The following is a 141,940-nucleotide window of genomic DNA, read 5'->3' as shown; positions in this document are numbered from 1 at the left end:
AATAAAATTAAAAAAAAATCCTTATCCATTTAATAGGCAAAAAAGAGGGTATCTCGTTTTTAGACTTGTATTTTGAGGTATGATAGTTGTATCTCGTATGTTATGATTCTAGAAACTCTTATCTTCTTCTACTTGATTTGTTTTAAATGAGACAGATGCTGTAGTGTTTGAAGTACAGTTAAAGTTGTGTATAGAACTTTGAATCTATGACTGAGTGAGCATCCAACTGTTGTAGTAAATACAAGTTGCTTCTTTAGTAATATAAAATAGGTCACTTTATCTAATACTGTTTCTTAACACAGATCTTAGAAATGTGCTGTATAATCAGATAAGCTCCATGGGAAATTATGCCGAGATTTACTGGGTTACCACTTGAGGAGATTATCTGTGAATTCAAGGACATTTTAAACTTGGCTAAATCCAGGTACCAGTGTTCAAAAGGAAAATAACACCCATCAGGAGCACATTTCTGTGTCCCTTCTTTCATCAGAAGCCTTTGGAACTTTACGTATGTGCGCAGGCTTTGTTAAAGTGAAACTGTGGTGTTTCTGGACAATATGTAAGCAGAGGAAGTTGGGGGTCAGCTCTTCATCTCCTACTGTTTCCACTAGGGCCTGAAGGGCAGGGAGATAAATCATTATCCAGTTTTGTCAAATAATGAAATCATGGAAAGGTAGCTAGAGAATGCAAACAGACTCTCTAAAACCCAGGGTACATATGCCCTTGTTTGAGTTCCAAGAGATCGAACTGCCCACCTCTGTTAGAAATCAAACAGATGGCTAGCGAATACGTGATCATTACAGTTGGGTAACAGGGGAGCAGTGCTTGTCCTTATCATAACATACCACCTCTGACTACTTTCCTTGACCAGCCCCTACTTCTCAGTCAAAAGCAGAGCTGGTCTCTTCTCTGTGCTCTCTCGTACACTGCTTTACTTTGGCACTGGCTACAAGGTACACTGTGGAATTCTATTTTCATCAGTCTGCCCCCAAACCATATATACATCTTACCCAGTTTTCTACCTTAAGCTCCTAGCACAGTAATTGGTGCATATAGGCACCAGTGTTTGCATGATCTTTCAGTGATAAGGTTGTCAGTCTTAAGCTCCTCTGCACATAGATCAGAAGGGCGGTGTAGAGCACCAAGGAGATGCAGGCTCTGCAAGGCCTGAGTAGCTCTGGGAATCTGCTGTATTTTACCTTAGACTCTGGCCCGGCATCATCCTCTGAGACTCTGATTTTTTTGCAGCCAATTTTCTCTGCTGCTATTGAAATCATAGAGGCTGTTGTCTTAAAACAAGCCTTACTGATACCTGTTTGATATTAACCATAGGAAAGGAGCAGATATTTTGAGGATTTCTTTAAATCTAGCATGACATGATGACTTTTAGGTTATCTGTAACTTCAAAGGATGGGGAAGGGACTATTGCAAGGAATTGTGAGCTTTTCTGTGATTCTTTCAAGGAGTCTGCTGTGTTCTAAATCAACTGTGGAAGCCGGGTGATCTAATCAGTGTGGTGTTCTCAGTTCCTGTAAGGAGTGCAAGATACCTTTTGTAAAGCTTAAATTTTTGACTTTAGCTTACCTGGGACATACCATTAATAGCTCACATCAGCTATAATAGCTCACATCAGTAGCAAAGGGATTAAAAAAAGCATGGATTTGTTATTTCAAAATATTCAGTTTTAGTTTAAAATAGTTTATTTGAACAATACTTTATTTGTTACAGTCTATGAAGGCTTTTAGATGCTGATTATTCTCTGCTGAAAATTTTCTATTGAAAATAAACAAAGATGACTATTCTTAATACATGCACACATAGAAGACATTCAGAAGATACATATATTGATTTCTAAGTCTCAAACCTACAGGTAAAGAAACATTAAAGTTTAATTTTGGTTAGAAAGACAGATAAAACAATAGGCTATTATTAGGCTTTGGCTTATTTCTGAGTATTGTATATGCAGATAAATATGATCCTCTTGAAAATTATATGCAAACATTTCCCTACTTTTGTAGAGAAATTTACTGTAGCCCAGTAGAAAAAAATGGAAGTTTAGGGATTTTTAAATAAGTTGATTGGAAGGAAAAAACCATGAGAAGTAGGCAAATTTTATCTCAGTGTCTATTTTTTATTTGAGCAGAATTCTTGCCTCACCTCAACTTACGTAGGCAAAAGTTCTATTTCTCTGAGAATAGCAATTGTTATTGTCCATGTGTGTTTCTTGTTTTGGATGAGAGATGATTACAGAAAAAACCCGAGTTCCTTTCCACTCTCGCATGTGCTTTGATTTTTGGCTCAAGTGTACACTATAGTTACTAAATTGTAACTGTGACTTGGCCTCTTATTAGAAGTCTGTCAACTTTATCCACATGAACAGCATCACTTTGAAGGAAGAAGTTTTGAACTTTTAGGATTTCTGTCCCATTTTCACAGTTGCAAACCCCTGTGATGGGAACTTTATATGCTCCTAGAGACTTTTTTGAACCAGGGATATAAAACAAAAGGAAAAGGAGAATGAGAACAGAGACAGCTGCTGAAAGAGACCAAAGAAGACTTAATTATTCAGCAGATCTTTGTCACTTTTAAGCCAGAGACATGTTTTTTTTTTTTTTTTTTAAGAAGAGAAGAATTCTGATTTAACTAATAGCACATAGAATCCATCCCAATGAGCTTCTGCTTGAGTTTTCTTTATCTTTCAGAATATCCTCGTTCTCTCTCCATCCCCGGATCTCTGGTCTCTCAGTTACAATATCATTTTTCAAAGGGAAAAATATTGAACAATCCTTTGTGTTTTATAAAGCATTATCTGTTACAGATTCAGGCTTTTTACAACGGCCTTTTGTATTTTTGTGAAGTTTTATAAGGCATTATCAGTTATGGATTCAGGATCTTTATAAACTCTAGGAAAAAATGAAAACAAAAAGGGGGAGTTCAATTCTGACTATGGGATTTAGTTCTACTCTATACCATGAAACTCAAACATTCAAAGTGTTATATAAATGGGGAAATAGCTAAATAAATTATGATGCATCTGTCTTATGGAATATAATGCAGACTTTTATTTTTTTTGATATTTAAAAAATTGAAGTATAGTTTTTGTAAGTTACAGGTGTATGACACAGTGATTCAGAGTTTTTAAAGGTAATATTCCATTTACGGTACTGTTCCAGTTACTGTAAAATACCGGATATAGTCTCTGTATTGTACAATACATCCTTGTATATAATGCAGCCTTTTGAAAGAGTAATATAGATATATCTAAGCAGGGGTAGCAAACTTGGAGATTTAAAGGGCCAGGCTGGACATGGAGTTGGGGTTGTAGGAAGGAGTTAGGGGTGTACTGTGAGTGTAGATCCCATCAGAGGGACTCCTGCTTCTGATCAGTTCCTGGTGAGAAATGGGCACAATGTTGCTGGATATTTTCATTAAAAGAAAAGAAAATACGGACTTTTTTAATGAAACAAATTAATTAAAAAAAAAAAAGATTTGTGAACTGTGGGCTCTAGATTGCAACTTCTAGTCTCTACATAATGACCTGGAATGATGTCTGAGACAAACTGTTAAAGGAAGAAAAATCACCCACAGAACAATACATATAGTATAATCCTATTTAAAAAACACTCTCCTCTATTACAGTTGTGTATGTGTATGTATGTTTGTAGATGCATAGATAAAAGTCTGTAAAATACTCTCCACATTTGCTAATTGCTGTTATCAGCGAGGAGGGAGGCATGGTGTGTATATTTGGGGAAGGGATTAGGATATTTGAGGGAAGCTTTTGTTATCATACTGTACACATGTTGTATTTGTTGGCATTTAAAAAACAAAATGTTTTTATGTATTGCTTTTGTAATTAAAAACTCATTAAAACTAGATCTTAATGTTCAATTACCAAAGTTTTCTACTTTTCCTGTAATGTCCTTTTTTTAGAATGGAGATGAAAAATAAGAATATTTTGGAAGGTATTTATCTCACATAGACAGGGCATAGTCTCATTCATGCTAATAGCACAACACTGACAGGCTGTTGAAAGTTGTTACAGAAATGAAAGTATTTTCATGTCTGCTGTAGCAGATTCAATTTTTTGACTCTGTTGTTGTTCAGTTGCTAAGTTGTGTCTGACTCTGCGGCCCCATGAACTGCAACATGCCAGGCTCTTCTGTCCTCCACTATCTCCTGGAGTTTGCTCAAATTCATGTCCATTGAATCAGTGATGCTGTCTGACCATTTCATGCTCTGCCACCCCTTTCTCCTCTTGTCCTCAATCTTTCCCAGCATCAGGGTCTTTTCCAATGAGCTGACTCTTCACATCAGGTGGCCAAAGTAGTGGAGCTTCAGCTTCACCACCAGTCTTTCCAATGAATATTCAGGATTGATTTCCTTTAGGATTGACTGGTTTGATTTCCTTGTAGTCCAAGGGACTCTCAAGAGTCTTCTCCGGCACCACAATTTAAAGTCAATTCTTTGGCACTCAAGTCATCTTTATAGTCCAACTCTCACATCCATAAATGACTACTGGAAAAACCATAGCTTTGACTCTATGGATCTTTGTTCACAAAGTGATGTCTCTGCCTTTTAAAATGCTCTCCAGGTTTGTCACAGCTTTCCTTCCAAAGAGCAAGCATCTTTTAATTTCATGGCTGCAGTCACTGGCTTTCTGCAGTGATTTTGGAGTCCAAAGAGATAAAATCTGTCACTTTTTCCACTTTTCCCCCTTCTATTTGCCATGAAGCGGTGGGACTGGATGCCATGATCTTAGTTTTCTGAATGTTGAGTTTCAAGCCAGCTTTTTCACTTCCTCTTTCACCCTCATTAAGAGGCTCTTTAGTTCCTCTTCACTTTCTGCCATTAAAGTGGTGTTATCTGCATAAGTGAGTTGGTTGATATATCTCCCAGCATGGAAGACTATAAAAAATATCAAAGCCCATTTTTGTTGTAAATGTATGTTGGTTTTATCTTTTCATTGAGAAATTGACAACTCCTGGGTCACTGAGTGTACGCAAGGTTGGCTACCTTAATTGGTGATATAGTGCCAATATGGTGATAAAGATACAAAAATCTTTATTTTTGTAATTTTGTCGATGGTTAGACACTTCCCTAAACTGCAACTCTCTTGGGAATGTGTTTTATTGATCAAGTATTATCTGGATGAACCATTGTCAATTCATCACTTTTACTGGAATGATGACAAAAAATCAATGACCTGCTAGTTGTTGATCACTCCATATGTGTACAAATAATACAAAGGTCTTTCGTACATTGAAAAATTACTTAGCTGAACAAGTTAATAACTTCTTACTTGAAACTGCCAAAAAAAGAAAAGGAGAAAAGGAAAATGAAAGAGCCCTTATCATTCAGACAAAAAACAGTTGGGAAAACAAAGCCATTTATTTCCAATATGAAGTGTATAAAATGGAAATACCAAATGTGTTTTCTTACCTCTGCATTTTGCAATTGTCCATATGCTGTAGAGCTTAAAATTGAATGATTCATAGACAACATGGTGAAATGCTATGTAAGTTCATGCTGTACGTGAACTCTTGTAAATTGCTGTGCTGACATGAACTCAAAACTTTCACCATTCCAATTCGTTGTTTGAAAACACATGTTTCAGAACCGGAGTGGCATAAGCTCCCTAGACAAGAGTTGCTGCTCTGTATCCTCACTACCACTGGTGATTTAAAAAAATCTGCCAACAATTAAATACTTAATGTTATGATCACTCCTCCTGTTTCTTATATCAAATTGTACCATGGAATTCCATTTAGATCTTTCCTCATTGAGAAGGAAAGAAAAGCAAATGAAAGTGTACCATTCAAAATATTAAAAATGATCTGAGAGAGAGATGGAAGGTTGTTTCATTACTGAGGGTTACTGAATAAGGGGGAATAAAAGAATGTTGGTGCAGTATTTTATTTTCCACTCCCCAGCCTAAAGCAGTTGTGGGACTCTTTGGTAAAACTGCCGCTTTATCTTAAATGAACTGCAGTATGTTGCAGGACTGAAGTGTTTCGGAGGAACAGTCACTCCATTCTTTTTGCAGAGATTACCTGCTTCAAGTGAAACCTATATGGAATCCTTTCTGACCTGTTTGGTATTGTGATATTGATAACCAGCCACACTTTCCAGCCCCTTATCTTGCCTTCTATGGGATAATCTTTTCTTCTGGATCTTAATTCTGCTAATAGCACCCTTGACTGGCTGCCAGACAACAAACACAGGCAGGTGAAAAATGAATGGCTCCAGCCTGACCGCTGATAACTTCCAAAGGCTTTTTATTTTCAGAATTCCCTCCAAAAAATACAAGATGACAGGATGCCTGTCAATCGCATTCCTCTTGCTCTGTTCTGCAGGCACCCACCCTCCCCCACCAGCCACTTCCCTTCTGATTTATTCTGGTAAGGAAATGGCTAATTGATCTCTGTTCTATTTGCATTTTTACTTTTCTTTTTTAGATTTAGAAAGTGACATATGTATGTTCAGAAAAGCTAGAAAACCATCAGTAGTTTATAGAAATGTTCTCTTCCTTTCTTATTCTGAACAGTTAGTCACTGAAAACAGTCTGATATAAATTCTTCCAGAGATCTTCTACAAACACATCAACATACTTGTTTCTTTATATTTTTTCTCATTAATGACAACAAAAAATGGTACCAAACTATTCGTGTTGTGTTGCTCCCAATACATCATGAAGATCATTCCTACATGCATACACATATCCTTTATCCTTATTTAACTGGCTGTAAGATATTCCATGCTATGTATATAACATAATTCATTTCATCAATCCCCTCTTTATAAGCATTTTTTTCTAATTTTTCTATATTTTATGTGTAATATATTTCTGATTTCTTTTTCTACTGTATCGAACACCCTTGTACTTTCAGTTATCCAAGAATCACTTCTACTTGAGTTTTTTAACCCCTATAATTTTTGTGTGTGTTGGTTTCTGTATTTTAAGAAAAAAAAGTCAGGAACACATGATACTACCAAATTAAAGGTGGGGGTTGTAGAAAGTAATTTCTCATGTAACTGGTTAATACATAGACTTACCGTCTGTGATTCTGAGCCTTGATGTAGTTTACAATGAACAAAACAAGTGTGCACCATAGGTATGCAAAATAATTTTAGAGAAAATACTTTCCTGATTTATTATCTGTGGAAATAAGTTATACAACTCTGAAAAAAAAAACCAGAAGCTTTTATTCTGTGGAATCAATATACTATATTGTATAGGACTTGAACTCTGAAAAGTGCTGAAAACAGCTTACTGCCTTCCCCTTGCATGGGGTTCTGGAAAGCCCATAGTACAGCCTGGGAGGAGGAACAATGGCTCCTTTGCTCCAGAGTAAAATTTTGTATTCCTAAAAGATTCTTGGTTGTTCTGTGGCTCTCAGACCTGGGGACCATATTTGCCAACGCAGTGAAATCAATCTCAGAATAAGACTCATTTGGTACCAAAGCAGTGATTTAGGTGGAACATTTGAACATATGATTATAAGGTAAGCCCTACTAAGGGGGCCTGGCATGATTAGCTTTGCTGGAATATATAAAAGTATCAACTGTTCCTTCAGGGAAATCATTTTAATAGATAACAGCATGTTGTACAATGTTTCATCAGTGATATTTAGATCTAAATTAAGAGCAGTTGTGAGATGGGTTGCCGATTTTTCTTGTGATAAAAGGGAAATAGTTCAAGAAATATAGACCAGATGTTATCTTAATCCAGACCTCATGTAAAAAAGCACACTATGGGACAGTAATAATAGTCCATTCTACCTGTTTTTAATTTTCCTGTTCTCAGACACCCCCTGTGAAAAATAGATTAAACCAACACATCATTTATGCATCAGCACTAGACTGGGGTTTGCTTTGTATGGAATGTACAGATTGAAGTTTGCAGCCATTGGTTTTGATAAATGCTTTAAAATGCTCGTTTGACAGCAGCATTTAAGAGGAAGAAATCCTTAGACAGTCAATGGCTTAGAAGGAAAGTTCACAGTTGGGGATAATCCAGACTTTAATAGAGATTCTTAAATTCATTGCTCCTTGACTCTGAGCTACAAAACCTGTAATATATTTACATAAAAGTCAATATCAGAAAAATGGGTAATAGGCAACTTCTTCTGATCCTGAAAAGTACCTCGAGTTCTTTTGTAAGCATCTACCTGTGGCCCTGTTTGTAACTGTTGAGTAAGAAGCACAGCTCAGTAGGTCTCTAGGGCGTGACATCCACTGTTCTCTCCCACAGGTGGGTAGGTAGAGGAGGGTGCCGAGGGCTCATTTTGCAGAAAGAGGGCTTCTTAGTCACATTTCTATCATGGATGCTGGCTCATGCGTCCTGTCCTGTCTCAGCTCCTCTGGGCCTGGGATAGACTGAGTTAATTGTGGTGTTATCAGTAAAAAATCCCATTCTAGGCAAATCTTGGAAAGTTGTATGTACATGTGAGAGTTATTCACAGAGCCCTTTAGAGCAGAAGGCTGCGGGGGCCTGGCAGGAAGCCTATGTGGGTGATGCGGAGTGGGCGGAAGACCAGAAGGAGAAGGTGGGCTGTGGCGATCTGACGGGCCCATTAAGAGTACAAGCTACTCAATTTTAATCTTAGGTATCATTCAGGTATGCTGGCTAATGTTAATCATTACTTAGATTTCTTTGTTTCTAGATAAATTGGAAATCTCTATTTTAATGTAAAAAGCTTGATTTTTATCATGGCAAAATATATATTACATAAAATTTATGATTTCAACTATTTTGAAGCATACAGTTCAGTGGCATTAGGTACATCCACATTGTTCTGAAACCATCTGCAGACCTTTCTTCATCTTCCCAAATTGAAACTCTGTACCTATTACACAGTAACTCCCATTGCACCCTCTCCCTAGTAGTCTTTGGTAATCTCCATTCTACTTTCTGCCTTTATGATTTTGAATACTCTAGGTACTTCATGTAAGAGGAACCACACAACATTGTTCTTTTGTGACTGGTTTATTTCCCTAATAATGTCTTCAAGGATCATCCATGTCATAGCATGTCAGATTGTCCTTTCTTTTTAAGGCTGAATAATATACCATTGTGTGTATACAATGGGGCTTTCCAGGCGGTGCTAGTGGTAAAGAACCCACCTGCCAATGCAGGAGACTTGAGACATGAATTTGATCCCTGGGTCTGGAGGATCCCCCGAAGAAGGAAATGGCAACCCACTCCAGTATTCTTGCCTGGGAGATCCCATGGACAGAGGAGCCTGGCGGGCTACAGTCCACAGGGTCGCAAAGAGTCGGACATGGCTTGGAGACTGAGCACACATGCAAAGAGGCCAAAAGAGTTCAAAAAAGGCTGGAATTCTCTTGCTGGGCATACTTTCCCAGAGACAGAGAACTCGGTTTATTATGATTACTGCTGCCTCCAGGCCTTGCCCTCTCCTCTCTTGTCTGGTGCCAATGGTAGTTTAGTTACTGTGCTAAACAGAACAATCAGGACATCCTGCGGGAAAGCAGTGTGTACCCTGTGGAGGACCCCTTCGACGGCTGGCAAAACTCTTCACTGTTTTTTTTTTTTTTTCCTCAGAGGATCCTTGCCCTTTTCAAAATGTGATATTTCCATTTTTTTTTTTTTTGTGACAGAAAAGCAAAGACTGTGTAATAAGAAAAATGAGCCTTTAGGGGCCGCCCACACAGCTCGACCTCTGCCGGGGGAGTTGTTCCAAACAGCTTCAGTAGGGGTTACAACTCAGGATTTACATTTTTAAATAATTAACCTTCTGATCACCGGTGACAGTCTAAGGCCATTTTAATGACCATTGTTGTTTTAATTGGAGTGACAGCAAAAGCTTTAGAAAATGACTTCTTCTTATCAGAATCTAGGCAAAAATGTGGTTTTTTGTCATTCTGAAGAAATTACTTCAAGTATTCCTAACTCTAAGTTACCTACATAGATATATCGTGCTCAGCACTGCATTGCCAGTGTGGAGCACAGAGCCATGCATACTGTGGGTACTCGATAAATATTTGTAAATACTGAACTTTTCGACAACTGTGTGCAATTAGTAGAGAACGCTATTAGAAGGATTTCAAGAATGATGAAAACCATAAAATGTGAGATGAAAAGTACATCTTAATTTACGTGTTTTGAGAATTCTTTCTGAAATCTAGATTTACTTTTAAAACAAAGACTTAACAGAAATGAGCTCTTAATGTAAAAAAGACCCCGTCAGAAGTTGCAGCAGGACATACAGGTTAATACTGAAAGCATGTTATTAGTAATGACCAAAGACCTTTAGCCTCCTGTCCAAAATTCTGTTTTACTGTATAGAATGAGAATGTAAACTCTATCATGTTGGGCTATTTAGTAACTTATTAGTGCATTCATCTTTTCATCATTTGACAGGTGGAAGTAGTAGTTCAGTTTTTAGTTTTAATTATAAGGGATTCCAGATGTAGAATGCTGCCCAAATTAAAACCAGAGCTGCTCATATGTCTTTTCAAAGCAGGCTGACTTCAAGGTATCTGCTTTTCATTTCAAAATGTTATTAAAGCTATTACTAAGAAATTCATAGTCTTAGCCTGTTCCAATAATTGACACCTTTAAAGTGACTAAACAGATTTAGAGTGTGCAGAAAAGTAAATTTGTCTTAGAGAATGACCCTAATCATCTATTTCCATATAATGGACAAATCAGTGCCCTTGGTATTAGCCTCGGAGTTGATGAAGTAAGCTGAAGGGATCCCCTGTTCCCTGACCCTTTCTCAGCTTTCCTTTTCCTAATTAAACTTTACTTAGAGAAATCTGCAATTTAGAAGTGAAGATTGAACCATTTTCCAGCTTACCTGAACTTGCGGTTCCTCAATTTTGTTTTGGCCCCTTGGAATAAGCAAAACCATCTTCATGGAAACAAAACAACTGAAACCAGAAACTTTCTGTTTTTCAGTTATTTTGATAAGCAGTCTTGGGGAAGTCCTGTCCACAAACATTTTCCAAAACTCATTTCCTAGCTGGCTGATCATTGTACACGTACAAAAGTGGCTTCAAAAAGAGCACACGTTTTCAGTAATTAGAAGGATAGCTGGCCAAGCTGATAAATTAGAGAAATAACTTGTTTGGTGTAAACCGAGCCTGTTTCTGAGGCAGAAATGTTAGGCTTTTATCCTCTGGAGTGTGATTGAAAGGGTGAGAAGTTAATTTGGCAGCCTCGCTTCTATGGTTTCATAATGTTTCTCCCCACCCCCTCCCTCCAGCCTCGCGAAGCCGGGGGATTGCAGCGCTTTGCGCCTGCCCCCATACAAGGCAGGACCGTGACCCGAAACGGAACCCCTCTCCCCAGGGCACTTTCTGAGCAGCAACAGCTTGGCTCAAGTGTTTCTTATGAACAGCCGTCTTGAGCACTTGATCTAAATCATGCCATTTCCTTCACAGCATGGCACAGTTAACAAGTCAGTGCACCAACACAATCTACAGATGGCAGTTCAAAAGGTGCGGGTCCCCCCAGCAAGATAAAGGGCAGACAGTTCCAGGGGGATATGCTCATTACCGCGATGCAGCCGTGGAGTTGGGGAGGGGTGTGAGCGCAGTGCTGGGCTGCGGGGAGGGGGACGGTTCGGGGAGGGGGCGCGTCAGCCCAACTCCGAAAATGCACTCGTGTCTTCGCAAATCAAGCCGGTGTTCGGAGAGATACGTGATTGAAGTAAAGTGCAAACAGCTTGCAGAGAAAGGCTGCATTCAGCCGGGGCTGCCTCCTTCCAGAGCCTGGAGGGGAGAGAGGGTGGTGACAGGGTACAGCACTTACCTTGCTCCATTTATCTGCAAACCCTGGCAAGTATAAGGCAATTTCCTGAGCAAAGCCCCCGACATCAAAAGCGGTGGGCGTGGGGTGGGCGGGCGCAAGGGTCCCCCTGGCACTGGGAAAGCGTCCTGATCGGCTGAGGCCGGGCCGCCTTCTCCGTCGCGGCCCGCGCTCCTCCGCAAATTACATTAGCGCTAATGTCCAGCGAAGAATCTACGAGACATATTGGGCCTTTCGACTTCAAAACAGGCCTAAATTGGAACCATATTGCGGGAATGCTTCTTAGCTAACATTTATATTACTTCAGTTACCAAATCCAGACTAAGTCCCCGGACTCGGCAGGGGAGGACATAATATATTAGGAAGTAAGAGGAGGGTGTTCTCTTCGGGCCTCCTTTTATAAAAATGTACAAAATCTTTCCTCTCACAAGCAAGGAAATGACTACAAGGCCCTAAAATGTGGATTTCCAGAGGCAGCTGGGGGGCCTCTCTCCGCCCAGGCCGGCCCCCCAGCTGTGTGTCTGCCGCGCCTCGGGGCGAGTTTGCGCGCTGGACTTGGGCGCATGGAGAAAGGCTCAGGTATCACGCAGGTAATTAGACGCGCGAGGTTCAGCAGGGTATCGGTGAATTGTCAGAGGATGAGATCTATCTCAGGAGACCCAATCAGCCTCCCCATACCGATCTTTGTAAGCGAATCTCTTTGGGAACGTGCGGGCGGGGCCTTTACCACGCATTTCAACGCTCAGGAGAAAGGAACTCTGCGGTGCAGTTGATTTCTGAGTTCCGTCAAAGCAGCCGGTGAAGATTTTTCCTTTCTGCACTTATTTTCATGTGAACATACTGAAATGGATAACATTCCTACAGGTCATAAATTTCACCAGCAGAGCTGCCTAAGAGGGGCTAGATGGGGCGAGAGATACTTCTTTTAAAGACTTATGTATAGGAAGAATGCAAATTTACAAAGAGGGACTTTGAGGTAATTCTCTTACCCAGATTGGCCTGAAGTTTACACCGGTGTTAATAATCTTACCCCATCGTGAGCTCCCCTCTCTCCCGTTCTTATCACCCCCCACCCGCTACTCCCAGCCTAAGGGTGAGAGGCAGAGAGGAAGAAAAAGGAAATAAAGCTGCAGGGCGATAAGCTGGCAGATGTGAAGTTCAGGCTGGGCAGGGAGGAGGTTAGGTCCAGCTGTGCCCCAGTTGGACTGAGATTTCACAATGGTCCATCCTATTAAGTCCCCAGCACCGTAATCCAGGGGCTGCCACTGTTGTCCTTATCAGGCTCCTGAACATCCTTTCACACAGTGAGAGCTTGAAAATCTCTCCCTGAATTTCAGAAGGGGAGTGGGTTTTCCGACTGGAAATCAATGGGTTGCAATGCACTGCTATGTACTTTAGGTATTCCCTCTCTAAAGTTTTTTCCTGTATGACATTTCCAAGACTTGAATATGACTTTGGAGAGAAAGACATAGTCATATAAGCTGTAATTGAGCAGTATTTTTGTCAGAGGCCCACACTGTATCATGTACCTTGGATCTGTTATCATTAGGGAAGGCTTCATATGCCATCTCTTATCTTAATTTTATTTGGAATTTCCACTGGAACATCCATGGAAATAATCAGTTTCTCTACTTATTTTTAAAGAGGCTATCAGCTTCAAGTACCAGGGTGGAGTTCTAGCATTTTCAAGCGTGTTTGTAGCAATGGTAGCATAATCAGTATAAATGCATAATTTCTTAAGGTGATACTTTAAAAAGTAAAATTTATTGGATGATTCGAGATCTAACTTTTGTTGTTATCTTGGATATCTAACATGCATATTTTTGAATATTGGTTAAAGATTAGAACTGACTTTGTAGCCCCAGAGAAACAAGCATAATGCAGCAATTATCGCAGGCTCTCAGAATCCTTGTTGGAAGTTCGAATAATACATGTTGGCCTGCTGTGGAAGACAGAAACAAACACTAAATATATTTACTGTAAAGCATCACTATGAAATACATGCAAGGAAGACTAGAAAAAGAGAATTTGTAAAAGACAAAATAAGATAACAACAAAAATCAAATCTTGAATTATCCAATGAGTTTTACTTTTTGAAGTATCACCTTAAGAGATTATGCATTTATATTGATGATGCTATCATTGCTGCAAACATTCTTGAAAATGTTCATTTGAAATTATCTTCAGAACCTGTATGCAAGCTATTAAAGAAATCTGTTAATTTCTTTATGCTGGTGCTTAGCTTTTCATTTCAGTTAAGTCGCTCATTCGTGTCTGTCTCTTTGCAACCCCATGGACTGCAGTACACCAGGCTTCCCTGTCCAGCACCAACTTCCAGAGCTTGCTCAAGCTTGTTTTTATCAAGGGTGTGATGCCATCCAACCATCTCATCCTGTGTCATCCCCTTTACCTCATGCCCTCAATCTTTGCCAGCATCTTTTCCAATGAGTCAGTTCTTTGCATCATGTGGACAAAGTATTGGAGCTTCAGCTTCAGCATCAGCCCTACCAATGATTATTCAGGGTTGATTTCCTTTAGGATTCACTGATTTGATCTCTTTGCAGTCCAAGGAACTGTCAAGAGTTTTCTCCACACCACAGTTCAAAAGCATCAGTTGTTCAGCACTCAACCTTCATTATGGTCCAACTCTCACATCCATACACGACTACTGGAAAAACTATAGTTTTGACTAGACGGACCTTTGTTGGCAAAGTAATGTCTCTGCTTTTTAACATGTTGTCTAGGTTGGTCATAGCTTTTCTTCCAAGGAGCGAGCATCTTTTAATTTCATGGCTGCAGTCACCATCTGCAGTGATTTTGGAGCCCCAAAAAATAAAGTCTGTCACTGTTTCCATTGTTTTCTTACTATTTGCCATGAAGTAATGGGACCAGATGCCATGATCTTAGTTTTTTGAATGTTGAGTTGTAAGCCAGCTTTTCCACTCTCCTCTTTCTCTTTCATCAAGAGGCTTTTTAGTTCCTCTTTGATTTTTGCCATAAGGGTGGTGTCATCTGCATATCTGAGGTTATTGATATTTCTCCCGGCAATCTTGATTCCATCTTGTGCTTCATCCAGCCCAGCATTTCTCACAGTGTACTCTGCATATAAGTTAAATAAACAAGGTGACAATATACAGCCTTGACATGCTCCTTTCCCAATTTGGAACCAGTCCGTTGTTCCATGTCCAGTTCTAACTGTTGCTTCTTGACTTGCATACAGGTTTCTCAGGGGGCAGGTTATGTGGTCTCTTTAAGAATTTTTAAGAATTTTCCACAGTTTATTATGATCCACACAGTCAAAGGCTTTAATGTAGTCAATGAGGCAGAAGTAGATGTTTTTGTGGAACTCTCTTGCTTTTTCTACGATCCAATGGATGTTGGCAATTTGATCTCTGGTTCCTCTGCATTTTCTAAATCCAGGTTGAACATCTGGAAGTGCTTGGTTCACGTACTGTTTCAGCCTAGCTTGGAGAATTTTGAGCATAGTGTGTGAATTTTGAATAGAGAACTTTGCTAGCGTGTGAGGTGAGTACAGTTGTGTGGTAGTTTGAGCGTTCTTTGGCACTGCCTTTCTTTGAAATTGGAATGAAAGCTGACCTTTTTCCAGTCCTGTGGCCACTGCTGAGTTTTCCAAATTTGCTGGCATAATGAGTACAGCACTTTAACAGCATCATCTTTTAGAATTTGAAATAGTTCAGCTGGAATTCCATCACCTCCACTAGCTTTGTATTTATGCTTCCTAAAGCCCACTTGACTTCTCATTCCAGGATATCTGGCTCTAGATGAGTGATTGCACCATCATGGTTATCTGGGTCATGAGGATCTTTTTTGTATAGTTCTTCTGTATATTCTTGCCACCTCTTCTTAATATCTTCTGCTTCTGTTAGGGCCATACTGTTTCTGTCCTTTATCGAGCCCATCTTTGCATGAAACATTCCCTTGGTATCTCTAATTTTCTTGAAGAGATCTCTAGTCTTTTCTATTCTATTGCTTTCCTCTATTTCTTTGCATCAATCACTTAGGAAGGCTTTCTTATCTCTCCTTGCTGTTCTTTGGAACTCTGCATTCAGATGGGTATGTCTTTCCTTTTCTCCTTTGCCTTTAGCTTCTCTTCTTTTCTCAGTCATTTGTAAGGGCTCCTTAGACAACCATTTTGCCCTTTTACATTTCTTTTTCTCGGGGATGGGTCTTGATCACCACCTCCTGTACAATGTCACAAACCTCCATCCATAGTTCTTCAGGCACTCTATCAGATCTAATCCCTTGAATCTATTTGTCACTTCCTCTATATAATTGTAAAGGATTTGACTTAGGTCATACCTGAATGGCCTAGTGATTTTCCCTACTTTCTTCAATTTAAGTCTGAATTTGGCAATAAGGAGTTCATGATCTGAGCCACAGTCAGCTTCTGGTCTTGTTTTTGCTGACTGTATAGAGCTTCTCCATTTTTGGCTGCAAAGAATATAATCAATCTGATTTTGGTATTGACCATCTGGTGATGTCCATGTGTAGAGTCGTTTCTTGTGTTGTTGGAAGAGGGTGTTTGCTATGACCAGTGTGTTCTCTTGGCAAGACTCTGTTAGCCTTTGACCTGCTTAATTTTGTACTCCAAGGCCAAACTTGCCTGTTACTCCAGGTGTTTCTTGACTTCCTACTTTTGCATTCCAGTCCCCTATGATGAAAAGGACATTTTTTTTTTGGTGTTATTCCTAGGTCTTATAGGTCATTATAGAACCATTCAACTTCAGCTTCTTTGGCATTGGTGGTTGGGTCATAGACTTGGATTACTGTGATATTGAATGGTTTGCCTTGGAAATGAACGGAGATCATTCTGTCATTTTTGAGATTGCACCCAAGTACTACATTTCAGAATCTTTTGTTGACTATGAGGGCTACTCCATTTCTTCTAAGGGATTCTTGCCCACAGTAGTAGATATATTGGTCATCTGAATTAAATTTGGGCATTCCAGTCCATTTTAGTTCACTGATTGCTAAAATGTTGATGTTCACTCTTGCTATCTCCTGTTTGATCACTTCCAATTTACCTTGATTCATGGCCCTCACATTTCAGGTTCCTATGCAATATTGTTCTTTACAGCATCAGACTTTACTTCCATTACCAGTCATATCTATAACTTGGTGTTGTTTTCGCTTTGGCTCCATCTCTTTATTCTTTCTGGAGTTATTTCTCCATTCTTCTTCAGTAGCATATTGGGCACCTACCAACCTGGGGAGTTCATCTTTCAGTGTCATATCTTTTTGCCTTTTCATACGGTTAATGGGGTTCTCAAGGCAAGAATACTAAGTGGTTTGCCATTTGTGATATATTGGATTATTGATTACCATGCTTCACTCCCTCCCTGTAATAGGGTTCTGCATTCCTCTTCGTGTCCTATGTAAATCACACAGTATACTGGCCTGATTCCTGACTTTCAGCTTGCCTGTGTGACATGCTCTGGCTAATGGAGATGAGTGTGTGTGGAGCTGAGCAGAGATCAGAAGATCTGGAGCCAATCTCATGAAATGTGAACAAAATAGGTAAATTCATTGTAAGCCATCAGGCATTGAGGTTGTTTGTTACAGTAGCAAAATATAGATATATTAGCTATAATATCATAATTTATCTATATAAAGCAGATAAAACTTAAGTTCATGAACTCATAAAGAAAATCCCCAAATATTGGTCATATAGGAAAAGAAATATCTAAGGACTCCAGAACAATAAAATGTTTAAAGAATTTTACAAGGATCCAGGTTTGTACATTGTGTTTTTTTGGGCAATATTGGCTGGTGGAGGGTGGTCAGGGCATTTCCAGTCATTAAAAGTGTACTACAAGCATCCAGATACTATAACGGATAACTGGATTTTTGCCATTTTAATGATATGTTGAATTGCAAACATTGTCAATAGTGTTTACAAGGCAGGTGAAAGTGAAAAGTAGTGAAAGGATCAGTTGCTCAGTTGTGTCCAACTCTGCAACCCCATAGACTATGGCCCACCAGGCTCCTCTGTCCATGGAATTCTGCAGGCAAGAATACTGACTGGAGTGGGTTGCCATTCCCTTCTTCAGGGGATCTTCCTGACCCAGTGATTGAACCCAGGTCTCCTGCCCTGCAGGCAGATTCTTTACCCTCTGAGCCACCAAGGAAGCCCTACAAAGCAGGTGGTGTGTACTTATTATAGAAGTATAAGTTACATAGTAATTTCTAATGCAGCTTTCCAGAGTGTAATTATCAAATCACCTATAGGAATAACATGTACACTTGAGCAAGCAAACATCAACCCATCTGATCTTGTGTTAAGAAGCAAACTTTTATTCCTTGGGTTCAGAAACTGAAATGATAACAAGAATTGCTGCATATTCCTTTGCTTCTCTCCAACCCCTGCCTATCTTTTCTGGTTCTAGTTAAGGAAAGAGGGTTACATGGGAAGTTATTGCTATTTTAACTGTGGATAATTTGTGGTTCCAAATATCCCCTTGGGCTGCTTCTTAAAGACAAGCTCAAACTTCATTGACCCGAACTCCTAGAATAGTGTACCAAGTTTTTTCAGTCATCCATGATGTTTTAGCCTTGGGGCATAGTGAAAATTGGGAGTTTGAAATGAAGCACAGCATTATCTCCGAGGTTTGGTATATGACAGAACTACATGGAAATTTCCAGGTCCTTCCTCTTTGTCCAACCCTTCCCTCTTATAGGTAAAAGACCTATTTTTTCTGTGGAATAAACTCTTTGACCTGAGTATTCAAGACTTTGGCACTGGTTACAAAAGGATTTTAGAAAAATATTTCTCAAAATTTGGCTATAGCAGGTCGAATTGAAGACATTTATACCCTATCAACTGGCATTTTAATCTCAAGATATAGAATAAGGTAGGCCATATAAGTTTGTCAACTCATAGGTCAAAATGGTTGAATATTGACAGTTTTATATGATTCAGTCTAAACATTTGAAGGGAAATTTTCACACTTTTAAAGGAGGCAAAAGTGTTTATTGGAGCATTTTTTGGATACTGAGAAACTGAAAACAATCTGTCCATCAGTAGGGGAATGAGTAAATTAGGATATGTTATAAAGCCAAAAAATTGAATGAAAATAGCTATATCTATCAGTCTATCATTAATTGCACAAGGATAATGATTAGTGCATGAAAGAAAACTTGAAGATTTCAGTTGAAATTGTACATGGTGTTATAATTTTTATGTTTAAAGGCACACAAAGTAATAACATATATTGGTGTGGGAACAGACAAACATGGTAATAGTATACAAACATTCAGGGGAATGATCCACTGACCAGAGCAGAGAGAAATGGGCTTGGAGGTATCAATTATGCTTTGTTAAAAAAGATCCAAAGCAAATGAGGGAAAAGGTTAAGACTTTTTAAATTTTGGATATAGATTAAAAAGGTGTTTATACCAGAATTGAAAGAGACACATATATCCCAATGTTCATCACAGCACTGTTTATAATAGCCAGGACATGGAAGCAACCTAGATGTCCATCAGCAGATGAATGGATAAGAAAGCTGCGGTACATACACACAATGGAACATTACTCAGCCATTAAAAAGAATACATCTGAATCAGTTCTAATGAGGTGGATGAAACTGGAGCTTATTATACAGAGTGAAGTAAGCCAGAAAGAAAAACACCAATACAGTATACTAATGCATATATATGGAATTTAGAAAGATGGTAACAATAACCCTGTATGCAAGACAGCAAAAGAGACACAGATGTATAGAACAGTCTTTTGGACTCTGTGGGAGAGGGCGAGGGCGAGATGGTTTGGGAGAATGCCATTGAAACATGTATATTATCATATGTGAAATGAATCGCCAGTCCAGGTTCAATGCATGATACAGGATGCTCGGGGCTGGCGCAGTGGGATGACCCAGAGGGATGGGATGGGGAGGGAGATGGCCCCGTGGTGGATTCATGTCAATGTATGGCAAAACCAATACAATATTGTAAAGTAATTAGCCTCCAATTAAAATTTTTTTAAAAAAGGTGTTTATAATGTCATTATCTTGTCAGTATGCTTAAATTATTTCACAATAAAACATTCATTAAACAAATCCCATGTTAATGAAACCTGACTTATGAATCCAGTGCTTTATTTTGTCCTATTCTGAAATTAACAGTTGAGGATTAGCTCTTTATTTCCCTTTATTTTCCTGCCAGAACAGTCCTATTTCACCACAAGAGCAGGGGGATGTTTTGGGTTTACTAAGGAGAAGTCAAATATATAGGAATACAAAATAAAATAAACACTTGGTATTTTTCAAAATATTATTCCAGTTACTCTTGTTACATTGTGCATGCACGCTAAGTGGCTTCAGTCATCTCTGACTCTTGGCGACCCCTATGGACTGTAGCTCGCCAGGCTCCTCTGCCAATGGGATTCTCCAGGCAAGAATACTGGTGTGGGTTGCCATGCCCTCCTCCAGGGGATCTTCCCAACCCAGGGATCAAACCTGCATCTCTTTCAACTCTTGCACTGGCCAGTGGTTCTTTATCTCTAACAACACTTAGGAAGTATAATAGGTGTTACACTATTACATCAGTTTTCTTTTAATGCAGGAGCCAGCTGCTCTCACTGATTCTGACTTCAAGTCTTTCTGCTGCCTTTTATACTTTTCTTGCTGTAAGCAAACATGTGAATGCAAACATCTTAAAAAGATAAACATTTCAGCTTGAAATTGATGGAGAGACTAAGTCGCCATTTCTGTGATAATAAGACTGCATTCTTTATTCTTTAAGTTTTAGCACAGTATTAGCAGGAGAGTAACTCTGATAAATTAAACCAAAATAAGTGCCCCTTGTAAATACAGTGTAACATTCTGCAACCAGTGGAACCTCTTCTGAATAAGCAGATCTTGAGTTTTTAAAAATTTTATATCATCTTTTTTATTTGCTCAGAAACTGTTGGGTTTTACATAAGGTCTTGGGTCTTACATAAGATAGGAGGCTGTGGCTCCAGTGTCTGAATTCTGGGTCAGCATCTTGAAGCCCCTGCAGCCTCGAAGCCAGTGTCTGTGTCATGGGATGGTGGTGGGGCATGGCAGACTAAGAGTGGCCATATATCTCTAGGGTTGCTTTTGCCCACAAGCACCAGAAAACCCTAAGTCAACTGGTTTAAATACTATGGAGATTTATTGCTTCACACTTTAAGAAGTCCAGAGATAGGGCTGTCTCTCGGATGTGTTGCTTCAGAGGCTCAGTGATATTGTCAATAACCCAGATTCTTTTTGTCTCCATCCTCAGTCAGCCCTGGTTTGACTGCATCTTCAGGCTCATAGTAGGATGACTGTGACGTGCCAGGAGTCACATCCATGTGGGTCGGTGTTTGTGGTAGAGGAGATTGTCTTACTTAGTAGTGAGGAAGTCATTGCCAGACTCATCTAGCAGACTTTTCCTCACCTCTAATTGATCAGACTTAGGTTGTATGCTTATTCCTAAAACATTCCTGAAAAGACCCTTGGGGTTATCTTAGGCCAGTTGGCTTTGGTCCTGGACTAAGTTCCCCTAAGGAGCATAGCTGTTTAGAGCATTAGTGGCTGACTGGTCAAAATCAGGGTTCTGTCTGGGAGGAAGAAAGGTGGAATAGTTGTTGGATAGACAAGAGCAGTGTTTACTACTGTGGCCTGGAGTGGTTATTAGTTTCATCATAATCTTCATTAGCTCCCTCTCCAAGTACTGCTGCCAATAACTGCATGTGTGTGTGTTCAGTCGCTCAGTTGTGTCCGACCTTTGAGACCCCATGGACTGTAGCCCACCAGACTCCTCTGTCCATGGATTTTCCCAGGCAAGAATACTGGAGTGGGTTCCCATTTCCTACTCCAGGGGATCTTCTTGATCCAGGGATCGAATCTATATCTTCTGCATTGGCAGGCAGATTCTTTACCACAGAGCCCCCGCCAATAATTGTAGTGTTTAAGTAAAATCCAGTAGGTGCTAGATTGTTGTCAAGTTCCCAGCATCCTCTTTATCCAGATAGTCTCCTATAAGCCCTTTCTATATAGAAATTCTGTGACCATCAGCACCACCTGCCTGGCAGAGGACTTCTTAAGCAGTAGCTCAAGTGTTAAAAAAAAAATGACATTAAAAAAAGGAAAAAAAGGTTCATTTATACAGATGCATCAGTAGATTCATTTCCATCGTTTTAACACTAAAAAGTTTACCTTATTTATATTTTGAGAAATTCCATGTTTTTCCTCAGGGTATATTTACTTGCCTGATTTGAGATTTTAGGAATATTTTCAAGAATTTTCCAGAAAGCATTTCCATTTTGGCAGTAGCCACCTTTACTTTTTTCTTTCTGTGAGTCAGAAGAGAGACTTGTCACATTCCAAATTACTCATTTGCTTTGTGAATCTGCTTGTTGTTGTGGTGACCAGAAAACATGTTGGCTGGGAGAAAAAAGTCTTATTTTGGGGTGAGAGGTGGGTAGAGGGAGGGGAAAGGAAACGGCCTTAAGAAAAGGAGTGGAAATCCATTGACTATTTTGAGTCTTCTACAAAAGGAATGGAGGAGATGAATGCTTTATTTTGGCTCCTGGAGAAAATTTCCCAGGATTTGTGCAATGAAAATAGGTTCACCAGTTGTGTCTCCTTTGTTGGTCATACACGCTTTTCCTGTTTCTTTCTGAAAACACATGTCCAAATGAAAATCCAAGATCTGTGATCTTTTTTTCACTGGATGTGGTGAGTCTCTCCTGCTGTAGGGAAGTCTTCTGTTCCAAGGCAGGGAGAGCCCAATGCGCTTGTTATTGGGTTTTTCTTTAACAGGAGAGGCTGCTGTAATAATAATTACATAAGCCATCTCCCCAAGTCAGGAATTAGGAGGGATATTTTAGGTACTTGTTTGAAGGAGAGTGGAGAAGCAAGATTTGTTTCCCTCTGGTTTCATCAGGGATTCTTGTAAAATGTAATTTAATTGAGAAAAAGAAAAAAACAACTTGGGTTCTTTCCCCTGAAGTGTCATTCCTCCCCCTTAACTGAATTAAGGCTAACAAAACAAAATTCTAGCTTTTGCAGTGTTACCCAGCCAAAGAACTCCAACACTCCCTCTCTGCTTTACTGGACCACTGCAGTGAGAAGTAAGTTAACAGATGAGGCCTGGGCTTCCTAGGTGGTGCTAACGGTAAAGAACCTGCCTTCCATTGCAGGATATGTAAGAGACCCAGGTTCAATCCTCTGGAGGAGGGCATGGCAACCCACTCCAATGTTCTTGCCTGGAAAATCCCATGGACAGAGGAGCCTAGCAGGCCACCGTCCATAAGCTCACGAAGAGCTGGGCACGACTGAAGTGACTTAGCATGCATGCATGAGTTCCTGTGGACCTCTTTAAATTCTGCCTTTGCCACTTTCTAGAAGTGTAAGTTCTCTGAAATTCAGGCTCCTAATTTGTAAAATGGAGGTAGTACTCATTCATTTCACGAGGTCCTTCTGAGATGCAAGCATATAATGTCTATGATATAAAACGTGTTCCACGGAAGTAAGATACCTCTATGCTCTAACTGTTGTTTGGATTTCATTGGGAGGGTTGCCACAAAACTGTATTTTGACACAGATTGGATGTCTCAAGGGAGTAGAACTTTAAATACAAAAGTTAGTTCAATTTCAGTTTCAAGAAATCATATTCAAGGTCTGCTCTCTAAAAGATGCGGAATCTCTACTTTCATTCAAATATTGTGAATGCTACACTTAGCTCAAGCCAGACCATTGAGGAGTAGGTAACCAAAGTTAGTTATGTACTATTTTATTTTTAATTGAAATATAATTCACTTAAAACATTGTATTAATTTTAGGTATACAGCATGGTAATTTGATATTTTTATAGATTATATTCCATACAAAATTATTGTAAAATATTGACTATATTCCTCATGGTGTACATTACACCCTTGTAACCTATTTATTTTATACCTAATCGTTTATACCTCTTCATCTTTTTCACCTATTTTATCTCTCTGGTAACCACTAGTTTGTTTTCTGTATCTGTGAGTCTATTTCTTTTTGTTACATTTGTTCATTTGTTTTATTCTGTAGATTACACATAAAAGTGAAAACATACAGTATATGTCTTTCTCTGTCTGACTTATTTCACTGTTTAGGGCCATCCAGTTGTCACAATTGGCAGCATTTCATTCTTTTTATGGCTGAATAATACTCCATTTGTGTATGTGTGTGTACATGTATGTATGTATGCGTGTGTTCTAAGTTGCTTCAGTTGTGTCTGACTCTTTGCGACCCTATAGACTGTAGCCTGTCAGACTCCTTTGTTTATGAGGTTCTCCAAGCAAGAATACTGGAGTGGGTTGCCGTGCCCTCCTCCAGGGGATCTTCCAACTCAGGGATCGAACCCACATCTCTTATGTTTCCTGCATTGGCAGGTGGGTTCTTTATCACTAGTGCCACCTGGGAAGCCCATATATATGTATATTACATTTTCTTTATTCGTTTGTCTGTTGATGGACACTTACGTTACTTCCATTTCTTGGCTATTATGAATAATGCTGATATGAACATTGAGGTATTAATAATTATATTCTATTTTGAGCAGATAGAAAAGAGAGTAGAAGGAGCTTTGTCTGAGGTAGGCAGGCAAAAGGTAAAGGAGTCTAGTGGAGAAATAAGGGAATTAATGATATTTCAATTTCTCAGTGTTTGAGCATCTGTTATAAGGAAGAGATATTTATCTGAGAGAGTCTGATACAGGAGTGACTGAGAGGTAAGAGGTAGAAGATAATAGAAAACAGACTTATAGGGGACAGTCACCTACTCCAAAAAGGAAGAAAGAGAGGGTATGAAAGAAACATTCACGGCATAATACTTTGAGCCAATTATTAAGTGGTGTTCATCCAGAACAAGAAGTAAACTGACAAAAAAATAATTTTACATCCTTACCATTTATCTCCAATGTTACCTGATACCTAGTATATACTCAATAATAACTTTCCACAAGTGGTTGTAAGACACAAGAATTCCTGTTATAGGATCACTAGCATTTAAATGTAGAGTTTTGAGAAGAGTGCTTCATGTCTTATCTTTGAGATTTGTTAATCTTGTCCCTTGATGTACTCCTTTTCCTATTTGGAACCAGTCTGTTGTTCCATGTCCAGTTCTAACTGTTGCTTCCTGACCTGCATATAGGTTTCTCAAGAGGCAGATCAGGTGGTCTGGTATTCCCATCTCTTTCAGAATTTTCCACAGTTTATTGTGATCCACACAGTCAAAGGCTTTGGCATAGTCAGCAAAGCAGAAATAGATGTTTTTCTGGAACTCCCTTGCTTTTTCGATGATCCAGCGGATGTTGGCAATTTGATCTCTGGTTCCTCTGCCTTTTCTAAAACCAGCTTGAACATCAGGAAGTTCATGGTTCACGTATTGTTGAAGCCTGGCTTGGAGAATTTTGAGCATTACTTTACTAGCGTGTGAGAAGAGTGCAATTGTGTGGTGGTTTGAGCATTCTTTGGCATTGCCTTTCTTTGGGATTGGAATGAAAACTGACCTTTTCCAGTCCTGTGGCCACTGCTCAGTTTTCCAAATTTGCTGGCATATTGAGTGCAGCACTTTCACAGCATCATCTTTTAGGACTTGAAATAGCTCAACTGGAATTTCATCACCTCCACTAGCTTTGTTCGTAGTGATGCTTTCTAAGGCCCACTTGACTTCACATTCCAGGATGTCTGGCTCTAGGTCAGTGATCACACTATTGTGATTATCTGGGTTGTGAAGATCTTTTTTGTACAGTTCTTCTGTGTATTCTTGCCACCTCTTCTTAATATCTTCTGCTTTTGTTAGGTCCATACCATTTCTGTCTTTTATTGAGCCCATCTTTGCATGAAGTGTTCCCTTGGTATCTCTAATTTTCTTGAAGAGATCCCTGGTCTTTCCCATTCTGTTGTTTTCCTCTATTTCTTTGCACTGATTGCTGAGGAAGGCTTTCTTATCTTTCCTTGCTATTCTTTGGAACTCTGCATTCAGATGCTTATATCTTTCCTTTTCTCCTTTGCTTTTCACTTCTCTTCTTTTCACAGCTATTTGTAAGGCCTCCTCAGACAGCCATTTTGCTTTTTTGCATTTCTTTTCCCTGGGGATGGTCTTGATCCCTGTCTCCTGTACAATGTCATGAACCTCTGTCCATAGTTCATCAGGCACTCTATCAGATCTAGTCCCTTAAATCTATTTCTCACTTCCACTGTATAATCATAAGGGATTTGATTTAGGTCAGACCTGAATGGTCTAGTGGTTTCCCCTACTTTCGTCAATTTAAGTCTGAATTTGGCAGTAAGGAGTACATCATGAGAAATGCTGGGCTGGAAGAAGCACAAGCTGGAATCAAGATTGCCAGGAGAAATCTCAATAACCTCAGATATGCAGATGACACCACCCTTATGGCAGAAAGTGAAGAGGAACTAAAAAGCCTCTTGATGAAAGTGAAAGAGGAGAGTGAAAAAGTTGGCTTAAAGCTCAACATTCAGAAAACTAAGATCTGGTCCCATCACTTCATGGGAAATAGATGGGGAAACAGTGGAAACAGTGTCAGAATTTATGTTTTTGGGCTCCAAAATCACTGCAGATGGTGATTGCAGCCATGAAATTAAAAGATGCTTACTCCTTGGAAGAAAGTTATGACCAACCTAGATAGCATATTAAAAAGCAGAGACATTACTTTGCTAACAAAGGTCCATCTAGTCAAGGCTATGGTTTTTCCTGTGGTCATGTATGGATGTGAGAGTTGGACTGTGAAGAAAGCTGAGCACCAAAGAATTGATGCTTTTGAACTGTGGTGTTGGAGAAGACCCTTGAGAATCCCTTGGACTGCAAGGAGATCCAACCAGTCCATCCTAAAGAAGATCAGTCCTGGGTATTCACTGGAAGGACTTATGCTGAAGCTGAAACTCCAATACTTTGTCCGCCTCATGCAAAGAGTTGACTCATTGGAAAAGATCCTGATGCTGGGAGGGATTAGGGGCAGGAGAAGGGGATGACAGAGGATGAGATGGTTGGATGGCATCACCGACTCGATGGACATGTTTGGGTAAACTCCAGGAGTTTGTGATGGACAGGGAGGCCTGGAGTGCTGCAATTCATGGGGTCGCAAAGAGTCGGACACGACTGAGCAACTGAACTGAACTGAACTGAATCTTGTCCCTAGTATTGAGTGGAGAACTTTCTACCATTTATAATAGGGGCCATTAGTATAATAATTTTGTCATTGCCGTGATAATGTTCTCAGCTATTTTAGATCACACTGGATCAAGAATTTAATGTTAAAAAAAAAAAAACAAAAAAAACCAAAGCAATTTCCTAAGGTGAAGCAGATCTACACTGGCAGCTGTAAAAACATCACTAGGTGGAACACTGGGTTTGGAAGAAAGAACTCAGCTGAATCTTAACTGAATGAATTCAAACTCATTAAAAATGTTTTAGGTTCTGCAAAGTCAAAATGTCTTTTGCTTCAAATGCTTTTCCCCTTGGCCTTTAAACTCTGGTGTAGTTTAGAAGAAATTTAATCTGTGTGTTTGTGATTCATTTACACTTAACTCATCCCTGTGTGGTTTCTTAAGAGCTAGTTGATGTTCAGTAATCTTTGGGGCCGATTCTTTTCCTTGGTATTTGGAAATGAATTTTGCCCAAACTAAATGAACTCAAACCCCAAAAGGTTCAAGATCGGCAAGCTCAGAATCTGTGAAGTTCATATTGGTTCCACACTTACCGAAAATGTGTCTTCCTCCTATTCCTGTGGGTTTCATACTCTTTGCTTTGGACTTTGTAGAAGTTCTCATGTACAAGTCCCTGGATTGATATTTGGCTATGCATTCTTGCATATTTCCCTTTCACAGCTACTCCACCCCCTCCAGAAACAGGAGATTCTTGCTCTCAAAAGGTTCTGACTCTACCATTATATTTTTAATTCACAATTAAAATTTTCCCTTTCCAGACTTCATCTGTCAAGAGCAGAAGTCCTTGATCCCAAACATGCTTTCCTTCTATTTGTAAATATGTTTAATTTCACTCTAAAATGAGGCCTAAATTCAACTCCCCACGCCACTTCTTCCAAACATGACCTTATACTTAGAAATTCTTATTTTCTTTCTCAGTATAGGAGATTTTTTCCCCAGTATGGTCTGCCTAAATTCTAAACAAGTAAGCTAAATTGTACAGGTAAATATGTATTGGATGTAATCTATTCCTCCAGGCGACAACAGATGCAAAGCCCGTTTTATGAGACATGTGACTGGAGATCAGTCACCATTGTTTCCTTTTCTTTGTGGGCAAAGCTTTGAATTTACGGGCCCACCTTTCTCTTATGTGACTTAAAAGTGAATCTTGATTGGTCTGAACCAATTATATTAATCCATCTTTGGTTTAGAAAGGGACTAGACTCCAAGGCTGGGGTTAAGTCTGGTGGAGGCGCTCTGGGAAGGACTTCCTCACTCTACAAAGAGGACCTGCTGGGCAAACGGCCTCTGTTTCTTCGGTTGCTTCCTATATTGTTGTGTTTAGATATTGCTGTATCTAGGTGTGATGTTTAGAACTGCATTAGCCATCCTGTGACTTGGGATATTGCAGTTCTGGGGACAAATCTGACACATGGAGGGATTCAGAGTAGAAAGAGGGTGAGAGTCCAGGACTTTGATGACATTGTTGGGCCACTGAATTAACCAGGCCACTCTTAGGACATCTTGTGATGAGAGATAGTAACATTTCCTTCTTATTCAAATAATCTGGGGTTGCGTTTTCTGTTCTTTGGTCCCAAAGGCTTTCCAACAATTCACTTACTTTCCCGAATGAAATCCCAGTCACCTTTGGCTGTGAAAGGATCCGTAGTTTCTCAGAATACCAGCTGCTTTCCTACCCTTACTTGCTCTTACCCCCAGACTTAGCCACTTCTTTCCACCCATGGTTTACCACAGCGGGGGTTGTTCTTTCACTTCTCCCAACCCATCTATCTGAAATTTCTTTTCTTCCCCTCGAGCCACTAAATCAGTTCCTCCCTTTAAATCTTATCCTGCAGCAGACCCTTTCTCCTCAGCGTTTGATTAGCTCCCTGTGATAGCTTGCATGAAGGATGCTCTATAAAAGTGAATTATGCTGTACTGTGTTATACTGCTCCGCCCTGGGGCCCAGTAGGAATCATGGGAAACAGATGAGCACAGAGGTCAGAGGCGCAGACTGCAGAGGAAGCCTGCAGAGGGACTGCAACACTGTGACCCTCTCAGGGACACATGTAAAAGCTCCAGTAGTCTCCAGACTCTCTAAGGTATAAGCTAGAAGTAAAACACTAGTTTATGTGACAGCCTGGGAGCCCCAGGGGTGAACTGAGGGGTTTCATCACTATAGATCATAGAATTTTGAATAAGTGTGATATTCCAGAAGCTGAAATATTCTTTGAAAACAAAACATGCTATAAAAGCCCAAGAATGAGGTCTCCCCTGGATGTTTGCCAGGTTGAGCCTTTGTTTCCAGTGACTCCAAGAGAGTCCCTGTGTACAATTTAGGGCAAGTTAAGGAGCCTTGATTCCTGTCCTGAAAATTAGGCATGAGCTTTAATTTGTCCTGCAATGATTTACTAGATGGGACTCTTTAGAGTGGCTGTAGAACACGCAGGTACCACAAGGATGACACGTGGATTTGTGGGGAAGCATTTTCAGGCTCTGATCATGACTTCTTACACTTCCTCTTTTTGTGTGGCTCTCTTTGTTGCTCCATCCGTTTCTGACTAACTCAGTCGTCTGCATTTTTCGGACAGTATCTGGATTTCCTATCTTTCTGCATTTGCTCACTTTGTTTCTTCTCCTAGAATGCTCACTTCAGGCAAATCCCTTTTAGCTTCTCTTAGCCATCTTGCAAGCTTCAGATGGCAGGCCATTTCCCTGACATGAACCTTCCCTGGTTCTCTCAAGAGAAATCTTTGGAGTCATATCTGGCCTTGCATCTGTCTCTCCTGGATTATCTGGGGATGAACCTCTTGAGTCTTTATTTCCTCATATAAATATTGGGACTAATAATATTTCAGGATTGTGGTGAGAAGCCATGCCTGGCACTTACCAGGTGCTCTAAAATAGTATATTTTCTTATTTTCTCTTCCTAACTGAAAAGTGATTTTTCTTCTTTGGAATATCCCTTGAAACTTATTTGAAACTGTTTGAAATTACATTTTTAAAGTTATTTGTGTGGAAAGAAGATGCCTGTCTACATTTGGCAATCATTTGCCCCCTGTATATTTTGTGGATGAGAAGTGAGATCAATATAGTTGAGATAGTTGAGGGTGGAGATAGAAAGAATAAAATTTTCCTGGCATGTTTTTCCCCTTGAGTTATTCTGTTTTACTCTTAGCTGTTCCTTTAAGCCACGGTGACCATTCCTGTTAGAACTATGCCAGACCCAATAGGAGAACGTTTTGGACACCTGATCTTGCATACAATAAATTTTCTGAACTCTACTCCCTTGAATCCTACCTTCTTCACTTTTCTTCCTTCATTCTTCTGGCTTCTTTTCCTGTTCCTGGCTTGAAGCCAGCCCCTTGATCTTATGTTGTACTCAGCTTTTCTGGTTTGATCTCCCTATGATTTCTTGAACATGATTTTGTGTTTTCACTTACTCTGCCTCCTACTCCCCTGGACTCTGATGTTCCTGCCTGATCCTAGTTAAGACTCTGGAACCTAACTGTGCTGTAAGCCTCACTCCCAAGGGAATCCCAGGGTCTAGAACATTCCTTTGGGGATAATTTTAGGTACTTAAGGGATTTCCCCCTTTAAAGTACCTACAATTGTTTAAAGCTAATTTTCAAATATCACAGAACCATGCTCTAGACCATGCCATAGTTAGTGCCTCCCTGCTCCATTTTTCAGAATGAACAGTTTCGAAATGCCAGTAGTAACCGTTCCCCATTTCCCTCAATCTTTCACTGGGTGTTGCTGAAATGTGATTTTATTTTATGTGAATTAGGAAAGTGAAAGATTAAGTTAGGGGGCTTTGCTAATTTTGTCACTGATTTTTTGTCATCTCGGAGTGTTTTGAAATTTCATCTTGGGGGCTTTATGTTGCTTCCTCCTTGCTCTACTCAGTGGATTCTTGATTGTTGGAAACAAGAATCCACTGAATTCCGTTCCAGGTTTAGGCAAATACGAGTTTTGACCTCCCAGATTTTCTTTGGTAAGGTCCATCAAGGCCAAGTAGGAGAGATGGTATGCTACTTCTCACAAACTTGGGTCTTTGACAACACCACATATACTCATATCCACCCACCCACACACCCACCCACACACCCCATGCACTGGGGTTAGAATCAACAATGAAAGCAGATATGGGAACACAACTACAGTTTCAGCACAGATTCTAAGTGAATATTGGGAGGGCTGATTCTTCTAGTTTTATAGTCACTGCTCAATTGTCCCAAAGTTCTACAGTTTAAAATCCTCTGTGATTGCATCTCAGTTCAGTTCAGTTCAGTTCAGTTGCTCAGTTGTGTCCAACTTTGCGACCCCATGGAGTGCAGCATGCCAGGCCTCCCTGTCCATGGCCAACTCCTGGAGTTTACTCAAACTCATGTCCATTGAGTCAGTGATGCCAAACCCTCTCATCCTCTGTCGTCCCCTTCCCCTCCCACCTTCAATCTTTCCCAGCATCAGGGTCTTTTCAAATGAGTCAGCTCTTCGCATCAGGTGGCCAAAATATTGGAGTTTCAGCTTCAACATCAGTCCTTCCAATGAACACCCAGGACTGATCTCCTTTAGGATGGACTGGTTGGATCTCCTTGCAGTCCAAGTGACTCTCAAGAATCTTGTCCAACACCACAGTTCAAAAGCATCAATCTTTCAGGGCTCAGCTTTCTTTATAGTCCAACTCTCACATCCCTACATGACCACTGGAAAAACCATAGCTTTGACTAGAGAGACCTTTGTTAGCAAAGTAATGTCTCTGCTTTTTAATATGCCATCTAGGTTGGTCATAACTTTTCTTCCAAGGAGTAAGCGTCTTTTAATTTCCTGGCTGCAGTCACCATCTGCAGTGATTTTGGAGCCCCCCTAAAAAAAGTCTGACACTGTTTCCATTGTTTCTCCATCTATTTGCCATGAAGTGATGGGACCAGATGCCATGATCTTCGTTTTCTGAATGTTGAGCTTTAAGCCAACTTTTTCACTCTCCTCTTTCACTTTCATCAAGAGGCTCTCTAGTTCTTCTTCGCTTTCTGCCATAAGGGTGGTATCATCTGCATATCTGAGGTTATTGATATTTCTCCTGGCAATCTTGACTCCAGCTTCTGCTTCATCCAGCCCAGCATTTCTCATGATGTACTCTGCATATAAGTTAAATAAGTAGGGTGACAATATACAGCCTTGATGTACTCCTTTGCCTATTTGGAACCAGTCTGTTGTTCCATGTCCAATTCTAACTGTTGCTTCCTGATCTGCATATAGATTTTGCAAGAGGCAGGTCAGGTGATCTGGTATTCCCATCTCTTTCAGAATTTTCCACAGTTTATTGTGATCCACACAGTCAAAGGCTTTGGCATAGTCAGCAAAGCAGAAATAGATGTTTTTCTGGAACTCCCTTGCTTTTTCTATGATCCAGTGGTTCATCCATTTGATCCCTGGTTCCTCTGCCTTTTCTAAAACCAGCTTGAATATCTGGAAGTTCACGGTTCATGTATTGTTGAAGCCTGGCTTGGAGAATTTTGAGCATTACTTTGCTAGCGTGTGAGAAGAGTGCAATTGTGCCGTAGTTTGAGCATTCTTTGGCATTGCCTTTCTTAGGGATTGGAATGAAAACTGACCTTTTCCAGTCCTGTGGCCACTGCTGAGGTTTCCAAATTTGCTGGCAGCACTTTCACAGTATCATCTTTCAGGATTTGAAATAGCTCAACTGGAATTCCATCACCTCCACTAGCTTTGTTCATAGTGATGCTTCCTAAGGCCCACTTGACTTCGCATTCCAGGATGTCTGGCTCTAGGTGAGTAATGCTTTCCTTTTAATTTTATCCGATTAAACATGTAAAAGTTTCAAGCAGTGATTCCTGTTACCAGAATTATCTGAAGGCTGATCTGGTTAGTGGACTCTTGTCTTCTCATTATGGGACCCACATTTCTCTCCTTGGTTATGATTTTGCTTGGATAGGTATAAAGAAAAATGACTCAATACAGTCAGTGCCATAATCTATTTAAACTTCTAATCTATTGCTTTGCTGGAAATTCCATCAAAATATTATGCTAGCTCCCTTCCTAATGGGGCACGAAGGCTTCCTTTTTTTCTCAGTTGCTTTCATCTTTTTAGCTACCTGTGGGTATGGATGAAGTGACAGGAACAGCAGTCATTCAGAGTTCTCCTACCTTTGCTCCCACGTGTTGGTACAGGGTCCTTCATTACCAGCTTCCAGCAATGTTCTCCTAAATATCTCTGGCCGTTTCCAGAGACAGTCTCACATGTGCTCACAACCAGTTCCCATCCATCTGGCCAGTGCTGGGAGCCACTGGGCTTCACAGTCTCCTGCCAGGTTCCAGTCTTGTGCTTAGGGACACCGCATCTGGCATGGGGTGGGGTGGGGGCCTTCTACCGCTTCCCCAGGCCCTGCAGGCTCCATGGACACCACTTTTTGTTCTGATTCCTGTTTCTGGTGGACATTTGCTGAGCACCTATTTCTCTCACTGCAGTGAGGAAGTGAAGCTTGAAAGCTTCCAAGCTGTAGGGGTTTTAGTTTGAAACGAGAGAAACATCTTCCTCTGGGCCCCAGGGTGGAGGGAGGATGCTGTGTATGGAATTTTAAAACAGAAATACTTCTTTCAATATTTACTCATGATCTCCAAATCTGGTGGGTGGCTGGGCCAAAAGACAAAGTCAAATGGCACACATTATATTGCATCCAGACATTGCATTGCTCCTTCCTTGACAAAGAATGCTTTCTTTCTTCTTATGTCTTTCCATGCCTGGCTTTTTGTTATCACACACTACTAAGCTTATTGTCTCATTCATCAGTTCCAGAGTGGGCCATGCCATTTTCAAGTATGTGGAAAGCCTGATTCAGAATGACTTAAACAACGAGGAAAACTTCTTACTTCCCTAAGAAGGAGCCCCGTAGTCAGGCATGTCCAGGGTTAGTAAAAAGAAGACCCAGGTTCTTTCCGTCTTCTTGCTCCACCACCATGAGTAGGTCAGATTCTGTTCTCAGAATCTCAGGATTCTCTTCATCACTGCAGGATCATGAAGATGCTTTTAGTTACCAAACCTAGAAGGAGAGGGAGCTGCTTCCTCCTAGGTGAGGTGCCTCTTTTCTTTTTTTAAAGCAAAGAAAACTTTCTCAGACTTCCCCACCAGCAGACATCTCTCATCTCATTAGCCAGAATTGCAACAAATGCTCACTGAAAAGATCAGTTTCTAGCAATGGGAATGAAAATAGCATGACTAGTTTTAATAAAGCACAAGTCTGTCTGTGTATATGTGTGTGCTCAGTCGCTCAGTCATGTCTAACTCTTTGCAGCCCCACAGATTGTAGCCTGCCAGGCTCCTTTGCCCATGGAGTTTTTCATGCAAGAATACTGGAATGGAGTGCCATTTACTACTCCTGTGGATCTTCCTGACCTAGGGATCAAAACCATGTCTCTTGTGTTTCCTGCATTGGCAGGCAGATTCTTTACCTCTAGCACCACTTGGGAAGCCTGTGTGTAGTATGTGGGCCCAAAGAAAATCTGACGTTAGGAATTCTAAGTAGCCAACAGTCTGCTAAACTTGGGTGTGAGCAGATGTGACTGAATACGATGCTTCAAACAAAAGCAAACAAAACAAAGAAGAAAGATACTCAGTCTTTCCCTCACTCATTGGTTGTTAGGTGCCTTATTTTAGAAGAAACAGATTTTCAGGGGCTTCAAAAGAAAGTGTCTCACCTTCTGTGAGTCCTGTAAGGGGCTTAGCTCCAAGACAGGAAGCAGGGAACTCTGGAAGATCTGGGGGTGGTGGATGGGGACCAGGAAGTGTGGGGAGGCCACCAAGCTCCCAAAGGCCTTGTAAACCCCTGCTGGGTGAGGGCTGGGATTCCTGGGGAGGGGACAGAAGCCAATATGCCAAGAGGAAAGAAAGTGCTAAGTGAACAGAGCAGGAATGGGCTCTGAAGCCTGAAGTGGTTATTATTTAATTTTCATTTATTTTCGGGAAGTTCAGGGAATTCTTGTACTTGAAAGCAGTATTTCTTGTATTGGAAAACAACTTTCTAGGAAGCACTAAATGTTTTTCAAGTTTTGACTCTCTTTTCGCTGTCTATGCATTCTACTCCAAGAAAATGACTACCTTCTCCCTACCCAAAACTCTCGCTTTCAATATTTGACTGGACTTGAGTTCTATTTTCTAGAAACTCACAGCAGAATTTTGAGATAGAGATGGTTTTTGAACACCAGGAATTTGCAATTTATCAAAAATAGGATGATAGCTCAGTTGGTAAAGAATCTGCCTGCTATGCAGGAAACTCTGGTTCGATTCCTGGATTGGGAAGATCCCCTGGAGAAGGCAAAGGCTACCCACTCCAGTATTCTGGCCTGGAGAATTCCATGGACCGTACAGTCCATAGGGTGGCAAAGAGTCAGACACGACTGAGCACCTTTCACTTTCAGGACATGCTTACACAATCAATACTGAGTCAACAAGCTGATACCCATGAGTCAGTTCTTTATCAGTCTTCTGAGAGCTCAAGGTCAGTGGTGACCGTATTATAGATATTCCTTGAGACATACAAAACTATGGGTTTTGATGTACAGCAGACAAATCAGAAAATGAGTTGTGGATCTTGGCTTTATTCTCACTGAGTGACATTTAGGATTAACTGAGTTTGGGGTTCAGGATTCATCATCTGTAAAGTGAACATTATTAATATGGATCCATTCAGTATGCTCAATACGTGTTGGCTCTCCTTCTTTCCCCACCAAATGTTTTGGTGTCTGAACATACAACAAGGGAAAGAACCCACTCAATTTACTGAACACTTGCAAAAGAATCTATAAATCAAAGATACCATACATATGAAAAGAGATACATTCATATATAAAATAAATGTTAACATAAGATTTTTATAATTTTTTATATCTTAAGTTTTAGATCATGGAGTTATAATTTTTAGCTGAAAGAGTGTTATCCTTGTCCAAGCCGGGTGCCTACCCTGTAGTCAGTGTGGTCTTTCTAAAACTCTGATCATGTCATGTCCCTGCTTTAACCTTTGAATGGATTCTTATGTCACTCTGTAGAAACAGGAACCTATTTCTGGTTTGCTCTTCTGGTAACCCCAAAACCTAGAAGGATGTGTGGTCCTTAGTAAGATCCAGTAACAGTTTCCAAAGGAAAGAATCAAGTCCAAACTCCTTTTGATGATAGGCAAAGCCCCTAATGATGGGTCTAGCTGCTTCCTACCTTTCTATCTCCCCTCTGCCTACTCTCCAACTGCCTTTTCACAAACTAGCCAGACTAAGCCAGTTTCACAAGGGGCCAGGGCAGGGCCCCTCAGGTTTTCCCCTGGCAGTCCTATCTGCCTGGGATGCAGCTCCACCCTCTGTGTGTGCCTGCTTCGCTTGCTAACTCCTATTGATCTTTTATGCCTCTGCTTTAGATGTCACTCCCACAACTGTGCACCCCTTCAGTACCCCTAGAATGAATTGGAAGCTCCTCCGTGCACTCCCATGTCATCCTCTATTTATCTTTTTATAGCAATTATCACACTATTGAAATTGTCATCTTATTTCTTCTGTCTGTGCCTGCACGCTCAGTTGTGTCTGACTCTTTGTGAACCTTTGACTGTAGCCCTCCAGCCTCCTCTGTCCATGGAATTCTCCGGACAAGAATACTGTAATGGGTTGCCATTTTCTCCTCCAGGGCATCTTCCCAACCCAGGGATAGAACCAGTGTCTCCTGTCTACATTGCAGGCAGATTCTTTAACCTCTGAGCCATCAGGGAAGCTCACTAGACTGTAAACATCACGAGGGCTAAGACTTATATTAATAACTAATAATAAGTATTTATTGAATAGACAGATAAATATTCTAGATCAATCCTTTCATTTTCTTATTCTCTTTTAAAAAAGTTGATTTGGCTGTCCTGGGTCTTACTTGTGGCATGGTAACCCTTATTCAGCATGTGGACTCTAGCTCTCTGATCAGAGATTGAACCTCAGCTCTCTGTATTGGGAGTTCTGTGTCTTAGCCACTGGGTCACCGGGTTAGTCCCCTTTATTTTCTGCTTGAGGAAACTGAGGGCCAGATAAGTTAGTAACATGTCTGATGCCACCAGCATTTTGGCCTCATAGAAGCTGGGCCTTGAATTTAGTTTCTCTGCTGTCTGGTATTTTCTTGGCTGACTTGCTCTAGTACTTAGCTAACATTGTTTCAGAAATTGTGGAACAATTGTAATTTAACATTTGAAAAATGTGGTTAGGAACTCAAGTAAACAAAATAATAATCATATAATTAATTCAAAGCTTCAGACACAAAGGATTTTTTTTTTTTTTAAATCCTCTATTATTTTAAATTACCCATGTCATTGTTTTCCTCCATTCTGGAGTTGTTGAAAGAATGTGGCATAATAGTGTGCTCACTGTCGGAGGCCTGGGTTTCTGTATGACAGCCAGGATGTAACTCCATTCTGGCAAAATCTGATGTTATCGCTCAGGTTTTTGTTGCACTGAAGTTAGGACATCTTCTTCTGGGAGGATCCTGGTGGGAAAAACATCCAGATATCAAATCGTTCTCTTCAGCAGGGCCAAATAACAGGGCTTGCAATGAAAATGAGAACAAAGCAAGCCTGGATGGTAAAAAGAGCAGAGGCTTTGAAACCACGAAAACCCTGATTTAATTCTAGTTTACCACCTTGTAACCTTGGGCATAATATTTTCTCTGAGCATTTGTTTCCTCATCTGTAAAATGGGGCTAACTGGAAAGTTAATTTAAGGCTGAGTTTGTATAAAGAGTCTAATCTACTATCTGGCTAAGGGCCCTATTGCAGTCACTCTCCCAATTCAGGCATTCCTGCAGGACAAAGATCTTCACCACAGGGCCTGGTCAGAGAACCTGTAGGTGCTCAGTAATATGGAAAGATTCATGATTGTAAGAGAGGTGTATTATCACAGAATAGCTAAATTCTTGCTTCAAAGAACCTGAGGTTACTGTCTCTTCCTGTCTGTTTTCTACAGGAATACGGGCGGATGTGTTTACTCATGTCTTTTAGACACTATCTTTACATGTGTATACCTCAGAAAGAAATGCAGTCTGGTTAGGCTTGTTACAATGAGAGTGGAAGACAGAGCTGTGTGAAAAAATAAAAAAAAAGGTTACAAAAATCTCAACAGAATGTAGATTTCGCCATCTTTGCTTGCTCAGATGATTGAACTGGGTTACTCAAATATATATATATTAATTTATTTCATGAAGTCTGAATCACTTAAGGCCTTTATTGAAAAAGTGAAAAAGTTTCCTTGAATCCATGGGGACTTTGGCAAAGTGGCTGTATACCCTTCAGATGGGCTTTCCCATTGCCTCAACTGTTAAGAATCTGCCTCCAATGCAGGAGACTCAGGTTTGATCCTTGGGTGGGGAAGATCCCCTCGAGGAGGGCATGGCAATCTATTCCAGTATTCTTGCCTGGAGAATCCTGTGGACAGAGGATCCTGGTGGGCTACAACCACAGGGTCACAAAGACTTGGACACAATTGAAGCAACTGAGCATGCACCCACACACCCTTCACATAATTTTCTTTAGTACTTTGCGGTACTTTTGGGAAAAAGTATTACCACTGACTTGCTTGCTTACTACTCCAACCCATACCACTTTCTCCTAAGGCTAACCCATACTGCTTTCTGAAGTATACTCTTGGTGTTTAATTATATACTATCTTGAGTCTGTCCTTTGGAATAAGATTTTGTTTCCTGAGAATGAGGACCAAGTCTTTTGTTGAGGCAGTATTGGAACTTCTAAGGAGATCAAAATAAATTGTTTACCAGTTGCATGAGTCACAACAACTTATGTTTTTCAGCAACTCAAGAGTAGGTATTCTCTCCATTTTACAGATGGGGAAAATGATTTTCATACGCTCAGTCTTGAGTTGGAATTGCCATGAAGATCTTATTTCTTACCTTTTGGCAAATTGCTATTGTTCTAGGCCATTGCTTTGGCAGGATTCCTTTGGGAAATGTAAGAGGCATTATAATTTTAAGCCAAAAAACATGAATTCTAATTTGTTTCTTCTCATTTTTAAAAATGAATGTGGAAAGGAACACTTATGATAAGCAATGAGAAAAGATACAATATCAGGTAAGAGAATAAGGTGGAGAAAAACCAAAATCATTTAGCAAAGGGATTGCAGCTAGCCAGAATTTCACTGTTTTAAAACTTGAGCCCCACAGAACACAAAGGGATGTGTGTCTTACTGTGTCTTTACTGAAGGCCATTTAACACTGGGAATTTTTCCAGCAGTGTAGTTCAATAACAGCAGTCCTTCTTACAACATTTGGGACTTGCCCTATTGAAAATCAATATGTTCAGTGTCTATTGAAATCGCACATTTGTTCTCTGTGAGATGTATATAGGATGACCATATAAATTATCCTCCACACTGGGACTTTTTTTCTGAGTGAAAGGGAGAGCCATTAATTGCACCAGGACAATTAGTATAAGTTGAGACTATCCCAAGAAAACTATGATGACAGAATATGTCAATTATAGAAACATAGATTTGTATAGTCTCTTTCTAAGGAAGGTTATTATATATTTCTGTAGGCTTAAAAGAACAGGTAACTAAGGTATTCAATTCATGTTGGTGGTGGAATTGAACTGAATCATCTACACATTCTTAAGTCCTTTTTGTAAGTTGGGTCCTATTTGCTGGTCTGTTGCTTGCCTTTGCACACTCCAGTGCAAGCATCACAACTGGCCACTTGGAAATGGAACCCACAATCTTGCTTTCATCAGTTTAGTTTGTAACAAGTTTTAGATTCTGCAGGGCCCTATCAGTGGGTCATATGCTAGACTACAAGATCAAAGCAAAAACGCAGAGGGTTCTGGGCTTTTCCTGTAAGGCCCCAGATTCTAGTTCTTTGTTTATCAGTAACTAACTGTGATTTTTGGCAAGTCACGCAACCTGTGTTTTGGTTTCCTTATCTCTAATGCGGGGTAATGCTATCTGATGTGCAGACCTCAAAGGTTTATTAGGAGGACCCAGTGAGGTGATGTATGCAGAGGCCTTCTGGAAAGTGCTATCCATATGTGAAGTGTTATCATTCCTAGGAGAGAAGGGAGACATGAGATGTGAGGGGAAAACAGGGCTTTCAACTCTAGCTGGCCTTGCAGATTAGGCTTGTGCAAACAAACGATGAAAATAAGGCCACAGGAGAGACATTGTACTCTCTTTTATGTATAGGAGCACACAGAGAGAAAAGTAAGGATAGGGACTGTAGCCAGCAAGACCCATGGACAATAGGGTGAGATGGCTTCCATTAGTTTCTTTATATCACTGTTGTCCCCCGGGCCTGTCAAGACTGCATCAAATATGGACTTATTGGAGAAAAAGAAGACAGCTGGGCTCCAAAGTTGTGAGGGTACATTAACTCATTCCTGATTGAAGGGGTTGGTTTTATTCTATAGTTTAGTAGGAATCAAAATATCATACTTGCCTTTCTTCTCCTATTGACTTTTTGTCAAGATTAAACAAAATCATTTATGTAAAACTGCTTTATGGACTATAAATTCCAATAAAAGAAAAACTAAGAACTTCACAGGATGAGTGTGTTGATGACAGTCATCATTGGGTTGGCCAAAAATTTCGTTTAGGTTTTTCCATGTGCTGGTATGTAAACCTGAACGAACTTTTTGGCCAACCCTATATTATAGGACGAGTCAGGTTTATTTTTTTCTTCCAAACAATAATTACTTAAAAAAATTTTTTTTTAAAAACTCACGTGTGCTTATAAAAACTTAGATATATGAAAAGGTATAATAAAGGAAATAAAACCCACGCATAATTCTGCTACCAAGAGATAACCAAATGTTTTAGTAAACAGTCTTTCAGGCTTTTTGACATTTGTATAAAATTTTTAAAAAATCAAAATGGAGTCTTTAATTTGTCCTTCATTCTTTAATTTGTTCATGATTATTTGAATATTGGTAGACAGAATGTTAATAAGCTAGACACCAGGTCCTTTTTCATGTGGTTTATGTTTTCCTGGGGGAATACAGACACAGAACAGATAATTATAATATAATGTGAAGCACGTCACCATGGGGAAGCAACAGGTGTTTTGCAGCAGGCTTAGGTAATCAGGAGAGGCTTCCTGGAGGAAGAGATATTTAGGTTGAGGCCAGAAAAATGACTAGAGTTAACCAGACTGTCATGGGTGTTGGGGTGAGTCACCCAGCTCCTCCTTAAGGATGGAAACAGTCCTTCCCTTGCTGGCAGTAGAGCTGCCTTTTTGATGATTCTCAGCTGAGGTGTTTCCCTAGGAATTGCTCTCTGCCGAAGAAAGCTACCTTTCTCAAGGTTATCTCAGTCTCTGGGGGTAGCTGAGGTAAAAGGACTACCTTTTACCTTCATTCAGACATCTCTGAAGGGCCATCTCAGCTCCAGGGCTTCTCAGAAGATCAACTGAGGCTTCAGTTGCACCTACATTGGAGATAAGCTTTTCCTTCTGCCCAATCCCACGTCCCTCCCTATTCACAGGTATTGGTCCCAGGCGCACTGCCCAGTAAAAATTCTGCACAAATAAACCATCCCCTCAATGAAGACAAAGAGTGCAGAGAGAGTGTTACTAAAAGATGGAACATCCTATCTAAGGCCTAGAGGTGTTGGAGGAGTTAAATGTTTTTTTTTTACAAAGTCTGCAAAGGAGTGAGTGTAGTCAGTAGAAGAGACACAATTCCAAAGAGGGAGTCAAGCTCTTGTCATCTGTGTCAAGAAGATGGAGAGACTGGACTCTATCCCAAGGCCAATGGGAAGCCCTAGAAGGTTATAAATCATGGGTGAGACACGGTCTGGTTTTCTAATTTGTGTTTTAGAAAGATCATTTTGGCCACTGTATGGCACCATTAATTAAAACTCATTACTGACAATCACCATATTTTTTATTAGAATATTGGAGTGACTGGTGACCTCCTTGTGCACTCTACACCTTTGCAGAATGAATGGTAAACCATATGTCCCCCAGCAGAATCATGTAATGATCACCAGTACTGTAGCAGTATTATTGGACCTTTAAAACTCTGAAGGGATTCAATTATAGTTCTTTGTTGTTTTTTTTAACCTGATTAATACTGTTTTAGTATTTATTGAGCACCAGTGACATGCCAGAATGCACTGTGCTATTGCTGTGGAGGATCAAAGACAGAAGCTCTCAAGAAGAGGGCCATGGCTGTTTCATTCATCACTCTGCCACTGAAGTGCCTGCAAATAGTGAGTGCTCCACAAACAAGCAAACAAACAAAAAATGGAAGGAGGAGTCTCAGAAACATGTGAGAATTACCTAGTCCTCATGAGCACAAAATGGGGATAACAGTTTCTCACTTCCCAACATTGTTGTGAGAATGCATAGGTAAAACACCTACTCCAGGAGCTTAAAATATGGTAAAAATTGTATTTACTCAAATAGTTCAAATACTGTTTGCTATTCTCAGTATTGATAGAAATAAATCAAGGCCTTAAATGATTACAACCAAACTTCTGATATCTATTTCTCTCTTGTTCTCTCTGTCCTGTGATATCACTTCAAAAGAAAAATGTGATTTGCAAACGAAGTTAAAAGATTTAGTCACTCACTGATCTAGTCAACAGCTCTTTTTTTGAGGTCATCCAAAATGCCAGGCATGGGTTATGCAGTGGTGAGCTGAACAGACCGTGTCCCTGTTCTTGTGGAGCTTATAATGTAGAAGGAGAACACTTAACAAAGAAAATCTCATCAGTTATTACCAAAACAATCTGTCACTAGAGAAAATATTAATAGAAGCTAATTTAGTAATAGAAAGGTAAATCTTCTCTGAAGACGTAACCTTTAAACCGGGAACTAAGAGTAGGAGTTTCATTAAGAACAGGGAATAAAGCACCCTAGAAAACGGGAAAATCCTGTGCAAAGACCCTGTGGTAGAAAAAAGCTTGGCTTACTGGAAGGATGGAAGGAAAGCCAGTGTGGTAAAGTGAAGGGAGATGAAGCCAGGAGAAAGGCAAGGCAAATCTAGAAGGGTCTTGGTTGCTATGTGGTCTTCTTTTATCCAGACTAAATAGGATACACAAACTGCCTGAAATTTGTTCCTGGAGGGATCATTAGGGTTTGTGACATCTGTAAAACAGGAGGGTAGGTGAACTGCACTCTCAATAGTCACATCTAAGCCTTGGGAAAGTTGATTATTCTCCCCCCTCTGGTTATCGTGATAAATGAAGAGGCATATAACAAAGGCACATAGTTGTTTGTTGAGAGTGCTTGAGGAGGGAGGAGGGTTCAGGATGGGGAACACATGTATACCTGTGGCGGATTCATTTTGATATTTGGCAAATCTAATACAGTTATGTTAAGTTTAAAAATAAAATAAAATTTAAAATAAAATAAAATAAAAAAAAAAAATACATTTTTACCCCTAGACAAAATGGAACTATTAGAAAGTCTTTTTTTTTCTGCTTACCCCTTTTTTTCTTTGATGTGGTTCTTCCAAGGTAAACAACCAGTGGGAGCAGCGGACAATTCAGAACAGAGATGCTGTGGTGGTTTCCCAGGAGACATAGGACAATTCTGGGTGTCATCAGTGTTTGGGTGGTGGCTTACCCACTGGATTTGCTCAGAGAGGCCTCCATTTCCCTCTCAGTGATTAGAACAACCTGTGTTCTGGAATACAGTATTTAAACAGCAAGATTGGCATTGCTATCTTCCAGAATGGTGAAGGCTTAATTAACATTTGAAAATGCTTTGAAATCTTTGGATAAAAGTGTTCTGGAAGCATGAAGTGTTATTATCTTTGGAGTGATACAGGTCATGTGACACAGGAAGTGGCTTTGAAGGAAAGGAAAACCTTTCATCAAGCAAACTCCTTGGGGTGGTTTGAGCCTGTTTTGAGTGACTCAACATGCCCGTGTCATCTCTCCCTAGACCGTGAATGAAAGGAATAAGTTGGCCTATAGCTTAGCAACTGCCACCGTCATTAACTGAAAGAATTTAGTGAGCTTGTACGTGAAACATACTACAAATTACACAGAATCCTAAAGCATATAGCACAGTTGTCTTATAAGCACTAAGTAAATATTAGCTGTTACTATGACTGTTCTCCATCAATATAGTTTAAAACCTCTGGACTTGTGTTTTCTGAACTTAATGCCTTTCAACCAGAGTTCAATGTTCTTCAGTGATAAATCAGTCTTACTTTCATTTTAAAGACTCGGTAAAGAGCAAAATAAATGAAGACTGTTACGGCTGAGGCCCTAATGTGGGAGCAACAGATAAAGCACCTTCATTGCCTAAGACCCTTCCTGGCATGTAACATTAGCTCAAAGCTGGATACTAAGTCCTTCCCTTTCTCAACAAGGACTCAGAAACTGGGGTTCCTAATTTCTGATGATTCCTCGGGGTCTTCAGTGGACAGGATTTCAAAGAGAACACTTTAAAGCAGTTCCAATTTATTTAACAGCAAAAGGGCAGAAAGATTTCATCCTCTTCCTTCCATTAACTTATATGTCTTCATAATACTTTCCTGGATAAGTAGAAGTCAGAACACGGGTGGCGAGTGAAGACTAGGAATATGGATCACTTGAGAAAAAAAATATTTTTGAGCAATATCAAATCAAACCTGCCCATGTGTGTTTGTTAAATTAATTTTACTGGCTGGATGACTAGAAGTTTCTTTTTCTTTAAATGTACACCTGCCTCAAATATAACCTTTTGACCACGGTATTTTGGGAAGTAGTACAGGAGAGAGAGAGAAAGAATAAGAGAAGGCTGTAGGTAAGAGAATATACACCAAGTAATAATTGAGTACGGGCCCCGAGGCACGCAGGGATGGTGACGTCGCCAGGGCTTGCTGGGATAGTGGGGCCCTCCAGGGCATGCTGGGATAGCGAGGCCGTGCAAGGCATGCTGGGAAGGGTTCCGGGACTGTTACCCGTACCGGTGAGTAGGCTCCTCAGACGCGGGCCCAACAGTTGTGTGGTCAAGCATCGAGCTGACCTAATTAAAAGCTCATTACACCAGCACATCCCCATTAACAGGCAGACCCACGCGCAAATCCTTCAGAGCAGGAGCTCTTTCTGTTTCCCAGACACGGGACCTGGAAACTCAGGCCAGTTAAGGGATCTCCACGTCTGTGACCATCAGGTACAGTTCCTTTCTGGCTTATTTCATATTCTAGTAAATTAGTTTTATTTGCTCTGAAACATTGTAACAAAGAAAGCTCTTTGGTCATCACGGGTAAAAATAACAAAGGATAAAAGAACGCGTACTTCACCTAATCAGAAACAAATAACTAAATCTCCCTGGAAAATGAAGCCTTTCCCGTCCTGTCCTTTTCGTGGGATTTTGAAATTTCCATTCTATAGGCATACTGCGGGTACTGGCCTTCCCTGCATTGTATTTTGTATAACTGTTGCCCACCCTGACAGAGATCTCAAAACTTAAGTATAAAGTTGGTAAATGATCCTATTGTTTGGGAGGTGGGGGTGGAGATGGAGTGGGAGCAGAGGGTTTATCTAACCAAAAAAAAAAAAAAAAAGGAAAATGCAACCTAACCAGGCTCAAATTAACTGAAATGGATCAAAGTAAACAGAGACATCTAAAAGCTTTTGTGAGTTAAAAGTGGCTATCTGTTGCAGGTCTTGCCTCATTAACTGCTGATTGAAGCTCTGCTTGGCCCTCTGGGATACCTAACACCCCAGGCCTATCACCAGAGGAACCCTGGTTAGCCGCTTTTGCCTTTCCCTGTGTTGCTTTGCACAGCTCCTTGACCTCAACCTTCATACAGATCCTTTCTACCAGGCAAAGGGAGGAAAGGGTTGTCCTTGAGAATCTTGCAGGGAATGTCTCTTCTAGCCAATGAGGACTTGTGGGAAAAGAGAAGTGGATGGCAAAGATGTGGTATCTCTGCAGATCTGTATTCTGAAAAGTAGACTTGCAATTCTGATGTTTTAAGTAGAGCCTCTGCACAAGATTATGTTGGGGAAAGAGCCCAGTTTGTTTTTCCCGTAGGTGTTGGTCTCATCTCCATATGTGAATGGTGAAAGGTGACGATTAGACCATATGCTTTAAGATGCAGATATCTCTTGACTCCCATCATCCCAGTCCTTCAGCAGGTCAGTCAGCTGGGACAGAGAGCCAAAACTGAAAGGACTGTCTAGGGGAGGAAGAGAAAAGAGTGGTGGGGGTGAGCTGGGAAGTTGGGGGGGCGGGGAGCGGAGTGGGGGAAGGAGGAGCAGCGCTCTTTTGAGTAGGACCAGATAGGTCTCTGTGTAGAGTAATATTACAGCTCTTTCTCTCATAAACAAGCTGCATGCCTGCTTCTAAAGACCCATCTGGCATAGCTTTGAGAATGGCAATAATTACAAGCTGATGATGGACATGGAAAAAAAGCCCTGCTGAGCTAACTCATAAGGAAGTACAGGCCAGGACTGCAGGGAAATTACAGGCTGAAAACCTTTCTAGTTTAGGCCTTTTGGTGTTCTTAATCACAGACTTTAAATGTTGTAATAAACACTGTTGCATTTTATTGACCAACTCCCATGACAGGCAAATCTTTTTCATTTTATTTTATTTTTACCGTTTGCTCTTTGGAAAGCTGCTCAGCAGTGACTGTTTAGGCCATGACAATGGATCTTTAGTTTTTCTGCTTATAGGAAAATTGGTGATCTTTATATAGTTAATGGAAATATATATATGTATATATATAAATTTTTTTCCCCTTAAATTGCTTTCTGCATTCTATGGTTCAGACAGACTCTCAGATTCAATGCTTGAACTTTAGCTATATAAGATATGGTCTGGATGTTTGAATCAATAAAACTGAAGAGATAAAAAGAACAAACTTGGGAAGAATAATCTATAATTCTGTACAATCAAATAGTGTTTCTTATGTAGAAATAAGTAAAAATTCAAGTTAAATAATGTACTGTTAGGTTCTGGCTTTGTTTGTAGAGATGATCGTTATTTCAGGGATGAATTTGATATGGAAAGGATAATCTTTCTTAAAAGTTTTAGAACCTAAAATTTTACAAGTGGATCTAAGACATTTTGTCCTCTCAAACATTTTAGATCATTTAATGGAGCAAATGTTTTCAGGAAATCATCTTAGGAAGAACAAAATAGGAACACTGGAAATTTCCTTTCCTCTGAAACATGATTAACCTTGAAATCTATAGCTTAAATATCATGGCAAAGGTGGTCTTGAATATAACATTATTACCAGTTGCTATTATAATGAGATTTTGATATCTAATGTGGGGTTGATTCTATTTCAATGTGTTACCAGTTTCCATGAAAATAATTTGATCTTCATTTTATACCTTTTAAAAGCCTGAGGTTAGAAATGGTGAATAATGGTGTCAATCAGAGGTTTTCAATGATTTGATTAACTTATTATACAGATAAATCTTTATTCAAAAGATACCTTTATGGATTTTACAGCAGAGGATGTAAAGTTTGTTCTTTAAGCACTAGGTGCTGCATTTGTAACTTATTTTCAAATCCCTTCCTTCTTTGCTACAGTTTCTCATTCATATTCCTTAAAGATTTGTATTTTATTCTTTGTGCTTTGCATATAGTCCTGGACACCTTGGATGATTATTTAGTTCTGTCCTTTTGTATTTGATTACTTGTTCAGGGACATAAAGTTTTGAGGTCTATGAAGTTAAAGCTGTGAAATGGTTGTGTAATGGAAATTTACCAATATAAACTCAGGCTCTTGTCCTTTTATAAGCATTGCTTTACCTGAAGCTTCCTTGTCAATGAGAAATTATTTCTTTATATCTAACTGCCCCTTTTCCTATACAGGCTGGAATTGTTCCTAACAAAAGAAGCATGAATTGGTGGAAACTATACATTAAATGCAAGACTATTTGTCTAGTTTTCATTAGGTTGCTGAGTGAAAAGCCTTAATTCCTGTCTTTTCCCAAGGTACTCAGATATCCATGAAGGCCCCCTCATCTCGCACTATCATTTCTCTCACTGGGCACAATCCAGCTTTAAAGAATTCAACACTTACTGGTCTTTAGAGAACTGTCAGCAATGACAGCAACCAGGGACATGACACGTCTTACTGTTTACAAAGGATGAGCGCAACAGGGCCTCTCGGATAACTTGATAAGCCTTGCAACTTCTCTCTCCCTGATTCTGGTCTCTCTGGGCCAGCTGCCTTTTCCTGGCCAGCTAAAGACACAAGTTTCAAAACTTGATCTAAACACTGACAAGGCAGCAGACACAGTGGCAAAGATAAACTAGGGCTGTTCAAGGTTGCTTTGTAAAACAGTGTAAACAGAAAGAGAAACAAGAAAATCTCAGTCCCTGATTTCTTAATGCATACAGTTTTCTTATGTACTTAAAGTTTGGTGAAAAAGTCCTGAAATAGCATTAAAGTAAGTTCATGGATTATTATCATGGTCTTGAATATTTAATCTCTTTTTCTCATTTCAGCATCCCTCCGTCCCTCTAGAAATACCAGACAATGTCATAGTTAAATTAAGTTCAACTTTTATTTCTCACTGTTTTGTTTTTAAGTATTCGGAACATACTCTTCTATGTAGGGAATCCTGAAATATGTTAGAAATTGTACAAATGCATGTACTTTTTTACATTCCTACTTTGTGAAGGACTTTCTTATCAGGAGGGGGAAGACCCCAGGAAGTTGAAACTCCTTTCTTCCTTTCCTTTTACTGCCTTTCAGCATTGAACAAATGGAGGAGGAAAGGAAAGTTTCATATGCTTATGTTGCCCTTGCGTCAATGCTTTTGTTAAGTGGTGTATATCCTAATTCCACCAACTCTATGGGATTTAGGACTTTGTTTTCCTTAACTTCTTTGTAGCTGACTGGGACAACGCTGTTATCTTCTAAAGGTGCTGGACTGTTCCCAGAAGTGATCTCTTCCAAGGTGCTTGGACAAAAGATTTTTACAAATTGTACTCCCACCCCTTTGTTTCTTCTTTGTTACAGAAATGCCATTGTTGAAAATAATGTATGCCACAGCCAATAGAGCAAAGCACCTTTCTTAATTTTAGTAGTTTAAAAGCCACGTTGTAACTTAGTGTTGTCACAGAAAGGGATTTAGTCTTGATTATGAGGCAGAATCTTCCTGGTCGTGGCTAACAATCTGCTCGGTTATTTCTTAACAGTTCTCATAAGATGATTGCCTAATTTTTTTTTTACCAAAGCATCACTGCTTATAAATCACTGCTTCATAGCTATTGAGTCTCAGGATGCAAGTGAAAAATGGCTATTTCCTTTTTATAGATGGGGCTTCCCTGGTGGCTCAGATGGTCAAGAATCTTCCTGCAATGCAGGAGACCTGGGTTTGATCCCTGGGTAGGGAAGATCCCCTGGAGAAGAGAAAGGCTATCCACTCCAGTATTCTTGCCTGGATAATCCCATGGACATAGGAGCCTGGTGGGCTATAGTCCATGGGGGTCACAAAGAGTTAGACATGACTGAGCGACTAACACTTTCACTTTTTTAACTTTTTTTTTTTTATTAAAACAAATGGTGAAATTACAGTTCTTGGAACCATCTTGCTCTATGGGATACAGTGTGAGTGACATGAACCCAGGGTTATGTGCTTTCAGATGTTTCAGCTGTGCTTTTTTCTCCTGTGAGCCCAGTTTGAAAATGGAGGCACAGTTCTAACTGGGACACTCAGAACAGTAAGCCCATTGGTAGAGGCTCTGACAGTGATAAGCAGTGGAATGTAAAACTGCAAGCTTACAGCTTGCCATCAATAGCACCATCTGAAAATGCTGGGAACAGTAGAGCAATGTGGCTAGGAAATGATACAAAAGAAGACTGTTCACTCCAGCTCAGTGTTTGAGCCTATAGAATTATTGAATACTATTGATTCTGATGGTGGCTGTACCTTTCTGTACCACCTTGATATGCTGGAGTGATTTCCATCCTAAACAAGTGCATTTTTGTGATTTCACAGGCTAAAGTGTTAACTGTTACTGAAATATCTGTATTTGGAATTGTACAAATACTGTCTTTTCCATACACTAAGCTTAACTTTCTTAAAAAGTTATCCAAATAATTTACTGTCTCATCAGACCATCATTTTAGAAATACTTTTTCCTTGGTACCTCCGGGAGTTGGTGATGGACAGGGAGGCCTGGCGTGCTGCGATTCATGGGGTCGCAAAGAGTTGGACACGACTGAGCGACTGATCTGATCTGATCTGGTATGAGGTAGAGTGAAGTGAAGTTGTTCAGTTGTGTGTGACTCTTTGCGATCCCATGGACTGTAGCCTACCAGGCTCCTCTGTCCGTGGAATTTTCCAGGCAAGAATACAGGAGTGGGCTGCCATTTCCTTCTCCAGGGTATCTTCCCAATCCGGGGATTGAACCCAGGTCTCCCACATTGCAGGCAGATGCTTTACCCTGTGAGCCACAGGTACAGAGTAGATAGAGATTTGTGCTTACATAGGATGCACTCTGCAGAGGTTTCCATGTGTAGATGGGATACCATTGCTACTTCTAGCAAAATAATAAAGCTACTAATAATCCTCAGAAGACCTCATGGTAAATCAAGGCTAAAAAATTGATATGCCACCTAAGGGATGTAGTATTGCATTTTTAGCTTATCTTCTCAAGTTCAGGGCTTCCCTTGTGGCTCAGCTGGTAAAGAGTCCACTTACAATGCAGGAGACCTGGGTTCAATCCCTGGGTTGGGAAGATCCCCTGGAGAAGGGAAAGGCTACCCACTCTAGTATTCTGGCCTAGAGAATTCCATGGATTATACAGTCCATGGGGTTGCAAGGAGTTGGACACGACTGAGCGACTTTGACTTTCACTTTTCTCAAGCTCAACTATTCCAGCTTCCTTTTGCTTCTTCTCTGGTCTGGCTGTGGCTTTCAGGTATTTGTTCAGACCCAGGTTTTGTTTGTTTGTATGCTTTTAGCTTGAGCTTGGGGAGTAATTATGTAGCTTGAGGTCCTTCAACTTCTATCTCATCTTGAGTCCTTGTGTCATTTTCAAGACAGAGTTTCTTTCTCAGGTAAATTTATCAGCCTGCCTGCTTAGCTTTATCACTGTCCAGGCCTCTATCTGCAGAGGTATGAGAACTTGAGATCTGCTAACATGCAAAACAAAGATAAAAGCATTAAAAAAAAAAAGTCTTCCTGCATACAGGCCTGCTTTATAATAAACCAGAACAGTGCATGAATTAAGATGTTGTTGAAATGCTGGAGTGTCTCTGCCCTTTTATTACATCCAGGGTGATGAGGTCATGGCTTACTGTTTAGCTTATATGGTGCAATTAAGAGATTCGCTTCTTAACGTGATTCATCTCAGGAAGAGTTGACTCAAAAGTTTTAGAGTAGAGGCAGAAAGATGTTGGAAAATTATGATTTTCTTTTGGACGTTTTAGTTTGTTTTTTCATTCCAGGTGAGACTAAGAACTGCAATTAGTCTGTCTCAGGTTTCTTAGTAGCAGAGAATTCGATTACTTAATGCCAGTAAGGCTAAGGAGATGGTTTCAGTTCTTGGCTTTTTTCCCTTTTTGGAATGAAGGCAAAAATGTGAACTAAATATTTGTTTTATTAAGACATTGTTAGATCTCTATGTAGAGATGTTTAAATGAAACTTATCTCAGATGTGTGTGTATATATGTAACATATATTATACTTGTATATTTATTATATTTGTATTATGTATATATAGATCATTTTTTATTGTGATGGTTATCTGTTGAACCTTGATTGTGAAGTGAAAGTCGCTCAGTCGTTTCTGACTCTGCGACCCCATGGACTATACAGTCCGTGGAATTCTCCTGGCCAGAATACTGGAGTGGGTAGCCATTCCCTTCTCCAGGGGATCTTCCCAACCCAGGGATCGAACCCAGGTCTCCTACATTGCAGGTGAATTCTTTACCAGCTGAGCCACAACGGAAGTCCAAGAATACTGGAGTGGGTAGCCTATCCCTTCTCCAGCAGATCTTCCCGACCCAGGAATAGAATCAGGGTCTCTGCATTGCAGGCAGATTCTTTACCAACTGAGCTATGAGGGAAGCCCTGAGCCTTGATTGAACCCTTTTAAATGTAGCACTTAAGTCTGTACTGTTGAAAAAGAGGTGGTCTCTCCATTTGGTTAGGGTGGGAGTTCTCAATCAGTGTCAAACCCTTCTCGAGTACGTGTGAATATAGAAATGTTGAGAAGAATGGATTAGGTCATTTCTCTTCTTTTATGAAAGATGTATTTTTGGGCCTGAGTTTGGGTGACGTTTACTGAGGTTCAGTCCTTCCCTCTAAGCCTTATTGTTGTGATTCTCAACTTAGTCTTTTATTCATGGTTTAGCTTTTAGTGAAAATTGATAATTTCTGTACTGGTCAATTCTAGTATAAGAGCCACTTATAAAATGCTTGTCTTATTTAAGGCAACATGCTAGGCATTCAGGACCACCTTCAGAGGGGTTAACTACTGTCTCTTTTAGGAAGAGATGGAAAATTAGTGAATGCAAGTCAGACTTCTTAATGTGATTCATCTCAGAAAGAGTTGAATTGTAACAAAGGGGTAAAAACACAGTGTTATATGTGCTCTGAGGAGGAAGCAGTTTATTTTTCCTTGTAATCAGATGAGGCCTTCTAGAGATAGGATATTTGAATTAGTCTTTAGAAGAGAAGCCAGATTTGAATAGATGAAGCTAGAAGAAAAATACAAAGTTCTAGAAGTGTGAAAGTCTATGACATGATCCAGGAAAGGAGATGAGTCTGTTTTGGGTAGAGCATTAGCTGTGTGTGAATAGAAAATGGCAGATAAGTTTTGAAGTATGGGACAGTTTCAGTTTATTAGTGGCCTTGAATACTATGCTAAGAAATTTGACCTTTGTTTCAGAAATACCCAGAAAGCTAGTAAAAGCTTTTGGACTAACAGGATATGCCATGATTGTAAGTACACTGCAGAAAGGTAACTGTTAGGATGTGAAAGCTGACTTGAGGCAGAGAGAAAGCGAGTGGTGACAGCAGACTCACTGGGGGCTGTTATAACAAGCCAAGTGTAGATGATGTGACTTGGGCAGTGGCGGTAGAATTGAAAGCATAGTCGAGCCATTCTAAATCTAGGATTCCATGTGGTAGGAGACACAAGTAACTGAAGTTTCTACTTCAGATGATTGGTCAACGGAGAAATCATGAGCTGAGATAAGGAAATTTAGGAGAAGGTTTGAAGGAGAAAACAATGAATGCTTCAATTGACATTTTTAATGAACTTTGATTATATACACCGTTTCTTCTTTTGAAGACAAGTTTGTAACAGCTATTTGTTCTAGATGCCGTTATTACAATTATACCCTATTTTGCTTTTGATTTAGGATCTTGACACTTCCTAACTCCTCAGAGGAGGAGGAGAAAGAAAAGCTATATTTTCTTTTTATCACTTCTGAACACATTTCTGTTTTACTGTAATCTCAAGGTATTTCTGAAGAGTATCTTGAGACTTCCTCAAAATAAACCTTTTGACCTAAAATCCCTTTCTTCAGGCCATACTCTTAAGGATGAGGCAATATGAAATCCTTACTAATACTTACAGGATTCTCAGTTTAGACAGAACTGACCTTTATTAGGCTAAAATTGGAACCAAAATGGATGCTTGGATCACATATCTCCTGCTGGTTATGAAGCTGCCAGATTCCAATCCAGTGGGTGGAAATGGACACCAGCCACCGAGGAAGTGGTGGCCACACATGGGCATCTACCACCTCTCTTGCTTTCTCTCCTCGAGGAGGAAGGAAACCATGGGCTTTTCTAGGCATTTTTCTTGTTCTTTTAACATGGGGGAACTGAGGAGTCTTGGCCTTCAGAGGTTGGATAGAGAACCTAAGGCTGGAGAGATTTCCAGAGAGCAGATGGTTCCCATCTTCAAACTGTCGTTACTTTCTTTCTACACCCCCTTTCCTGTGCTGTACAATGCATTCCATCTCCAGAACTCTAGTGCACAGTGTTAGAAAGTCTTAGCGGAGAGCCTGGAGTTTAAAGACAATGCAAGGCTATAAGGTAGAGACATGTATTCCTGTGGCGGAATCATTTTGATATTTGGCAAAACTAATACAATTATGTGAAGTTTAAAAAATAAAATAAAATAAAAAAAACTGAAAAAAAAAAAAGAATAAATAAAATTCTTAAATAGCAAAAAAAAAAAAAAAAAAAAAATAAAGACAATGCAAGGCTACAAGGTAGAGACATCGAAATGGAAGAAAAGACTATACCATTGTGCTTTCTTCCTGCAAATGAAATGTAACTTATATAAATATTCAAACTCTTGCCTGATTTTTTTTCTTTATTATATTTTCATACCACATACCCAGTGATGACTGGTCCTCTTTAAAGGTAGTGAAGAGTGTTACCAAAATTCCAAATATTTATGTTTCATCTGATAAAGCTATTCTGCAGTTTTTAGTGTGGTTTGCAGTTTGTTGTTGTTTGGTCCCCCTGTCCGATCCCCTGGACTGCAGCACACAAGGCTTCCCTGTCCTTCACTATTTCCCAGAGTTTGCTCAAACTCATGTTCATTGGGTTGGTGGTACCATCCAACCATCTTATCCTCTGTTGTCCCCTTCTCCTACTGCCTTCAGTCTTTCCCAGCATCAGGGTCTTTTTCCAGTGACTCAGTTCTTCCCATCAGGTGGCCAAAGTATTGGAGCTTCAGCCTCAGTCCTTCCAATGAATACTCAGGGTTGATTTTCTTTATGATTGACTGGTTTGATCTCCTTGCTGTTCAAGGGACTCTCAAGAGTCTTCTCCAGCACCGCAGTTCAAAAGCATCAATTCTTCAACACTCAAGCCTTTTTTATTGTCCAGCTCTCATATCTGTACATGACTACTGGAAAAACCATAGCTTTGACTATAAGGACCTTTATTGGCAAAGCAATATCTCTGCTTTTTAATGCACTTTATAAGTTTATCATAGCTGTTCTTCCAAGGAGCAAGCATCTTTTAATTTCATGGCTTCAGTCACCATCCGTGGTGATTTTAGAGCCTAAGAAAGTAAAGCCTGTCACTGTTTCCACTGCTTCCCTATTTGCCATGAATAGATGCCGTGATGCCATGATCTTCATTTTTTCAATGTTAAGTTTTAAGCCTGTTTTTTCACTCTCCTCTTTTAGCTTCATCAAGAGGCTCTTTAGTTCTTCTATGCTTTCTGCCATCTGCATATCTGAGGTTATTGATATTTCTACTGGCAATCTTGATTCCAGCTTGTGCTTCATCCAGCCTGGCATTTCGCATGATGTACTTTGCATGTAAATTAAATAAGCAGGGTGACAATATACAGCCTTGACGTACCCCATTCCCAATTTTGAACCGGTCTGTTGTTCCATGTCCTGTTCTAACTGTTGCTTCTTGACCTGCATACAGGTTTTGCAGGAGGAATCCCCCAAATCAAATATTTAAAAATCTCAGACAGCAAATTCAGCTCTGATTCTCTGGAAGACAGTATAAAATGGGTGGATCTAACTAGATTGTGAACTTAAAGCACCATGTGCTTTATATAAGCATTAACAATTTACTCAGGGCATTTTGGGTCCCATTTTCGCACCCCCCCCCCACCCAAGTTGTAGCACAAAATTGCTTCTTCAGGTTTTGATTCCTTTGATTATTTCATAAAGAATGGATAAGATAAAATAACTCTTCAAAATGGACATAAATATGATCTGTTCCTGTGATTGTAGCTGAAAAGGCTTCTGCCTGCAGTGTCTGCAATGTGGGAGACCCAGGTTCAATCCCTGGGTCAGGAAGAGCCCCTGGAGAAGGAAATGGCCACCCACTCCAGTATTCTTGTCTGGAGAATCCCATAGACAGAGGAGTCTGGTGGGGTACAATCCATGGGGTCACAAAGAGTCGGACACGACTGAGGGACTAACACTACTGTACACCTTGTACATTGATGGATGCTCTGTGGGACAAAAGGAAGAAACAGGGCTTATAGGAGATTACTGCAACCATTTCTGAATGAGGGAGGAGAGGGCTGGAGTTGGAAGAGAGAAAACCACTCACCATAATCTCTTTGCTGGGCTTTGATCCCCTGAAGCCCAAGTGAAAGGGAAAAGCTCAGAAGAAAAGAACATTGTCAACCACCCTCCCATTTTAGAGATGGAGATAGCAGGGATGGAAAGGGATAAAATGGGGCGGCAGACTGTTTTATTTGCAGTAAGCCTGGCTTTGATTCTCTACAGTAGTGAGTTTGAGGGCAGCAATGCAAAGGGTGGCTTATTATTTTTTATTTTTTGATGTTAGCTTATAAGCAACTTTGACAGTAAAACCCTCCTCTTTTCTTTTTAACTCTCCATGATATCCCCTCTACAGGGAGCAGGTAAGTGCTGGGGTCCAGCTTTCTAAGAGGCTGATATTCTCCAGACATTTCCATAGACACTAGTAAGCTGAGAGCTGAATCCTCTGTCAGACACATTTTCCTGGTCAAATCATGCCTGTCGCACCTAACTGATACTGATAGTCCTGGGAGCCAGTTGTGATGCTAGCCTGTATTGAACCCCTGGATGTGAACAAACTTTCTTAAAGGGCAGTTTGGGCTAAAACTTGACCTTTCGTAGCTTTGGAAGGTGGGCAGGGGAGCAGAGGGTTGCTGAGGGAAGAGCGATTTCCCGGTTATTGCTACAGGGAGTCTGTTTACTTGCCTTCAAGGGTCACAGCCATTTGAATGGGCTCTGCTCTTGGGTTTGGTTTCAGAGGACCGGGTTCTGTGGAATTTTGCTCCCGATTGGCCCTCCCCTTACTCTATTAGGCATGGGACTTTTTATCCCTCAGTATGATTCAAGCCTTCCCCAGGAACACTGCAGCTTGCTTGCAAGAACAGCAATTGGAAAGGCTGTTTTAAGTGGAGTTTACTGTTGTTGTATAAACCTTCATTTAAAATCGACTATAAAATGTTTCTGAACCTGCCAAACACACATTAAAATATTTTGCTCCATTTATGCCTATGTGTAACATTTGGTTTCTAAAGAGCTTTAATCAAGTAATCTTCAAGTAGGAAGTTATTCATCTTTATTGCCAGTCGGTTCTCAGTGGTGGTCGTGGCAACAATCTTTTTATTGCTTCTGTGTTTAGTTGTTCTTTGACATGATAGAAGTCAGCTGCAGTTCAATGAGCTCACTATTTGTGCAACTTAATTGCTTGCTTCCTTCAATACATACTCAATTTTTCCTTTTATGAGCGGGGCTGTTGGAAAAATTAAGCTTAAGGATATAGCCATCCACTGTTAATTAACCTCCTTCCCAAACACATTAGTAAAATAGGTCAAATAACTGCTGAGCGCTGAGTGTGCTGTTCCCAAGGTCCTCCTCGGCTGAGAAGTGAATCCTGTATTAAGTGAACAAATGTTGGAGCTTTGAGCATTTTCTGGAAATAGTGATGACATACGAATAATGCTTTATAACACAGCATTCCCTGTTGCACCATCTCCTCGAAGTTGAATATATTGTTTGACTTTGTCTAGCTCTACTGTGGATTTAACTTGTTTTGTGTTGTATCAACATTAAGAGAAATAAATGGTGGCAGCGGCTGCTCCTGCTGGTGTTCCTCCTTTTGTGCTTTCTAGGCTATTGCTTGATTTTAAAGGGACATCCTAAGTTCACTTTCCCTTCAGATAGTGACAACCACTCTTATTTTGACTCACAATTCCTAGCGTAATCTGAATATTATGAAGATGTATAAATGTTTGTGATGAGTTAAAAAATATTCTCAATGAGGTAACCAATCTATCAAAATAGCTTTATATAGAGTTTTTATAATTCCTCTCCATATCAGTTATATTCAGATGGAAAAATCCCTGTAATTGCAGTGGTGAAGGGCTGATTGGAGCTTTGCCAACTTAACAGTAAGTATTTTGAAGTTTATAGACTTAAAAAGAGAAAAAAGAAAATGTGACAGTTCCTGAATTTGGTAGAAGGCTATATCTATCTATCTATCTGTCTATCTCAGGGATCAGTTTATACTTTTAGAAAGAGGAAAGCAAATACAAACAAAATTAAAATGCGAGGATATGCCAGTTAGAGCTCAAGGCTGAAGATCACATTTGTGATCATTACCCTTTCTGTAATTTCCATGTGTAGCCTTTTAATTGGGAAGGAGTGGGGGAAAAGAAAGAAACCTAACCAACTCCCCAAATAAGTCCTAAACTGATAAATGCAGAAATTTCTTTTTTTTTTAATTATTGCTCAGTTGCAATCTAAATCTTACAAGTGTTTTTTTTATTTAGGTAGAGAATCTGTATTTCTAAAATGATATGCTCTGATAAAAATCATTGTCAAATAATGGTTGGTTCAGTACTTGTCCAAGTGCCTCCCGACTTTGGTGTATTTTCTGTTTTGCACTCATAGTCAGTGAGAAACTTCTTGCAAGCATCTTTTATTCAGTGTCACTTCAGAATATCAATCACATGAACTGATGTTGAAGTGGTAACCTAGGTGTCTTAGTTTGCCTACCAGCTAGAGGGATAGTGACCTTTTGCTAGTCTAGACTCCAGGGGCTTGTTAGGAAGCTTGATTAGCTAATGCTTGTCAAGAGCCTTGAAGCAAAAACGTTTTCCCTGTGTGCTACTTTGTCCTACAATAAAATTTGCAAGAATGACTTCATTCATATTCATTAGTTGTGGGTTGTAAAGGTTATCCTCTCTTATCTTTTGCCTGGTTGAGGCCTGAGATGCAAATGGCATCTTGTTGATAGGTGGAAAATAGTTGAACTATCTGAAAGGTTGAGCATGGGAGGAGGGGGCATTGCGTTCACACAGGCCTGTAGATGCTTTTGTGACTGTCATTTGCGTACTGGCTCCTAGATTCCAGGTTAAGGTGGGTGGGGCTGTAACTCTGGTGAAGAAACTGCTAATGAATCAAAGTTAAGGGATTGAGTTAAAGTTTTATTCTTGTTTAACCAGTTATGACTCCAAATTTCATATCTTTTATAAGTAGAAGGTACTTGATTAAGGAAGGGAAAAAGTAGAAATCCTGGATTGGTGGGTAAAAGAAAATAAAGAATTTTGGGAAAGTTTTAATCATTTAGCCTTGTTAATCATTTTTTCTTCTTTCTTTCTTCCTTTCACTTTCCATTCCATTCTCCTTCCTCCCTTCCTTATTTCCTTTTTAAAGACATATTCTCATGTGGAGCCCTCTTTCCTTGCCTGCATGAAGCAAATTGCAAATATTCCATTTAACTTTTAAAAATAATTGTCTTTTAAATAGCCATACTTTTGTCTCAGGCAAATGTATTGATTAACCCTCCATTAATAGGTATCTTGCTCATCTCATTGATTCTTTTATTATTACTTAAGTGTATGTTCCTATGTCTTTTCTAGCAGTCTTTGATCGACTTTAATTAAGTAAATCCAGAAAGAAGAGCTGGGAGTCATGGAGATACTTCCATAACCAGCAGGTGGCACTGTGGATACTACAGTAGCCAAGAAAGGATTTAGGAGGCAAAGATGAAAGGGGGAAAACTGGGATAATGAGATAACTTAAGCTTGTCTGCAGATCTTTGGGAGGTTAACAGGGCATCTCAGAAAGCTACAAACTGGTTTCTAAATGTAAGAAGGTTGCCATGGATCAGCCTTATAAGATTATTTTCTCTCATTTTGGAAGTCTTCTTTCCAACTTTATCAATTGATATCTGTTTAAGTTACATATATGTTTATATACATGAAATATATGTGTTTGTATACATGAAATACAGGCATATATGTTTGTGTACATGAAATATTCCCAGATGGCTCAGTGGTAAAGAATCTGTCTGCCAATGCAGGAGACGCAGGAGGCGTGGGTTTGATCCCTGGGTCGGGAAGATCCCCTGGAGGAGGAAAGGGCAACCCACTCCAGAATTCTTGCCTGGAGAATCCCATGGACAGAGGAGCCTGGTGGGCTACAGTCCATAGCGTTGCAAAGAGTTGGACATGATTGAAGCAACTAAGTACAGCACAGCACACATATATACACACACACATATATGTTATTGCCCAGAGTTGGAAAAACAAAAATAAATCTGAAAACTTTTCAGAAATTTTAGAAATCAGCATTTACTCGTATCCTAGAATTGCAGAGTGTAAAATGGAACTCAAACCTAGTGTGCTTATAATATAGAACTATATTTCATGTTCATAGAATATTATTCACTAGGGAAACAGGTTAATTTGATTTATTTAGTTATATTAAAGAGACTGAGGAGGGCATTTTCCTGACCTTCATCAACCTCTGTATTCTCAGTTGTCTGTAACTCACTTTTCTTTAAAAGATAATTTGGAAAAGATTTCTGTAAATCAGTTTTTAGACGATACTTTGTTGTATGTGGGTTAATTTTTGCTTCTTTAGAAGCTTATGTAGTGCTGTGTTTAGGTGATGAAGTTGAATAAAGAAATAGCAACAATTCTTTACTTCCAAATAAATCCTTCCTGAGATAGCAGGGATTCTCCATACTTCTGGGGCTCTCTTGTGAGGGTAGGTGCTTGGTCTCTTTTTTCCTGAATCAAAAGGGAACTCCTTTTGTAGCTTAGACCAGGGACAGATGGAGGGCCTGGGAGGAAATGGAATTTCTCTCAATGAATATTTGCTAAGCTGAAGCCTCTTGGGAACTCTAGCCTTTTTATCAGAAATGTATACTTCGCTCCCTGATAAGTTTCTGCTCTCTGGGACAGATACTTGAAATTCTCTTTCTCTCTGACCCCAGGGCCAGAAAGCATGGATATCCCAATGGTGGTAGAGCCCATCTGCTAAGGGGAAAACTGAGGGGGTTGTGAATATGTGGATGCTGGTCCAGAAATCCCTGTTGGGTGGATCATCACATCCTATGTGAAGACGAGGAACCAGGGGTGGAGGTGGCAAGAGGAACAGTGAAGCTGGGTTTAGGACAGGGTGGCAGAAATCAGTATCCAAGAGTGGTAGGATAAGCTTTTAGGGGCCAGTTTCGGTGGTTCTGGACTCTTGTAGAGGTCCAGGATCTTCCGTCTCCCCAGGTTCCCCAGTTCAGCAGGAGCTGAGGCAGGCAGCTGGCTTGGTTGCTGAGGGAGGGTGTCGTGAGTGGTCTTTCCACGTGACTGGAAAGTCTGACCCATTGAGGGGACCTGGGACTGGAAACCGGTTTACTGTCTATTCAGAAACAGGGGTATTTCTGATCCACCAGGGCAAGCTTCTTTCTTATTTCTTGGAACAGATTGCTCTCTTCTGAGCCTGGAGCCTGGGCAGTGCTTGAGCGGCAATGAGGAGCATAAGTTTCCTGTCACTTCCTCTTTGGCAGGTTGTGTCTGCAGACACTGGCTCCCATACCCCATAATTACTTTTTCACATTTTTTAATATAGTAACACATGGTTGGGCTTGTGGTGGGGGAACCGAGTGATGCCTCCGGGCCATGAACACTATAAATAACTTCAGGGATCGTTTTATATGGTTAGGGAAGGAAGCAGCTTCTTTCTTAAGAAATAACTCCAAGCAAAGAAACAGGGTTTAGGAATAAATAACTTTTATTTTCAGGAACCCTTTTGCTTTTTTCCTCTATAGATCATAAATATTATTGGTATTAATTTTTTTCTAACCATCTGTTATACCACTTTTTAGAGTGATTATTGAAGCCATCTTGTCATTTAGAGAAAAGTACACATGTTTTGTTTATGAATGTGAAATGAAGCTATCAGGCCCATTATCCAGGGTTAGCTTCTGACTGTGAACTCCTTAACAGCCAGCCATCTGCAGGTGTATGTGTTGATTGAAGACCCGTATTGTTGGATGGGACTACAATAAGCCATCTAAAATCATTCCTTATGACCCTGACAGAAGTTTTAAACCATCCAAGACAGTTCAAACTTAGAACTTCCTGGGAATAGATATTTACAACATTTGTTGTAGAGTTTAGTATTTACCATTCTGCATTGTCAGGAATGCTTCCTTTCATCTAACCTTCCAATGTATTTTAAATTTTTTGCTTCTTATTTATTGACAAGAGGTTGACAATGGCTGATTGTCAAAAATTTTTAAATACATTGGAAGGGTAGATGAAAGAGGTAACATGAGAGAAGGCTCATTTTATCTCTTGGAGCCTGTATAAGTATTGCATAGTCAGTTTGGGATCAGGGACACAAATTGCAGTGAGAGGCAAGTCTGCGGGACTGGGCAAGGGACAGTGGGACCGTTCCCAGGGAACAAGAAGGAGGAGAACCAGACTCCATAGTGCTTGATTGTTCTGGGTCAGTATTTCTGAACTCACAGGGCACCTGGCAGTATGCTCCAGGTTTTCAGTCTGACAAGCAAAGATGGAAGTTCCTCTCTGTTGCAAAAAGAAACTTCACTGTACTTCTCTCCTGAAGATGTGTCTTGTAGACATCAGAGAGCTTAACCTGCAGGGCCCATGGCTGACGTGTACACCTAGTACTGTGATGTTTGTGTGCGTGATGAGTCACAAAGTGACTGTGGTTAGATTGTCATCAACAATAAATGATGCCATTTGATAATTTTATTTTAGAGGCTTCTCTAGTGCTGAGACCCTGATAGAGCATATGTTTTGATGTGGTGTGCTGACAGCCACCATATCTATCAGAAGGAACTTTGATGGACTAAATAGCAGAATGCTTTTCTCTGATGATGTAGCAGCACATACAAGGGAAAAAAGCTTGTATTGTTTCCTGGGCCCTATCCCCTGAATCCCTGCACAAGGTCCTGTGGGATTAAGTAGCCTGGCACCAGAACTGCAAGTTCTTTTTCACCATACATACCCTAACACAAACAATCCCTGTTATAAAGACGTCCCTTTACAAACATATTTTCAGAAAATACTTGTACCTGTTCTCTGCCATGCTGCATTTTTTGAGACGATTACATGCTTATGTTAGGGAATGGCATGTCGCCAAAAGTAGAGTCTGCCTGCTGGAGTTTCAATAGTGCTCATTATGAAGGAGAAGAAGTTTCTATTCCTACCCCTGGAAGGAAAAAGCCACTCACAGATAAAGTGTATGATATGATTACCGTTGCTTTAGATAACCACAAGTATTACTTCCGACATGATAAGGGATTGTTTTCTGTCTCGATCGTACAGAGCTTGGCTCAGCCTTTTTAAAAAGTGGAGGCATTTTTGAAGCCACTTGATCAGTTTGGAAGCTGTGGAAGCATGAGGTTGCCATGCAGATAAAAATCAACACTGGTTTCAGCTACCACAGAGTTGGGGGAGCTTAGGAGGTTTGGAAATGGGAGCAGAAAGGCCTTAGTGATTCTGGAAGAGTGACTTAGAGGCCTCGGGAGCAAACATTGTGCAGATCAGGATCTGTTAGATGGTTCCTTTCATTGTACTATTAATAACATGATTCAGATTAAATTCATCGAGTGAGCTGAAATGCCAAACTTCTCAGAAAGGTGTACTAATGAGGCAGATTTACTTTTAAATAGTCAAGCAGAAGTGTTAGCTCTCAATACCTGATGTGGTGGATGGGTTATTAACATGGAAGTTATATGACTGATGAGATTTTAATAAATTAAGTTGCAGCAAGGGTACACTCCTGACACATGGGGTGCTATGTAATCACAAGTATTGTTTTCATCTTTCATTAGCCTTTGGTGGGAAAACTAGACTAAAAGATAAAACTTTTAAGCTGAGGGACATTGTAAAAATCAAAAAGTAAGAAATGGTAGTTGCTCCTTTCTGCCTTGGCAAGTAGCTAATGGATGGATTGTTGACTACAATTCAGAGGGGGAAAATCAGAGTAAAATTTGAAGATTTAAATTAAGTCCGAAGGCTGGGATAATGTTTGTATGTACGCATGTAAGCAGGTATATATGTGTGTGTGCAGTCAAGAAGAAAAACTCCAGTTTGAATATTTAGTAATTTCCAAGAAGCATCCAGATGTATAGAACAGGCTCCTCAAATGGAATGGGGTGGGTATTTTGATTCATTTTGTATAAGAAAAAAGTTTAAGTAGAAGCACATATATTTACACAGTATATTTGTACAGTCTAAGAAAAAAGAACAAGAGATTTAATTTCTCCAGCAAATCCACTTCTATTCCTGTGGTTGCTGATACTATACCCCGTGAAACTATTTTTATGATCTCCTGGTACTATCCTTGGTAGACAAGGTGGAAAAGTGGGGGGATTTTGCCTATATGAACACTTTTTCTGGCTCAGCCTTACTACTCAGGATGACACTCAAGGTGTTAGTTTTCCAAGAGGAGAAAACTGTGTTTTGAATGGTAGTGGGGAAAAGCTGTGCATCCCCCTTAACTTGGTATCTTTAGTTTTCTGTCCTTTTTGAGAGATGCAATTAAGTTTGGGAACTTCTCTCTTCGATAAGTAGGGATGTGATTATCTCACTTTTGGCAAAGTGCTTGAGGATTATCCAGATGGAAATGCTATTTGAGGGCCAGGTTTTAGAGGGGTTAGCTTTTTTTTTTTAATGAGATGGCACATTTTTTTTTTTCAACTATTAATACAATTTATACCAGGGCATTGTGTGTATGCTCAGTCATGTCCGATTCTTTGCAACCCCATGGACTGCTGCCCGCCAGGCTCTTCTGTCCATGGGATTTCCCAGGCAAGAATACTGGAGTGAATTGTCATTTCCTCTTCCAGGGGATCTTCTTGACCCAGGGATTGAACCCATGTTTCCTGAGTCTCCTGACAGGCACTTTCTCTACCGCTGAGCCACCTGGGAAGCCCAGGGGGGTTAGCGTTTTAAAAAGGAAAATATCTGCAAATGAGCTTTAGTTGTGTTCCTCTTACAGTCTTTCATATAGGAATTGCTAGTCGTGAAAATATAGGCCAGAGGTTTCTAGGTATGCCCCATAGCTTCTTGGACAGTTGGGTAGCAGAGCTTCCAGCCAAGGGGTTGACCAAAAAAGCCACTATATACCTATTTTCATTGTTAGCTCTCTCTGTGGTGTCCAGAACTGACGTCTGTATTCCTAGGTTTGTGTTGGAGTTAGGGCTCCCCCAGAACCCTAGCTTCTTGTCTCATGCCAAGTTTATTGAGAGTTTTTGTACTGGGGAGACCCTGTGATTATAGGGAATTATGAATTTGAGAAGACCCTTGGCCGTGTGGCTACCTACATGCTGCTATGAACTGGGTAAAACCTCCATGGAGTTAGTCTTACTAGTCAGTTCTCAGGTTCTCTGTAAGTTGTATTTCATCTGTCTGTTTTTAAAATGGGCTCTTGCTGGACATCATTCTTGTCACTTTCCATTCTGTCTTTAAACTTCAGCTCCTAGAGTTTTCCCAGCTAGAGAGAGGGACTCCCTCCCTTTCTTGGGAGGGGTTCAAGAGCTCACCCAACTCCAGGGTTAAGGCAGATTTGCTGTTGTTGCCGTTGCTGCTTTCTTTTCAAAGCACCGCAGGTCACATGATGACTTCCAGGCCCAGATGGGGAGATGATGTGGATAAAAGTATTTAGCAAGAGATCAAAAACTGGGCTGCACTTCTAAATGGCTTCCCTTTTAGAAAAAGCACATTAGCCTCTCACCCAGATGCGGTTGTGGGTAACTATCAATACGGCACACAGGTGGCATGGTTATCTGGCCATTTACTCCCTGATGCCTTGGCGAGTGCTGCCAGCCCTTCAGAAATAGGAAATGACTAATGATGTGGTGGAAATTATGAACCAGGATTAATAAAACTTGAAAAGGAACAGTCTTCAGTTTTTGATCCCCCTTAGAGGAAGTTAAGTCTGAGCCCTAGATTCTTTTCCCTGAGGTGTTCTTCTGATTTCTTCTGATTACTTGGCTGTAGTGGGAGTGTAGGCTGGGGCTGGGAACAGTGAACCAGATGGTGCAGGAAGCAGAGCACTGCTCCCCATCCCTGAAGATCCAGACGCATGTATGGCTCTGCAGTCCATCTGTGAAGAGTTCAGTTAAAGGAGCCACAGGCACAGAATAGAGATCTAATTTTTAAAGATCGAAGTTTTGTGCTTGCTCATGAAGAAAGTTCTGGAAAAATTTCATTCACTACCTGAGTGATTTCTATACTTTGTCATTAAAGATAGTTGTGGGAGTCTGACAGGGTTTCAGGGATTTGACATTTTTCTTTTTAGTTTGGAAATCAGAATGCCTTTTCCTTACGATCCATGGTCAAGCATTTTTCAGGAGTACTCAAGGCCTGTTTTCTATCCCTCTTCCTTCCCCTTACATCCTCAGTTTTCTCTGTTCCATGTGGGAAAATGCTAAGTAGGCAAAGGGAGAAGGGTACATTTTTTGTTTTCTAGATGAAGTAGGTTAGGCCAGTGTGAGGTATAGTGAAAAGGAAGCCAAACTGTGGATAAGGAGACCTCAGTTCTAAGTCCCTTTTTGGTTGTGTCACCTCTGGGAAGTCCCTTCAAGCTCTCTGAGCCTAAAGGTGTCACTTTTATGATTATAAAAGTGTCTTAGCCAGATATCTGCTAAGGTCTCCTTCTGCTCTCATTAAAACACATCTGTGTGTGCTGTTCTGCTGTGAACCAGTCTCAGTTACCTTGTCTGAAAATACTGTGGTCTTCCCAAGTGCCTACCCTCTCAGTGTCCCATGAAAAGCATCATGGGCAGGGCTACAAATGGGGCTGAAATACTACCATTTGCTGCAACAGAGTGCTAACACTTGGGTGATTCTTGTAGTTGTAAGTCTTAATGTTGCTGCAGATCAGCTAGTTAAGAAAAATCCCAGAAAGTATTTCTAGGACCTCTAGAGTCAAAATACTTGTTGAATTTGTTCATTGAGGCCAACTGGACCACAAAAGAATCAAGCTAAACTGACCACCTAAAGTTTTTGGTGAATTGAAGCATCCCTAAATCTCAAGCTACATCAGAGTTGCCAGGATGTCTCTTGTGGCTTAGCAGGATATTGGGGGTATGTGGTGTTAGAGGACCAGGTTTTAAAGGAACTTGTTTTCTGAAGGCCCTCAAGGGTATGTGAGTGAGCAACTGTGTGTGTCTTATGTGCTTGTGTGTTCCTGACAATAAGAGAGAGAATAAGGATGGTGACTGGTTTACAGCAAATTTATGTGAGAACTGGGAACTAAGGAATTAAGCTAACAAAGAAAAAAAATAACATATGATCTTGCTTTATCCACTCAGCATCTCCGGGCCTGCTTAAGGTTTTAGGAATTCCTTAATGCTAATAACAATAGCTAATGTTTATTGAGTACCAACTACATTCCAGGCAATCTTATAATGAGGTTCTTAACCTCTTTGTGTCTCAGTTTCTCCATCTGTAAAGTGGGGATAACCACAGAACCTGCTTCCTGTGTTTGTTGTAAGGATCAAATGGGTTAATGTGGGTGACAGCCTTAGGGTTGTTAACAAAGATTAATGGGTTATAATTCGGGTAGTGTTAGAACAGAGCCTGGCTTGTAGTATATGCTCAGTAAATGGTAACTTGTTATCTCCAGTTATGCACAGGGAAATGGAAGCTTAGAGGGATTAAGTAAATTCCCTGAAGTCTATAGCTGAAGGGAGTTGAACTCAGCAGCCTGACTCTGGAGGCTGACCCTCCGTATTCCTCTTCTGGCCTTCATCAGCAATACTGGTCCTTGTTGCTGAACTTTGTTAAGTTAATGCTAGCTGGATCCTTGAGGGCCTTCAGAAAAGAAGTTCCTTTAAAGCCTGGTTCTCTAGGAAGATGAATTAAAAATACTTTCTCCCACTCTGTTGCTATCTCAGGGGAGAAGGAAATGGCAACCCACTCTAGTATTCTTGCCTAAAAGAATCCAATGGACAGAGGAGCCTTTGTGGGCTGCTGTCCATGGGATCACACAGAGTCGGACACGACTGAAGCGACTTAGCATACATGCATGCATTGGAGAAGGAAATGGCAATGCACTCCAGTATTCTTGCCTGGAGAATCCCAGGGACACAGGAGCCTGGTGGGCTGCCATCTTTGGGGTCGCACAGAATCAGACAGGACTGAAGTGACTTAGCAGCAGCAGCAGGATTGCTATCTCAAGGCCTTTTCTCTATGCCACCCTAGGACTGCATGGACCTGTCGCAGTTGTCCCTCTCCAGATCTTTGGGCCTGGTGTGAGAGAAAGGCTATATGTTTAAAATAAATCCTTAAGCTTCTTTTGGCTCTTGCTCCCAACTTCACATTCCTGTCAATCAGCTTTGCACAATAATGAAAACAAATGCTTTTTAGCAGATTTAATGGTAGTTAAGATAGAGGTTAGTCGAAATACAGTAGTTAAGGAGTATATTTTCCTCTTGCCCTGTGATCTTAGCTATGCCATTATAAAATCAGGAGGTTAAAAAAGAAGATAGAACAAAAGTTGAGAGCCTAAATGTCTGAAAATACAGCATTTCTTTGAATACATGCTTTACTTTGTTCTTTAATGGTTGAGTCTTTACATTAGAAAGGCAAATGGATAGGCTTGTAAGAGTTTCTTCAAACTGAAGATGCTCTTCCTGGTTCCTGGGAAAGTGCTGGCCATGAGACTAGTGCCTCCTGCATTGATCAAGGCAATGAGAGATGGGAAAAAAGCAAGGGTGAATCTCTAAGCTTCCCTCATATGGTATGTCTGCTTATAAATGGTGGACGTTGCTGGGAGGGAAGATTGGATCTCACATGGCTGCTCAGAAGGGGAGTCCAGGCGCCCTTCCAGAGCTGAGGAGGGACCATGCCTAAGGTGGGAGCCAAGTAGGGGTGAGGTGCTGGACAGTGGGGAAGTTGTGTTCAGTCTTCTTTTATCCTTCTTCTCATCTCTCCAGGAAGTCTTAAGAAATTTTGCTCAGGGGAAATAGGATGAAGTAAACTCTGAGGATAGCCTTGAAAGAGAAAGGATGAACGGATGTAAGAGGGAGCTTAGATGGCCAGTTGTTGCTAGACAGCCAGACCTTGGCCTTATGCTGTGCTGGATGTGTGCACACACACTACAGGTCTTCTTTAAGAACTGGCAGTGCTGCTTCCAGGTCTCTGGTGCCTGCCAAGAATTCTGATTTCCTCAGCAGCCCCAAATCCAGCTCTAGGCACAACTGGTTCAATTGCTGAACCAGCTGCCCAGTTGTGTGCTGAGGCTGCGTGCTATTCTGGCTCTGCCTTCGGGTACCTATCTATCCTGCCTTTGGTTCTGGCATCCTGCTTCAGCACTTAGCTAAAAGGCTAGCCACCAGATTTGTGGAGCTGGATTTGCAGTGGCCCTGGTCTACTGCTTTACAAAGATTTGCTTTCTTCCTGTTTGTATGATTGTCTTCAGGCTGGCACATGAAGGAGCCCTACAGGCCATTATAGTCCCACAGGCAAACAAAGATCTTTTAAGAGAACAATCGTTATTTATTTCCCAGTTGGCGTTTCTGGAGATTTAGTAGGATAATCTTGGATGTACGTCAGCAAGCATGAGCAGCAATCATCTTAATCCTTAACAAGGCATACAAATGAATTGAGAACTCATGAAAAGCATACAAGGAGTTTTTCTTTCTCCTTTCTTCTCCTCAGTTTTAGCTGTAGGGTGTTGGCAGAGGGGCAGTTTTCTTTTGATAGAGCTACCTGCTGCAGAGGTGAGGGTTCAGCTTTAGGGATATTCTGGCCAAATGTACACTCCTTTTCCAGGAGAGGGCTTCTGTCCCAACTCCTGGCACATGCGAATCCCCTGAGATCTTAGCTGGGAAACATAGCACAGATTCTTGCAGCTCTTTCTTTTAAAATCTTTGATGTGAGTTAGCCTCAAAGACGGAAAAGGCAATGGCACCCCACTCCAGTACTCTTGCCTGGAAAATCCCATGGATGGAGGAGCCTGGTGGGCTGTAGTCCATGGGGTCACTAAGAGTCGGACACGACTGAGCGATTTCACTTTCACTTTTCACTTTAATGCATTTTTGAAGGAAATGGCAACCCACTCCAGTGTTCTTGCCTGGAGAATCCCAGGGACGGGGGAGCCTGGTGGGCTACCATCTATGAGGTCGCACAGATTCAGACATGACTGAAGTGACTTAGCAGCAGCAGCAGCATCAAGGAAGTGACTACTAGATTCCTGATCCCATTTGATTTTACAAAGACAGAAAAAACCCAAAACCCCCCAAACCAAAGAAACTCCCTACCAAAAAACCCAAAAAACAGCTACAAGTAGAAGACACTTTAACCTCTTTCTTCCAAAGGGAGCGAGAATAACAAGGGTGTTCAGGAGTCTCTTCTCCAGAGTTCTTCCCTTCCAGCACCACCAGCACCTTCCAGTTGTGTCAGACTCATCTGTGGAGGGAGCAATTAGTGGGGAGAGTGATTATCTGTTACCTTGTCTGCCCTCAGATTGAGACGCCATAGTACCCATAAGGCTAACAGATCTTTCCTTGAGGAGGCTGGGCCAGAGAAGAATGGAGTGTGTGGATCCAGCATTCTTCTCTCAGTAAATAGTGCCAGAGTTGTCCTTTTCTTATTTACTGTATGATCCATTGTGCTTGTTGTTTTTGTTAGACTCAGTTTTTTTTTATTTTATCCAAGCAGAAAATTTCTATCAAATTTACATTCTCTGGGGTTTTTCTCTTCATATTTAGGCAAAGTATTTTATTATTATAAATAGAATGAAAATTTTTAGAAAAGTAACACTTGCCACTAAGCAGTTATATTTGATATTTTGCTTTCTTCCAGAGAATTAAATGAACATTGAATCTGAACATTTACACAATTTGCAAAACCAGGGATATAATAATTTTTAATCTCTTAGATTTGAAATCACCATAGGTTTTATTATGGGTTCTGTCAATCCCTAACCCATGAACTCCCTCAGGTGAAAGATCTGTGTATTTTCTGTAGATGAGGTAAAATCCCTAGCGAGTCCTCATTTTTAATTCTTCCTCTGTGCTATTGTTGAGTGGAAAGCGAGAAACTCCGTAAACTACATGTCCTTCTACATGTCCCTCTAGCTCTTCTCAACTCCTCCTGCAACTCTTACTCTCTTAATAGTAGTTGAAAAAAGTTAATGAGTTAACAGATTTTTTTCTAAAGTTTTATTTGATCACCAGTTATAACTTTGACACTTAGCAAACTTTTATTATAATTGTTTCCAATTAGGTATAATAACTGATCTAAGTTTTCACTTCATCTTCTAATACCTAACCAGAATCACATAAAATTTTAGAATTGAAAGGCACTCTAACATCTAGTACTAGGATGTCAAACATTTCAACTTCTTAACTCCAATCTGTTGGTCAGGACTGTCTGTCGGAAAGTGCTGTTTGAGAAAGACTATGAGGTCAAGTCTGGGCTTGGGAGGGAAGATCTTTATGATCAATAAGACAATAGTCAGTAATGCCTAAAATATATAAATCAAGAAATATTGTTGTTCAGTCACCCAGGCATGTCCAACTCTTTGTGACCCCGTAGACTGCAGCATGCCAGGCCTTCCTGTCCCTCACCATCTCCTGAAGTTTGCCCAAGTTCATGTCCATTGCATTGGTGATGCCATCCATCCATCTCATCTTCTGATGCCCTCCTCTCCTTCTGCCCTCAATCTTTCCAAGCATCTGGGTGTTTTCCAATGAGTCGGCTGTTCACATCAGATGACCAAAATACTGGAGCTTCAGCTTCAGCATCAGTCCTTCCACCAAGTATTCAGGGTTGATCTCCCTTAAGATTGACTGGTTTGATCTCCTTGCTGTCCAAGGGACTCAGGATTCTTCTCTAGCATCACAGTTTGAAGGCATCAATTCTTTGGCATTCTGCCTTCTTTATGGTCCAGCTCTCACAACCATATGTGACTACTGGGAAGACCATAACCTTGACTATATGGACCTTTGTCAGCAGAGTAACATCTCTGCTTTTCAACACACTGTCTAGGTTTGTCATGGCTTTTCCTGCAAAGAAGCAATCACCTTCTGATTTCAGGGCTTCAATCACCATTTGCAGTGATTTTAGAGCTCAAGAAGAGCCCATCTGTCACTACTTCCACCTTTCCCCTTCTACTTGCCATGAGGTAATGGGGCTGGATGCCACGGTCTTAGTTTTTTTAATACTTAGTTTTAAGCCAGCTCTTTCAGTCTCCTCCTTCACCCTACTCAAGAGGCTCTTTAGTTCTTCTTCACTTTCTGCCATTCAGTTCAGTCCAGTTCATTTCAGTTGCTCAGTCGTGTCCGACTCTTTGCGACCCCATGAATTGCAGCATGCCAGGCCTCCCTGTCCATCACCAACTCCTGGAATTCACCCAAACTCACATCCATCGAGTCGGTGATGCCATCCAGCTATCTCATCCTCTGTCGTCCCCTTCTCCTCTTGCCCCCAATCCCTCCCAGCATCAGAGTCTTTTCCAATGAGTCAACTCTTCACATGAGGTGGCCAAAATACTGGAGTTTCAGTTTTAGCATCATTCCTTCCAAAGAACACCCAGGACTGATCTCCTTTAGAATGGACTGGTTGGATCTCCAGTGTTATCTGCATATCTGAGGTTGTTGACGTTTCTCCCGCCTATCTTGATTCCAGCTTGTAACTCATCCAGCCTGGCATTTCTCATGATGTGCACAGCATAGGGATTAAATAAACAAGGTGACAGCAGACAGTCCTGTCATACTCCTTTCTCAATCTTGAACCAATCAGTTGTTCCATACAGGGTTCTAACTGTTGCTTCTTGACTGATAATACAAGTCAAGAATATATATATATATATATATATATATATATATATATATATATGTGTGTGTGTGTGTGTGTGTGTGTGTATACACATACACTCAAGAAATATTAGCATAAGGCTTTAATTTAGAAATATGGAGTTGAACATTCATTTGTAGCCATGATGTAATAACAGGGATCAACTATACCCTCCTGCGAAAACAAAGAGCTGGACACAGTACATGAAAAAATATGTTTCAAAACATTGGGAATCAGACAGAGAAGGATAGTGATTTGTGAGAAACAGGAACTAAATGAGATGAGTCCTACCTATGGTTGCCCTACCTGTCTTGAGAGGATTGTGTGGGGAGGGGGAACCCAAGTGGAGCCTAATGGACTCCCTAAGTTGAGAAAATGTTGCTGGGGAGGGAGAATAGGTTATCCAGAATCCTCAGGGTAGGATACTAGAGAGAAGAAAGTACTACAGAAAGAGAGCTACAGAGATCTGCAGAAGGTCCGATTTTCACCTAGGTACTGATAAGAACTTGCATGTGAGAAAACTAATCAAGTTTAGGGATAGAACCATTGGAATAGATTAGAGGGAGCACTGTTCAGAGCTCATGCAGGGCCTGGAACGTTTCCTGTTTCTACAAGCTGACATGGGGAACCTCATAATTCACAGACTTTAGGCAGATCAGAATTAGGCAGATCACAAATATTAGGCAGTTCAGAAGGGTTTTACTTCAGTAGTGGAGAAACAATTAGCTGTAGACCAAATACTGCTCCTAACAAAGCTTCAAAGCAAGACCTGAAAAGATTATTGTTTTCAAGCATGAAACTTAAAGGCTTCCCAGGTGGCACAGTAGTAAAGAATCTGCCTGCCAGTGCAGGAGACTCGGGAGATGCCAATTCTATTCCTGGGTCAGGAAGATCCCCTGGGGAAGGAAATAGCAACCCACTCCAGTATTCTTGCCTGGCAAATCCCATGGACAGAGGGGCCTGGTGAGCTACAGTCCATGGGGGTCACAAAGAGTTGGATATGTTGAGCCACCAAGCATGCATGAAACCTCACCATAGTGCAGAACAAAACTTAAGAATATTGTAGGAATATAAAAATATCCAACACCTAACAGCACAATATTAACAAAATCTGGAATCCATTTAGAATAACCAGGCATGCAGAGAAGTGGGAAAATATGACCCATAAGGAAGAGAAAAGTGAGTAAAATGACACAGGTGATATAACTAGTAGACAAGAAGATCTAAAATAATTATTATGATTGCATTCTGTTTGTTCAAGAAGCTAGAGAGAAGACTGAGCATGTTAGAAACATGTAAGATACAAAAGACTGAAACTGAACATCCAAAGATAAAGAGATTGAGAAGATTTCCACCTCTCTAAAGGCAGTTATGTAGATGTCATTGCCTACTTGTAAGAGGAGATGGTGAGACACAGTATTGTGAGACACAGTACTGGAGATCAAAAATCTTTATCTAGGGCTTCCCTGGTGGTCCAGGGAAGGATACACCTTGCAGTGCAAGAGACACTAGTTCAATCCCCGGTCCAGGAAGATCCCACGTGCTGTGGAGCAACTAAGCCTGTGTGTTGTCGCTACTGAAGCCCATGCACTTAGGCCCTGTGCCCTGCAATGAGAGAGAAACCAGAGGAACGAGAAACCCGTGCACTGCAGTGAAGAGCAGCACCCACTTGCTGCAAAGCCTGCGTGCAGTAACAAAGACCCATCACAGCCAATAAATAAATAAATCTTAAAAAACAATCTTTATCTAGTTGAAATAATGGATTCTCATTAACCTTACTACTTTTGAAAGCTTTTCAAGAATCTTGGGGAAAACCCCTAATTTTAAAAGACACCATTGTTCAAATGTAGACTATCTGAATTTCTGCTCTAGTTCACAAGGTTCCTTGAAGTTTTTTCTAGGCCCACTTTGAGAGGAGCATCTTACTAAAACCCGTGAAGTGTGTACTTGTGTGTATATATAGAGGGAAAGTAGGGATGAGAGGAGAGCACTTGTTTTTCTCAACGACAGATTCTGTTCTCTGTTACTTCAGCATTTCAAGAGAGAGCACCCTGAATGGAAAGAAACATGTAAAGAAATTACTTATAGATTTATCAGGCTTGAACTGCTAGATTATTTAAAGTAAAACTTCAGAAAAATACCAAGGACTTGATTTTTTTTTTCTACTGCCTACCCCAAGGTATTTCTTTATACAAGAACTTCTGGGGTTTTATATTCCAAGATTGCCTCCAGATGGTTTGAAGTGTTCTCTCTCAGCCATTTCCTAGTGGCATTTCTTTTCTTACCTGGGGAGAGGTACCACAGAGATCAATGCCAGAGGGCATTATTGAAAACACTGACCTAGAAGGCACACTCCAGGCCACTGGAAGCATCTGCTTCACAAATGTCAGGCTGGGGGACATCACCAGATGTTAGTGTTGAAATACCGTTCAGAAGACAAACATTGACTCCAGGGGCCAGAGGTCACCTAAACAAAGAGCCAGATTGGCAATGGGGCTCAAAGAGAGGGTACAAAAACTGGATTCATGTGGCATGTCTCTTTATGTGTTCTAGCTCATAGCTCATCAGACATCCCAGGATTGTAGAAGCGTTCTACATTGGGTTCTGAGTCCTATCTGGTATAACATTGGCTAAGAGGAGGGACAAGGAATAGCATGGGCATAAATTTAGCATGAAGATAGATGAATATAATTTCTTTTTTATGTGGAATATAGAGGGGGATCTATAGGGTGTCTCACCCATGGCATAGGGTTAAATGAGGTCATTCCTTTTCTTTGTGTTGAAGAAGATATTCAAATAGCCTTTCTGAGACAGAAAGGATGAGCCTTCTTTTGCTCTTTTGTTTACTGCTGTAGTCCATATTCTTAATTCTATCCAGTTTGGAGGCCAGGGGATTATGAACAGGTAGACAGAGTATGTTTCTCACTTCTCCTTCTTTTTATTCTGCTTCAGTCATGCATTCTTTTATGCTTATGCTTTCAAGACATGTTTACAAATCATAACACCATGTAATAGTTATCTTGTTGGATTCAGATAGAGAATGGGAGTTGGGTCAAAATGCAGACTGGGATCAGTTCAGTTCAGTCACGAAGTAGCGTCCGACTCTTTGCGACCCCATGAACCGCAGCATGCCAGGCCTCCCTGTCCATCACCAACTCCCGGAGTCCACCCAAACCTATGTCCAGTGAATCGGTGATGCCATCCAACCATCTCATCCTCTGTCGTCCCCTTCTCCTCCTGCCCTCAATCTTTCCTAGCATCAGGGTCTCTTCAAATGAGTCAGCTCTTCACATCAGGTGGCCAAAGTACTGGAGTTTCACCTTCAACATCAGTTCTTCCAGTGAACACCCAGGACTGATCTCCTTCAGAATGGACTGGTTGGATCTCCTTGCAGTCCAAGGGACTCTCAAGAGTCTTCTCCAACACCACAGTTCAAAAGCATCAATTCTTTGGTGCTCAGCCTTCTTCACAGTCCAACTCTCACATCCATACATGACCACTGGAAAAACCATAGCCTTGACTAGACGGACCTTCGTTGGCAAAGTAATGTCTCTGCTTTTTAATATGCTGTCTAGGTTGGTCGTAACTTTCCTTCCAAGGAGTAAGCGTCTTTTAATTTCATGGCTGCAGTCACCATCTGCAGTGATTTTGGAGCCCCCAAAAATAAAGTCTGACACTATTTCCACTGTTTCCCCATCTGTTCCCATGAAGTGATGGGACCGGATGCCATGATCTTGCAGACTGGGATAGAAAGAGAAAAATGAAGAAAGGGCTGACTTCCTGCTTCTTAAACTAAATACATTAAGACACTATGAAAAACCAACAAGATTCTAGCTTGACTATGAAATACCTTGACCACCACACTGGGAATTTGGAGACTTTTATTCATAACATCCCCCAATACTTTATTATACTTGGAATAGTGAAGATCAATCAGACTATCACAGTTCAAGTATTCTGTTCTGTATCTGTGTAACATCCTCCCTAAAAACAATCTTTGATGTAGAGCAGATTTGTAGAGAATTATAAAAAAAAATTACCCGTTAAATATTTTTCACAGACCTGAGAAGAATATGAGGTGGTAAAATCAATAAAGTTGGCATTCTTCTTTTTGACTCATCTGGCACACATTGCTTCTTGGCCCAGGTGAGAAGACTTGCAAGAGTGATGACATTATATTTGAAATGTTTTTATTTCAATAGAATGTCTTTTTGAACAATCTCGGACTTTCAGTCTTTTTTTCTTCTTTTTTTTACTTGAGAGAAAGCTGAAGAATTTAACAGTTTAACTTTCTAGGCACATAGCTACAAGCCAGCAAAAGAGCTCAAAGGGCTGAGACCAAGACTCCTTAATTTTTGACTGCATCAGAAGAAAAATTTAAGAGTTGGGTTGCTCTGTTTTGGACCATTAAAAATGAGGTTGATTGAGTATCAGTGATTCCAGTCAACTCAGGCATGACTAGTGGGTGCTGGAGAAAGAGCAAAATCCGTCTACCATGGAGGGTGCATAGTTGACATCTGTGGGCCATTGGGCCTATGAAGCCTGCATGGTCATTTCTTCAAAACAGAACTGCCTCTTTAAATCAGTGAGTTCTCCTGGAGGCCCAGTTCTCTGCTTTCTGCCAGAGAATTTACCTGGACAGCATCCATTCACCCGCTTCTGGAAAAAATACTCTGAATTTTCATGGGAACCTGCCCCTCCTCTACTGTCAGACCATGTTACTTGAGTGAACTAGATTCCACTTCATGCTCCAGGGTTGGCCATTTCAGGAGATTACATTCTTCTAGCCACTGTGACTGACTCAGGATGGGCATGTGACACAATTATTATGAAGGAGACTCAGTTCTTGGAAGTAGTTGGAAAAAGAGAAACTCTTTCTGTAGAAGGTTGTTGAGAGGATAGAAAAATGGCCTGGAGCTCTTGGCTTCCGTCTTGCCACTGTATTGGGGGATCCTGCCAGAAAATGGAGCCAACATAGAAGAAGGCTGAGTCAAGGCACAAAGAGGCAGCTTCATGAAAAATTGTTTGAGCACCTGGATCTACCCATAGCTGAGGCCAGGATATCCTTAGATTTTTGTTTTAATAAGCCAATAACTCCCCATCAGTGTTTAAGGTAGTTTGAGTTGTTTTCATTTACTGTAGCAAAGAGAGCCTTGAGTAACACTACCAAGCAAGGAGGAAAAATGAAATATCCTTTTACTCTTTTCAATGTTTTCAGGTATGTTAATCTGTTTTATTTCTAAGGAAATCCTTTACCTCCTGTAATAAAGCCAAACCCAAATTGTCTAAAATTACCATTAGGGAAAGGCCTTCACATTGGGAGGGAACCTTGATCCCCCCAAATTCACCTTTCTCTTGGAGATTTCTTGCTCATCCTGCTGTTGCAATCCACATGAAAAACCTTTTTTTTCTCTTAATAAACATATGTCCAGGTTCTGCAAGTTTGGCAGTGGGGGGAGAATTTCCCTGTTGGAGGGACCAGCTGGACCTCATAGTCTCAATGCCTGTTTCCCTGATGTTTGTCTTTCATTGATATTATTAAAAGAGTCAGCATGTTTCCTCACAGGCTTATGCTGAGCAGATGAGGAAAGTGGGCCGCCCCCGCCTCTTGTTCCCCCTGACCTGACTCATCCTCACCCAGGATTTATATATACAATTGCACAACCTCTCCCTTTCCTCTGATCATAATGAAGCCAGGGTGGACAGAAGAAGCAATTGCTGCAGCGACATGCTCCATGCTGCCTTGCTTCCTTTTCTTTTCTGCTCCTGTTAGGAAACCTCTCTCTTCAACTTCTTATTTGAGATTTATGTGCTCAGTTTGACCTTGGAAACTTCTTAGTGATTAAAGGGTATAGAGTTGACAATTTTTTTTCCCAGTAAAAGTTTGGAAACATTCCACCACTGCTTCATTTTTCTTACAGAGTTCCTGAGCACAGTATTGCTCCATGAAATAGACTGATTACAGTAGATTCTTGATGATATTCCATTCTTTGTGTCTAAGGTACATGTAAGCTTTTGCCTTCTCCGATATGTGATAATATCCACTTTGAAATAATTGGCCATGTCAGTACAGATTCTTCTGACAGTTCTAACACTCATGTTGTAATATACCAGTGGAACTTTTTACACAGAACTTGGCTGGTCCTGCAGATTATTCTAGAACCAGAATTTTGTGGTAGGCCCAGTTATATGACCTCTGAAAAGGCTTTGAAGTTAGCTCTGAGGTACAGCCAGGTTGAAAAATCACTGGGTCTCAACTTCAGGCCTTGGGGGATTCAGGGTCAGAATTATTTGAAGCTTGTTTTGAGCTCATTAAATAAAATGTAGTGTCTTACTTTCACTGTCTACTTGTTTTGGTTGTCCATTGATTCATGATAAACAACCACAGTCTCTTTAAACAACAGTGATTTATAATTTTTCATGAGTGTACAGATCATCTGGCAGCTCTGTATAGGGTATCTCTAGGGACACTGCAACAGGTGGAAGGTCCCAAAGGGCCTTATGGCCATGGCTGGCAATTCCTACTGGCCTCAGTCTGGGAGTCAATAATGGGGGCTGTGAACCAGAATTCTTGAGTCTCTTCCATTTTGGCCACTCCACGTGGTGGCTGGGTCCAAGAAGATACAGTCCAGGAGAATAAGTATGAATGTGCAGGGACTTATCAAGCTTTGCCAAAACTCATCACATGGAAAACCTAGAGTCAGTGTTAGATGGAATGACACTGGAGCATGAATTGTGGACGTTTGGTCATTAGGGCCACCAGATTTCAGCCTGCCACACCACTTTCCACGTCTTCATGATAAGAATTCTGATAGAACCTATTAGAATGTGTTGCACATGGTAATTCTCAAAGATGCTGAGTGAATTAACACACTTTTCCAGCTGTATTGTCCTTTCCCTCCATTTATAGCTCTATAATCCAATCAAAATGTGTGTGTGAATGCATATATGGTATATATGTGTGTATTTGAGGAATTGATACTTTTGAACTGTGCTTCTGGAGAAGACTCTTAAGAGTCCCTTGGAAAGCAAGGCGATCAAACCAGTCAATCTTAAAGTAAATCAACCCTGAATACTCTTTGGAAGGACTGATGCTGAAGCTGAAGCTCCAGTACTTTGGCCACCTGATGTGAACAGCTGACTCATTGGAAAAGATCCTGATGCTAGGAAAGATTGAAGGCAGAAGGAGAAGAGGGTGACGGAGGGCGAGATGGTTGGCTGGTATCACTGATTCATTGGACCTGAACTTGAGCAAATTCCAGGAGATGATGAAGGACAGAGAAGCCTGGTGTGCTGCAGTGAAGAGTTGAACATGACTGAGTGACTGAGTAACAACAAATGTGTGTATTTACTTATATATATTTTTATTGAGGTATAATTGATTTATAATATTAGTTTCATGTGTGCAATACAGTTATTCAAAATTTTTATAGATTATACTTCATTTATACTTATAAAATACTGACTATATTCTCTGTGCTGTACAATATATCTTTGCAACTTACTTATTTTATACACAGTACTTTGTACCTCTTAATCTCCTACCCCTATCTCGCCCCTCCCCTCCTCCTCCTCTCCCTGGTAACCACTAGTTTGTTCTCTGTATCTGTGAGTCTGCTTCTTTGGTATTCACTAATTTTTTAGATTCACATTATAGGGGACTGGAATGCAAAAGTAGGAAGTCAAGAAACACCTGGGGTAACAGGCAAATTTGGCCTTGGAGTACAGAATGAAGCAGGGCAAAGGCTAATAGAGTGCTGCCGAGAGAATGCACTGGTCATAGCAAACACCATGGACATCACCAGATGGTTGACACTGAAATCAGATTGATTATATTCTTTGTAGCCAAAGATGGAGAAGCTCTATACAGTCAGCAAAAACAAGACTGGGAGCTGACTGTGGCTCAGATCATGAACTCCTTATTGCCAAATTCAGACTGAAATTTAAGAAAGTGAAGAAAACCACTAGACTATTCAGGTATGACCTAAATCAAATACCTTATGACTATACAGTGGACGGAGAAGGCAATGGCACCTCACTCCAGTACTCTTGCCTGGAAAATCCTATGGACAGAGGAGCCTGGTAGGCTGCAGTCCATGGGGTCGCTAAGAGTCAGACATGACTGAGCGACTTCACTTTCACTTTTAACTTTCTTGCAATGGAGAAGGAAATGGCAACTCACTCCAGTATTCTTGCTTAGAGAATCCCAGGGATGGGGGAGCCTGGTGGGCTGCCGTCTATGGTGTCGCACAGAGTTGGACACGACTGAAGTGACTTAGCAGCATACAGTGGAAGTGAGAAATAGATTTATGGGACTAGATCTGATAGACAGAGTGCCTGATGAACTATGGACAAAGGTTCATGACATTGTATAGGAGACCAGAATCAAGACCGTCCCCAAGAAAAAGAAATGCAAAAAAGCAAAATGGCTGTTTGGGGACGCCTTACAAATAGCTGTGAAAAGAAGGGAAGCGAAAAGCAAAGGAGAAAAGGAAAGATATACCCATTTGAATGCAGAGTTCCAAAGAATAGCAAGGAGAGATAAGAAAGCCTTCCTCAGCGATCAATGCAAAGAAATAGAGGAAAACAATAGAATGAGAACGACTAGAGATCTCTTCAAGAAAATTAGAGATACCAAGGGAACATTTCATGCAAAGATGGGCTCAATAAGGGACAGAAATGGTAGGGACCTAACAGAAAGCAGAATATATTAAGAAGAGGTGGCAAGAATACACAGAAGAACTGTACAAAAAATATCTTCATGACCCAGATAATCACGATGGTGTGATCACTCACCTGGAGCCAGACATCCTGGAATGTGAGGTCAAGTGGGCCTTAGAAAGCATCACTATGAACAAAGCTAGTGGAGGTGATGGAATTCCAGTTGAGCTATTTCAAATCCTGAAAGATGATACTGTGAAAGTGCTGCACTCAATATGCCAGCAAATTTGGAAACCTCAGCAGTGGCCACAGGACTGGAAAAGGTCAGTTTTCATTCCAATCCCCAAGAAAGGCAATGACAAAGAATGCTCAAACTACTGCACAATTGCACTCATCTCACATGCTAGTAAAGTAATACTCAAAATTCTCCAAGCCAGGCTTCAGCAATACGTGAAGCGTGAACTTCCAGATGTTCAAGCTTGATTTAGAAAAGGCAGAGGAACCAGAGATCAAATTGCCAACATCCTCTGGATCATGGAAAAAGCAAGAGAGTTCCAGAAAAACATCTGTTTCTGCTTTATTGACTATGCCAAAGCCTTTGACTGTGTGGATCACAATAAACTGTGGAAGATTCTGAAAGACATGGGAATATCAGACCACCTGACCTGCCTCTTGAGAAACCTATATGCAGGTCAGGAAGCAACAGTTAGAACTGGACATGGAACAACAGACTGGTTCCAAATAGGAAAAGGAGTACGTCAAGGCTGCATATTGTCACCCTGCTTATTTAACTTCTATGCAGAGTACATCATGAGAAACGTTGGGCTGGAAGAAGCGGAAGCTGGAATCAAGATTGCTGGGAGAAATATCAATAACTTCAGATATGCAGATGACACCACCTTTATGGCAGAAAGTGAAGAGGAACTAAAGAGCCTCTTGATGAAAGTGAAAGTGGAGAGTGAAAAAGTTGGCTTAAAACTCAACATTCAGAAAACTGAGATCATGGCATCTGGTCCCATCACTTCATGGGAAATAGATGGGGAAACAGTGGAAACGGTGTCAGACTTTATTTTTCTGGGCTCCAAAATCACTGCAGATGGTGACTGCAGCCATGAAATTAAAAGACACTGACTCCTTGGAAGGAAAATCATGACCAACCTAGATAGCATATTGAAAAGCAGAGACATTACTTTGCCAACAAAGGTCCGTCTAGTCAAGGCTATGGTTTTTCCTGTGGTCATGTATGGATGTGAGAGTTGGACTGTGAAGAAGGCTGAGGGCTGAAGAATTGATGCTTTTGAACTGTGGTGTTGGAGAAGACTCTTGAGAGTCCCTTGGACTGCAAGGAGATCCAACCGGTCCATTCTGAAGGAGATCATCCCTAGGATTTCTTTGGAAGGAATGATGCTAAAGCTGAAACTCCAGTACTTTGGCCACCTCATGTGAAGAGTTGACTCATTGGAAAAGACTCTGATGCTGGGAGGGATTGGGGGCAGGAGGAGAAGGGGACGACAGAGGATGAGAGGGCTGGATGGCATCACCAACTCGATGGACATGAGTCTGGGTGAACTCCGGGAGTTTGTGATGGACAGGGAGCCCTGGGGTGCTGCGATTCATGGGGTCGCAAAGAGTTGGACACGACTGAGCGACTGAAGTGAACTGAACTGATAAGTGATATACAGTATTCGTCTGACATATTTCACTAAGCATAATACCCTTCAGGTCCATCCATGTTATTGCAAATGGCAAAATTTCATTCTTTTGATGGCTAATGAGTATTTCATTTGTGTGTATTTATATATATATATATATTGCAGAAGGCAATGGCACCTCACTCCAGTACTCTTGCCTGGAAAATCACATGGACGGAGGAGCCTGGTAGGCTGCAGTCCATGGGGTGGCTAAGAGTCGGACACAGCTGAGTGACTTCACTTTCACTTTTCACTTTCATGCATTGGTGAAGGAAATGGCAACCCACTCCAGTGTTCTTGCCTGGAGAATCCCAGGGAAGGGGGAGCCTGGTGGGCTGCCGTCTATGGGGTCACACAGAGTCGGAAGCGACTGAAGTGACTTAGTGTGTATATATATATATATATATATATATATATATATATATATATAATGCATTATGTGTGTGTGTATGTGTGTATACATACATATACACTTTTCATGAAACCATTTGTGTTCCTGCTCCGTCATGTCTGACCCCATGGACTGTAGCCCACCAGGTTCCTCTGTCCACAGGGTTTACCAGGCAAGAATACTGGAGTGGTTTTCCGTTTCCTTGTCCAGAGGATCTTCCTGACCCTGGGATTGAACCCACATCTACTGCATTAGCAGGTGGATTTTTTACCCACTTAGCCACCTGGGAAGCCTATATGTGTGTGTGTGCGTGTGTGTATTACACAATATATTGTGTAATGTGTATGTGTATATAATATATACACATAATATAATATACACATATTATACTTTACATGCATTGGAGAAGGAAATGGCAACCCACTCCAGTATTCTTGCCTGGAGAATCCCAGGGACAGGGGAGCCTGGTGGGCTGCCGTCTATGGGGTCGCACAGAGTCGGAGATGACTGAAGCGACTTAGCAGCAGTAGCAGCAGCTTGCTTCTGTATCTTAACTTTTGTAAATAACACTGCTATGAACATTGGGGTGCATGCATCTTTTTCATTTAGTGTTTTTGTTTTCTTCAGATATATACCCAGGAGTGGAATTGTTGGGTTGTTATGTTAGTCCTATTTTTAGTTTTTTGAGGAACCTCCATAGCATTTTTGACAGTGACTACACCAACTTGCATTTCCACCAACAGTGTATTATGTATTTTGTCTACATCTTCACCAACATTTATTATTTGTGGTCTTTTTGATAATAGTCATTCTGACAGGTAGGAGGTGATATTTCATTGTGGTTTTGACTTGAATTTCTCTGATAACTAGTAGTGTTGAGCATCTTTTCATGTGCTTGTTGGCCATCTGTGTCTTATTTGGAAAAGTGTCTATTCAGGTTTTCTGCCCATTTTAAAATTGGGTCTTTTTTTGATATTGAAATGTATGGGCTGTCTATATATGTGGGGTTATTACTCCCTTATTGGTCACATCATTTGCAGTTATTTTTTCCCATTCAGTAGGTTGTCTTTTTGTTTTGTTAATGGTTTCCTTTGCTGTGCAAAAGCTTTTAAGTTTAGTGAGGTCCCATTTGTTTTTCTTTTATTTTCATTATTCTAGGAAGTGGGTCAAAAATGATCTTGCTGTGATTTAGGTCAAAGAGTGCTGGCTCGCTGGTGGATGGGGCTGGAGCAAAAAGGATTCTGGGGCTGGTGCCTATGCACTGGTGGGTGGGGCCATGTCCCGGGGAGGCCGTGAGCTCAGGGGACTGAAGGCAGCCCGTCTGCTGGTAAGTGGGGCTGTGTTCCTGCTCAGTTAGTTGCTTGGCCTGAGGCATCCCAGTACCGTTACCTACAGGTGGGGAAGGTGTACTGATTCCTGAGGTGAATGAACCAGGGGGAGGATTTCAGAATGGCTCTTGCCAACACCAGACTCCAAGTGGTAGACTGAGCTCCCCAAAATGGCTGCTGTTAGTGTTTGTATCAGTTGCTTCTTGCCTCTCCAGGAGACTCTATAAGATAAGCATGGTCTACCTCAGTCTTCCTTCAAATTACTGCTTCTGCTCTAGGTCCTCGAGTGTGTGAGATTTCATGTGAGTCTTGTAAGAGTGAAGTTTCTATTATCCATAGTCTTTTGGATCTCCCAAAAGTAATCCCAACTGGTCAAACTTTCCAGGATTTGTCTTCCTCGTGCAGGGCCCCTAGGACCAAAGAGCCTGATATAGGGCCCTTGCTCCTTGGGGAAAACCTCTGCAATTGTAATTATTCTCCCATTTGTGGATCACCCACCTGGGGGTATAGGTTTTGACTAAACCACAGCTGTGCTCCTTCTATCTCTCTCATTGTAGTTCCTTATTCACATCATTAGTTGTAGTTGACTTTTTTTGGTGGGTTCTGGTTCTTTTTTATTGATAAATATGCTGTGAATAGTTGTAACTTTGGTGTGCCTGTGAGAGGAAGTTAGCTCAGGGTGTTTCTACTCTGCCATCTTGGGGATTCATTGTGTGTTTGTGTATTTGTGTGTTTAAAACCATCATCTCTGCTAGCTTCAAGGTTAATCCAAATGCAGTCTCTCATCTTCAGTTTTTTCCTGTTCCTTAGCTGGAAGCCATCTCCCTTTCTTAAGTTGTTGTTAAGCGGCTAAGTCATGCCGACTCTGAGACCCCATGCACTGTAGTAGCACAACATCATTTTCTGTCCTCTGCTATCTCCCAGAATTTGCTAAGATTCATGTTGATTGAGTAGGTGATGCTATCTAACCATTTCATCCTCTGTTGCCCCCTTCTCCTTTTGTCTTCACTCTTTCCCAGCATCAGGGTCTTTTCCAGTGAGCTGACTCTTTGCATCAGATGGCCAAAGTATTGGAGATTTAGCTTCAGCATCAGTCCTTCCAATGAATATTCAGGGCTGATTTCCTTTAGAATTGCCTGGTTTGATCTCCTTGCTGGCCAAGGGACTCTTAAGAGTTTTTTCCAGCACCACAAATCAAAAGCATCAATTCTTAGGTGCTCAGCCTTCTTTATGGTCCAACTCTCACATCTGTATATGACTAGTGGAAATAGCATAGCTTTGACTATATGGACCTTTGTCCGCAAATTGATGTCTTTGCTTTTTAATACACTGTCTAGGTTTGTCATAGCTTTCCTTCCAAAGAGCAAGTGTCTTAATTTCATGGCTGCAGTCACCATCCATAGTGATTTTGGAACCCGAGAAAATAAAATCTGTCACTGCTTCCACTTTTCCCCCTTCTATTTGCCGTGAAGTAATGGCAGCAGCAAAGGGACTGGATACCATGATCTTAGTTTTTTGAATGTCGAGTTTCAAGTCAGCTTTTTCACCCTCCTCTTTCACCCTCATCAAGAGGCTGGAGTCAAGATTGCTGGGAGAAATAGCAACAACCTCAGATATGCAGCTGATATTGCACTAATGGCGGGTGAAGAGGAACTAAAGAGCCTTTTGATGAGGGTGAAAGAACAGAGAAAAAAAGCTGGCTTGAAATTTTCTTAAGTATTCCCATGGTATTTTAATTGTACTTTTCCCTTTGGCATTTATATGATTATTTTTATATTTATAATTCATAATTTTCCATATTTCTGTTTCTGATGACAAAATTCTTATCTGAGCCATCTTTCTCTCTTTTTTTCAGTTTTTAAAAAAAATTATTGATTTTAATTGGAGGATAATTACTTTACAATGTTGTGATGATTTTTGCAGTACATCAGTATGAATCAGCCATAGGTATACCTGTGTCCCCCCCATCTTGAATCCTCCTTGCACTTCCCTTCTCATCTCATCCCTCCTGGTTGTCACAGAGCACCAGCTTTGGGTGCCCTGCATTGTACATCAAACTCACACGGTTATCTGTTATACATTTGGTAACGTTTATGTTTCAGTGATATTCTCTCAAATCATCTCACCCTCTCCCTTCTCCCACTGAGTCTGAAAGTCTGCTCTTTACATCTGTGTCTCCTTTGCCGTCCTGCATATAGAATTATTTGTACCATCTTTCTAGATTTCACATATATGCATTAATATATGGTATTTGTCCTTCTCTTTCTGACTTACTTCACTCTGTTTAATAGGCTCTAGGTTCATCCACCTCATTAGAATTGACTCAAATGCATTCCTTTTTATAGCTGGGTAATATTCCATTGTGTGTATGTACCACAACCTCCTTATCCATTCATTTGTTGATAGACATCTAGGTTGTTTCCATGTCCTAGCTATTATAAATAGTGCTGCAGTGAACACTCAGGTACATGTGTTTTTTTCAGTTCTGGTTTCCTCAGGGTATATGCCCAGTGGGATTGCTTTGTCATGTGGTAGTTTTATTCATACTTTTTAAAGGAATCTTCATACTCTTCTCCATAGTGGTTGTATCAGTTTACATTCCCACCAGCAGTGTAAGAGGGTTCCTTTTCTCCACACCCTCTCCAGCATTTATTATTTGTAGACTTTTTGATGATGACCATTCTGACCAGAGTGAGAACCAGCGTGAGATGATACCTTATTGTGGTTTTGATTTGCATTTCTCTAATAATGAGCAATGTTGACCATCTTTTCATGTGTTTATTAGCCATCTGTATGTCTTCTTTGGAGAAATGTCTGTTTAGGTCTTTTGCCTACTCTTTAATTGCGTCATTCATTTTTTCTGGTATTGAGCTACATGAACTACTTGTATATTTTGGAGATTGGTTCTTTGTCAATTGTTTTCTTAGCTATTATTTTCTCCCTTTATGAGGGCTATATTTTCACCTTGCTTATAGATTCCTTTGTTGTCCAAAAGATTTTAAGTTTAATTAGGCCCTATTTTTTATTTTTGTTTTTATTTGTATTACTCTAGGAGGTGGGTCATAGAGGATCTTGCTGTGATTTATGTCAGAGAGTGTTCTGCCTATGTTTTCCTCTAAGAGCTTTATAGTTTCTGGTCTTACATTTAGCCTTTAATCCATTTGAGTTTATTTTTGTGTATGGTGTTAGAAAGTGTTCTAATTTCATTCTTTTACATGTAGTTTTCTCTTTTCTTAGTACAATATCCTACATCTAGTAGGTTGTTAATTGACACTGGAGACTGAATAAGTGGATGGATGCATGAGTTGACACACTGTTGCCTGTGTCCCCAGATCCTTCTCAGTTCTTTTTTTTTTTTTTTTAAACAACTGCTTTTTATTTAGTTCATTTAAAATTATAACTTACATTGATAATGGTGACTTTAAGGACTTTTTTCTCATATTAATTTTTTTTAACAAAAGAGATAAAAGGAAAGATGGGTAGATCAAAATGTAGTATGTAATGTGTTTCCCTAGGGTGTAAATGACAAAATAGAAGATATTCGATTTTTTTTTTTTTGACTGTGCTGCTCAACTTGTAGGATCTTAATTCCCCAATCAGAGATGGAACCTGGGCCCCAGTAATTCAAGTGTCTGAGTCATAATTCCCGAGTGGCTCAGATGGTAAGGAATCTGCCTGTAATTCAGGAGACCTGTGTTTGATCGCTGGGTCAGAAAGATCCCCTGGAGAAGGGAATGGCAGCCCATTCCAGTTCTCTTTCTCTGGAGAATTCCATTGACGGAGGACCCTGGTGGGCTGTAGTCCATGGGGTTGCAAAGAGTCAGACACAACTGAGTAACTATCACTTCATTTCACTGAGTCCTAACCACTGGACTGCCAGGGAATTTCCACTAGATTCTATTATGATGAATGTTTTTTTTTTTTTAATTTTATTTTATTTCTAAACTTTACATAATTGTATTAGTTTTGCCAAATATCAAAATGAATCCGCCACAGGTATACATGTGTTCCCCATCCTGAACCCTCCTCCCTCCTCCCTCCCCATTCTATCCCTCTGGGTCGTCCCAGTGCACCAGCCCCAAGCATCCAGTATAGTGCATCAAACCTGGACTGGCAACTCGGTTCATACATGATATTTTACATGTTTCAATGCCATTCTCCCAAATCTTCCCACCCTCTCCCTCTCCCACAGAGTCCATAAGACTGTTCTATACATCAGTGTCTCTTTTGCTGTCTCGTACACAGGGTTATTGTTACCATCTTTCTAAATTCCATATATATGCGTTAGTATACTGTATTGGTGTTTTTCTTTCTGGCTTACTTCACTCTGTATAATAGGCTCCAGTTTCATCCACCTCATTAGAACTGATTCAAATGTATTCTTTTTAATGGCTGAATAATACTCCATTGTGTATATGTACCACAGCTTTCTTATCCATTCATCTGCTGATGGACATCTAGGTTGCTTCCATGTCCTGGCTATTATAAACAGTGCTGCGATGAACATTGGGGTACACGTGTCTCTTTCCCTTCTGGTTTCCTCAGTGTGTATGCCCAGCAGTGGGATTGCTGGATCATAAGGCAGTTCTATTTCCAGTTTTTTAAGGAATCTCCACACTGTTCTCCATAGTGGCTGTACTAGTTTGCATTCCCACCAACAGTGCAAGAGGGTTCCCTTTTCTCCACACCCTCTCCAGCATTTATTGCTTGTAGACTTTTGGATCGCAGCCATTCTGACTGGTGTGAAATGGTACCTCATAGTGGTTTTGATTTGCATTTCTCTGATAATGAGTGATGTTGAGCATCTTTTCATGTGTTTGTGAGCCATCTGTATGTCTTCTTTGGAGAAATGTCTATTTAGTTCTTTGGCCCATTTTTTGATTGGGTCATTTATTTTTCTGGAGTTGAGCTGTAGGAGTTGCTTGTATATTCTCGAGATTAGTTGTTTGTCAGTTGCTTCATTTGCTATTATCTTCTCCCATTCTGAAGGCTGTCTTTTCACCTTGCTAATAGTTTCCTTTGATGTGCAGAAGCTTCTAAGTTTAATTAGGTCCCATTTGTTTATTTTTGCTTTTATTTCCAATATTATGGGAGGTGGGTCACAGAGGATCCTGCTGTGATGTATGTCAGAGAGTGTTTTGCCTATGTTCTCCTCTAGGAGTTTTATAGTTTCTGGTCTTACGTTTAGATCTTTAATCCATTTTGAGTTTATTTTTGTGTATGGTGTTAGAAAGTGTTCTAGTTTCATTCTTTTACAAGTGGTTGACCAGATTTCCCAGCACCACTTGTTAAAGAGATTGTCTTTAATCCATTGTATATTCTTGCCTCCTTTGTCAAAGATAAGGTGTCCATATGTGCGTGGATTTATCTCTGGGCTTTCTATTTTGTTCCATTGATCTATATTTCTGTCTTTGTGCCAGTACCATACTGTCTTGATAACTGTGGCTTTGTAGTAGAGCCTGAAGTCAGGTAGGTTGATTCCTCCAGTTCCATTCTTCTTTCTCAAGATCGCTTTGGCTATTTGAGGTTTTTTTGTATTTCCATACAAATTGTGAAATTATTTGTTCTAGCTCTGTGAAGAATGCTGTTGGTAGCTTGATAGGGATTGCATTGAATCTATAGATTGCTTTGGGTAGTATACTCATTTTCACTATATTGACTCTTCCAATCCATGAACATGGTATATTTCTCCATCTGTTAGTGTCCTCTTTGATTTCTTTCACCAGTGTTTTATAGTTTTCTATATATAGGTCTTTAGTTTCTTTAGGTAGATATATTCCTAAGTATTTTATTCTTTCTGTTGCAATGGTGAATGGAATTGTTTCCTTAATTTCTCTTTCTGTTTTCTCATTATTAGTGTATAGGAATGCAAGTGATTTCTGTGTGTTGATTTTATATCCTGCAACTTTACTATAGTCATTGATTAGTTCTCGTAATTTTCTGGTGGAGTCTTTAGGGTTTTCTATGTAGAGGATCATGTCATCTGCAAAGAGTGAGAGCTTTACTTCTTCTTTTCCAATTTGGATTCCTTTTATTTCTTTTTATGCTCTGATTGCTGTGGCCAAAACTTCCAAAACTATGTTGAATAGTAATGGTGAAAGTGGCACCCTTGTCTTGTTCCTGACTTTAGAGGAAATGCTTTCAATTTTTCACCATTGAGGATAATGTTTGCTGTGGGTTTGTCATATATAGCTTTTATTATGTTGAGGTATGTTCCTTCTATTCCTGCTTTCTGGAGAGTTTTTATCATAAATGGATGTTGAATTTTGTCAAAGGCTTTCTCTGCATCTATTGAGATAATCATATGGTTTTTATTTTTCAATTTGTTAATGTGGTGTATTACATTGATTGATTTGCGGATATTGAAGAATCCTTGCATCCCTGGGATAAAGCCCACTTGGTCATGGTGTATGATCTTTTTAATGTGTTGTTGGATTCTGATTGCTAGAATTTTGTTAAGGATTTTTGCATCTATGTTCATCAGTGATATTGGCCTGTAGTTTTCTTTTTTTGTGGGATCTTTGTCAGGTTTTGGTATTAGGGTGATGGTGGCCTCATAGAATGAGTTTGGAAGTTTACCATCCTCTGCAATTTTCTGGAAGAGTTTGAGCAGGATAGGTGTTAGCTCTTCTCTAAATTTTTGGTAGAATTCAGCTGTGAAGCCGTCTGGACCTGGGCTTTTGTTTGCTGGAAGATTTTTTATTACAGTTTCAATTTCCGTGCTTGTGATGGGTCTGTTAAGATTTTCTATTTCTTCCTGGTCGAGTTTTGGAAAGTTGTACTTTTCTAAGAATTTGTCCATTTCTTCCTCGTTGTCCATTTTATTGGCATATAATTGTTGATAGTAGTCTCTTATGATCCTTTGTATTTCTGTGTTGTCTGTTGTGATCTCTCCATTTTCATTTCTAATTTTATTGATTTGATTTTTCTCCCTTTGTTTCTTGATGAGTCTGGCTAATGGTTTGTCAATTTTATTTATCCTTTCAAAGAACCAGCTTTTGGTTTTGTTGATTTTTGCTATGGTCTCTTTTGTTTCTTTTGCATTTATTTCTGCTCTAATTTTTAAGATTTCTTTCCTTCTACTAACCCTGGGGTTCTTCATTTCTTCCTTTTCTAGTTGCTTTAGGTGTAGAGTTAGGTTATTTATTTGACTTTTTTCTTGTTTCTTGAGGTGTGCCTGTATTGCTATGAACTTTCCCCTTAGGACTGCTTTTACCGTGTCCCACAGGTTTTGGGTTGTTGTGTTTTCATTTTCATTCGTTTCTATGCAAATTTTGATTTCTTTTTTGATTTCTTCTGTGATTTGTTGGTTATTCAGCAGCGTGTTGTTCAGCCTCCATATGTTGGAATTTTTAATAGTTTTTCTCTTGTAATTGAGATCTAATCTTACTGCATTGTGGTCAGAAAAGATGCTTGGAATGATTTATATTTTTTTGAATTTACCAAGGCTAGCTTTATGGCCCAGGATGTGATCTATCCTGGAGAGGGTTCCATGTGCGCTTGAGAAAAAGGTGAAATTCATTGTTTTGGGATGAAATGTCCTATAGATATCAATTAGGTCTAACTGGTCTATTGTATCATTTAAAGTTTGTGTTTCCTTGTTAATTTTCTGTTTAGTTGATCTATCCATAGGTGTGAGTGGGGTATTAAAGTCTCCCACTATTATTGTGTTATTTTTAATTTCTCCTTTCATACTTGTTAGCATTTGTCTTACATACTGCGGCGCTCCCGTGTTGGGTGCATATATATTTATAATTATTATATCTTCTTCTTGGATTGATCCTTTGATCATTATGTAGTGACCATCTTTGTCTCTTTTCACAGTCTTTGTTTTAAAGTCTATTTTATCTGATATGAGTATTGCTACTCCTGCTTTCTTTTGGTCCCTATTTGCATGGAAAATCTTTTTCCAGCCCTTCACTTTCAGTCTGTATGTGTCCCCTGTTTTGAGGTGGGTCTCTTGTAGACAACATATGTAGGGGTCTTGTTTTTGTATCCATTCAGCCAGTCTTTGTCTTTTGGTTGGGGCATTCAACCCATTTACGTTTAAGGTAATTACTGATAATTATGATCCGGTTGCCATTTACTTTATTGTTTTGGTTTCGAATTTATACACCGTTTTTGTGTTTCCTGTCTAGAGAATATCCTTTAGTATTTGTTGGAGAGCTGGTTTGGTGGTGCAGAATTCTTTCAGCTTTTGCTTGCCTGAGAAGCTTTTGATTTCTCCTTCATACTTGAATGAGATCCTTGCTGGGTACAATAATCTGGGCTGTAGGTTATTTTCTTTCATCATTTTAAGTATGTCTTGCTATTCCCTCCTGGCTTGAAGAGTTTCTATTGAAAGATCAGCTGTTATCCTTATGGGTGTTCCCTTGTGTGTTATTTGTTGTTTTTCCCTTGCTGCTTTTAATATTTGTTCTTTGTGTTTGATCTTTGTTAATTTGATTAATATGTGTCTTGGGGTGTTTCGCCTTGGGTTTATCCTGTCTGGGACTCTCTGGGTTTCTTGGACTTGGGTGATTATTTCCTTCCCCATTTTAGGGAAGTTTTCAACTACTATCTCCTCAAGTATTTTCTCATGGTCTTTCTTTTTGTCTTCTTCTTCTGGGACCCCTATGATTCGAATGTTGTAGCGTTTAACATTGTCCTGGAGGTCTCTGAGATTGTCCTCATTTCTTTTAATTCGTTTTTCTTTTATCCTCTCTGATTCATTTATTTCTACCATTCTATCTTCTAATTCACTAATCCTATCTTCTGCCTCTGTTATTCTACTATTTGTTGCCTCCAGAGTGTTTTTAATTTCACTTATTGCATTATTCATTATATATTGGCTCTTTTTTATTTCTTCTAAGTCCTTGTTAAACCTTTCTTGCATCTTCTCAATCCTTGCCTCCAGGCTATTTATCTGTGATTCCATTTTAATTTCAAGATTTTGGATCAATTTCACTATCATTATTCGGAATTCTTTATCAGGTAGATTCCCTATCTCTTCCTCTTTTGTTTGGTTTGGTGGGCATTTATCCTGTTCCTTTATCTGCTGGCTATTCCTCTGTCTCTTCATCTTGTTTAAATTGCTGAGTTTGGGGTGTCCTTTCTGTATTCTGGCAGTTTGTGGAGTTCTCTTTATTGTGGCCTTTCCTCACTGTGTGTGGGTTTGTACAGGTGGCTTGTCACGGTTTCCTGGTTAGGGAAGCTTGTGTCGATGTTCTGGTGGATGGAGCTGTATTTCTTCTCTCTGGAGTGTAATGAATTGTCCAGTAATGTGTTATGAGATGTCTATGGTTTTGAGGTGACTTTGGGCAGCCTGTATCTTGAAGCTCAGGGCTGTGTTCCTTTGTTGCTGGAGAATTTGCTTGGTATGTCTTGCCCTAGAACTTGTTGGCCCTTGTGTGGTGCTTGGTTTCAGTGTCGGTATGGAGGCGTTTGATGAGCTCCTGTCAATTAATGTTCCTTGGAGTCAGGAGTTCCCTGGAGTCAGGGTTTGGACTTAAGCCTCCTACTTCCAGTTATCGGTCTTATTTTTACAGTAGTTTCAAAACTTCTCCTTCTATACAGCACCATTGATAAAACATCTACGTTAAAGATGAAAAGTTTCTCTACTGTGAGGGTCACTCAGGTTCACAGCGTTACATGGAGAAGAGAAGTGGGAGGAGGGAGTTAGAGGTGACCCAAATGAGATGAGGTGGAATCAATAGTGGAGAGAGTGGGCTAGCCAGTAGTCACTTCCTTATGTGCACTCCACAACTGGACCGCTCAGAGATGTTCACGGAGTTATACAGAGAAGAGAAGAAGGAGGCAGGAGACAGAGGTGGCCAGAAGGATAAAAGGGGGAAATGAAAAGGAGGGAGACAGATCCAGCCAGTAATCAGTTCCCTAAGTGTTCTCCACCGTCTGGAACACACAGAAATTCACAGAGTTGGGTAGAGTAGAGAGGGGTTAGGGAGGACATACAGGCAACCTGGTGGAGAAAACGGAGAGTGCAAAGGGAGAGAGAGCAGTCAAGCCAGTAATCTCGTTCCCTAGTGAAAAATGGGTCCTGAAGATTGGGTTCTTAAAGGTACAAAATTGGTAACAAATACATAAAAGCAAAAATTAAAAATCTAGAGTAGAGTTTGGAATTTCAAAAATGCGATGTTAATGAAAAGAAGAAGGAAAAGAAAGAGAGAAAAAACGAACAAAGAAAAACAAACAAGGTTGCGAAAATTATAAAGAAACTACAGGTACAAAATTGATAACTAATACCAAAAAGCAAAAGTTAAAAATCTAGAGTAGAGTTTGGAATTTCAAAAATACAATGTTAAAAAAAAGAAGAAGAAAAATAAAGAGAGAAAACAAACAAACCAACAAAAACAATGTCGCAAAAATTATAAAGAAAATACAGGTACAAAATTGATATCAAATACCAAAAAGCATAAATTAAAAATCTTGAGTACAGTTTGGAATTGTAGATATACGATGTTATACAAAAGAAGAAGAGAAAGAAACAGAGGGAAAAAAAAGTCACAGAAATTATGAAAAAAACTATAGGTACAAAATTGATAACATATACCAAAAGGCTAAAATTAAAAATCTAGAGTAGAGTTTGGAATTTCAAAAATACAATGTTAAAGAAAAGAAGAAAAAGAAAAAAACAAAACAAAACAAAACACGGTCAAAAAATTATAAAATATATATATGAAGTTTGCTGAAGAAGTAAAAAAAAATAAAATAGGGTCTTTTTTTTTTGCAAAGTAATAGTTATAAAAGTGAAAATTAAAGGACAATAGAGGACTTAAAATTTTTTTTTTAAATTAAAAAAAAAAAAAAGATTGACCGTAAAAATAGGAAAAATATATCTAGGTGTTTCTGTGGTTTTGTTGTGAGTATTGTGGGTTCAGTTCATTTTTGGCTAGTTCCTTGGTCTGACTTATATTTCTCAAGATCTATAGGCCCCTTCCTATGTAGTTCGTAGTGACCACAGGGTTTTAATCTATGGCCTGTAGCTTCCAAGGCGTTTCCCTCTGTTATAGCTTCTTCTGTTTGCTGGTCTCTTCAGTGTTTGGTTCCCGCCCTGACACAAAGGGGACGGTGGAGGACACTATTTTTTTATTTTATTTTATTTAGGCTCACTTGTTCAGCCGCGCTGTGGGGAGGGAGGGAGGGATGCTGCAAACAGATAACACTGGCGTGCGCTCGCAGTGCCTCAGCCACACTGGGTCTGCCCCCGCTCACGGCGCGTGTAGCCTCCCTGCCCACACTGCTCGGGCTCTAGGTTGTTCCGCCGGGAACAATCAGAGGCGGGCCCTGGGCTGAGCTCCCAGGTCCAAGCCGCTCAGGTTCAGGCACTCGGGTAGACCTCAGAGACGCAGACTCGGTTGGGCCTGCGTTTTGTGCTCTTCCCAGATCCGAGCAGCTCAGGTGATGTGTTTGGCGGGTGCCAATACTGCGACTTATCGCCTCCCCGCCACTCGGTTATCTGGGTGTAAAACTGGCGCACCTTCTCAGGCAGATGTTGACAGTCCAGACCCCCAAGAAGTTTTAGTTAGCAAAGAAGCCTGCTTACAGTTTTATAGATAGTGTCTCTCTTGGGCTGCGATTGCCCCCTTCTGGCTCTGGCTGCCTGTCACCGGAGGGGGAAGGTCTGCAACCGGCTATCTCTGTTCAGTCCTTTGTTCTGTGCGCGGGCCTGGCTGTGTCTTAGGTTAGGGCTGGCTTTTTGCGTGGTAGATATCCCACAGTCTGGTTTGCTAGCCCAAATTATTTCGCTCAGATAGCGCTCAGGACATTCGGGCCGATTCTTACTCTAAGGGACACAGCCCACGCCCCGCTTCCCTGCCCAGCCTCTGCTTGCTAATGCTGTGTGCAGGCGTCTGCGCTGCTTCTCCGCTGGGGGAGTTACCGTAGGGCTCACAATCTGCGATTTATAATTGTTTATTTATTTTTTTCTCCCTTTTATGTTGCCCTCTGTGCTTCCAAAGCTTGGCACAGATTCGGCAGTGAGAAGGTTTCCTGGTGTTTGGAAACTTCTCTCTTTTTAAGACTCACTTCCCGGGACAGAACTCCGTCCCTCCCTCTTTTGTCTCTTTTTTTGTCTTTTATATTTTTTCCTACCTCCTTTCAAAGAGTTGGGTTGCTTTTCTGGGTGCCTGATGTCCTCTGCCGGCATTCAGAAGTTGTTTTGTGGAATTTACTCGACGTTTAAATGCTCTTTTGATGAATTTGTGGGGGAGAAAGTGTTCTCCCCGTCCTACTCCTCCGCCATCTTGGCTCCTCCCTATCCTTCTCAGTTCTTTACTGCTACCCTATCTGAAGTGCTCAGGAAGACAAGACAGACAAGCCAGGCAAATGGGTTCTGTTTATTTCTAGCTGGAAATTTTGCCTAAATTCTTAGGTTTTCTACTCTATTGAGGTAAGATAGACAAAGCAGAGCCATTAAGGATTCTCTTTACCATTCTCCCCTAGTGCCAAAGACAGATCAGGCTGAATGTAGTGCCTCACCATGTTCTCTTTCTTCTTCTGGCCCCTCACTCAGAGCTCTCTCCCTAAAGAAGTAGGAGTCTTTAATCTTCATTTTAGTGAGCCTCAGCCAGAAAGAGGAAAGAGAACTCATCTTGATAAAGAAACTATCACTTTGTTGTTTACAACAAAGGCTCCGACCTTGGTGAGATAATTCTTGACTTTGGGCACATGAGTATATTTGTGTGTGTGTGTGTGTGTGTGTGTGTGTGTGTGTGTGTTTGCATGTGTTTTGACATGGAGAGTGATACAATGTAGTTTTAGAGTTCTTTAGTACATTATTTATGGTTTTCAAAGAACATTAGTATACATCTTTTATATACATTATACACATGTATAAGCCACAGGAACTCCTTTGGATGGTTGCCTGAGCTGCCCATTGCCCAATCTTATTCTTAGTCCAAAACAACCTTCAGGGTAAAAGCTGTCATCTGTTTCATTATACAGTGGACATATGGGAATATTGTGATGCCTGAAGCTTTATAGCTGAAAGAGACTTCAGGCTAAATCCATTCCTGGGGCATTCATGTGTAGATCCTATATATGTGGCCCATACTGAGTAACCTGTTTACAATTTCTTTGTAAAAAATAAAAAGCATATGGCAGCCAGTTGTCTTTTGCCTTTTTCATTTGGAAAGGCACATGGTAGCTAGCTCTTTGGATTTACTGTACAGGTTCGCTGAAATAGTAATATACAAATGTGGCATGGTGGTTCTGCTCATGGCCGGTGCTGTGTTTATTTTTTTAAATTTTTTTTTGTCTTTTAACTTTTCTCAATTCACATAAATTACTATTGCTTGTATTTTTTCAGAAAAAAGGCCTTAAGAGGTTATTTTGTAAAATGACTTTGATGTACAATTTATTAAAATTTTTAAGGGAACTTTGTTTTAGGGCATTAAGAGTAATTCTAATTCAAGAAAACTCTGATATCTGAGAAACTCATCTATTTGCTTAAAAGATAATGAGGTACCAGTTAGCTATGAATTTAATTATCTCAAGAACATTACTAGGTGCTAGTTGCAGGCCTCCAATAGCAAGTTAGCTATTTCAGAACCAATATCTAGGTAGTTGGTTAATCAACCAAATTGTAATCTGGTGGTTTAGTCTTTCTAATGGCTGGTATTCAGGAAGTCAGTTCAGTCAGTCAGTCAGTTCAGTCGCTCAGTCGTGTCTGACTCTTTGCGACCCCATGAATCGCAGCACGCCAGGCCTCCCTGTCCATCACTAACTCCCAGAGTTCACCCAGACTCACGTCCATCGAGTCGGTGATGCCATCCAGCCATCTCATCCTCTGTCGTCCCCTTCTCCTCCCGCCCCCAATCCCTCCCAGCATCAGAGTCTTTTCCAATGAGTCAACTCTTCGCATGATGTGGCCAAAGTACTGGAGTTTCAGCTTTAGCATCATTCCTTCCAAAGAAATCCCAGGGCTGATCTCCTTCAGAATGGACTGGTTGGATCTCCTTGCAGTCCAAGGGACTCTCAAGAGTCTTCTCCAGCACCACAGTTCAAAAGCATCAGTTCTTCAGTGCTCAGCCTTCTTCACAGTCCAACTCTCACATCCATACATGACCACAGGAAAAACCATAGCCTTGACTAGTTCTTAGGAAGTACTAATTCCCATTATGTAACTCACTGAACAATTCTCTAGCTGACTGATAAATCAGTCACAGAATATCAAAAATATCTTTAAATGTGCCTTTTTTTTTTTTTTTAAATAAAGAGGCTTGTGAAGTAATGCAAGATCTAAAGCAATAGTCAAGTCATAGGAATTGGGTTAGAGCCTGCTATTTTATTGCCTCTTTTGGAAAAAAAAGAGCAAATCTAATGACAAAGAGCAAATTGGAAGATCATGAAACAAATTCTTACAGTTTCCTGTCTGCTAATAGCCAATCTAGGGCAAATTTATTTTCTGGGCTTTAATTATTCCATTGAAAATAACAATCAGTGCAAGAAAGAATAAACTACTTGGGTAATATATAATTATTAAACTCTGTCCTAAAGATAATCAACTTGGTTTCTTTATCTTGAGTAAACCAAATGTTAGAATAGTAATTTGGGCTACCTCAGAATACAGAAAAGGTCTTTAACATGAAAGCAATTAAACTAATGTCTGAAAGTATTTGTTAATATGTTGTGTTAAACAGGTACAGTTATTGCTGTCTAAATGTTGTTTATCTAAAATGAATGCTGCTGCTGCTAAGTCGCTTCAGTCTTGTCCGACTCTGTGCGACCCCAGAGACGGCAGCCCACCCATCCCTGTGATTCTCCAGGCAAGAACACTGGATTGGGTTGCCATTTCCTTCTCCAATGCATGAAAGTGAAAAGTGAAAGTGAAGTCGCCCAGTCGTGTCCGACTCTTAGCGACCCCATGGACTGCAGCCTACCAGGCTCCTCCGTCCATGGGATTTTCCAGGCAGGAGTACTGGAGTGGGGTGCCATTGAAAATAAGCAATGGAACAGAAATAGCGTCCGTCTAGTCAAGGCTATGGTTTTTCCTGTGGTCATGTATGGATGTGAGAGTTGGACTGTGAAGAAAGCTGAGCGCCGAAAAATTGATGCTTTTGAACTGTGGTGTTGGAGAAGACTCTTGAGAGTCCCTTGGACTGCAAGGAGATCCAACCAGTCCATTCTGGGGTAGATCAGTCCTGGGTGTTCTTTGGAAGGAATGATGCTTAAGCTGAAACTCCAGTACTCTGGCCACCTCATGTGAAGAGTTGACTCATTGGAAAAGACTCTGATACTGGGAGGGATTGGGGGCGGGAGGAGAAGGGGACGACAGAGAATGAGATGGCATCACCGACTCGATGGATGTGAGTCTGAGTGAACTCTGGGAGTTTGTGATGGACAGGGAGGCCTGGCGTGCTGCAATTCATGGGGTCGCAAAGAGTCGGACACGACTGAGTGACTGAACTGAACTGAACTAAAGCTGAACAGAGTTTTGTATTTTAAGAATGAAAATGAGTTTGATTTATAGACATGTAATGAAAATGTAAAAATAAGGAGTTGAGAAAACCACCCCCTGTCTAGTGGATTAATAAGGCTGGACTTTTATACACTTACTTGGAAAAATATTTTCAAGGTCCTCTTATTGTATAACTTTCATTTTTTTGTGGGAATAGAGGTGATTGTATATACCTCCCCACAGAATTATATGTCATATATATAATTTCTCTATAAACATACATATTGAAATATATATTCAAACTAGACTATAGACTCTGTTGCAGCGATTCCCTGCCTTTACTTATGTTTATATGTAAATATGTGTGTTCTGCTTTAACTATAGACATTTCCTTGGTGAAAATCTCCTTCATTCTTTACTCACTTGATACTTTTTCTTCACTCTGACAATTGCCACTTGGGGTAGAATAGACTCTGATCTAACACAGAGGAGGGGTATACCAGATTTTATCTCATTCCAATATTTCAGAGGCTACAAAAGGTTAGCAAAAGACAGTAACCTGAAGTATGGTGTCAGAATTCATTAATTCATCTAGGGTGAACTGGTTCTTCGATAATAATACATGTTGGCTGTACCTGGAAACAAAGTGATCATTCTGTAGAACACTTGGAAATGATATGGTGGTCTGGCAGACTTCCAGAACAATCCTTCAAAGACAGAGCTTGGTTCTCCTTATCACTCTGGTGATATGGAACACCCAGATTCTAGGGTTCAAAGAAGGTAATGGATGAATGGATATTTGCTACCTGAGAAAAGAAATGTAAGAAAAGACAATTCTTACTCCTCAAAAGGAAGACAATGTGTGCTGATAGAGAATGTTCTAGTCTGCACTTTATTATGAAGAAGTCCCTTTCTGGAACATTTACTTAGTTAGAAGCTCACTATTGCTGGTTCAGATGGTAATACGCCTGCAATGTGGGAGGCCCGGGTTAAGTCCCTGGGTCGGGAAGATCCCCTGGAGGAGGGCATGGTAACCCACTCCAGTATTCTTGCCTGGAGAATCCCATGGACAGAGGAGCCTGGTGGGCTATAGTCCATGGGGTCTCGAAGAGTTGGACATGACTGAGCAACTAACACTTTCATGCTTTCACTGTTGTTGTTTTGCATTACTTCTCAGAGATGAAAATGAAATTTATACCTCAGCTAATGGTTTGGCATATCATTCGACTGTATTTGGGTTGTCTTTTTCCTTAATGATGGAAAGCCTGGACCTTCTTGACTCATCTCCTTTTATTTTTCCCTTGTTCACTATGCTCCAGCCACTTGGGCATTCTTTCTGTTGCTTGAACAACCAAGTTTGTTTCTACATTAGGTCCTTGGGATTTGCTATTTTCTCTTTCTGAAACACTCTGCCCTAGATCCACAGAAGGTGGCTGTTTTTTGGCATTCTTGCCTTTGCACACATACCACCTCCTCATATCACGTGGTCTGAATTTGCCTCCTCCCCATGTTCTACCAGTCATTCTCTATCATATTATCCTATTTTAAAAATCACTTTCTATAATTAACTTGCTTATCTCTTTGATTCCATGTTTGCTGGCTGTCTCTTGTCTGGTACAGGGTGCCCGTCATGCACACATCTGTTTCTTCAGTGCCTGGAGTAGTGAATGGGATACAGCATTTTTCAGTAAATATCAATGATTAGACTGAACTTTAATTTACTTTTCCATCCAGCTTTATTGAGTTATAGTTAACATTTATGTAGTTGTGTAAGACTTATATTATGTAAGACTAAACTGAATTTTAGATTCATCAGTAGGTTCCAGCTGGAGGAGGACACAGTGACCCACTCCAGTATTCTTGCCTGGAGAATTCCATAGACAGAGGAGCCTGGCGGGCTATAGTATATAGGGTTGCAAAGAGCTGGAGATGAATGAAGTGACTTAGCACACACATGCATAGGTTCCAGAGTTTATCTCTTCTGAGGAAACTTGCTTTCTTATAGCTAGAGGGTTCCTTTTAAGCATTCCAGATTAAAATACTGGTGGTGGAACAAATAAAACAGTTCTGGCTGATTTTCAGTAATGTTGAGGATGGTTCTTGAAAGGGTAGGAGAGAGATAAAAGAAATAAAACTGTATTTAAGTATGAGGTACCATGGATTTTCTTATTCCTACCTTCCTGGCTGACTTAGGACAGATGTTTGTTAGAATTGAAACTGCTTTATATATTCCCAAGATGTTTGGTCTTTTCTTTTATCATGAGTGGGCCTTTGTGTTGGGAAGGAACTGTAAGACTTCCTGCTTACTCCATCTTAGACATCTGTTAGTCAAACAGACATTTCTCCATAGACTTCAAATGACTACTTTCTTCTTGTATGAACGGAAATATGCTGACTATAAGAGGGCCAAGAACAAAAAAATTTTCCATCGGATATCCTTATAAGGAAAACGTGAGACATGTGCTTATAATGTGCAAACAGCTATTACTCTGAAAAAGAATTATTAACATGTATTAACTTTGATAAAAATAAAAACTAAATCATTTCCATTGATATAAACCATTTGTTTTTCAACTGGGATATTCATACACTTCAATTATAAAATTAATGACAGATGCACAAGAAGTTATATATCTGGCTTCCACATGCATGCTCTGGAGTTAGCTTTTAAATGCCCATTTAGAAGCTCTCCTTTTTTTTTTTTTTTAAAGGACTAAAGTAATTTAGAAATTATGAGCTTATTATTTTTACCTGTGCTATTTAATAATAATATAGATAATTCATTTAATCTGAACTGTTTAACCTTTGCATTTTCACTTGTTCATCTTATCTATTCCAAAGTATTTAATTTCCTTAATGATGCCAGGGTTAAGATTATGAACCACCCTTTTGTAAAAAATCAAGGAGGAGCTTCTCCTCCCCCAAGATCATGTCTTCATGAGCAATGAAGTTTCCTAAAGATGTGTGAAGTGAAAAAGAGTGATACTCACATTTAATGTTTTAGGCTTTTTTGTTAGAAAAAATTTTAAATTACTTTGAAAATAATGTGAAATATCTTTAACTTTATTTATCTTCATTCATCAAGTTAAATGGGACTTTTTTGGGAAAGAACCTTAAAACTGAGTGAGAGTCCAACCAAGGAAAGATAATCAACGGCAGCAGGAGTCATGCCTTCTTTTAGATAGTACACACCAAAGAACAGCACTGAGGCATATGCAGAAGAACTGTAAAACTCACCCTGCAATGTAATAAGGGATTTTTGTGCCTCTATCTTATGAGCCTTTGGGGATGTATGGATACGAGAAAATTATTTAGAAAATTAGGTTTTCAAGGATAGGGATTTACCACCTGAAAATTTCCAGGAAAATATGAAAACCCATGGATAAGTCAGCTTATTCTATGACTCCCTGAAGTTATGTGCAGAATTTGATGTGCATGTAGGTATGCTCTCATTTTTCATTGATAAGGGGAATGGTCAGTAGCTTTTGTTTGGTTCTCAGAAGGGTGTGTGACTCAAAAAAAGTGAAGACTCATGGCAACAGAGCTAGGCCAGCATTCCCCAAACTGTTGGGACTTAATGGACTATATGATGTCATTAAGTCCTCATGTGGTTAGATAAGCTTGGGAAACATTGTTTAATGTATCTCACCTGTTAGAGATTCATAAAACGTTAACTTATTAAAGGCTCTAATATATCCTTCAGTAAATGAGCTTGTTTTGCTTTATTTAAACTAGTATTTTATTTGACATGGAAACTCTGTTTTTGTAAAATACATGTAAACATCCCATGAGCACTAGAGTTCCATGCAATGAAGTTTGAGAACTGTTGATCCAACATGTGTTTCCCAGATTCCCTGCCACTCAATATTAAGAGCTCTACTTCAGGGCCTGTTGTTAAAACATTCTTTCTTGTGTATTCTAAGATGAGACTTAACTGATTATAACAGTCATATGATTTGAGGCTTGGGAAGCCACTTAATTGGAGGTCTCTGTGTAAATACAGGTCATCTAATTAATCCTCCATTGGATACTTAAATTATCTCCATGAACATTACATAAAACGGTGTTTCCATGATTTTGCAATCCCTTCCCTAATAGAGAATTCACTAACTATAAGGCCATCATCATTTCTAGGATCTGGTTCTTTCTCCTATAAATGTATCTGTCTTCAAAATGATAGTTCATCTGGCATTTGAAGAGAGGCGGCAGCAGCTGATCTTCTTCAAGTCTGCTTCTCTGGAAGAGTAGCCTTCCATTGTTCCTCATGGCTTGGGGCCCCTCACGTCCTTGGCACTGATGTTTGGTTTCTCCTTTCCGGAGCTTCACACAAGGCATTCTGCCCACCCAGACTGCCTTGCCAAGGTGATTGGAACATTTCATTGAAAGGGTGTATCCTCTTCCATCCCCCTTTCAAGAAAATTCACACATACATATTTCCATCTGGTATCTGTTGCCACAGCCACATGTTCTCTGAAAATGAGCCCAGCCACCCACAACTGGGATGTAGAGCTGCTTTTGAATTACTTAACCCTGCCAGCCATGATTGACAGACTGGGGATGGAGCTCTGACTTCATCTGGGCCAATCGAATAATCTGCCCTGATTATTGAAATTGGATTATATTGAAACTACCTACTCTGTCCTGGTACCAGAGGTTTGTGTGATCAGGAACTATTGGGGCAACCAAATGTATAGAGAAGTTGAGAAACCACTGTAAGAGAGAAGAATGAGTCAGATGGGCAGGGAGAAACAGAAGTGTGCATGTGTGTGGTGAAGATGGCAAGGGTGGGTGTGAAGAATAGCCGTTTCCCATCCTCTGTTTCTTATAAGGATCTCCTACTTTTAGGTACACCAAACACTCTTGATTCTTTTCAATAAATTCTCCTTTTTTGCTTGTGCAAAAATGTGGATTTCTACTGTTTATAATTAAAAGATCCTTGACAAAAAGAAACTCTTAAGATGTTGGAAGAAATGAATGGCATGCAAGGATGAATTAGATTATTGCAGAGTACTAACCTGTCTCCTTCCATTCAGCACCTTATCCCACCTTCACTCAATTTACTAATTTGTTCTACTTTCCTGCCTCCGCTTATGCTGTTTTCTCTTCTACTGTGCTGTCCCTTGCCTTTTCAGTCTATTTAAATTCTACTTCTCCCTTAAGGATACAATTATTCCTCTTTTCTTAAGGTTTCCCTGACCACTCTGTTAATATGTGTTGAATAAGAAGAGCTAATCTGATTAAAGGAGTAAGTAATGGTTCCAAAAGTAAAGATGGAAATATTGTAGACTCTTTTTTAGCTAGATAAGAAGAAGAATTGGTAACTCAATGGCACAGAGTAAATAGAGGATTGTTCTACAGACTGAAGATGGAGAATGATGGCTTCAGCACAGTCAAGTCAGTGAGGCAGGACTTGCATCAGGAACAGTCTTGGATCTTAGAAAGAATTTCTCAGTCTTTTTGTGATTCACTTCTAGGGCAGTTTCAAAAGATTGTGGATTTTCTTGTAGAGGTTTAAAATAGCAAACATTTTGTTGGACCCTTCTAAATAAGTGACTTCTTAGGGCTCTTTGTAGCTTTTGGAATCTCTTCGTTAGCACTTGGTGCATAAAAGATGTTTAATAAACATTTGTTGAATAAGGAAGGGAATGAATGAATATGCTTTCATCTGTGCAGTTCAACTGCTAGACAAGAAAAAGGCTGCAATTCATTTTGAAGATGCCTTATCTAGTGGTTAGAAAAGAAGCCAAATATAATTTGATGTATATAGAAATGCACACAATTCTTTAATTTCCAGAGTTAGGCAACTACAGTAGTTTTAGAGTTGATATAGGGACAAGCAGGTCTGATGCTTAAATGCATGAGCCACTAAAAACAGCCACCACATTCCTGAATTGTTGTGCTCCTTGGCTGGGGAACCAGCATTCCAAAATCCCCAGAACACATCTCCACCACTGGCCAGGGAGTCAGAGTCTCTGCTGTCCACTGTGGTATCATATCATACTGAATATTTCAAAGGGGGAATGAAGTGACTACCTATTTATCTCTCTAACTCATTTGGGGCCACCAACACAGAGTAGAGAGCAGGCACATATGAGGATTAGCAAGAATCCAGCTCTGTCACCAGCTCTCTTAAAGAGAGTCTAACAGAAGGAAGCGGAAGTTCATTTCCGTTCATCAGTTTAGAGATGCTTTATCTACAGAAAGTGAGAGGAAAATGGCAACAACAACAAAGCCTCCTTTGGAGTATTAAGCAGTGCATACCCCAGAGTTGAGGGGAAAATGCTAGCCAAGAACCCCAGCCCAAGGTTCTCAGATCCCAAACCCCCATCTGTGGGCAGGAGAGGACCAGCATTACTGGATAGTGTGATCAGATCATCTGGTGGGAGCAGGATGCCAAAGAGTGTGGGTGTCTAACCACCCTACTTCCATTCTTATGGGTACAGATTGAGAGCCATGCTTAAATTAAGTTCTCAATGGTTGAACATCCTATAGTGAGATAAGCAACAGATTCAGACAGTTAGGGCTACAGACTAAGTTGATTTTTATGAGAGAAAGGATTTTTTTTCCATCTCAATTGATGTTTACACTTAGTTGTTTGAACTATGTTCAGTTCAGTTCAGTCGCTCAGTCGTATCCGACTCTTTGCGGCCCCATGAATCACAGCACGCCAGGCCTCCCTGTCCATCACCAACTCCCCAAGTTCACCCAGACTCACGTCCATCGAGTCAGTGATGGCATCCAGCCACCTCATCCTCTGTCGTCCCCTTCTCCTCCTGCCCCCAATCCCTCCCAGCATCAGAGTCTTTTCCAATGAGTCGACTCTTCAAATGAGGTGGCCAAAGTACTGGAGTTTCAGCTTTAGCATCATTCCTTCCAAAGAAATCCCAGGGCTGATCTCCTTCAGAATGGACTGGTTGGATCTCCTTGCAGTCCAAGGGACTCTCCAGAGTCTTCTCCAACACTACAGTTCAAAAGTATCATTTCTTTGGTGCTCAGCTTTCTTTATGGTCCAACTCTCACAGGTATACACGACTACTGGAAAAACCATAGCTTTGACTAGGTGGACCTTTGTTGGCAAAGTAGTTTCTGCTTTTTAATATGCTCTCTAGGTTTGTTATAGCTTTCCTTCGAAGGAGCAGGTGTCTTTTAATTTCATGGCTGCAGTCACCATTTGTAGTGATTTTGGAGACCAAGAAAATAAAGTCTGTCACTGTTTCCACTGTTTCCACTGTTTCCCCATCCATTTGCCATGAAGTGATAAGATTGGTTGCCTGATCTTAGTTTTTTGAATGTTGAGTTTTAAGCCAGCTTTTTCACTCTCCTCTTTCTCTTTCATCAAGAGGCTGTTTAGTTCTTCTTCGCTTTCTGCCATAAGGGTGGTGTCATCTGTATATCTAAGGTTATTGATATTTCTCCTGGCAATCTTGATTCCAGCTTGTGCTTCATCCAGCCCAGCATTTCTCATGATGTACTCTTCATATAAGTTAAATAAGCAGGGTGACAATAAACAGCTTTGATGTACTCCTTTCCCAATTTGGAACCAGTTCATTGTTCAATGTCTGGTTCTAACTGTTGCTTCTTGACCTACATCCAGGTTTCTCAGGAGGCAGGTCAGGTGGTCTGGTATTCCCATCTCTTTCAGAATTTTCTGGTTTGTTGTGATCCACACAAAGGCTTTGGTGTAGTCAATAATGCAGAAATAAATGTTTTTCTGGAACTCTCTTGCTTTTTTCCTATGATCCAACAGATGTTGGCAATTTGATCTCGGATTCCTCTGCGTTTTCTGAATCCAGCTTGAATATCTGCAAGTTCTTGGTTTGTTGAAGTTAGTCTGTTGAGAAACCAAGCACCACACTTGGAGAGTTGGAGAACTCAGGTTTATTACACCAGCGGGCCCAGAGGAGTTAACACTTCCAGCTCTGAGCCCTGAAGAAAGGAGTTGCAGAGTTCTTATAGACAGTGCATGACACCAGATTTTAGTGGGCAGTGCTGACTGTTAATAGGCTAGTTCCAACTAGGGGTTTCATGCAGGGGGGTGGGCGGTACAGGTCCGGAACAGTAGTTAGGACACAGCAGGGGAGATGCCTGACCATTACACAAACAAACATGGTTAAACAGGGTTATAAGGGCTGGGTAATTGACAAGGGTGAGGTAAGTTTATGGAGAAGGAAATGGCAACCACTCCAGTGTTCTTGCTTGGGAAGTTCCATGAACTGAGGAGCCTGTCTGGCTACAGTCCATGGGGTGGCAAAGAGACAGATATGACTTAGTGACTGAGCAGGAGGTAAGTTTCAGCTGCTAGGATTGTTATAAGTTCCTATTCCATCCCCCCAACCTATGTAACTTACATTACTTTGCATGGAGCTATTTGAGTTGCAGAAGCAGAACAAGCATGAGGCTATTTCTAGCTGGGTGCAAGTTTTAAAATTTTCCTCTTTGGATTCATTTACTGGTGAAGCCTCGCTTGGAGAATTTTGAGCATTACTTTGCTCATGTGTGAGATGAGTACAATTGTGCAGTAGTTTGAACATTCTTTGGCATTGCCTTTCTTTGGGATTCTGGAGAAGGAAATGGCAACCCATTCCAGTACTCTTGCCTGGAAAATTCCATGGACGGAGGAGCCTGATAGGCTACAGTCCATGGGGTCACAAAGAGTCGGACACTACTGAGTGACTTCACTTTCTTTGGGATTGGAATGAAAACGGACCTTTTCCATTCCTGTGACCACTGCGGAGTTTTCCAAATTTGCTGCCATATTGAGTGCAGCACTTTCACAGCATCATCTTTCAGGATTTGGAATAGCTCAACTGGAATTCCATCACCTCCACTAGCTTTGTTCATAGTGATGCTTCCTAAGGCCCACTTGACTTTTCACTGCAGGATCTCTGGCTCTAGATGAGTGATCACACCTTTGTGATTATCTGGGTCATTAAGATCTTTTTTGTACAGTTTTTCTGTGTATTCTTCCCACCTCTTCTTAATAATACCTTCTGTTAGGTCCATACTGTTTCTTTCCTTTTCTGTGCCCATCTTTGCATGAAATGTTCCCTTGGTATATCTAATTTTCTTGAAGAGATATCTAGTTTTTCCCATTCTTTTGTTTTCCTCTACTTCTTTGCATTGATCATTGAGGAAGGCTTTCTTATCTCTCCTTGCTATTTGGAATTCTGCACTCAGATGGGTATATCTTTCCTTTTCTCCTTTGCCTTTAGTTTCTAACTCCTTTGCCTATCTATAAGTAATGTCCCCATTTTGAAGAACCAAAATGGAGACTATTTAAACATGAGAGACTTTCAGAGTCACCTGATTGGTGGCTTTCTCTTTCTTTAAAAAGAATGTTATTTTGTGGTTATTTTCTTTGAGGCAAAATTAAAAATAAATTTTTTCCTTACAATCTGCAGAATTCTTAGTCCTATGAAGGCAGGGAAAATGTCTATTTTGTTTGGAATTATACCATTAGGGCCTAGTATGATGCCTGGTCCAGAACATATCTTCTATATATATATTTATTAAAAATAATGTCTAAATCAATAAGTTTCATAAAGCTGTAAACACTTATGGATTAAAGACCACTGCAAATTTTTTATGAGTGGTTTCTGTTAGGTATTTGGTAGATTCATTTCTATTTAGTGAATGTATGTGATATCCACATTGGTTTTACTATATAGTCCTGAGAATTCATTGCAGAAATACCAGGAAAACCTAACCAACAGCTGTTTTTGTCATTTCAAAAGATTCTCTTTATTGAAAAATGTGTGGTACTATTTCTTTGAACTGAGAAGTTAATATACTTCTACCTGTGATAATTCTAAGGATCAATCTGTAAAATCTGGTTACATGAAATGAAGAGAGTTTGGATATTGACCAAAAAGTAAGTAATATGGAAACCACTAGATTTTACCTCCAGTTTTATAATAACCTTCATGGAGTTTATTTTGACACCAAGTTTGAGAAAAAAGCTTTTTTATTTCTGATAGATTAGTGCTCCATTGTGTGAAGTGCAAACATTGTCTTTCTAGCAAGGTTTCGTAAGTAGATACTGATTTTGAATAATTCTTTGAAAATATTTCTGGATAGTAAATGTATCTTATCTATTTATGAATGACTGATGAATAATGAATATAAAACACTTAAAATCAGAGAATGCACTGATTGGCTTCTAATGTTGTCAGAAGACAGGGAGCTTTTTAAACCAAATTCATAAATCAAATTTATATGCTTAATATAAGTGGCAGGGAAAAAACCCTGCTTATTTTAAGTCTCATTAACTTCTAAAATTGAGGCTAGTCACTTCTGTTAATTATCAGTAGCAGTAAATATCAAGAATTAGTAATATTATGTTCCAAAGACAACCTGGATATGTTTAGCAAAGTAATTCCTAAAAGGAAAGTTGAATGAAAAATTAAAGTGCCATACTAAGCCTCAAATGAAACCCATAAAGCCTTGACCAGTACTTTAGTTCACTTTTACTCATAACTCTTATTATTAATGTTATTGCAGTTTTAAGTGTGGGGCTACTTGCTAGATACAGGGGTTTGCAATAAGGGCTGACCTTCAGGAGTGCAACACGCTAATAAGAGAACATCTCACAGTTCTCTGCATGTAGAGCTGTAATGCAAAACTATTATATAAGGGACAGATTTTTCTTTCAAAATAAAGATAAACCAGCTCAAAACCATACCTAGCCATATAGGAGAACAACACTGCGTGCTGATGGGGCCATGCCATTCTTACCAGTATCCAGGATTGCCCAGCATCCCAATTCAGGTTTGAATTCAGGTTCAGTTGGAAGAAGTAGAATTCACAATGATAAGGGATCAGACAAAATAGACATGAGCCATCATTCTGTTTGTATACTTCTGGAAAAGATGTAGCTACAGCACTGGAGGCAAAAGAAAATGAATGTAGCACTGTTAAGCTCTCAAATCAGATTTTTATAATTCATTTCCATTACTGGCAATTACTGAGATATTTACTTAGAAATATTTCCCTTTGAGGGCTTCACCAGTGGCTCAGCAGTAAAGAGGTAAAGAATCTGCTTGCAATGCAGGACACGCAGGAGACGCAGGTTCGATTCCTGGGTTGGGAAGTTTCCTGGAGGAGGGCATGGCAACCCACCCCAGCATTCTTGCATAGAGAATCCCATGGACAGAGAAGCTTGGTGGGCTACAGTCCAAAGGGTCGCAAAGAGTTGGACACAACTGAAGTAACTGAGTATGCATGCATGCACGCACATTCCCCTTTGAAATAGGTTTCTTTTCCGCAAAGGTCAGAAATCAGTAACGCTAGATTATTTTTTATGAGGTAGTTTGGCGATGTGGAGTATTGCTTTCTTGATACTTAACATTTTTAAGCATCTTTTTCTACCTGTGATTCAAGTTGGACTTTTATTGAAAGTGGATCATGTGTAGGGCCCCTGATTTCCTGTGATTCCCTGACCACAGACATAGCCATAAAAGTGTACTCTGCAGGGCTGGAACCCATAGCCATGACTTTTTTCTACAAAACAACTCTCTCCCAAATAGGGGAAGCCAGTGTTTATTTAAAAATAGCAGTCAAAATGTAAAATGACACACATTTGACAAGGGCATGAGATTTGGTACCTAAAATTCATTATTTTTTCCATTAATGGGATTTGTATGAAGCACTTACCCTACCCTCTTTTGCCCGCACAGCTCTGCCTCTGCCTAGACCAGCTCTGAACACTTTCATTAGTCTGAGACTGATAATTAAAACTCAAAGCCAATATCCTTTGAGCACATAGGCATGGTAAAAATGGCTCTCCTGAGCAATAGCTTAGGAAAATAAATGCTTATTGTATTTAAATTGTTTCTGTTTTTCAACATTTATTTGTTTTTCCTACCACCCTATTGCAGACTTGCTAATCCCCAGCATTTCTACTTTCCCGTAATGGACATAAATTTCCAGAAAAGTAAGGGTTCATGGGTCTGAAGCACAGTGACATTGTTTGTTCAAGATATTTGGAGACATTGCCAAATGCATGACAAAACACAGTTTATGGCCTTCATTTGGCATTGATTTGTGCTGCAAAGCTCAGAGTATCATTTCCTCCAGAAGGTTTTACATTTTTAATGAGAGAAAATATTATGTACAACAGAGTTCTTGAAGAACTTGATAAAGTTTAATTTTTGAAAACCCAAACCTTTCAAAATAAAGAAACTTAAAAATATTATTTTAAATTCTTTCTTGTAAATGGAGCCTTCAAAGTGATCTTTCCAAGGAGTATTCCTTACAACAGTCACTGGTGGTGTATCCTGGGGGACACAAACCGATTTGAAGTACTGGCGTGTTGTTATCAATACATACTTTACAATAAACTGGCGGCAAGAAACATTATTTCCCAGTGTGTACACTGCAGCTGGGCCTGAGTCAGAACTTTTCCAGTGACCTTAGAGCCTCAGAATGGGTGAAAAAAGATGAATAATCCAGATTTCCAACAAAGATAGCTTCACTATCTCACTCAAGTGTGAACAGACCAGTAGACTCATTATGACCAATAAAAAGATGGTATAATGTTTCAGGAAATCCACTGCAAATGAATTAGAATGAAAAAAAATTAAAAAAGTAAGTCAATTTCTCATATAAGAAGAGAAATGGCCTGTTACCCATAGGGATGTGTATGTGTGTGCGCAGTTGCTCAGTCATGTCCAACTCTTTGTCACCCCATGGACTTATATCTTGCCAGGCTCCTCTGTCCATGGGATTTTCCAGGCGAGAATACTGGAGTGGGTTGCCATTTCCTCCTCCAGGGGATCTTTCTGACCCAGGGGTCAAACCCATGTCTTCGGTATCTCCTGCATTGGCAGGCAGATTCTTTACCACTGAGCCACCTGGGAAGCCCACCCATTGGAATGAAAAGGGTGAAACAAAGGGGAAAACTGGAAGGGCCTAGTAACCCCCAAAAAGGTCACATGTCCTCCACAATATTGACTTCTCTTACTCAGATCCTTACTTTGCTAGGAGAAACAAAACAAAGCTAAGGAACAAAGCTGTTCAGTAGGCCCAGCCCAAATGTTTAGTCAGCTTTGAAAGAAAAAGCATTAGTATAGGTGATGTTCCCAGTCTGTCACTGGCTTGTCTGCAGGCTCCATAAACCACATTCCTACTTATACCCCAGAATTTCTCATTCTGTAAGTTTAGAGTGGTGGGGAGAGTCCCACAGTTGGCAATTCTTACAAATACCCAGGTGATATGATGCTGCTTATGTGGTACCATTGTTTGAGAATCATTGTTCTAGCATAAATTATTAGCTTTGAGATCCAGGAAATAGAAGCATATGAGTTAAAGGTAATCTTGTGATAGTTGTGGATTTATTTTCATGTAGGTGTCTGCCCCTGCAGAATACAATAGCGAAGGCATTTACTTGGATAATCCAGGTTTAGAAGACTCCATTAAAATATTTTCATTGAAATATTTTAAGTATAGGAGTTTTTCCCTAGGGGACTAGAAGGGGAATGTTTCTGTGATTTGCTTTACTGCCCTTTCTTGTTTTGCATAGGGAAGCAAGGTACTGTTTGCTCTAGTAATGACTTTAGTCTGATTTCCTGTTTGTACAAGGTCTGGAAAAAACTGTGTTAGGAAATGTAGAATGTGAATGGGCATGGAATTTTCTAGATAAGCAAGTTGCAAGAAACATTCTTTTCATATCATGTCAGTGAGAAAGGTCACAGGCAGTCTGATGATGAGTTTATGATGTGTTGTTACATCATAATGGATGAACCAGAGAAGTGCCTCCTATTTTTCTTCAGGCCAGGCTCTAACTAGGAGGGCCCTGGAAGAGCCTCAGAATCTCTAGGAGTGATGTTGGAGCAATTGATAAGTGTCTTATCTCACAAAACTGCACAATGACAAGGGATCAAAATAATCTTAGTGTTAACTTAAACCAACTTTTGGTTAACCCCGAATCTATTTTGTCTGCATTTCCAATCTTTGTTTTTGTAGGCCTTCCTGTTTTTCTCTATCTAGTGTTTATCTTAGTTACAGTGTCAATGAGATTACAAGCAATTGACCCCAAACTTCTCAAATTGATAATTCTTTAAAGACAACTGCTCATCTGCAAAATAAAAGCTCTGGTGAACGCTCTTTGAAACTCACAGCCCAACAGGAAAATTTGAGTCTAATGTTGGTGGCAAAAGGCAGCTTTTAGAGTTGTATATTACATCTCCTAAAACAGACCGCCAAAGCAAGTACTTCTGATGGAGTGTCAGATGTTCAGTTTAATCACATGGAAAGCCACCTTTGTTGTGGGCAAGAGATGTCTTTCCAGTGATAATTGTTATTCTGACACTTTTTGAGTCCAATTTCTGATACTTGTATTTAAGAGTCCTGTGATCACAGGACCCTTTTTGATTGTAGAAATGGGACAAAGTCCAGTATCACTGAGATTTCCCCAAACAGATAAAATACTCAGAATGAAGGCTTTGGACACAGCCAGCACTGACCCTACTTGTCTTTTCTACATATCTAGCTATGTCTAATGAACTTAACAATTCCAGGCCTTAGTCATATACTGCCTCATCCTTAGGGTGTCTGCCTGTTCATCTGGCTGAGTAAGGATCCACTGCTCTCTTCTGCATTATTTTGCTGCTGGAAAACACAGGTCTTAGGGCCATTTGGAGGTCCACATTAAGAAGTAGAAGTTTATCTTTGCCTGTGGGAAATCTAGACGAGTGGACAATCAAAGGCAACCAGAGGACACATATGGAAGTAGCTCCAAAGTTGGACTCTGGTAAATTCAGAAAGAAGGAAAAACTTTTCTATTAGCATTTGCCCAGTTTCCCTTTTGGTGCACTCCTGTCTCTCTAAGATGTACCTACTGCCCTTAAGCTGTGGTCTGGCTCTCCAGTTGGGCCTTGTAGGTTTGCCTACAATGGAAAGTAAGAGTGTGATAAGATGACCACGATGGAGTGTATGTAAAATTGAAATGGTCACAGAAACCACCCTGGAAGACAGGATCTATGAGGGGAAAGATCTTGTCTGTCCAGTTCACCCCATAATTCTTAGCACCTGACCCAGTGTGTGGCATATAATAAGTGCTACACAAAATTTGTGGTTTTAGTGAATGAACATATAAAGTCAGGATGTATGGTTCAATATAAATGCCATTCAGCCAGGTACCTCTTATCCTAGTAGGCTATGAGTTAGAAAAGAATAGATTATCTAATGCAGATGACTTAGTGACTGGTAAGAACTGATGTCCTTTTCATTATAGGGGACTGGAATGCAAAAGTAGGAAGACAAGAAACACCTGGAGTAACAGGCAAATTTGGCCTTTGAATACAGAATGAAGCAGGGCAAAGACTAATAGAGTTTTGCCAAGAAAATGCACTGGTCATAGCAAACACCCTCTTCCAACAACACAAGAGAAGACTCTACACATGGACATCACCAGATGGTCAACACCGAAATCAGATTGATTATATTCTTTGCGGCCAAAGATGGAGAAGCTCTATACAGTCAGCAAAAACAAGACCAGGAGCTGACTGTGGCTCAGATCATGAACTCCTTATTGCCAAATTCAGACTTAAGTGGAAGAAAGTAGGGAAAACCACTAAACCATTCAGGTCTGACCTAAATCAAATCCCTTTTGATTATACAGTGGAAGAGAGAAATAGATTTAAGGGACTAGCTCTGATAGAGTGCCTGATGAACTATGGACAGAGGTTCATGACATTGTACAGGAGACAGGGATCAAGACCATCTCCATGGAAAAGAAATGCAAAAAAGCAAAATGGCTGTCTGAGGAGGCCTTACAAATAGCTGTGAAAAGAAGAGAAGTGAAAAGCAAAGGAGAAAAGGAAAGATATGAACATCTGAATGCAGAGTTCCAAAGAATAGCAAGGAGAGATAAGAAAGCCTTCCTCAGTGATCAATGCAAAGAAATAGAGGAAAACAACAGAATGGGAAAGACTAGAGATCTCTTCAAGAAAATTAGAGATACCAAGGGAACATGTCATGCAAAGATGGGCTCGATAAAGGACAGAAATGCTATGGACCTAACAAAAGCAGAAGATATTAAGAAGAGGTGGCAAGAATACACAGAAGAACTGTACAAAAAAGATCTTCATGACCAAGATAATAACAATGGTGTGAACACTGACCTAGAGCCAGACATCCTGGAATGTGAAGTCAAGTGGGCCTTAGAAAGCATCACTACGAACAAAGCTAGTGGAGGTGATGAAATTCCAGTTAAGCTATTTCAAATCCTGAAAGATTATGCTGTGAAAATGCTGTACTCAATATGCCAGCAAATTTGGAAAACTCCATAGTGGTCACAGGACTGGAAAAGGTCAATTTTCATTCCAATCCCAAAGAAAGGCAATGCCAAAGAATGCTCAAACTACCGCACAGTTGCACTCATCTCACACACTAGTAAAGTAATGCTCAAAATTCTCCAAGCCAGGCTTCAACAGTACATGAATCATGAACTTCCAGATGTTCAAGCTTGATTTAGAAAGGCAGAGGAACCAGAGATCAAATTGCCAAAATCCGCTGGATCATCGAAAAAGCAAGAGTTCCAGAAAACTTCTGCTTTATTGACTGTGCCAAAGCCTTTGACTGTGTGGATCACAACAGACTGTGGAAAATTCTTAAAGAGATGGGAATACCAGACCACCTGACCTGCCTCTTGAGAAATCTGTATGCAGGTCAAGAAACAAGAGTTAGAATTGGACATGGAACAACAGACTGGTTCCAAATCGGGAAAGGAGTATGTCAAGGCTGTATATTATCACCCTGCTTATTTAACTTCTGTACAGAGTACATAGTGAGAAATGGTGGACTGGATGAAGCACAAGCTGTAATCAAGATTGCCTGGAGAAATATCAATAACCTCAGCTATGCAGATGACACCACCCTTATGGCAGAAAGTGAAGAAGAACTAAATATTTTAGTTTAAAATAAACTTTTGATGAAAGTGAAAGTGGAGAGTGAAAAAGTTGGCTTAAAACTCAACATTCAAAAAACTAAGATCATGGCATCTGGTCCCATCACTTCATGGCAAATAGTTGGGGAAACAGAGGAAACAGTGGCAGACTTTATTTTGGGGGGCTCCAAAATCACTGCAGATGGTGACTGCAGCCATGAAATTAAAAGACACTTGCTCCTTGGAAGAAAAGTTATGAACAACCTGGACAGCATATTAAAAAGCAGAGATACTACTTTGCCAACAAAGATCTTTCTAGTCAAAACTGTGGTTTTTCCAGTAGTCATGTATGGATGTGAGAGTTGGATCATAAAGAAAGCTGAGCACTGAAGAATTAATGCTTTTGAACTGTGGTGTTGGAGAAGACTCCTGAGAGTCCCTTGGACTGCAAGGAGATCCAACCAGTCCATCCTAAACGCTATCAGTCCTGAATATTCATTGGAAGGACTGATGCTGAAGCTGAAACTCCAGTAACTTTGGCCACCTGATGAGAAGAACTGACCGTTGGAAAAGACCCTGATGCTGGGAAAGATTGAAAGCAGGAGGAGAAGCGGACGACAGAGGATGAGATGGTTGGATGGCATCACCAACTCGATGAACATGAATCTGAGCAGACTCTGGGAGATAGTGGAGGACAGAGGAGCCTGGCATGCTATAGAATAGGGGGTCACAAAGAGTCAGACAGGACTCAGCAACTGAACAACAACAAGAAAAATGTGACTGTCATTTGTAGAGGTTAGAATGACTATAATCTATACAGTAGAGTTTTAGAATTCATGCCTAGTCAAACAGTTATGGGACTAATTACATTTATAAACTAAATAATTACATTATATATAAAAGAATTAATGCAACTTCCAAAGGTGCCTAACATAACCAAGATGTTGAGAGAGCAAGACAGTTTTAAAAATTAGGTCTACATATCCTTGACTTAATAAGTTCCTCTAGTCTCAAATGAACAAAAGGCCCCTTTCTAGTAATTTCTTCTGTTGTGGGGGGAAAAAGTCCTTGGGACGTTTAGGCCGAATACAAAGCTCTGCAAAGGGAGCCCTAAATGGCTTTGCCACACCTTGTCCCATGAGACTGGAGATTTTCTTCTATTTTTCTACCACTTGTAGTTAAGATGGAGATTGAAGGAAAGTTTGTGTGCTATCAAATTGAGGATTTTTACTACAGGATGATCTGGCTTAATTTCATTAGGGAACACCCAACTGACAGAATTTTTCTTTCAGGTTGGTGTTTTAGTCTGCTCATGGCATTGTAGGCTTTTTCTAGTACGCACATTCTTTAAGCCTCTACCCTTTAGCCAGTATCTCACATTTTAGGTATTTGTTATAGCAGCACCCTTCTTAACTGGATCTACTACAACAAAATAGTGTAGACTGGGTGGCTTATAAACAGCAGAAATTTATTTCTTGCAGTTCTAGGGCCTGGGGCTTCCAAGATGGAGGTGCTGGCAGATTCTGTATGTAGTGCAGGCCCCCTTCCCACTTCCTGGTTCACTGATGACTGACTTCTCACTCTGTTCTCACATGGGTAAAGGGGCAACGGAACTCTTTGTCTTTTTGATAAGAGCACTAGTCTCATTCATGCCTTCATGATCTAATCAACTTTCAAATGCCCCACCTACAAACACCATCTCACTGGGTTTAGAATTTCAACATATGAATTATGGGGGGAGACAAACTTTCAGTCTATAGCAGATGGCCTATTTCCAATAAAGATGAATCTCTCAGATCTGGGGCATATTCTGAGAGTCATGTGGAAAGAGGGTGTGTGTTTGGGTATGTGGAGATGGGGGGGATGTTTTCCCATTTCAGTAGTTAGACTTTCACTTAATCCTCTGTTTTCTGTATGGCACACCTTCTCTCAGCTTTGTCTGGTGTTCCTGAATCTGTGTTTCTCTGGTTCATTTCCTCTAATAGCAGAAGTGTAGAGAAGTTCTCTGTTTTAGTTTTCTGCTCAGATAGCGAAGAGACTCCTGCTTGTAGTAAAGAATGGAAAAAGAGGACCTGTTTGTCTAATTTTGCCTTAAGGAAACTTCCAGTGAAATTCGTTGTCTACTTTCGATTTTGGAGACATTGCTATCACCCATTCCTTTAAAAATTTTGTTACAGTTAAATCCCCTTCTATTCTCTGTTTGTATTTATGCCTTCTCTCTCCCCTCACCCCCATTTTATATGAGGTTTAAAGTGGAATGGGAGGTTAATGCATGTGTTCATGCTTTTGTGTTTAACTGTAAGGCCCCTCTGAGGAGCTCTGGAGGGTTTGCTTGGCAACAGTTATTCCTTTTGGTGGGTTGGGGAGTTGTAGAGAGGAGTAAGCTTTTAAACTTTATAAATTTTTGTAGGCTTCGGAGATCATACCTAACTCTATGATTTGACCCTGAAGAGAATGGAGAACCTATAGAATCTACAGAGTATGAGTAGAATTAGCTCCAGACAGCTTAGATTTGAAAGCACTTAACCTTTTGTATTGTCACTGAGTTAGTTTTTTGAGTTGCTTAAAATAAGATTACATGGAATATATTATAGTAAAGTGATCAAGAAGCTACCAAAAAAAAAAAAAATTGGCTTTCTTTGGGTGTATAAAAATCTTCTGAAAATTCAATTGTCCTTTAATAATTAGTATCTTACTGATCTAGTTGAGTTGGCATATTGGTTACATGTGGGGGATTAATCAGGGCTTCCCAGGTGGTGCTAGTGATAAAGAACTGGCCTGCCAATTCAGGAGACATAAGAGACTTGGGTTTGATCCCTGGGTTGAAAAGATCCCCTGGAGGAGGGCTGCTGCTGCTAAGTCGCTTCAGTCGTGTCCGACTCTGTGTGACCCTATAGACGGCAGCCCACCAGGCTCCGCCTTCCTTGGGATTCTCCAGGCAAGAACACTGGAGTGGGTTGCCATTTCCTTCTCCAATGTATGAAAGTGAAAAGTGAAAGTGAAGTCGCTCAGTCGTGTCCAACTCTTTGCGACCCCATGGACTGTAGCCTACCAGGCTCCTCTGTCCATGGGATTTTCTAGGCAAGAGTACTGGAGTGGCTTGCCATTGCCTTCTCCGGAAGGAGGGCGTGGAAACCCATTCTAATATTCTTGCCTGGAGAATCCCTTGGACAGAGGAACCTGGTGGGCTGCAGTCCATAGGGTCACAAAGAGTAGGCTATGACTGAAGTGATTTAGCAGGCAGACGAGATTAATCAAATAAGTAAAAAATACTGAGAATTAGGAATATAGAGAGCAGGAAAGATAGATTGAATCTTATGATGTTGGATTGGAATTGGTGATACAGTCATGAGTTCATCATTATTGATATACAGAGCTAAATATATAGGTGCAAATCGATATGCACACTGTAGTAATATGGAGAACTAAATTTCAGTGTAATTCTGTAGTATGTGTGTATGCATGTGTGTATGCTGTGTGCTGTGCTTAGTTGCTCAGCAACTAACTTAGTCATGTCCAACTCTTTGCAACTCCATGCACTGTAGCCCGCCAGGCTTCTCTGTTCATGGGCATTCCCCAGGCAAGAATACTGGAGTGGGTTGCCATGCCCTCCTCCAGGGGATCTTCCCAACCCAGGGATTGAACCCAGGTCTCCCACATTGCAGGTGGATTCTTTACCATCTGAGTCACCAGGGAAGCCTGCATGTGTGTATATATACATATATTTGCTAGCTCTGTTTAATGAAAGGGCCTGGGAGCAGCAACACTGCAGTAGCTAAGGGATACATCTTGGACTTGTCTTGGCTTTTTAAATACCATTCTCTGTTGGAAGCAACCAAGTCTCTTTGAGTGAATGGTTGAATCAGGCAGAGGAAGTAAAAGAGGAGCTGGAAATATTTTTTGACATCAGAAGTAAAGAGTGTTCAAGAAATACTGGGACATACAGAAAGGATATGGAAGCCGGTTTGAAATGGCTCTCACTGGCCAACTCTGGGATAATGTGAGCATCAAAATACAGATAATAATGGATTATAACTCATTAAATAGAACATGAATCTACATGTTACACTAATGAATAATGAATATATATATAGGAAAAAAATCTTACAGTAGAATGGCAACTAATGTAGAAGGAATGACAGAATTAGAATCATACCATTTGGCAGCTATCATGATAGTCAATTCAGGCAAGAAGCATCAGTGGATGCTTGAACTAGTGGATAAAAAATTGATGAGAGAGAGGATATTAGTGTCAGAGTAGCTTCCCATAAAATAATTTTAAATTACAAAAGGAAAAAAAAATAAGTTCAAGTGAAGAATCCTGGCAAGGACCACTTTAATAAGTTAATATCACTAGTAACAAGACAATTTAAATTATGTACCAACCAACAGGATACAACAAGATGAACATTTTTCTGATATATTCCTGCCAAAAATCATAACCTGATTCTAATCATGAAGAAACATGGGGAAAATTCATGCTAATTTATGGTCTATAGAAAAACTGGCCTTTGTTCTTCTAAAATTGTAAGATCACGTAAGTCAAGGAACAGGAGAAAAATAGTCTCTATATTAGAGAAGACTAAACAGACATGATAATTAAATACCACATGTAATCTTAGATTTATACTTTTGCTATAAAGCAGTGGTTTTCAAAGTGTGATCCCCGGACCAGAGCTTCAGCACCACCTGGGAACTTGGTTAGAAATGTGAAACTTTGGATTCTATGCCTAATCCACTGAATCAAAAGCCCTAGGTTTGGGAGCCAGTAATCTATGTTTATAATGAGACTTTCCATTAATTCTGATGCATACTAGGTTTGAGATGCATTGGTTAAAAGCAGATTGTTGGGGGGCACTTATTAAAACTGCAGAGCAGGTGAATGAAAGATATCAGTATTATTTTTCTGCTTTCATGTCACTGTGGGGACTACATACTAAATTTATTCTTATATAGTTCAAGAATAAAAAGTTCTTTATAATATATATGCAGCTTTTCTCTATGGTTTTAAAAATCTCACAAATTGTAAAAATGGGAGGGGCTAAGCTATGTATTTATCGTATTAGGAAAAAAGTCTGATTCATTCATTCCAACTGCCTTTATTTAATCAAATGTGGCACTAAATACAAAGGATATATATTCCATTACATGTATGGTTAAATCTGCTATGGAAAATAGTTTATTCTCCAAAGAACCATCTGTGTTTATTTTCAGGTTGAACCAACCCTAAGGTTGCTAACATTCTTTAAAACCATGTTGATGAATGACACAATCTCTGAATCACGTCAAAGCCAATATGGTTTCTTTGGGGATTCCATATCAGTGGAAAAACATTTCTGCTGAATAGCATCTGCCTATCCATATGTAGAAAGAGTCAGGACACAAAACTAAAAAATAATTGCTTTCAAATAATTGACTAATGACATATACAGCCCTTCTTCCTCAGCTGCATTACTAATTGCCTGAATATGATCCATGATCTGACTTTTTTTTCCCTTGCTGTAGTTCTTTGCAAGACTTTCCATTGTACACAATTAAAACACACCAAGAGCAAAATATAGCCTGAGACAAGTACATATGTTGGATTAGATTCAAATATGCAGGGTTTTATCTAGAAGGAAAAATCCTTTTAGAGTTAGAAAGGAAGTGAATCAGGCCCATGGACCTTGGCTAACTGACCAATACACAAACACTGGTGGTTGGTGGTTGTTTTTCTACTTTTGGTTGTCTACTTTGAAGCCATTGTACAACATCCAAATTCCCAGCTCTCTTCTTCCTGGCATTTTGGTGGTCACCCATTTGCTCTGAGACTGTGAATGGAGAGTTCTCTTCCAACTAAAAAGTGTTCCTTCCCCAGCCATAATCCTTTAGAAGAACTGAATCTCATCAGTTATGTCACAACTGAAGAAGACTACATTTGTTTTAATGGAGTTTATGTAGAACATCCTGCTGCTAATGTCAGCACACAGATTGGGCAAGTTCCACCAAAATAACTTTCAGACTATTTGTACTCAATTAAATGTTTATTTAAAATTTCCTTTTGGTTTTTACTGTTGTAAATGTATTGTTCATTTTTCACATACCAGGCACTGTTGTTTAGTCTCAAGGGCATTACTTGTTACAAATTTAACAACTGTGACATATTAAGAACAACATTTAGGGAAGAAATTAGGGTTGAGAGGATGTGACCAGATGTTTCCGTGGTGTTTAGCCAAAATGTCACTTAAATGCCAACAAGATTTTAAAAGGAATTTTTCCCCAAAGTCTCTTTACCCACTTGACTGATCCCAAAAGATGTTGCTATCATAGTTGTACTAGAAAACCCATTTAATTTTCTTTTTCATCACAGTTCTATTGAGGATACTTAAAGTCTTTTCACTGTCATTTTTTTTCTTTTATAATTTTACTATGACAATAAAGATAATTATGCTATGTCACATGCTACCTTTGTGACTCAAATTTTCTTATGACTGAAATAGGGATGCTGGTACCTACCTTTTATGATTATTGTGGAAAATTAAGTGAAATAATTTATGTGACACTCTTAGCCCAGTACCTGGCACATAATGACACATTAAATAGTGTTATTATTATTACAAACAGTGCTCATTATTGATATAAGCAAAAAACCCCAATGAGTGCCCTGCTGCTAAATTTTTTTTAAAAGAAAGGTTATCTTTTCCTTAAGTTTTCCTTAAGTTTCAGTCTTCTATTGAGATTGTCTAGTCATAATAGGAAAAAGATCCCATGAAGAGGCAACTTCAAAAGAAAAGTCATTGTTATTTTTAGGTAAATCTGGTGGTAATTAGATTAGACTTCTCTTAGCTGATTTCTAAACTCAAAAGAGCATTTAGAGAAGAAGCATGCAGGTAAATACAAGAAAACAAAGCAGTTGTATGCACCAAGCAGAGGATTCTGGGTTTGCTCTCCTTCTGTGGGTGTTCTGTTAGTGTTGGAGGGTTAATAGAGCTTTAGACTGGGCCCCTAGAATTTTCATGATATTAAAAATATAAAAGTCAGTGAAGCAAATGCTGTACAACAGAGGTTTTTCAGGGAAAAGGGATAAGCTTGATCCAAAAATATTTTGGAGGGTGGAGACATTCCAAGCATACCATTCCATGACTATGCCAATGGAATGTGGGCACAGCACAGGAACAATGTCCAAGGCTGGAGAGCTTTAGAGGATCAGGGGAATTCTAAGTGAAAAACACAAAGCAGTGAAGAACATCACTGTCTGCTCCCAACCAAGTTTCCCTGTTTACAGATTGAATTGTGAATTCTGAGTGAATTTTATGTCTGTGAACTATGGATTCCAAAATTTGGTGCCAAATAATTATAGATACATTTTGCAAATGTACAGTTCACTCTAGTCTTTCTCTGTCTCTCTCACATACACACACATACAAATTGAATTGGAAGGAGAGATTGTTGAGTAAGTTCCAGTTGTTATATTTAAATCCCAAACTGGAAATAACATTTTCTTTCTTTCCATTATCTTTGACTCAAAGTGAGTAAAGCTACCATAATGGAAATTGATCAGTTTAAAAAATAAGCATTTATATAGACTGCTTTTCCATATTAATCATGGAAAGGAAGTAATTTCTAGACATGGAGGAACATATCCATTCCTGTTCTCAAATTCCTTGTATAAAGTTTATTTTTTTGCTGTAATGATTATAGATTTTTTTCTTCAGTGTTTGTGATCCTTCAAGACATGAGAAGATTTTGTTTTGGGGGTATTTTATTCTTTTTTTTAGATTGAAGTACAGTTGATTTACAGGATTATGTTAATTACTGCTGTATAGCAAAGTGATTCAGATCTATATCTATATACGTATATAGATATATACACATTATTTCTTTACATTCTTTTCCATTATGGTTTATCACTCAGTTCAGTTCAGCCACTCAGTCGTGCCTGACTCTTTGCGACCCCATGGACTGCAGCACGCCAGGCCTCCCTGTCCATCACCAACTCCCAGAGCTTACTCAAATTCATGTCCATTGAGTGCGTGATGCCATCCAATCAGCTCATACTCTGTCGTCCCCTTTTCCTCCTGCCCCCAATCCCTCCCAGCATCAGAGTCTTTTCCAATGAGTCAACTCTTCACGTGAGGTGGACAAAGTATTGGAGTTTCAGCTTCAGCATCAGTCCTTCCAATGAACACCCATGACTGATCTCCTTTAGAATGGACTGGTTGGATCTCCTTGCAGTCCAAGGGACTCTCAAGAGTCCTCTCCAACACCACAGTTCAAAAGCATCAATTCTTCAGTGCTCAGCTTTCTTCACAGTCCAACTCTCACATCCATACATGACCACTGGAAAAACCATAGCCTTGACTAAATGGACCTTTGTTGGCAAAGTAATGTCTCTGCTTTTCAATATGCTATCTAGGTTGGTCATAACTTTCCTTCCAAGGAGTCAGTGTCTTTTAATTTCATGGCTGCAATCACCATCTGCAGTGATTTTGGAGCCCCCCAAAATAAAATCTGTCACTGTTTCCATTGCTTCCCCCTCTATTTGCCATGAAGTGATGGGACTGATGCCATGATCTTAGTTTTCTGAATGTTGAGTTATAAGCCAACTTTTTCACTCTCCTCTTTCATTTTCATCAAGAGGCTCTTTAGTTCTTCTTTGATTTCGGTCATAAGGGTCATGTCATCTGCATATCTGAGGTTATTGATATTTCTCCAGGCAGTCTTGATTCCAGCTTGTGCTTCATCCAGTTCAACGTTTCTCATGATGTACTGTACATATAAGTTAAATAAGCAGGGTGACAATATACAGCCTTGACGTACTCCTTTCCCGATTTGGGATCAGTCTGTTGTTCCACGTCCAGTTCTAATTGTTGCGTCATAGGAAATTGAATATAGTTCCCTGTGCTCTACAGTGGGACCTTGCTGTTTACCCATTCTGTGTGTAAAAGCTTACATCTGCTAACCCCAGCCTCCCATTGCATCCCTCCCCCAACCCCTTCCCCCTTGGCAACCCCAAGTCGGTTCTTTATGTACATGATTCTGTTTTGTAGATAATAGGTTCATTTGTGTCATTGTTTAGATTCCGTGTATAGGTGATATCATATGTATTTGTTTTTCTCTTTCTGACTTACTTCACTTAGTATGGCAATCTCTAGTTGTATCCATTTTGCTGCAAATGGCATTATTTCTTTTTAATGGCTGAGTAGTATTCCATTGTATATATGTACCACATCTTAGGTTGTTTCCATGTCTTGGCTATTGTGAATAGTGCTACCGTGAACATAGGAGTGCATGTATCTTTTTGAATTTTAGGTTTGTCTGGATGTATGCCCAGTAGTCTGAATTTGGCAATAAGGAGTTCATGATCTAAGGGAAAAGACCCTGATGCTGGGAGGGATTGGGGGCAGGAGGAGAAGGGGACGACAGAGGATGAGATGGCTGGATGGCATCACCGAGTCGATGGACATGAGTTTGGGTGACCTCCGCAAGTTGGTGATGGATAGGGAAGCCTGACGTGCTGCTATTCTTGGGGTCGCAAAGAGTTGGACACGACTGAGCGACTGAACTGAACTGAACTGAACTGAACTGATGCCCAGTAGTAGGATTGCTGGATCATATGACAATTCTATGTTTAGTTTTCTAAGATGCCTCCATACTGTTTTCCAGAGTGGCTGCACCAACTTACATTCCCACACACAGTGTAGGAGGGTTCCCTTTTCTCCATACCCTCTCCAGCATTTGTTATTTGTAGATTTTTTAGTGATGGCCATTCTGACTGGTGTGAGGTGGTACCTCATTGTAGTTTTGATTGCATTTCAAGACATAAAAAAATTATAATATATAAACCTTAAGAACTATATTAGCCCATAGTTTGTGGATATAGTTGTATTTGTTTGCAGTAGTTTGTCTTTGTTCTTCTTTGTCGATAAACTGAGCACATGAGGAGACACTTGGATGTCCAAAAAGGACTGAAGATTTTTCGATATAAAGTTTGGTCAAATGTCTTTCAAAAAATACTTTGCAGACTGTTCTACTAAAGAGGCATATCCTCACCCCTTTTATAACCTAATAATCTGTTTAACAGAAGAAGAGCAATGCAGTTGATGGCAAAGAACTGTTCAGGAGGTTGCTTGAAGGTGGGATGACTTAAGTGTTTCTCAATGGTGGGGCACAGCTCACCTCTATCAGAATGCCCTGGAGAGCTTTAGAAACTTCACATGCCTTGGCTCCACTCCGTCCCTACTGAGTCTGGGTGGGGACTCAGAAGCTGCATATTTAGTGAGCTTTGTAGGTGATTCTTTTGCATCTTCAAATGTAGGTGGTCTCTTTCAAAGTGGATATTAGTGGTTATGTCATAAAACCCAGTAGTGCTTTCTGCACTGGTACTTTTCTAGCTTTGAAGAAAGGGTCAGTGGTAGGTTGCCTTTGAAAAAATTCTTTGAGTCAAAGAGCAAAGCTTTTCCCCTCTTCTCCATGTTTGCTCTTAACTCTGTTTTCCTTCATGGGCTCAGTTGACCAGCCTTCCTCATGGAGAATAAGAATAGCATTTGGAGTTGAGCAGCTCCCAAAACCTTGTTTTTATTAATTTTGGTTCTTGTTTGTTCCTAATATCACTGCATTACTGATAGGTGACCATGATCTGCATTTTCAGGCATGAAAAGGAACACATGCTAGCAGCTGAGTCTCCTGACAGTTACTACGTATGAAGTAGATCCCAGTCTCTGACAACACCTTCTATTGGGAGTGATCTTAAACTTATATACATGTTGGAACTATCTGGGAAGGTTTAAAACTCCTTATGCCTAGGTCATACCCCTGGCCAATGTCAGGGGTATGACCTGACCTCATCAGAACCTCTGAAGTAGGACCCAGGCATCAGTACTTTAATAAGCTCCCTTGGTGATGTGAAAGTCACTCAGTCGTGTCTGACTCTTTGCAACCGCATGGACTGCACAGTCCATGGGGTATTCTGCAGGCCAGAATACTGGAGTGGGTAGCCGTTCCCTTCTCCAGGGGATCTTCCCAACCCAGGAATTGAACCCAGGTCTGCCGTATTGTAGGTGGATTCTTTACCAGGTGAGCCACCAGGGAAGCCCCATGTCAGGGTACAAATTAGACCAAGAACCACGATTCTGCGGATATCTGTATAAAGTGCATTGAGGCCTTTAGAGCATCTGAGGCTGATCATCAATATTTTTTTTTACAGATGAAGCCTTTTCTATTTGCGGCACACCCTAAAAGGAAGAGAAAATTTAGGAGATATTTCTTACAGAAATCTCTTCCTGTAATAGAATTTAAACGTTTCTTCAGAGTGTTCACCCACCATTGCAAAAGGCCCAGTGCATATGTGCAGTCATACCCGGAGTGTGCCCTACCGTGTGCACCCATGGAACTACCCACACCAACCTTCACTTTGTTTGTTTCAAGATAATCTGTGAGATTTATCAGTTTTTGGCTCTCTGCTGTCTTCTCAAGAGCCAGTAACAGATCTCCAGTGAGCTGAAACAGGGAAAGTTGTTTTAAACCATTGACTGCTTAATAAATTAGCACTGGACGTCTCTTAGCCTAATTTATCTTTGAAAGCCAGTTTCCCAGGGTATCAGAGCAATACCACAAGAAAAATTATTTCCATTAAACACCACAAAAATGTCTTTCCTGTGATACTTCACTGAAAGGGTGACATGTACGAGATTCTCAGTCGCAAAACAGGAAAGAAATGTTTGAAAGTTAAATTAAAAAGTAAAGCACAGTTAAGATTTTATTGAGCTTAAACCCCATTCCTACCCCCTAAACATATAAATCTGTTCTGTGTTCTTTGTCTCCCACTCAGATGGGTGATAAATTTTGGATGCTGAATTCTTATGTCTCTAAAAATAACGTTTACCTAAAGTGAAGTGCAACATCTGGGTCCATTGAAGGAGCATGAAGTGGCCTTTCAGGTTAATTATTTGTGTGGCCAGGTTAGGTTTCTCAGCCCTGAAAATGATACGGGTTTTGTTTCTCTTGGCCCCTGCCCACCACAGGTAAAGAATCCTGTCCCAGTGACTTTCCCATAGACCTGCTCCTTCATGCAGAATGTAGCCATCAATGCCCTGACACTGAAGAAATGCACTATTTTCCATCTGCTGCCTTAGCTGAAGGACCTGAAGGTCTCTTGGTTACTTGGTTAGAAATAGGTTGAAGAAAGTCCCCGCGCCTCCGCACCCCTGCACCCCCGCACCCCTGCACCCCCCACCCCTGCACCCCCCACCCCTGCCACCAGTGCTGTCATAATGGGTGCCATCAGAAGAGATCATGGTTCTCCAGTATTCTTAAAGTAATGCTTCTCTCTGCTGTCCCCATCAAAGGGCATGTCTCGTTGTCTACTCCAGAAAGTGGATTGAGACGGTCCATATGTATCTTTAAACACTGTCTGAGTATGCCAGCATTAGATTGATCATACTGAGAACTCTTCATCCCCTGTATAACACTCAAGTCTATCTTCCAAACAAGCTAATACCATGGAGAAAGAAGCCTTATGAAGGAATGTGCCAAGAGCAACCAGCTGTCCAGGGTGATCCTGCGAAATTATGGTCTTTTTTTCCTTCTCTAAATGGATAACATCACAGTCTTGAAATAAATTTTTAAAATCTCTGAATCTTTGTGTAAATTTGAGTCCAAACATTTTTATCCACAACATAAATTTTTCCGGGCACTGACTCAAGACCTGGGAGTTATCTTTTTATTTTTCCCCCTTTCCCTACCAAGTTATGTTTGTTATTTCTTCTCTTCTTTTCCATTTTCTTGGCCACTACCTCACCGTAAGTCTTCTTGCTTCATCTTAGTCTATTATAAAAGACTTCCAAACTCATCCACAAACTTTTAACCTTTCAAAATTAAAGGCCATTCTATACACCACCACCAGAGCAAGCTTCTTGGATTATTGTTGGCTCAAATCACTTCTCTGTTTAAACTTTTGTAATGATTCTCCCATTGACTACTGAATAAAATCATGGCAATTTATCCTGGTGTTCAGGATCTTTTCAAATTTGCTTTCAAATTATGCTTCCTATGTTCCAGCCAAATGACACCTCCATACCCCTTCATTATTTAAACTCATCTTTCTCTTGCTTACTTCTGACTCATGTCATCTGGACTGTCACTTCCTCTCATCTGTCCTTGATGAAATCTTGTTTTTCCTTCAAATCCAACTCAGAGGCTCCCTCTTTCTTTCATAAAACCTTTTATGGCCACTGTATTCAGAATTTTTCTTTGTTTTCCTGTCTTCGAGCTTTTGATTAGGGCTACCCTCAGGGCCCCTAGCAGGCATCGTGTTGTGTTGCACTGTAGTTATTTGGGTACCTAGTTTAGCTCTCTCATTGGGTTTCAATTTGTGGAAGGCATAAACATGCCTTGTACATATTACATGATGAATGAGTAACTGAAAAGAATCAGTTAAATGCTATCTCCTTCCTTTACTTGTCCTTATACTGAAGAAGTGTGGTCTAGAGAACAGGCCCTGGAGAAATCTCTAGTACGTCTAATTTGAAGACCGTCATTGTGCCTAAGGAAGTAGATTCATGGTGAGGAGACCTTGGCACATCTGAGTGTAGACCAGTTTCCAGGGATCATCTGTGTGTTCAGAGGCTTATCTGAATGAACAGATCCTCCCAGATCTTTGGAATGTCAGGGATGGAAGGAGGCAGAGGTGTGAGCCTTTTAAGTCATAAAATATGTATTTTAAAAAGTTTAACCAGAGATTGCATAACTTTTTGAAATTTTGAGGCTCAAAGCTGGCAAGTATGTGGTGCAGATGGCTTAGAAACTGCTGAGTGGGTTCACCTTTGGCATGCTTTCTCTGGAAACCTGGCTACAAGACTTCGGCAGATCCTAAGTTTACAGGCTGAAAGGCAAAAGAACTTAAAAAAACACTTCAAAGGATTAAAATGGTGCAACAAATGCCTAGTCCTGGTCAGCCTGTTTGCATCACAGCATGGCTTAATACCCAAGAATAGTAGACCCTTAAAAATAAACTCCTCTTTATTCAAGCTATTTTTGCAAACCAAGATTCTGGGTGTGAGCCATCACATTTTGTACATATTGTTTTGTATAATTGTGTATACATAATAGTGGTATAAATCTGATTCTCTGTTTCTCTTATTTGCCACAGTATTATGATTGTGTTAACATTAATAAAGTGAAGAAATCATTTAAAGAGCAGAAGTGAAGGTGAATTTACTGCAAAATACATCCCCCCCCCCAATTTTTCCCTTTCTTTAATAGCAGGTGTTGAGATCTGAACTTGTTGATAACTTACCTGTATTATCTCTTAATTTCACTTTCCTTTGGTACTGTACTGTATTGTACTCTGTTGTATCCAAGTTTTTGTGACCCTTTGGACTATAGCTGTCTGGGTTGGTCTGTGCATAGGATTTTTCAGGCAAGAATACTCAAGTGGGTTGCCATTTCCTCCTCCAGGGGATTTTCGCAACCCAGGGATCAAACCTGTGTCTTCTGTGTCTCCTGCATTGCAGGCAGATTCTATAATGCTGAGCCATCAGAGCTTAGATGTTCTCAGTTTTTTTGACTTGTAACATGAAAGTAATAGTAATTTTAAATATCCCATGGGATTATAATGAGGATTAAACTACAAACATGAAGAGTGTATTTAGAAAGTACTTAGTACCTTCTGAAGCACTATCCACATGTTTGTGTGTTTTAGGTATGTATGTGTTATTCAGATAAAGCAGTTGATTACTCTCTGGCCTATATTTAATCCATTGAGCCATACTCCTCTTCAGATCATTTTAAGTTTGAATGGATAGATTAGACATGTAGACAGATGGATGCATGATGAATGTATGTATATATATTCTATTTTAAATATGCATAATTAACAATTATACTTAACCAGATAATAAACAATTTAGAAGTAAATCCAAAGTAGGAGATTAGGTTGAATGGATTTTACAAATACTGTTTTTGTGGTTTCAAACATAATTTTAGATTCTTTCAATACTTTAAAAAATGTTCTCTAATGCAATGCTTTCTAAAAGCCCATAGACCCTTGCTGGTACATAAGCTATTTTTTTCCCCAATAGCAGTAATAATAAGCCTATAGACTAGTTCATTACTTTTTTTTTCTCCCTAAAAGTTTCTTAGTTTCTGTTCTGGCACAAGTTCTTTACGTTCTCATGAACTGGCAAGTTGACTAATAGTACAGTATAGTACAGCAATAGTACGGTAATATTATTGTCAACTGTAGTAGCACAGTTCTCATGATAGGTTTACTATTCATTTATTCATTTAGCAGACATTTATTAAGCAACATATTAGTTAACATAATGGTAGAAGTTATAACCAGGAAGTCCTGAAGTTAATGTAATAGAAACTCATTTTTCTATTTCACAGTCTGTGCAGTTGTTCTTGGTCTGGTGCTCTGCTATGGGCTTTTTGGGAAAATGGCTCTTTCCATTTTGTGGCTCACTTTTTTATATTCTGCAAAGTCCTCTTCATTTAGCTAGCTATGGAAAAAGAGATGATGGGGAAGGCAGAGCCCTTTATTTGTCATTTCTAGAGTGACATGCATCGCCTCTACTCACATTGTGACAAATGCCCTCCCTTACTCCCAGGCAGAGGGACTGGAAAATATATCCCTGGCTTTGTGGATACTTCCAAGCATTAACATTTCATTAGGAAAGAGGAGCAAAAAATTTCAGTGGTCACCAAAGCCAGTGTTTCTCAAACCATCTGAGGTGAAGGACAGCTCTGTTTTTAAAAATGTTAAATCTGTCACAGCCTGATACTTGGGGGGAAAAAACCTGTAAAAATGAATTACTGGAAAAGTAAAATAAGCCAAAGATATACAAAATGTATAAGTCTAGTTTTTAAGTTATTAGATTCAGCAAACATAAAATTAGCATACAGCTTCTCTACTTAGCTCATAGATGACTGGTAACACCACACATTGATTGGCACTATCCTTACATTTAAGATACAAAGTTCTAGACTCTGAAGTTAGAATCAATGGGAAATATTTTTGTGTGTGTAAGGAAATACAATAAACCAATTAATAAGTAAAATTTTAGGTAATGATAAGCATTATGATTCTATACAGTCAGCAAAAACAAGACCGGGAGCTGACTATGGCTCAGATCATGAACTCCTTATTGCAAAATTCAGACTTAAATTGAAAAAAGTAGGGAAAACCACTAGGCCATTCAGGTATGACCTAAATCAAATCCCTTAGGATTATACAGTGGGAGTGACAAATAGATTCAAGGGATTAGATCTGATAGACAAAGTCCCTGATGAATTATGGACGGAGGTTTGTGACATTGTACAAGAGGCAGTGATCAATACCCATCCCCAAGAAAAAGAAATGCAAAAAGACAAAATGGTTGTCTGATGAGGCCTTATGAATAGCTGAGGAAAGAAGAGAAGCTAAAGGCAAAGGAGTAAAGGAAAGATATACCTATCTGAATGCAGAGTTCCAAAGAACAGCAAGGAGAGATGAGAAAGGCTTCCTAAGTGATCAATGCAAAGAAATACAGGAAAACAATAGAATGGGATAGACTATAGAGATTTCGGCAAGAAAATTAGAGATTCCAAGGGAACATTTCATGCAAAGATGGGCATGGTAAAGGATGGAAATGGGTAGCACAAGAGATTAAGAAGAGGTGGCAAGAATACACAGAAGAATTATACAAAGGAAATCTTAATGACCCAGATAATCACGATAGTGTTATCACTCACCTAGACCCAGACATCCTGGAATGCAAAGTCAAGTGGGCCTTAGAAGCATCACTACAAGCAAAGCTAGTGGAGGTGATGGAATCCCAGTTGAGCTATTTCAAATCCTAAAAGATGATGCTGTTAAAGTGCTGCACTCAATATGCCAGCAAACTTGGAAAACTCAAGAGTGGCCACAGGACTGGAAAAGATCAGCTTTCATCCCAATTCCAAAGAAAGGCAATGCCGAAGAAAGTTTAAATTACTGTACAGTTGTACTCATTTCACATGCTAGCAAGATTATGCTCAAAATCCTTCAAGCTAGGCTTCAACAGTACATGAACCAAGAATTTGCAGATGTACAAGCTTGATTTAGAAAGGGCAGAGGAACCAGAGGTCAAATTGCCAACATCTGCTGGATCATACGGAGAAGGCAATGGCACCCCACTCCAGTACTCTTGCCTGGAAAATCCCATGGATGGAGGAGCCTGGTAGGCTGCAGTCCATGGGGTCACTAGGAGTCGGGCACGACTGAGTGAATTCACTTTCACCTTTCACTTTAATGCTTTGGAGAAGGAGATGGCAACCCACTCCAGTGTTCTTGCCTGGAGAATCCCAGGGACGGAGGAGCCTGGTGGGCTGCTGTCTATGGGGTCACACAGAGTTGGACACGACTGAAAAGACTCAGCAGCAGCAGCAGCAGCTGGATCATAGAAAAAGGAAGGGAATTCCAAAAAAAAAATCTGCTAATTAACTACACTAAAGCCTTTAACTGTGTGGATCACAACAAATTATGGATAATTCTTCAAGAGATGGAAATACCAGACCACCTTACCTGCCTCCTGAGAAATTTGTATGCAGGATAAGAAGCAGCAGTTAGAACTGGACATGAAACAATGAACTGGTTCCAAATTGGGATAGGAGTACATCAAGGCTGTATATTGTTATCCTATTTGTTTAACTTATATGCAAACATCATGCAAAATGCTGGGCTGGATGAATCACAAGCTGGAATCAAGATTGCTGGGAGAAATATCAATAACCTCAGGTATGAAGATGACAACAACACCCTAATGGCATAAAGCAGAGAGAAACTAAAGAGCCTCTTGGTGAGGGTGAAAGAGGAGAGTAAAAAAGCTGATTTAAAACTCAACATCCAGAAAACTAAGATCATGTCATCCTGTCCCATCACTTCATGGCAAATAGAGGGGGAAAAGTAAAGGCATCGACAGATTTTATTTTCTTGGGTTCCAAAATCACTGTGGATAGTTACTGCAGCCATGAAAGTAAAAGATGCTTGATCCTTTGAAGAAAAGCTATGGCAAATCTAAACAGTGTATTATAAAACAAAGACATCACTTTGTTGACAGAGGTCCATTATAATCAAAGGTATGGTTTTTCCAGTAATCATATACGGATGTGAGAGTTGGATCATAAAGAAGGCCAAGTACCAAAGAATTGATGCTTTTGAACTGTGGTGTTGGAGAAGATTCTTGAGAGGCCCTTGGACAGCAAGGAGATCAAACCAGTCAATCCTAAAGGAAATCAACCCTGAATATTCATTGGAAGGACTAATGGTAAAGCTGAAGCTCTAATAGTTTGGCCACCTGATGAGGGCTGACTCATTGAAAAAGACCCTGATGCTGAGAAGGATTGAGGGCAGGAGGAGAAGGGGGCAACAGAGGATGAGATGGTTGGATGGCATCACTGTCTCAATGGACATGAGTTGAAGGACAGGGAAGCCTGGTGCTCTGTAGTTCATGGGGTCATGAAGAGTCAGACATGACTTAGCCACTGAACAACAACAAATTGGCTTCATAACAGTGTTAAGTCTTCTGATCCCTGAACCTGGGATATTTCAATTTATTTACATTTCTTTAACAATGATTCATAATTTTCAGAATATAAATTTTGTAATTTTGTTAAATTTATTCCCAAATATTCTTTTTGATGCTTAGCAAATGAAATTCTTTCAGATTTCATATTTGGATTGTTCATTACAGGTTTTTAGAAGCACAATTGATTTTTGTATATTGATCTTATATTTTATAACCTTAATGAATTTATTTATTATTCAAATAATTTTTAGTGGATTCTTTAGGATTTTCTTTATACAGGTTCATGTCATCTATAAATAAAGATAGTTTTACATTTTCTTTTCTAGTTTAAATGCCTTTTACATCTTTTACTTGCCTAATTACCCTGGTTTGGACCTCCAATACAATGTTGAACAGAAGTGGCAAAAGTGGACATCCTTGTCTTGTTCCTGAACTTCAGGAGAAAGCATCCAGTCTTTTACCATTAAATATGATGTTTGCTATGGGCAGCTCTGGATCAGGAAGGTCTCCTGGAGAAGGAAATGGCAAACTCACTCCAGTATTCTTGCCTGGGAAATCCCATGAACAGAGGAGCCTTGTGGGCTACAGTCCATGGGGTCGCAACGAGTTGAACATGACTGGGTGACTGAAGAAGAACAAGAAGAACAGAATGGGTTTTTGTAGATCACTTTGTTCAAGCCAAGAGTTTCCTTCAATTCCTAGTTTATTAAATTTTTTTTTATCATAAATGGGTTCTCGATTTTGTCAAATGCTTTTATATCATCTATTGAGATGATTAAGTGGTTTTGTTTTTTATCCTACTGAAATGGTGTGTTATATAAATTGATTTTCAGATGTTAAACCAACTTTGCATCCTGGGATAGGTCCCAATTGGTCATGGCTTGTAATTCTTTTCATATGGTGCTGGATTTTGTTTGCCAGTAATTTTTTGAGAATTTTTGTGTGTCGACTGAACTGAACTGATTAATAAGAGATACTGGTGTGTAGTTGTCTTTTCTGTGATATTTCTTTCTAGTTTTTGTTTCATAGTAATATTTGCTTCATAGAGTAAGTTGGAAAATGTTCCGTTATCTTGTACTTTTTGAAGAATTGATGTTAATTCTTCTATAAGTGTTTCGAAGAATTCACCAGTGAAGCTCCCTGGGGTTGGGCTTTTCTTTGTGCATAGGTTTTAATTATTAATCTCTTTTCTTGCTGTAGGCATATTCAGATTTTATATTTCTTCTTGAGTCAGTTGAAGTAGTTTCTGTCTTTCTAGGAGTTTTTCCATTTCATATAAATTGTCTAATTTATTGGCATACAGTTGTTCATTCCTTTATACTCCTTTCTATTACTGTGTGTTCAATAGTAATGCCCTTTCTTTCATTTCTGAATCTAGTAATTGAGTCTTTCTTTTTTCTCAATTAATCTAGTTAAAAATTTGTCAATTGTGTTTGTCTTTTCAAAGAACCATTTTGTTATGTTATTGATTTTCTCTGTTATTTTTCTACTCCGTATTTCATTAGTCTTCACACTAATTTATTATTTCCTTCTTTCTGCTTGCTTTGGGTATAGTTTGCTCATCTTTTTCAGTATCATGAGGTGGAAGTTGAAGTTATTGATTTGAGATCTTTCTTGTTTTTTAATTTAGGTACTTGCAGCTGTAAATTTCTCTTTAAGCACTGGTTTATCTCTATCCCACAAGTTTTAGTATGTTGTATATCCATTTTCCTTCATCCCAAAGTATTTTCTGTTTGCTCTTTGAATCCATCCTTGAACCGTCAGTGGTTTGGAGTTTGTTAGTTTTCACATATTTGTGAGTTCCCAGGTTTTTTCTATTTTGATTTATTATTTCATTTCATTATGGTCAGAGAACATATTAATAATATTTTCACTCTTAAATTTTCAAGGTTTTTTCTATGGCCTAACATATAGCTTATCTGGGAAGATGTTCCATGTCCACGCAAGAAAAATGTATATTCTGCTGTTGTTTGGTGGAGTGTTCTACAGATGTATGTTAGATATTATTGATTTATAGTATTGTTCTAATCTTCTATTTCCTTGATCTTCTGATTTTGTTCTATCATTATTTAAGTGGAGTATTGATGTCTCTGACTACTCTTTTTGAATTGTCTCTCTCTCTTTATTTGCTTTATGATTTTGGTACTGTTTTTTTCAGGATCATATGAAAGAAAGAAAGTGAAGTTGCTCAGTCATGTCTGACTCTTTGCAACCCCATGGACTGTAGCCTACCAGGCTCCTCTGTCCATGGGATTCTCCAAGCAAGTATACTGGAGTGGGTTGCCATTTCCTTTTCCAAGGGATCTTCCCGACCAAGGGATCGAACCCAGGTATCCCGTATTATAAGCAGACACTTTACCATCTGAGCCATCAGGGAAGCCCATATATATGTTTGTAATATCTTCCTTATAGATTTTTCTTCTTATACAATATCCCTCTTTGTTGCTGGTAATGTTTTTTTGTTTGCTTGTTTTAAAGTCTCTTTTGTCTATTAATATTATTTCCCAGTTTTCCTGTTGTTTCTATTTGCATGATGTATTATTTTACATCCTTTCAGTTTATTTGTATCTTTGAATATATAATGGGACTTCCTTGATAGCTCAGTTGGTAAAGAATCTGCCTGCAGGAGACCCCGGTTTGATTCCTGGGTTGGGAAAATCTGCTGAAAAAGGGATAGGCTACCCACTCCAGTATTCTTGGGCTTCCACTGTGGCTCAGATGGTAAAGAATCCACCTGCAATGAGGGAGACCTGGGTTTGATCCCTGGCTTGGGAAGATCCCCTGGAGAAGGGAAAGGCTACCCACTCCAGTATTTTGGCCTGGAGAATTCCAGGGACTCTATATTAAAAAGCAGAGACATTGCTTTGCTAACAAAGGTCCATCTAGTCAAGGCTATGGTTTTTCCAGTGGTCATGTATGGATGTGAGAGTTGGACTGTGAAGAAAGCTGAGCACTGAAGAATTGATGCTTTTGAACTGTGGTGTTGGAGAAGACTCTTGAGAGTCCCTTGGACTGCAAGGCGATCCAGCCAGTCCATTCTAAAGGAGATCAGTCCTGGGTGTTCTTTGGAAGGACTGATGCTAAAGCTGAAACTCCAATACTTTGGCCACCTCATGTGAAGAGTTGACTCATTGGAAAAGACTCTGATGCTGGGAGGGATTGGGGACAGGAGGAGAAGGGGACGACAGGATGAGATGGCTGGATGGCATCACTGACTCGATGGACGTGAGTTTGAGTGAACTCTGGGAGTTTGTGATGGACAGGGAGGCCTGGCGTGCTGCAATTCATGGGGTCGCAAAGAGTTGGACACGACTGAGCAACTGAACTAAACTGATAGTCCATGGGGTCACAAAGAGTCGGACACAACTGAGCGACTTGCCTTGCCTTGAATATACAATGTGTCTCCCCTAAAGAAAGCATATAGTTGGATCCTATTTTTTAATTTAGTATGCCAATTTCTGCCTTTTTATTGGGGTGTTATACCATTCCCATTTAATGTTATTATTGATGTAGTTGGATTTGTGTCTGCCATTTTACTTTGTTCTTTATATGTCTTGTATCTTTTTTGTTCCATTGTTCTTCCTTTACTGCTTTCTATTGCATTAAATGAATATTTTTTAATGTAGCATTTAAACTTCATTTTTTTTTTTCACTGTTTTTGAGTTAGTTCCTTGGAGGTTGCTCTAGTACTTACAAATACATCTAAGCTTATCAGAATTAATTTCATGTTTCCACAAACTTAATTTTAGTAAGATATAGAAATGTTATTTCTATAGAGCTGATTCTGTTTTCCCTTTTTTATTGTACATATTATTTGTATTATAATATATGTGTATTTGTTATATATATTGTTTTGGACATACATTCTGTAAATATTACAAATCCAACAGTATACTTTTGTAACTCATTTTATATAATTTTATAACTTTTAAAGAAGCTGAGATGAGAAAGGAGAACAGATATATGTTTATAACTTTTGTTATATTAACCTTATTTATAATTTTTTTATTCTTTTCATGTATCTAGTTTTACATCTGGAGTCATTTCCTTAGGCCAGTAGAGTTTTGCTTTCACTCACCTCCTTTGTGCTTTTATTAGTGTGCATGCATGCTCAGTCACTTCAGTTGTGTCTGACTCTCTGTGACCTCATGGACCATGGCCTGCCAGGCTCCTCTGTCCATGGGATTCTCCAGGCAAGAATACTGGAGTGGATTGCCATTTCCTTATCCAGTGATAAATTATGAAGTGAGGGAAGTGAAGTCACTCAGTCATGTCTGACTCTTTGTGACTGCATGGACTGTAGGCTACCAGGCTCCTCTGTCCATGGGATTTTCCAGGCCAGAGTACTGGAGTACTCCTTCTCCACATTTCCTTCTCCACTTTTATTAGCAAATACATTTCTATATGCATTGATATAATATTATATACATATTGTTTTATACAATTGATTTTTAAATCAATTAAGAGAGAGAGAAAATATGCATTTTACTTTCTTTTGTAATTACATGATTACCTTTAATGATGTTTTTTTTTTTTTTCCTGGCATGGCTCTGAATTTCTGTCTGGGGCTTTTAGCCTGGAGAATTTTTATTTTTAGCATTTTTTATATGGCATGTCTGCTAGCAACACATTTTCTTAGTTTTTGTATATCTGGAAATTTTTTATATCTCTAGTTTTTAAAGATAGCTTTGCAGGATACAGATCTCTTAGCTGACAGATTTTTTCTTTGCACATTTTAAATATTATTTCCTAGAATCCATTGTTTTGACTGTAAGTCAGTTGTTAATCATATTGGGGTTTCCTTGTAAGTGATGAATTATTTTCCATTTTCTACTTTTAGGATTTTCTGTCTTTCAGCATTTTTACTGTAATATGTCTATTTGTGAGTCTCATTGTGTTTATCTTACTTGGAATTTGTTGAGCTACCTGGATGTGAAGATTAATGCTTTTCAATAAATTTGGTAACTTTTCAGCCATTATTTCTTTGAATACTTTTTCTGCCCTTTATATTCTCCTTTCTTTCCAGTATTCACATATGCATATATTGGTATTTTTCATGCCATCTCACATTTCTCTGGGGAACTTTTCATTTGTCTTTATTCTTTCTTCTCTCTGTTGCTAGGGTTATATAATCTCTATTAATTATTTCAAGTTTGCTAATTATTTCGTCTGCCAGTTTGAATCTACTATTGAGCTCCCCTATTTTTAATTTCAGTTATACTTTTCATCTTCAGAATTTTCGTGTTTCCTGTAATCTTTATCTTTATTGATATTCTCTATTTGATGCAATGATGTCATCATGTCTTCCTTTACTTTTTTAATTATGATTGCCTTTAGTTCTTGAACATATTTATAATGGTTACTTTGAAGTCATTGTCTGTTAAATTGAACATCTGGTCACTCTTACAGGCAGCTTCTATTTCCTGCTTTTTTTTTCTCCTGGTGTAAAGAACATACTTTCCTGTTTCTTTGTCTCATAATTTTAAAATGGAAACTGGACATTTTAGATAATATGTTAGAGCATCTCTAGATATTGGTTCCCAAATCTGGAGCTTATTTTTGTTAATTTGTTTTGTTAACTTTCTGGATTACTTTGGGAAGTCTGTTTTCTTCTGGCAGTGTGAAATCTCTGACTTTACTACTTTGGGGGCACAACTTTGGGTATGCCCATTCACCTTGGGATGAACATAGTTTTGACAGGGCTCTCTTAGATGTCTCCTTCCCTGACCACTCTCATCCACTAAGTGCCACTAATTGCCTTCTGATTACTATATTGTTTTAAACAATATACTGCTGCTGCTAAGTCACTTCAGTTGTGTCTGACTCTGCGACCCCATAGACGGCAGCCTATCAGGCTCCCCTGCCCCTGGGATTCTCCAGGCAAGAACACTGGAGTGGGTTGCCGTTTTCTTCTCCAGTGCATGAAAGTGAAAAGTGAAAGTGAAGTCGCTCAGTCGTGCCCGATTCTTAGCGACCCTATGGACTGCAGCCTACCAGGCTCCTCTGTCCATGGGATTTTCCAGGCAAGAGTACTGGTGTGGGGTGCCATTGCCTTCTCCAGAAACAATATACTAGGGGCATAAATTGCTTATAAATTAATCCAATCAAATTCAGGCTCCTTTGAAGATATAGTTGCAGCAGTCAGTATTTGAGATCTGTTCTGACCCTAACTGTTTTCCCCAGTTCCCCTTTCCCCAGTTCTCTTTTGTAAATTAAACATCCTGCAGCTTAGCATTTATCGCCAATGACTCTATCAATCTCCTTCCAATATCCTTTCACCACAACTTCCATGGTTTTTGAGAATTTCTGTAGGAACCTCTCACTTAGCTTGTAAATGAAGTCAACTTCTTACGGAGGGATTTGGACTACTTCTCCCAGGGCAAATCTCTGATCCTTAGCAGTGTGCTTGGGGCAGGAATACTTGCACACATCTGAGTAACACCTCCCAGCTCTCTTTTGGAACTGAATGCTCAGTAAATGGTGGCAGTGGTCCCAGATGTTCTCAGTTTTCCTCCCTTGACATGGGATCCTTGCCCCCACAAACAACAGCAAGGATATTCAGGGCCCTCATATTCTCAGTGGTATCATCCCC

The 141,940-nt window shown here is 40.0% G+C and overlaps 1 long non-coding RNA gene across 1 annotated transcript; it reads left to right on the top strand.

Moving 5' to 3' along the window:
• Window positions 1-44,744: 44,744 nt before the first annotated feature.
• Window positions 44,745-116,783, top strand: LOC129621536 (uncharacterized). The gene is made up of 3 exons (XR_008699424.1): window positions 44,745-44,895; window positions 44,994-45,099; window positions 115,169-116,783. It is a non-coding gene; the product is annotated as an uncharacterized LOC129621536 (long non-coding RNA).
• Window positions 116,784-141,940: the final 25,157 nt, after the last annotated feature.

Source organism: Bubalus kerabau, chromosome 10 (assembly GCF_029407905.1).
Source record: "Bubalus kerabau isolate K-KA32 ecotype Philippines breed swamp buffalo chromosome 10, PCC_UOA_SB_1v2, whole genome shotgun sequence".
Classification (NCBI taxonomy): Eukaryota; Metazoa; Chordata; class Mammalia; order Artiodactyla; family Bovidae; genus Bubalus; species Bubalus kerabau.
The sequence above is the reverse complement of the archived record's forward strand: the minus strand, read 5'-3'. Positions and strand labels throughout refer to the sequence as shown.